Genomic DNA, 124,509 nt, shown 5'->3' with positions numbered 1-124,509 from the left:
ATCAGAACACAGAGAGGAAAATGACATATTCTAATTTTATTTTTACATCAGCAGCTGTCAGTTCTAAGAACAAACACAAAATAGCCATCTGTGCTCAGTTTCATACATTCTACTGCACACTGTCACATGACAATGAAATCTGGACAAGGCGTCACGTGGCCAGCACTGGAGAGGGTCCTTTTGCCTGGACTCAGACATGTTCCCTCCAAGCACAGAAAATTAGTACGTTTCTCACAGCCATAGCAGGAGCCCAGAGCGATTCATCACTGTGTCCCAACTGCAAAACTGGGACAGAACCAGCACAGAAAGACATTTTTCTTGTCATGACACAGTCTTGAAAATACAAAACTATTTTTGTTGTTTGCTTTTTCTGTCTAATTGACTGGGTTGGACTAGGCTGCTTCATGCTGTATTATGCAGTCTTTAATTTGTCACCTATTAGCCCAGTTAGGAAATGATACACTGATTAAGAAAGCAATTACTTGATATTAGGGATTTTTCACTGAATGTGTTCAGCATCTTTTTCTCCCAGAATTTTCATTTTTATGATATTTTTGCATTACACAAAAATGTAAAAAATCAATTTCTTCCTTTCCATGCCAACTACATCTTGTTATAAATGTTAAGAAGAAGAAGCATGATTCATTTGGGCTCCCTATGCTCTTAAAGACATCCAAAACCAAAGCTAGGAGCTAGAATGAAAAATTTAGTTTCAAGTCTTCTTTGGTTTAAAGTCAGCACTGGCGACAGGTTACTGGCAGCTATCAGAGGGCCCCAATGTGAAGTGAGAGAAGAGAAATGACAGGAATCACAAATAAACAATTGGCTGCCCTGAAGCTGCTGGACTACAAATCTCAGCATCTCTGGACAACTAGTGGCAAGCTGGCAACTGAATTTGAAAACATACAGACCAAACATCTAAAAAACAGTACACAATATTATGCCTTTTTTGTAGTTCTATCTACCTTTTCTTCTCTGGAAGCTTTGATGCTGGTGTCCCAGAGAAAATGCCCTCTTTGCCCTGCCCTAAAACCAACCCTATATACAGTATATATATATATATATATATATATATATATATATATATATATATATAAATCTAGTACTATATTGTGTTCTATGGGACACAAAAAATCTCCTGGGGCTTTGGCAGAAGTGGGGTGTGTGTGCTGCCCACTTTCTATATGTAATGTAACCCTCCAAATAAGTTATTTATAAATAATGGTTAAAGGGGAAATCTACACAAATAATAAAAAAATACATTTTTAAAAATGTACAATTATTGCTAGGTGTAGATGTTTGCCTAGTTTGGCCACCCATTTGGCCAATGTTTGACTCATAATAGGGGCCAAAGAAGTCCCAAGAATAGAGGATCAATAGAGAGCCAATCCCTGGTCAGAAATTGGTGATTTGGGCTGTTGTTTTAGCAATAATCAAAGGCCAATAAACTGCCAATTTGATTCAGATGGGGAAACTGATGCAAAGGAGTACATACAAACTACTTGGGAATGGTGCCCTTGTTGGAATTAAACCATTCCATAGTTTTCACACATAATGGGTTTCCGGATAAAAGATTGCACGCATGTGCTTTCTTTGGAAGTACATTAATGTTCTGTTCAGAACTGTGAGCTACTCCTAGAATGCATTGGCATTGGCACAGAATAGTTGACGTCATTTTGTGTATCTTTGAATCAGGGCTGGAGTTGGGGGACAAGTGGGGGCCCTGAGCACTTCAGATGTTGGTGGCATGCTGGGAGGTTTATAGTTTGACAGCTAATATAGGGCAGTAGGTTGGATATCTCTGATATAAATACTATAAAAATACCTAGACAATACTGTATGTCCTGTGTGTTATAAACAGAATGAATCCCCAGGGGCCTCAGTAATGCTGGGGGACCAGGGCTCTGTATGCTACCTTTAAATCAGTCCTGCTTTGAGAAATTCTACAACTCCAGTTAGCCCTGTTTCAAATCAGAAAGATTTGATCAAAAAGTGGGCTTCTGTTACTGCTTGACCCCTGGCAATTGTTGACGTCTGCGTAATTCTGCCTTACAGTTGTGTTTTTCCGAAGGGGCACAGCAAGCTGTCATTTTAGAGGGGTGCAAAGTAAGGCTTTACCAGCTTTTCTTCTCAGTCTACACACACTCACAAACTGTACGCACATGGCACAAATAGCACAACCATACAAATGCAGGCAGTACAAGCATGGAAAAAGGCTAAGGAGATCTCCTTTGACCTTCTCCAGCTTCCCTGGCATGAAGAATAAATTATGACATTTTTTACATTCTTGAGATTGTAACATCTGGGTCTGGTTGTTTTATTAGCTTTGATAAATTAGTGTCAAACTCACCTTCGCTGTGTCACATGTGGTTGTTTTGGACGGTTTATTTTTATGTCTAATTCTTTATTTGCTTTTTTTGCCATCCTAAAGAACTGTGTTTGAGATTTTGTAGAAAATGCAAATTTCCAAATTAAGGAAGGGGCCCGGGTTTATAAAAGGTTTCCTGTGTGTGTGACTGGGCTTATAATGTCACCCTAATTATGAAGGCCAAGTTGTTTCATTGCTCTTTGCAACACACACCATATGCTTCAGCCCCGTCTCTATCCGAGAAACTTGCCAGAATTAACCCTTGATGTGCCAGTAAAAGCAACCAATTAAATTAGCCCCTGGCTTTCTTTGTCCTGTTTACAAAGTATTTAAATGTTTATTTTATAGTCCAGTATTTAAACTGTTCATAAAAATGTACTAAAAAAAAATATAATATATTTACAGTTGTTTAGTTTGCATGTAAGTGATAACCTATTATTGTTTGGTTCCGTGGTCTGCATGCAGTGCTTTAGGACTGGATTTCGGGAGATTTGATATAACAGGGGAGTACCCTAGGAAATCACAAAGAAAGGATAATAATTTGCACATTTACATTTAAAAAATTTTACATTCACCTAATTTGTTGCTAAGCTATCGATTAAATTGGTGATGTCTTTACAAGAAATAGTTACCAATTATATTCCCAAGGTACTAAAATATATGCAGAATAGTGCAATACTAGTTGCTAATTTCCTTATTGCACTGACTTTTACACATGAGTTATTGTATGCTCTGAAGCAAGTGACCTGTACCAATCACTTGCCATGACCAATTAGTAATCACAGATCTCCCTTTGCATGGTGCATCAGTGGAATTGCATGCAGTTGCAGGATGTGAAAGTGTATACCCCTGTCCCACCCACATGCTACCCTTGCCTTGCAGACACCTAATTACATGCAATTTATTAATAATGTAAATCTGGTATCTGGCTCAAATGTGGCACCTGATTTGGACCAGAGCAATTATTCTGGAGTTCTGTGAAGGGACATTGCAGTAGGGGTTTAGAGCACTCTACATGGATAACATTCCTGAAGTGCTAAGTGCTGAGATGCAAACATTGAATTGTATGTTTTTTTGCTGAAATGTTTTTCTCCTTTAGAAAGTACAATTTAAACTAAAGGTCCCTGAAGTAGAAGAAGTTTGGTATAAGGTATATCTGCTTCTGGTCAGTCACCACTCCGGCCTAGCCCTGTAACGAATTAGCTCCTGCCATCACCAAACTAATTATCCCAGTTCAACACATAGCTGGAAAAGGAAAAGCTGGTGCACATTTGTCTCATGTGAGATTTGCCACCTTTAACAATGCCTCACAGAACAAGACAACATTATATATTTATTACAACCATAGGTAAGTCTCTATTTTGTGATTATTATGCTCTAGGCATCTTTGCACAACCAGCTATTGAAGAACTACAGTAACCAGCGTCCCTAGTTGGAACAAGCAAAGTCTGGCACTTGTAGCTTGGAGTATAAATTGTTTGCTAGTGTCCACTGCTCGACTCTTGCTTGCTCTTTCTCTCCTAATTGTGCCAGCTCCCCACTTGTACTCTAGGTGACTGCCTCTGCTACCTACTCTTAGTTCCTGCCCTGGCATACGTTGTTTTAATGTTTGCATGCAAATGATTTTTGCCAGTCCTCACTAAATAACCAAGAACTGGAAAATGTAACATCTACCGTGTATGTAAGGGTAAAAATTGGCACAAGGTTCAGATATTTGCAAATTTTTACAGTTGGGTGACTTTTTATACATGTCTTTAGTACAGTCATTAGCAAACTGTCTCACTGGTTATTAATGACATGAAATTAATATATTGTGAGTATCCAGTACATACAGCAGCACTAATTTAATTACACAGATGCCAAATTACACAGCTCTAGCAATCTATCAGATCTGCACTGGTGCAATTTACCACCTATGTTAGTATATGGGGCTCAGGATTTAACATGCCTTACTGAGTGCATAGGTCCAAGAAACCCCACAAAGAACTGTAGTGACCATACACAAGTATTGGGATGGATCCCTTGGCCTGCTTATTTTATCCTTCACATTCTTCAGGATCCGATCAGTGCAATGGGTAAAGACTGAGTAAAAACTCCATGATGGTGAACACAGTATTTAATTCTGGCTGGTAATGATGAATGATTTTAATGTTTTTATACACTCCTATATTGACAGTGTCATTCAGATGGATTTATAAGGGAGTGTTTGTGACCTTACAAATAATGGAGGTTGGCTAGTTTTAATGATGGGTGAAGTTTTGTGACCCTAGGCTGTGGTGCTTTTCTGTTACTTTCTTTGATGGGATTAACACTATTCTTTGCCTTTTCTAATCACTTGACAATACAATGTCTGTAGGCAAGGACAATGTCCTTGGCCCAAAAACGTTTTAAAAAAAGTGTCTGTTCATTTCTATAATGTTGCTTTCAAAATCCAAATATTTTGGATTTATGAAAACAGGTGATAACCCTACCTTATGACTGGCAGTGCCCTGTGTATGTCCCATGGCCTTTTACAGTCTCCATTCACTGTGGTCAGAATAAAGGGGTGTTACACATGTTCCTTTGGGAAGGGCAGTGAGTCTCTGTGCACCAGAGTCTCATCAGTCATTCTGCTGCCACAGGGAAGAGACTGCTCTGTCACTCTTCTTACTCTAATGGTGTCTTCCCACAGTCTGGCTTGCCCCCCCTCCTGTCCTGTTGTCTGGCCCACTCCCCCTTGGGTCATGGGTGAACAATAGACTGAGTTGCAGGGGCAGGGTGAGACAATTTGCCCCCAGTCGCTGCTCTAATGATAAATGGCTGGCTCAGCACAAGTGACAACATGCAGACTAGTGATAAGGTCTGCAAAAGGACGAGGGTAAAAAGAGGAGATGAACAGGCTGTGGAAAACACAGTACTTAAGCCCTAATGCTCTTATGCAGACATGCAGCCCATACCCTGTGAAATACGGCCAGGCCAGCCAACTGAAATCTCAAGGAATCAGAGCACATTTGTGAAAGATGTGAAGGACATTGAATCTAGACAATGGCAGTTTGAATGGACAGCCTTGATATTAAAGGGAAGAGACATGAGGCAACATTCATATGGAATTGTTTATGGATTCCCTAACTTTGGTCCCAGCAACCATTTATACTGCCTCAGTTTCTAAAATTCCAGTCACTAGTTGCTTCATACTGGCATGGAGAGACAAAAACAAAAGGGGTTTCATTGAGAAACACAAATAAAAGCAAATGCTATTAGACAATCCAGAGACATGAAATAAAATAGCTATAACAAAATACTGATATTTAAGGCTAAGTAACTACCTTCTGGGAATACTCTGGGAACCCAAACTGAACTTTCCACAAAGTGGACAAACTCAAGCACTGCAGTTTGCTCATTGGCTTTTGAGAAAAAGATAGGGTTTCAAAGAGTATCAAAGATACCACAAATCTGCACCAACAACAGACCTTCAAGCTGGGCCCTGGTATATGTAGGAAAGCAAATATTCATTCTCCCCTAATTATATCATAACTGGCCTTCAGGCTGAACCACTCCTCCCCGCCCCCCAATTAGGCCAGCAGCCCCCAGCATGGGAACTACTGACTCAACACAAGGTTTTTATGTGTGAACACACAGATAGAAATGAATGATTGGCAAGTCATTACCAAATAATCTAAATCTTCCTGCTTCATTCATTTGTCTCTATGTTAATGCAGCAAATGGCCCATCTAATAATATAATCACCCACAAAATTGTTACTCTAACTGTAGGTAACTGTAAGATATACAGTTATTTTGGGCTTCTAAAACAATATAACGTCACATTCTGTGTAACTCACTAGAAATATTCATGCTTAACATATTTTTTAACTTATTTATAATATACCTGAAAACAGGCCATTCTTCGCTATCAATACACCTTTAACCCTGTATCCAACTCACAACTACTGTGGGGCCCCTTTATTCTTCAGGACTAATTGTGGATCCGTTAAATGTGTCAGGAAAACATCTGGACATCACATAAAAGGAATATTTATTCAAACACACATGCCAGCCGGCTAGTATTGAGCCTGTATATCCATGCTTTAATAGTTCCCTTCTGTACCATTTAAAAAGGCTCCAGTAAACTACAGTAAACTGACTGGCGACAGTGTGGTGAGGGCGTCCCATTGGGTTTTTGCTAAGGAATGGGATTCCATCATTACATTACCACTCTCATCTTATTCCACAGCACTCATTCATGACATTTGCAGTGAGGACAAAAGCTAGAGGTTGCCTTAGAGCAAAAACTCCCTACAGCTTCATATCCACTGTGCTTACTGCAATATTGCTGTCACTATGCATTTTACAGGTATGGTATCTGTTATCCAGAAACCCATAATCCAAAAAGCTTTGAATTACAGGGAGGCCATCTCTTATAGACACAGTTTTGATCAAATAATTAAAATTTTTAAATAATTATTTTTTTAAAAAAATTGCCCTTTTCTTTGTAATAATAAAACAGTACCTTGTACTTGATCCCAACTATACTATAATTAATCCTTATTGGTTGCTAGTTAATATTTAAATGATTTTAGTGGACTTAAGATATAGGGATCCAAATTATGAATACCAGGTCCCATACCTGTTGCTGCGCCATTGCATTAAAACAATTGATCTCAGAGTGCTGATCTGGTTTTAGTATGTAGAAATAGCTGATAACTGTGCTAGCTAAGTGATAGCAGGTTTTTAGGCACTTCAGTTTTACCCTCATAACATCTGGCCTTGGGTCATCATTGGTTAAGAAACTATGATTTTCTGAATCCTCTAAAATATAATCATAAAATATATTCATCATTGTACTGATTTTTATTGCAAAAATTACGTTTTGCCCCTGTATAAAATAACCTTTCATGACAAATTCTATAAGAGTAGAAACCCCACCTCACCACTTTTAAAACTGGACTCATACTTTCCACATGTTAAATCACTATTTAGCCATTAGTTAAGATATCCTGTATCCTGCAGTGAGCACTAGTGCCACCATCCAGTATGCATTCACTATTTGTGGGTGTAAAATTGTGAGCACACTTGCATGTTCATATACCACACAGGAAGCACATATAATTATTGTTTGGTATCTAACATGATTCATTTGTTGTGCCTATTGCTGGTAACTGAGGTGCAAAGCACAGCACTGCATGGCACAAGATAACCATCTGCTTTGCATTGCCCTGGTATAAAGCATAAGGTTCTCTTTGTGTTTGGTATATTCTGTTTTTTGTACCTGTTAAATTGTGGGGAATGATTCTCAAAGTGGCTTTAGGAAAAATGTTGTGTCAAATCAGCATAAAATGGTTGTTTATACCAGAAATTCATCAAATGACAAATACACAATTGCCTGAATGACAACTTTTCATGCCACTTGGATTAAAGCAATTTTGTCAATGTAATGCTTTTAAGCTGACAATTTTGACAATAGCAAAACAGCATTAAAACCTCCAAAAACCTACACTATCTTCAACTTGGCCTAAGTTGTACACCAGATTTGAATCATACATGATTCCCTTCCCCTATGACACCCATAATGATATGAACTCCATTTACTGTCCAGCTCTGTTCAAAAAATTTGCCTCATAGTGTTCTGATGTTATATGGCAAAGTGAAATTTACTGGGTAGAAGGTACCTAATATTAAGCTATAATGAAGGGCTGCAGAGAAACAAATATCATACTTTAGGGAAGGAAAAAGTCTGATATACAGAAGAGCCCTCACCCTTAAGTAAAAAATAGCCCTGTTAGTACTGTTCAGTTCCAGCTGATGGATAGGTTTTTACACATAACAGCAATGGCTCAAACATGTTTGTGTATTTGCAGATGTGTCGCTGGTAAATTATTAATCATTGTAATTAATTAATTTTCTCAAATATAGAAGGATCTAGATAAGGTTGACAAAAATTGCTAAAAATGTGGGTATATGTATATTGCTGTATATGATGAAGGGCTTCATTAATAAAACATAACTAACACGAAATCACAACACAAATGCAAGAACACAAATGTTAAAATAAGTAAACTTTAAAAAATTCCCTTGGGATATTTTAGGGTTTGAAAAATGCAGTTCATTTTGAAATGATGATTTTTGGTGCTTGTCGTTACAAAAAAGATTTGCTTTAATTAAATATTATTGCTGTGGAATCTACAGTTAAGGCTGGGAAAGTGAGGACAAAATTATTATCCATCATTTCCCCTGCTCCCATTTACCAGTGTTAAGAACCAATTAAAATAAATTAAATATGGGCACAATTTGTGGGTAAGGTATTGCAGAATGAAAATCACTGTAAGAAAGGTAACATATGAATAGTTTGAAGTCATTTTATTTCACATAGCAAATTAGAGTAATTTTTCTCATATCCAAACCTTACTGTTATTATGGAGTAACAGGAAAACTAATAATGAAATAGATATAGCTCATGGCTTGCATTTCTCTCAAATATACATATGTATATAAAAGCTAGCATGTTTGTCTCAGTATCCACCCTCAGGGACATGCTACTAACTATTGGCACTTTCAATGCCTCCCTTATTTCTGGTATTATCAGTACTAGAATTTGCAATGCAACCAGTTAAAACATCCAGTGTAGATGGGGTAAATGAATTAGCTTTTGAGGACATACCATAGAGATCCTCAGTGCTGGGAATTATATGGAAAATGTACTTGTTGCCGTTTTAGGCTCTCATTACACTGTGTGACTTCCAGGTGCTAAGAAAGATGTTTCATATTTGATGGTGGGATCAGACTGGAGTAAGACAATGGGTCTGAAGACTTTTTAAAGACATCCCTGACAGTGTATGTTTCGTTTACCCCCAACTATTATGGGTAGATCCCTCAGTAGTTGAAGAGCTCAAAATTACTGCCAGTGATGGTGTAAAATACATAATTGAGTATCAGGATAAAAACTGGCTCATGGGTACACTAAGGCAGGTAGATGACAAAAGGGGAATTTACTGCATGAGATACTACTTGAAATCTCCAGCTGTAGCTTAAAGGAGAAAGAAAGGTAAATACTAAGTAAGCTTTATCAGAAAGGTCTATGTAAATACAGCCATAAGCACACAGAAACGCTGCACTGAATTCTCTGTCAAAAGATTTGTTGTGTCTGTAATTTATGTGCCAGAGACAGGCAGCTCTCTCCTCTCTCCCCTCTCCTGCTCCCCCCTCCCTCAAGAATGCTAAGAACTCACTTTCCCCCTTAGGAATGTGGATCTGAGCCAATCAGCAGGAAGCTGACTCATAGGGGCTGACTTACTAATCCACGAACGGTCCGAAGGCGTCCAAATGCGTTTTTTTGTAATGATCGGTATTTTTTCGTAAATTGTCGCAACTTTTTCGTAGCCGTTACGACTGTTTCGCAAAATGTCGCAACTTTTTCGTAGCGTTACGACTTGCACGAATTGTTGCGACTTTTTCGTAGCCTTCGCGCCGAGTACGAAAGTTTCGGATTCATTCTAGCTTCAGTATCGTGACTTTTCTTGGGCCAGGTTGGAGATGCAGAGTGCCATTGAGTCCTATGGGAGGCTTCCAAAATCATGCTAAGTCTGAAAGTTTTGCCCGCAGTTTACGAGCGCTCAATACGAAAAAGTCGCGACAAGATACAAGCAAATCGTAACGGCTACAAAAAAGTCGCGACAATTCGCGCAAGTCGTAATGGTTACGAAAAAGTCGCAACAATTTACGAAAAGTCGTAACGGCGATGAAAAAATCGCAAAAAATACGAAAAAGTCGCAAAATGTTCGTTTTCCAATCGGAATTTTTCCCATTCAGATTCGTGGGTTAGTAAATCTGCCCCATAGTCTTACTAACTGAGCATGTACACTTGTTGGTCTCGGTCTCTGTGCAGGAGTGAAGCATTATGGGAACTTTCTTTATACAGCTCAGCATTTTTTCTTCCTGTTTGACTTCTGATCATCTGAACAGGAGAAATATGGGGAGACTTAAGGGCACTATTGAGACAACTGAAGGTATGCCTGCAGCTTGAGATTAACTCTTTATTAGCCTTTCCTTCTCCTTTAAGGCTAGGTGCTGACTATAAGACAGGAATCATTTATGCAACTAAAGGAGTTTTATTTTCATAAAATGTTATCAACTTTCTTGGCCAGCCTAACTGAGAACCTGTTGTGATATAGGCATATGATCAATAAGAGCTCTTGCTGCATGTTCTGGGCATATGGGGACTAGACCCTTGGGTAAAAATGTATCTGGTTTCTCATCATGTTAGGCTTATAGACTAGAATCAATTGTTGGTAGGTTCAATTATGATTATTGTTTTAAAAAGGGACAGTCAAGTCACACAAGTCATGGACCAACAGTGTATTGATGTGTATTAATTGATTAATGACATTGAGCAGGGTTATTTATTTACTATATATAGGGGTATATTTATCATGCTGTGTAAAAAGTGTAGTGAAGCATTACCGGTGATGTTGCCCAGGGTAACCAATCAGCAACTCAATTTCAACAGAAAGTCAAAGCAAAGCATCAGATTGGCTGCTAAGAGCAACATCATTGGTGATGTTTTACTTCACTTTTTACGCAGCATGATAAATATACCCCATAGAGAGAATAATTAAAAACAGGAAGAAATTATCCCTTTTTACACCATAAATATCACTTGATAACTCCTGTTAAGTTCTGCACTGTGGCCATTCAATGCATGAAACATATTGCAGGCTCCTAAGCAACCTTTCCATTTTGTTATATTTATATGTGGTAAGGTAGATGCAACTCCAAGAAATTATTATTACACGTTAGATGTGCAGCCTGGTTTAAATTAGTATGGCCCTTGTGTAAATCAGTTTTCAAATAGGGCCACAGAATCTCAATGGACCGAGAGAAGGGCTTGGACTCTTCATTCTACTTTTTTGTTCTTGAGTTACTCCAGTGTTACTTTGGCCTTGTGTTTGGGGGCTTTGTACTGCTGAAAGATGAACTTTCATCCAAGCTATTATATTAAGTAGACTGAAACAAGTACTGTGTATTTGGCACGCTCCACTCTTTTTAAAAAATCAGTCAATCACACTTTACTGTAGGCATGGCTATGTAGGCAGTGAAGGGATGTTTCCCCAAGATACTGTGCATGCAATAAAATGCTCTCTCATTTGGAGGTGTTTTGCCATAAGTGTGTGCAAAAAAAAAAACATGAAATGACATATTTTAGTGTTTCAGCCTTAGTTTATCTCTGAACCAGAAAACTGTATATCAACAATGTAGGATGTAGCTTGGGACTGGTAATATATGGTACACAATGGGTAATGCTCAACACAGGAACGTTTATTTAAGGATCTGTATGGAGTCTCCAAGAAATCCCCACTGCAGCTCTGCATTATGTCAGGGATGGAAGACAGGCTCAAGTTAAAAATGGGACCTGCATGTGTAAATTAACCTAAAAAAATGTGTAAAGTCAGTGCCCAACTTCTCTGAATAGCTTTATTCTATGTTATATTGGGGTGCTGAAATAACTCTTGTTACCAATATATTATGGCATCTTTATGACCTAATGGGTTCAGGATATGGGCTATATTTTCTTCCTTATAGAATAACTACAACCTTCCACAGCTACTTGAAAGGTGAGCTATCTTTGTTAAGGCAGTGTTCTAGCCAGGGGCTTTTAGCCTGGCACTCCCATAACCATAAATACTGTGTTTACTGATGTGACTTAAAGTGTCCCAACTTCACCTGCTGTACTAGAAACTTTTTTACAGATGCTGCTGGGACTGCGCTCCCCTGCAAATACAGTGTGCAGTGGGACTGGCCTACAAGAGGTTTAACTTTGACCCGCAGACCAAATGTGACCCATTGAGCAAACACAAAAGGTCAGGTGGGGCTTTGTTTAGATGAATGTAAGACAGATAAAAAAAATAGCAAATACAGGTATGGGACCTGTTACCCAGAATGCTCAGGACCTGGGTTTTCCGAATAAGGAGTCTTTCTGTAATTCGGATCGCCATACCTTAAGTCTATTAAAATTATTTAAACAGCAATTAAACCCAATAATATTGCTTTTTCTGCAATAAGGATTAAATATACCTTAGATGGGTTCAAGTACAAGGTACTGTCTTATTATTACTACAGAGAAAAAGGAAATGCTTTTTAAAAATGTGAATGTGGAGCCTATGGGAGATGGCCTTCCTGTAATTCGAAACTTTCTGGATAATATCCCGGATAATGGGTCCCATACCTGTAAATTTTAAAAAAACAGGACTGCATTAAATAAAATATTTTAACATTGGCAGGATTAAATTGAATAGCGTGCCTAGTTAAATGAATATTTTGTTTTACACTGTTACTTGTCCTTTAAAAGCCTTCATCTCTCAACAGTTTAAGGGTGTTTGCCAGCCCCTTAAGAATATTTTTCAAGCTTTGAGGGGATTTTTTGGGGAACTTAACAGAATATACACTGTATCACACATATCAGAGATTTCACAGTTGAATGTTTCACTGCTACTTTTATTAATTTATAGGCTCATATTAAATTACTTTCCATGTACATGTAGACCAACAGAAACGCAGATTACATGTACTTACCCTGCACATTATAGAACACATATGTATAAGGCATGTATGACAAATGCTAGTTGCTTTTAATACAAAAACTACAAAAGGTTCATAGAGGGCCAGCAGCTTGAAACATGTTGTGCCACCATAAAGACTTGTTTATTTACCATTATTTTGTCTTTGGAGCTGTATTCTTTTGGATGTTAGTGAATAGATATTACTTTGGGTAGCTAGGCTACCTTAGTACTATACCACGTTTCAAAAAAACTCAGAAAAGTCCAGTTGTTTTAGACTAAATTCTACTAGATACTGTATATCATGACCTGGATGAATGAGAATCTTCATATACATAATGCAGGGGTATTTTGTAAACAGTGCTGATGTAGGCTAAGGTCTTGTACACAGTGTAAGCCGACTGGGCAGCCTGGGGAATCCAGCTGGCCAACTCGCCCCCCCCAACTATTTTGCCCTAGGCATGTGCCTTTCCTGACTACCCCTAGTTCCAGCCTTGCTTACACTCTTGCGTTTTCTTATGCATTCCCCTGGGGTAATGTTTTTAGCCGTTTCACCACAATGAAATTAATGAGTTAATAGAGCCCATTATTTCCTACAGTGGCTTTACTCGCTATGGGGCAACCAGCTATCTCAGATAGAATAAAACTTTATGTTTTCTGTAGCGTTTCTGTGTGCATTAGGTACAGTCACTATAGAAGATAATTTGCTACTTTAACCCATGCACTCACTTTTGGTGGAACACAAAAAATGCCGCTGCAGGGGAATGCATGAGAGAACACTCCTGTGTAAAAGCCACAATGGAAAAGGTCTTGTATAGGGATGTAACTATAGAGAAGCAGACCATGTGGCTGCAAGGGGGAGCAGGGGTTTGCTTCCTCTATAGTTGTAGAAATCTGCACTCCTACCTAAAAGCAAGCAGTCAGCGCAATCTGGTGAGGAGCAGGGGACGCAATAAGGGCTGCAGACAGGTATGGGGTGTTGCTGTGCGTGCTGGCCCCTCTGAAGAGCCCTGGTGTGGGGTAATTAAGCCACTGGTCTTGTAGCAAAGAAAAAAAGCCACAACTTTTCCAGGAGGGTTTAAAACCTAATTGGTCAGTTTGAGTGAAAGGTGTGCTTAGAACACATAGGAAACCCTGGCCACATGTGCTTTGCCTAAACAGGCATGAATCTGCCCAAACAGACACAACAAGGTCTGTAAGTCTGCCCTTGCCCTGTTATTTTCATTTTGATTCTCATTTTTGCTGCTGATAGCAACAATTAGACACATTTTTTGAAAATTGCAAATTGTAGGAAAAGTGACCAATGGCATAATTTGGAATTTGTTGGAGGTAGGGTTACATTTGTCATAGAAACTGTTACAGGACTAATTATTTTTTGGTACTCAATCTTTTATTACTTATTTATTGGTAATGAAATTTTCTATGCTGCCATGGAAAATGAATCTATACATATAGGTGTGTGTATAAATACTGTATAAATAGGATTATGTTAATAAAAACAAATATCAATTATCATATTCATTTGTTGAGCAGGATTAGGGATAACATAATACAGCGGATCCTATCCTATCCTGTATACAGAGGTACAGGTATGGGACCTGTTATCCAGAATGCTCGGGACCCAGGGCTTTCTGGATAAGGGATCTTCCCATAATTTGAATCTCCATACCTTAAGTCTACTAAAAAATCATTTAAACATCATTTAAACCCAATGGGATTGTTTTGCCTCCAATAAGGATTCATTATATCTAAGTTGTGATCAAGTACAAGGTACTGTTTTATTATTACAGAGAAAAAGGAAATCATTTTTAAAAATTAGAATTATTTTCTTATAATGAAGTCTATGGGAGATGTTCTTTCCGTAATTCTGAACTTTCTGGATAATGGGTTTCTGGATAACAGACTCCCATACCTGTAATTTGAAATATGCATAATATAAAACACAAATCTACATTTTTGCTAGCTGTCTAACATACATAATATGCAGCTAAGGTATCTGAAATTTTAGCAGTATTTATGAACCTATGCATTTAAGCTCCGCATATACAGTTATATTCATTTATTTTACTACTTGGCCATATAAAAAAACCTGTGCATTCATTAGCAAATTAATGAATATGCTAAATTTTTAACTAATTCTCTTCTCTTCTCCCTTTGTAAACCTACACCAATAAGGAAGTATGTGAGAAAGCAGGCAGCATATTTAACAGAGTAATAATTAAAGTTAGGGCTGTAGTAACACAACCAGTGAGGGCTGTGTACAAATTGAAGCCAAGTTTTTAATAAGGAGTGGTAGTAGGGTCTGTACCCTGGTAGCCCCTATGTGGACTGGCAGCCTACAGGAGGCTGTTTGGTACATCTGTTTTTTATGAAACCAAAACTTGCCTCCAAGCCAGGAATTAAAAAATAAGCACCTGCTTTTATGCTACTGGGAGCAACATCCAAGGGGTTGGGAAGCAACATGTTCCTCACGAGCCACTGGTTGGGGATCACTGTGGTAGAGCATGAGCCTATCTCCTGCAGAAAGGTATATAATTGATTATATAAACAATATATATATCTATGTTATAGTGTATTCAGATTCACTGTAGTATTAATTGCTTGAATGTTAGAAATAAAAACTACCATCTATATAACGATGACTGGCACACACACAAACATTTTTTTGTCACGACTCTTCTCCAGCATAGTATGGGCCCCACGTTTCCAACAAGAACTCTATCTGAGTGTAAGGAAACAGGGACATATTCAACTTCCCTGAGTGAGGTAAGCCATTGTGTAATTTGTGAAGAAAGTGTAACAGACTCAAAGCAGCTATCTTTTGGGTATATTACTCTTATGGCTAAAAGGAGCGGTGGAGCCAGGGAAGAAAAGATATATTCAAATATGTACATCTGTATTGTAATTAGATTAACTGAGAACAATAAATAATAATAATACACACAGCAGCATGTTTTACATGCTGCTTTTTTACAATGTTTTTAACAATATGAGTATTTACATTTCAGTTTGCAGACCTAACAAGTGTCAGAAGATGGCAGCAGTAAATTACAAAGTGCAAGATTTATATTTACATAGCAGTCTTCCTGTCATGTAAAAAAATTTTCATTCATTCCAGTTTAGCAAAAACATGGGTCCCTACACATGCAAAGGATCTTACCAAGTAACATACCAGTAAAACCACCATTCTTGCTGCTGAGGACCAATATAATGTAGGGAATGTAATAGTAAATACAGTATAAGTGCATACTGCTTGCGCCTGGATTATATTTATGATTACATTTTCTGATAGTGACCTGGGAGGTGTTTTATACACACCTGTAGTGGCAGGACGATATTCCACCAATTTGTTTCAGAAGAAGGTAAAAGAGAGCCCTTTTCTTTGCCAATTTGCCAGCCTTTAGGTGGCCATACACATCAATTTCAGTCCTTCAGAGCATTTCGGCAGGTTATATGACTGTGTATGGGAACCCCCGACGGGCCTACCCTGGCCTAAAATTGTCCAGATGTCGATCGAGCAGGTTTGATTTTCCCGTCAGATTGGGGACTGCATCAACTCATTGAGGTGTGTCCTATTTTGTCATTGTAATTAGATTGTTTGACCCAAGGTATATGGCCACCTTTTGGCCTGCCAGGTTGGGCCCTTGTTGCTCTGGGCCCAATAGGTTACTGCTCCAATTGTGCACAATATAGAAGGGAGCAGAGTTCATATTTGCTTGTTTTAAAAAGCTTTATTGTGGATTTCTAATTTCAACATTTTGATAACACAAACAATTACATTTCGACATACATTGGCTAACACAATAGAACAGGTCATCTTATTCATTCTCGTGAATGATCTTCTGACAAAACACTCTGTATTCTTGTAAATGGCTGTGAATATTTAGAATGCACAAAGAATGTTCATATTAAGACTTCTATATGAATAAGCCAGGTAAATAGCTTCTGAATTATGTTTATACAAAAGAGGCTAAAATGTATGCATTGTATAGAGAATGGAAAATAAAAGCCCATTTTTCAAGTATTAAGAACTGGCGATTTTTCATGTAACTGGGTTGGGGAGAATAGAAACTCTTACTGAGTTCACACCCACTCATAGCCTTGGAGAACATGGTCTCTTAAATACATGTAAAACAATAAGTGAAAATCAATGCAAAAAATGTACTCTTTATTCTCTCGTTCTTGCTGCAATTTTGTTGGAAAACTGCCAAAGCTTTCAGCTGAAACTTTGGTCATCGGCAGTGCTATTCCATTGAGTTATCTATTCATATTAAGTGCACTCTTTTCTCAAATGTTCTCTGCCTGTGTCAGTACGGTGTAACCTATTGTCACACACACTAGGCAGTTATTTTAAAGCAACAGCAACTTTTCAATTGCATCTATTTCATCAACAACACACTCATGTCCTCTATTTACTACAAACACACATATTTACCTTTAGAGGGGAATGCTTGTAAAAAATGATGAGGGGCAATATACCCCTTTATTCAATTTAGTTTTACAATAAAAGGCAGAATACATATTCAATACAAGTCCTATTTATCTTGCTTTTGCTAAACAAATGAATGTATGCGTGCCTATTTCCCCTTTAATGCATAATGCATCTGTCATGATTCAGCACCAGTAGCCAGGCTTTTTCTATTAATATTCTTATTCTGCAATTTACTACTCTGGAGTAAAGCCAGTGCAGTACCGTGCAGTGCATTCTGCTAGCATACACAGAACATATTTCCTTTGCATACATGAGGTGGATCATGCTTCTTGTGCTCTTGACATCACCAAATGAACGCGTTATGCCCACTTTGTGCTGGACAATATTGGGTTGATAATAGACAGCAATGCAGGCTGCTGGGAGATGACCACATCAACAAGGAGAAAGGATACCATGGGCACATGCTATGCACTGATATTTGACTGTTTAGTAGCTAAATACTCCAAATATTAGTTTATTATTTCCTACAAGGCAAGGTACATGAACAAGAAATTCTAGAACAGACAGGCTTCATAGCAAATAAAACCAGTCTGTGTAGAGTGTAACAAACTGCAAGCGACAAGGCCCAGATTTGTGTGTTCCTTTTCTGTTTAACAAACTCCATACATTTTTACTGTGCTGTTTGCTATATATTTGGAAGTGACTTATGGAGGAAGGATTTGTTAGTCACCTTCAAATTAATTGATTTTGCACAGATAGAATGAAGCAGGTTTTGGGGCCAGGTTGGGTGCAATACCACAACACCAGCAACCCAGAGTGACATTAAAGTTAAATCCAACCATTTAGCTACTAGTTCCTATTGTAGCTTAGCGCAAACAATGTATTGGAAATCTTTTCCTTATCAGCAAGCTCTCCCTTTCATTTATCTATACCATTCACTGCTGATGACCAGACGGTGATTTATGAAGTCTTATGGACTAAGGAGGAAAAAAAACAATGTGACATTGCTGAGTTTGTCTGCCCAGCCTTTGTTTGCTATCTTTTCAACTTCTGTCATGAAAGGTTAAAGATTACTGAGATAATTGGCAATAAATGTGTCTAATTCCATGACTTTTGACCAGCAGTTATAACTTAGCATTGCTATGAGTTAAATATACATTACATACAGTATTAGCATGCTTCATGATTTGTGGATGAGAACAGAACTATGGAATAAGTCCATTCAGCAATGAAAACCCAATGGACCTTGTTATGCCCCCATGTCGGCAAGGTGCTCTTTGCTGAAAATAAAATCTCATTGCTGCAAGGATCATATTTTGCATTTATGTACTTGCTGCAAAGAGGTTAATATGCCTTGTTAATGAACCCGTCAAAGGGGAAGTATCATAAAAAAAATCCCTAGGTTTATTATATGCAATATATGTAAGACAATGTATAGTGTACGTTTAGCTGAGTCACTTCATTTGCTTTTAAGTTATTTATGACAGCTAAATCTTTTTCTTAAACCATATAGTATAATTAATAAGCAGATCATTTTTAACAGCAAATTACAGCAAAGGCCATGTTACCAACCAAGAGCTCTATGCATCTTTCAGCCAGACTAGTATAATACTTCATAGAATCACAATTCCCTGTTTATGTTAAAACATTGATATTGCAGGGAGATCATAATACAACCTCCTTGTCTTTTCTAATTCCAAAAGTCCTGTACAGGTCTGGAGTGACCATATAACGTGCATATATCAGGGGAGATCATTTGTAATATTTTCGATAAGAATATAGAAGGTTAAATATTTGGAGATGTGTCATCTCATGTTTGCTTTTAAAACAGGTAGAGAGTGATAATCTAAAACAATTTGCAATTGGTCTTCATTTTTTAATGATTAAGCTCTGTGTTCAGCTGCTCTTTAGTTTAGACTTTCAACAGTTTTCAGTGGTTTGAATGCAAGAGTGGAATATGAATAGGAGAGGACCTGAATCGAAAAATAACTAATAAAAAATAACAATAACCATAAAATTCTAGCCACTTAGAGCAATAGGTTATGGGCTACAGGGGGCAATTACCCCCATTTGAAGGCTGAAACGAGATAGAAGCGGAAGCCAAATCATTGAAAAAAACTATTAAAAAATGAAGACCAATTAAAAAGTTGCTTAGAATTGGGCACTGAATACCATACCAAATGTTAACTTAAAGGTAAACGACCCTCTTTAAAACCTCAATGATCTTGTGTAACATAGTAACATAGTAAGGTTGAAAAAAGACATACGTCCATCACGTTCAACCATAATGCCTATATATAACCTGCCTAACTTCTAGTTGATCCAGAGGAAGGCAAAAAACCCCATCTGAAGCCTCTCAAATTTGCTGCAGAGGGGAAAAAAAATTCCTTCCTGACTCCAAGATGGCAATCGGACCAGTCCCTGGATCAACTTGTACTAAGAGCTATCTCCCATAACCCTGTATTCCCTCACTTGCTAAGAAGCCATCCAGCCCCTTTTTAAAGCTATATAATGTATCAGCCAGTACAACTGATTCGGGAGGGAATTCCACAACTTCACAGCTCTCACAGTAAAAAACATTTTCCAAATATTTAAATGGAACCTCCCTTCTTCTAAACGGAGTGGGTGCCCTCGTGTCCGTTGGAAGGACCCACTGGTAAATAAGGCATTCAAGAAGTTATTATATGATCCCCTTATATATTTATACATAGTTATCATGCCTCTAAAGCGCTTCTTCTACAGTGTAAACAGACCCAACTTGGCCACTCTTTCTTCATAACTGAGACTTTCCATACCCTTTACCAGCTTAGTTGCCCTTCTCTGGACCCTCTCTAATTCAATAATGTCCCGTTTGAGCACTGGAGACCAAAACTGAACAGCATATTTTAGATGGGGCCTTACCAGCGCTCTGTAAAGGGGAAGAATAACCCCTGCCTCCCATGAATCTATACCCCTTTTAATACAGCTCAAAACCATGTTTGCCCTTGCAGCTGCTGCCTGGCATTGCTTACTACAGTCACGTTTATTATCTACAAGGACTCCAAGGTCCTTCTCCATTATGGATTTGCCTAGTGCAGTTCCATTAAGGGTATAAGTGGCTTGCATATTTGTACATCCCAGGTGCATGACCTTACATTTATCCACATTAAATCTCATCTGCCACTTAGCCGCCCAGATTGCCAGTTTTCCCAGATCCTGCTGCAAGGATGCCACATCCTGGATAGAATTGACTGGTCTGCAGAGTTTTGTGTCATCTGCAAACACTGATACATTGCTTATAATACCCTCCCCTAAGTCATTTATGAACAAATTAAACAAAAGTGGACCCAGTACAGAACCCTGAGGGACCCCACTGAGAACCTTATTCCAAGTAGAGAATGTGCCATTAACAACTACCCTCTGTACCCGATCCTGTAGCCAGTTTTCTATTCATGTGCAAACGGCTTCACTAAGACCAATAGACCTTAGTTTAGAAAGCAGTCGTTTGTGGGGTACCGTATCAAATGCTTTGGCAAAATCCAAATAGATTATATCTACTGCATCCCCACTATGTATTTCTACTATTAACTTACACCAGCAGGTGCGAAATGTATCAGGCAAAAATAATATAAAATAAATCTTATTTTACCACATGTGAGTGGTGTTCCTCTGTGCACATTATCTTTGGAGCAATTTTAAAGTATTTTCCCTACTGTATCTGTAACATTAGTGTTGTGTGATGAGGGAAATCTTCTTAATTTGGAATGGTAATGCAAAAAAGTTTGAACACTGGAAAGCTGAAGGTCAGGGCATAGAGCACTTCCTATAAGACAAACTTTATTTATTTTTGCCAGCAAATTATTAAGTTAATTAGTTAGAGGAAAATTTCACTGTAAAATGTATGCAATAGGGAGCCAGCGGAGAGCCAGCAATGTCAAAGCGAAGGGATGAGATGAAGACCAATCAATCATCCGGAATCCAGTACCAGGCCAAGCTAGTAACAGGTTTAGGAACAAGCACAGAGTGATTGGAAGTTTCTGAATGATTTGCTTTTCTACTCTTCCTCCCTCTGGTCTGAAATGTAAGCAGTTATCGCACCAACAATCAGGTTAGTACCAAGGTTAGGTAAGAATCCAGGACTTCTCCAATTCATCTTTCAGTCTGTCACATCATGGTTGCTTGAATAAGTGGGAGCCAATACGTAAACAAGAACTCCAAATGCAAATTGTCTTATAATACCAGCATCTACATGATACTAAAGATGAATTAGATGACAAGATACCTCTTTAAGTAGGTTGCCCACTTTCTACTTAATGTGTAATAGGTAATCAGCTGCCTTCTAACATCTGGCCTTTTTCTGTGCCATACAGAGAATGCTTTCTTGTGTCACTTCAGCAAAGGCTTCATACCTGGATAGGTCCTGTCTTTAACCATCTTGAATCAACAATAACAGATTTGACACAACAGACTTTTAAAAAAAAAAAAAAAAAAAATGACAATGTTTGATGGTGATCATACTCCTTTACATGTGTTGTATATCTTTGAAGGGCATAAAGTAATAACTTTTTTGGAGGAAAGGCTAAAGTACTTAAGAGCAAAGAATTGACACAATTTAATAAAAGTAACAATAAAAAATCCATTGTCTGCAGCACTCCCCCCACTAGCTTTAACTCAATTTATTTTTCATTTTGTGGACAAGAGATTCACCCCTTGGTATTAGTTTATGATTTTGCTAAGAGAATTATCTAACATTCTCTCTCAAAAAAGGGAATATTATTTTTTATTATTTATTTTGGGACGCATCTTACCTACAAACAAAACTGAGTGAAATCACTTCAATACCACTGTGTTTTTTCATTACAAAGTTATTACATGTAGAAATTACTGCAAATTATCTGAAATGAATGGAAATTATGAGGTTTAAATTCCCCAGGTTACTGCGAGCACAGTAGTGGAAATTTAGTTTGTCATCTTGCTGAACATAATTGCTACAACAAAATTTCTTCCATTTTACAAGTGCAGCATAACTTATTTATATCAATGTTGTAATTTTATATCAATAAGTTGCACAGGAAGGATCGCACCAGCGGTAACTGAAAGTTAAGTCCAGGTGGAACAGTTTCTTGAGACAAATCAGTGATACAGGTATATGGCAACATGTAGAAAGGCCTTTAAAGTATACTCTAAGCATTTGAATGGTTCTGGTTGGTTATCCCAGATCTCTGCAACACTGATTGCTAACTTCTTCAACCCTTTCTTAAAAACCCTTTATCATATCGTTAATCCAGAAGTTATTAAACTCAGGGCAAAACCATAAAATCAATGTAGGGTAGAGTCTTCCTTGTGGATTTCAGTTAGCGACCTTCTAGGGTTGTCAATAGTTTATGTGGTCAATTAGCACATTATTATGAACCTGGCTACACATGCAGTTAACCAAACTAGCGATGAACAAATGTAACTATTTTGGTGTCATTTTTTTTAATATGCGTCCAAACGGCTAAAAATCCGACAATTGCCGAGTCAATGGCAGATGTCACTTCCCTTTCCTGAAAGATCCTTCCTTTTGCCTTCAAACTTTAGAGGTTTTGGATTTTTGATGCTGATATTTGCGCAACAATTTGAGTTTTCGGGGCAGCAATTTAAAAAGTTGCAGTTTCTATGACCTTTTTCCCACACTAACTTTTTCAGTTCAGATTTATAAGTACATGTCAGACATTTGTGGAAATTAGTTTAGTTGAATTATATTAAATAAAAAATTAGAAATGTCAGAGTTTTAGTATATCTGTCCCCTCATGTAATGAGTAATAAGATACTTTTAAAGACTACATTTGTTGTGCAGAATGGTAGCTAATCAAAATGTACTTTTCTATGCCCATAATGTGCAACATTTCAAATAACAGCAATTGATTGGGAACATCAGCACCTTCCTCCTCTAAGAAGCAGAGAAACTTGTGTGAATACTTTTATATATCTGTTACCTCATTATTATAGACACTGGGGATTGCCAAATGTTGAACTACAAAGGGAGGGGCTGAAAACCTCTGGTTTAAGTGATCAGTACAAGGCTGACCTTTTTATATGTTTGGAATAGATCTTGAGTAATAAAATATTTAAGCTCAAGATCTCTACAGTTGTATACTGGCTTACTACAGTTTACAAAAGTAATACAGGTATGGGACTATTATCCAGAATGCTTGGGACATGGGGTTTTCCAGATAAGGGGTCTTTTTCCATAACTTAAGTCTGTGAAAAATCATGTAACATTTATTATATAAACCCAATAGGATTGTTTTGCCTCCAATAAGGATTAATTATTTCTTAGCTGGGATCAAGTACAAGGTACTGTTTTCTCAATAAGGGCTCTGGCACACGGGGGAGATTAGTCGCCCGCGATAAAACTCCCTGTTCGCGGGCGACTAATCTCCCCGAGTTGCCTACCCCTGCCATCCCACCGGCGAACATGTAAGTCGCCGGCGGGATGGCAGACGCGGCGGCGCGATTTCGCGCAAATCGCCGAAAAAGACTCGCGAGTCTGTTTCGGCGATTCCCTGAAATTGCCCCGCCGCGTCTGCCATCCCGCCGGCGACTTACATGTTCGCCAGTGGGATGGCAGGGGTAGGCAACTCGGGGAGATTAGTTGCCCGCGAACAGGGAGTTTTATCGCGGGCGACTAATCTCCCCCGTGTGCCAGAGCCCTAAAGAGAAAAGAATCAATTCAAACAATTATAATTATCTGATTAAGAAGGAATCTATGGTAGATGGCTGTACCATAATCTGGAGTTTTTCCGGACAGCGGATCTTTTACCTGTATGCATACACATGGGGGCTGATTTATCAAAGTCCAAATTTCAGACTTTAAAAACTACAAGTTGGAAAAATTTGTATTGAATATGAAAATTTTGGATCGCATCATAGTTGTAAGAAAATATCATGGTACGATCCAAAAGTTCTGAAATTTTCGCGTCCGAACGATCGTAAACGACTTTGAACCTTCGGTGCATGTTTTTGGAAGCCTCCCATAGGACTCAATGGCACTCTGCAGCTCCAACCTGGCCCAAGGAAAGCCTCCCATAGGACTCAATGGCACTCTGCAGCTCCAACCTGGCCAAAGGAAAGTCAAGGTACCGAAGCTTGAATGAATAACAAAACTTTCCTATTCGTTGCGACAATACGATTTTGACACACAAATTGTCGCAAAGCACGAAAAGGTTGCGGAAATTAACGAAAAAATCTCAGAAAAAACACACAGTTCTAAATGTTAGAAAAAATACGAAGTTTTTCCATTCAAACTCAATCGTAATAAATAGGCCCCATGGTATTTAAAAGGTTACAGCAAGCTAATGCTGTTTAGTGAATCACCAATGGAATCAACGGAGAAATAAAGAATTAATTGTTTAAAATAGCTACAACTATTTTAAAACTATTACATTTATGTAAACTACATTATTTTAAATGAAATCCTAGCTTCATTTATTGTCTGTTTTACTATGTTGGGTTTTATATACATTGTGCTTATTTCATGTATGTACATCTGTGACAGTAATGTATTCCCCTCCATAGGGGAATGCAACAGATCAAGTATTGCTGTGTGCATTGAACTCGTTATTCATTTCTTTATCCATGACTACAATTAAAAAATCTGCTGCTTCAAAAATGACTTCTTACAGGACATCAAGATTGAGTGTCACATGTGGGTTTGAAAGAATCGCAGAGCAGGGTAAAGTATTATCTAATAAAGTTTTCAAAACAAGAAATATTTCTATTTGCATGTCTGGTAAGAAACAACAAATATAATATTCTTGGAAAAAAGCTTCCACAATTCAAATTAGCTAGTGTGTTAAATATTTAGAGCAAGCAATACAACAAAGCAATGTGCTATTTCCTTTGCTAATGCAATTCTTTCCCTGGCTTGTAGGATAGTTCCATATTTATTTTTGTCTCTTGGATCTGCTATATCAGCTGCCCAGCATTCTCTCTGCTTTCATTTGTTAATCCCAGATATCTTTTTTTTCTACCACTGTTGTAAATCTTTTACAGGGTAACATAAATCAAAAGACTTCTAGAAAAATATAGACTGCACTTTCATGAACTCTGACCTGCTACTGCTAAAAAACTTGAAAAGCCATCCTGGTTTTTATTGTGCATTTCAATGCAAGAGGTTAAGTATAAGAATGACCAGAAAAATGCTCAATAATGTACAGGTATAGGACCCATTATCCATAATGCTCGGGACCAAGTGTATTCCGGATAAGGGGTCTTTCCGTAATTTGGATCTCAATACCTTAAGTCTACTAAAAAATCAATAAAACATTAATTAAACCCAATAGGATTGTTTTGCATCCAATAAGGATTAATTATACCTTAGTTGGAATCAATTACAAGGTTCTGTTTTATTTCTACATAGAAAAAGGAAATCAGTTTTAAAATTCTGAATTATTTGATTAAAATGGAGTCTATGGGAGACGGGCATTCCGTAATTCGGAGCTTTCTGGATAACAGGTTTCCGGATAAGGGGTCCGATACCTGTACTTGTTTTAGTTCAAAATACTGTATCTAGAACAGTGACATTAATAGGAAAAGGGACGCCATTCCAATGTTTGTTAGATCCCATCATCCTTGGGCACTGCTGTTGGAGGTCTGTATTTTTGATAACATTTACTAAATCTACTTTGCAGGGAGACCCATTTCAGTATGTACCGTGGTGCCGTAGTAAGTTTTGTTTTTACAGAAACAGTGAAGACAGTGCTATCTTCCTAACAGATCTTAGCATTTTCATTCCTGACTCCAGGATGGCTATTGGACCAGTCCCTGGATCAACGTTTTACTGGGGGCTATTTTCCTTTCAACCCTTTCTTAAACTCAACTAAAGATGGGCATACATTTGGTGAGGTGGGCCAAGTACAAAGATGGGTATAGGAGACATCAGAGGGATGATATCAATACGCTGATATGGTCTTCAATGGTTGGGAATATCAAACCTGCTCGATTGAAACCAGTCAGTCAGATATTGGTCGTGTAGGCCCATTGGGGGTCCCCATACATGGCCAAGTAAGCTGCTTAATCGGTCTGTACGACTTGAATCGGCAGCATAAATCTGCCTTACCTGTGTATGGCCACCGTAACTGGAATTTTGTATAGCATTGATGTAAATACCTAGAGTGGCATAACCCTAAGTATCAAAAAGTTGATGTACCAACTCTGCCTACAAATAGGTTTAATTTAATACTTGAACAATTAGTCAGATGCTTCTAACCAGGCCAGAACTAGGGGTAGGCAGAAAAGGCACGTACCTATTCTGTCGTCTACCCCCTAGTCCTGCTCTTTACCTAGCATACATAGGCAGAGCACACAAGAACGCTCATCTATGCATGTGCATGAGGGAGGGGGGAGCAATGTAGCCTAGATTGTGTGTGCGTTTAGCTAAATTTCAAATAATTATGGACAACTCTAAGAAGCAGTTTGAGGAAGAAGAGTTAAAATTTTAGCAAACAAAGGAAGCAGTGCCGGGAACTAGGGGTAAGTAGAAAAGGCACGTGTCTAGGGCGCAACCATGGGGAGGCGCTAGGCACATACATCTTCCTTCATCTTCCCCTAGTCCGGGCCGTCATTCCCCACTTGTCACTGCCACTCCAGTGCGTGCTCCCCCACCCCCAGCAGAGTCAACATGTGTGCGAGAAAGAGTGAGCACATTCGCGGTGATGCTGCAGGGGGGTGTGGGGAGCAGTGGCTGCCCAGGTTGCCTAGGGCTCCCCGATGGCTTTACTCAGCTCTGAAGGGAAGCCAATAATAAACTCTCATCACACTTCCAGAGAATAAATTGTCCAAGAAATGTGTTTATATGAACAAAACAATAAAGTGCCATCAGATTACTAAGAAAGCTTTTGATGACATCATTCCATGTTTATATTTGAGCATTGAACCCTATTGGAGTGATTTACCCTGGATTACTGGATAACTGTCCTTTAGTTCCCTTCCCTATTTCCTGTTTCACGTTATTATCTATATAGAGCCAAACATTTCCACAGCACTTTACAGAGATGATTCCATATCCACATCAGTCCCTGCCCCAGAGGAGCTTACAATCTAAGGTCTGTATCACATGCACACACACTATGGCCAATTTAGTCAGAAGCCAATCAACCTGCCTGTATGTTTTTGGAGTATGGAAGGAAACTGTAGTATCCGGAGGAAACCCTGATAGTATGCATGTATGTCCTTGCAGATAGTATGTATGTATATCTTTATTTATAAATTGCTACTTATGTACGCAGTGCTGTACAGTAAAATAGATTAATACAAACAGGGGGTTATTAAAATAATAATAGATAAATACAAAGTATAACAATAAATACAAATAAATACAAAGTACAGTTGCAATAAGTTAAAAGTCAAAGAGACAAGTTTATGGAGGTCCCTGCCCTGTAGAGCTTACAATCTAGATGGGAGGGTAACTTACAGACACAAATAGGCAAATGTAAGTGCTGTCGGTGACACTGCAATATAAGTGCCAGTTCCCAGATCAGGTGCTGTGCGAATGTTCCAAAAGGTCTTTAAGTTTAGCTTTGAAAAGACTGAGGGAGGATTCTCTCTGTAGGAAATCAGTGAGGGCATTGCAAATGTAAGGGGCAGCAAGGCAGAAGGGTTTACGGCGGGAAACAGCAGTAGCAGTGGGGGGCATGACCAAGCATATGCTCTGTGAGAAACGGAGTGGCTGGGATTGAACACAGAACCCCGGTGCTGCAAGGCAGAAGTGCTACTCCTCTTTGGGAACATAATCTCACAGTAGTCAAGCCAACTACCAGTTGCCCCAAAATCACAGTGCCCTCACAAAACCACATGAACTACATTAAGGGGTATATTTATCATGCTGTGTAAAACAAATCAGGGCAACAAATCAGCAAAAGATTTCAACAGTTAGAAAACCAAAGCAAAGCATCTGATTGGCTGCTATGAGCAACATCATCCGTAATGTTTTACTCCACTTTTTACACAGCATCATAAATATAGCCCTAAGTCTATACACAGGGTTGGACTAGGCCCAGACCCGATCCTTGCCGGCGCTCCCTCTGCCCGACAGTTCCTCCCCTGACACGTTAAATTTACGCACGCTCAGGGGAAGACGTCGGGTGGGGGACCCTGCGGGGGGTCCAACCCTGTCTATATAAAACCACACAATAAAGATGCATTACCCATTATTCAGGAATTATACTTACAAACTGATTAGTGGTTTAGTGGTGATTAGTGGTTACAACATGGCAAGTGATTTTGTTTCTATTACTTATCCAGGATCCTTGTTGGTGCTGTACCCACTGTTTAGTGAATGTCTACAGATATAAAGCAATAAAAGCTGTGAGACTCTGTTAGTTAAAACAAAATGTAATTGTTAATGAGGAGGGGATAAAATGTATATACTCGATGCTACAGTGTGTTATAATTTACAACAAAAAAATTATATATATATGTATATGTATATACGGAAGTGGTCTGTGTTAGTCTGGCTCTGCAAAGTCAGTTGTCTTGTCCTGCAACTCTCACTTCCCAAGTGAGGCCCAGCCCAGACATAAACAATGTGCAGTGTGTACAGTGTGCATACTTTCACCAACACAGTTTCCAGCCCATAGCAGCTGAACAATTACTCTTGCATCTTAAGTCAGCTAGGGCCATGCTGGGGAATGGCCCATTTTAGTTACTTTTTAAAAAAAATTAAACTGATTTTAGTTTGTGCTTCTGTTTTGTCATCTGTTCTCACCACAGCAATAGGTAAAGGCAAAAAGCATTGCTTACATAAGTAAGTTAAGTGACTGCTCATTAATAAGTAATGTTGCAGTAATAAAGCATGCACACAGGGACATGGCTCTTCCTCCGTCCAAGAGGCAATTTTACACAGCAACAAAACGATCCATGTGCAATTACCCTTAGATAACTACACTACTTGCATCTCTAACGTATGTTAGGGACACTGTGCCTTTCATTGTTAATTTCGCTATAGCAATATGATGTTTGTAGGCTAAGTCACATACATGAATTGCTGCAACTCCGCATAAGAAAAGACCAAATTCTAAAAAGAAAAATAGAAGAATCTTCTAAAATTGTTCTGAGACTTGAAGCTGTATAAAATTAAGGTTTCTGAGCTGCAATTTAAATATAAATACATCTTACTTATATGCAGAAAGTTTAAAAGAGGCACATCAAGGATGTACGGTATAAAAATGATAGACACTGATGTCTTGCATCTTCATGGAAATGTGGGAAGACAAAAAGGAGTAAAATGATGGCAATTTTAGATATTGCACATAAGGGCCGTCTGATTTAATGCACATGACAGCAAACTAAGGACGAGTAGGGTAATAGAGGCATGATCACAAGTAGTGCACTTTCCTGCACTCTCTGAGAGCTCAGCTAGACTATTAACCCCTCATCTGCCAGCAACAGCACAAATGGCTGTTGTGGCTTAAAAGTGCAAGCTTGAAACATACTGTCATATGGTTTATGCCCTGTCTAAAATCACTGGTGGTGACAGCAACAAGAAGGACAAATACAAATTTGGAAGCAGACCAAGATTTCTTTTTTACTTTTAAAGAGTTATGAAGAGAAGCCACCAAGTATACTCAAAATACTCCTTCAATGAAGAATGAAAGAAAATTGGCAAAGGAAAAGGATGACAAAAAGCTGGAATGAAGGAAGAGGGGAATATATATATATTGGTACAGCATGGGCTGGAATATTTATTAGGGTGGGGAGGGAAACAAGGAGCCATAAAGCCTTCTTTAAATAAGCTGTTCACATGTCTCATGGTACACATATAGAATTGCCTTAATAATGAAAGTTTTGCACCCTCACCTAAGGATTGGATGGATACATACAAATAACTTCTTTACATACCTGTTCTCTCAATATTTGGGAAACTTTGCCTATTTCAATTAGGGATCAAAAAAAGAGAAAAATACAATTCAAGTCAATAAATGTTAAGCCATGTGAAAAAACCTTACTATTTATAATACTCTGCAAAAAATGTTCATGATTGTGTCACTTAACATAAAATCCAACATTAAAAAACTGTGTAATCGTAAAACTTTCCTAAGCAACCCGCATTGCTGATTTCAATGGACTATGCAGTGTCTAGAGTGATGTCAAATATTGGCACTATTCTACTTGTAACTCTTGCACACACTTTGATAAATAGGTGAATCGTATCATTTACATACACCATTGTTACTTTTCTTCTATTTTTTTAGACATTAATTCTGTAATGTGCATTTATAAATAAGCCTCCATATCTGGGATTAGCTTTAGGATGAATGCAAAAGTTGGATTTGCCTTAATTGTTAGTATGTTGTGGATTTTCCTGCGGTTACTGAAATATTGAACACAGACACTGAAATCACAGGCATTACTGAATGCTAAATACATATATTGTTGCATTTAGCCTGCTCCAACATCATTTTAGTATGCAAATTATGCCTAATCTTTGATTTCAGTTGTTTAAGATGAAATGATTACATTATAAATTAATTGTGGGATTGTACATCCCTTTTATTCCGTGGTAAAGGGGCTAATTTTTTTTTTTGGCCATTAGGCAGCTCAGGTAGGAGGCAATATCTGCACCCTTTGTAGTTAAGGTCTTGCAACTACTCAGTTGACTGCGTGCAAATAATACAGTCCCCTGGGTTCCCATAATAATACTGACTCTCATTTGTTTCTTTAAACCATTCCTTTAACCCTTATAGTAAAAGCTAGACAATAAAGACAGCATTCAATAACTGACTACAGTTCCACTGTGCTCTGCAATATGCACAATCCTGTGAACTACACGGGTGGTTTTGTGTTGCAACTGATGTGAACATTGTTTCAGTGTTGAGAAATGACACTTGGGGGCCAGGTAATTTGGGTAATTTGCACCAGTCTGATTCCATAAGGGCTTGCCTCTTATTTATTTTTCTATGGCCGTTTCATGTGGTTCCGTTTTGCAGATGTAGGAATACAGTGCTGTGTTTATTTGTAATGTGCTAACATACTCCACACCATAGTGCTGTGGTAAAGGAAAGTCTGGGGCATGCTAATGGTATGGAAGAATAAAGAAAAATAATACAGTATATTCCTTAAGTATCAAATTCAGCAACTCTTGCTTGTACTAAGATATAATTACCCTTTTTACTAATGCCTTAAATCTCTCACAGCTAAAGTCGTGGCAGTGCCTTCATAGTCTTGGGCTAGCAATTTCTAACCTGGGCAAACAAGGCTAATATCACTTTTGTACAGCACTGCTGAATATGTTGGTGCTTAACAATAATACATCAAAAAAGGAGTCTGACTGTCAGGGAAGCTTGTTGAAATAACATGAGTACAGACTTTATTTTTCAAAGGTTCCAGAATCATGCTCTTTAAGCATTTCTTGAGGTAAATGAAGAATATATTGCATATAACTTCGATATATATGCAACCATTTCCACTGCATGCTTTCTCACCCTTGTATTCTGTTCTAGCACTGGGCTTTAAAATTATACAGTAGCTTATGCCAAAAATTACTCACTGGGCCTCCCCACCTGCTTATATCATGTACTGATCTCACTTAGACACATTGTAAAAAATATGTGCATAATATCCAAATGCACATAAGAAAGTTCTGATTAGGAAAGCCTAACTAAACTGCCAATACTGTAAACCACTGAGCCATTGGTCCTCCAGTGATCCTTAGTGGCTGCAGCATCTGACAGCAGAAGGACACACTGAAAAGTTACATTTCTGAAAGAAGGGTTAGAGAAACATTTTAAATTATTTTGTATGTATTTATGTAATGTATTTCATTCCTTTTTAAGTATAATCCTTGGGTTCCTTGACTATTAGATTTCGAAATGAACATAGAAAGCAGATTCTATTCTAACATTAGAGCAGAAAATATAGAAATATAGGCATTAGAGACGTTTTTAGTTGCAGAACTTTAGCCAGGGCATTATCTGCAAGATGTTTGCATGTTCCCCTGCATCTGAATAGGTAAGGTTTTATATTGTAAGCTTTACCAGAACAGAGGCTAAGGTGATCAGACCCGGACTGGCAATCTGTGGGTTCTGGCAAATGCCAGAGGGACTGCTGTAAGGTGCCATAGACAGTCACTATTTCTTGGGCCTGTGGGAAGCTGTTTGGGCCTCTGTGTACTTAAGATGCCTGTTTTGAACCATAGTGATTGATGTAGAATCTCTGTAGGCTTTATTAGTGCTATATAAATAAATGATAGCAACACCTGGCATCTATACACCATTCAAGTTGCACATGATTTAGCTTAACATTTTGAATGCATAGTCAGAATACCTAGGAAGGCCAATACATTAGCCCTGGTCAGTGGCAGGGTTCTTATACACTGAAAGTGGATATAAGCCTTTGGGTATGGTGATTTTGTACACACAGTTCTGTTTCTGTGCACGCAGTTCTGTTTCTGTAAAAGAGTAATGTAATGTAATGACCTGACTAAACACAGAAAATGTAGAAATCATAGAAAAGGGCTTTTGGGACATCTCACTATTCTCCCTCATTACAAATATCACTTAGAAGAGTTATTTCTCATTACAAGAATTGGTTTTTATTTTTAACATCTGGTAAATCATGAACACAGAAAACAACACAGTGGTTTGTATTGTTTAATATATGAAATGGTTAACCCAGAATCCCTGACAGCAACCTATGGCTTATTCTAAAAATCACATTTGATTTCTTTCTATTTATGAGCCTGTCCTCTGTTGCTTGTCAGGACAGGATGATGCAATCCACCATGTTGTATACATTTTGCACCCTGCCCTTTGAAGAACTGCAACAAGTCTCTGCACTTCAAAACAGAGCACAGAAACCTTGCTTGACCCATTAATATAGTGTTGCCTGCATCCAGCAGCACTGTATTTGGGAGGGGTGTGGGGAGTCACCTAGGCAGCCTCCTTGCTGCTCTCTACCTGCCCCCTAAAAGAGAATGTCTGTTGTGAATTATTAAAGTGATCTATTCCTGTGGCTCTCAAGGCTAGGAGAATGTTTAATACAGTCTAGGATGTATTTATTAACATTGGAGACAAACATCACCAGTGATCATCAGATCTTTGCTTTTACTTTCTAACTTGTAGGTGACTGTTCAAATCTAATTGTTGATTGGTTGCTATGGACAACATCACCGGTGATGTTTGTCCCTAATGTTAATATATTCACCCCACTTTCTGACCATATAATAATAGCCCTATATATTTCCATTTATTCTTTGTTTCATACAACTGTATTTTTGAGGTGAATACAATGGAAGCAATGGTGACACGATGAAAGAAAATAAAATCCACCACATGATATGTCCATACCATACCCTGATCTTTTCAGCCAAAACATTTTAGGCAGCCCAAGGCAGTTACACAAAACCCAACTATTAAAAATAATTTAGGACGGAATTTTGACAGGTCAAAATGAAAATAGTAGTTTGATAATAATCTTGTCTGCTGCCCAGTTTTTGTACAGTTCTCTACTGTATCTATTGTCTGCAATAGGTTTAGAATAAGGCAATTGGCAGTTATAATCATTTTTTTCAGTGGCTACAACTAAGCAAAATATGTAAACCACAGGCATAATTTTGCTGTCGAAATGATGCAATTGTGTCAGATTTGGCATATTATGCACACGCAATGCACATGTTTTTATGTATTGGCTGTAGTTGTGTCAGATACACATCCTACTCACGACTACAAGGGAAATGCATTGCATTTTGGTTAAAAAACAAACAAACAGCAAATTGCATTCATAATTGCACTTTGCACACTGAGCTTGCAAAAGTAAATGACCCCTCATGACTCTTTAAGCAGATGCACAGTTTGAATTGCATTTTGTTGTGGCTGCTGTTCTGAAAAGAAGGAAACCAGCCCAGCAAACAAATATTATAGCGCACCTTACAGCAGTAGTTCAACAGTCATACCCCACATGCCACAAATCTTTGTGTCTCAGGAATGATTGCAGCAGAATAAAGTCATGAAGGAATTGTGGGAAAGAAAGTAAAATTGTAGGATTCCTATTGAGTCATACTGAATCTAAAGCTGGCCATACACGTGGCGATCTCACGATGTTTCGTACGACCGTCGGTCGCACGAAACATCGTCAGATCCGCCACACACCATTCAGGGCTGAATCGGCAGGTAAGGAGGTAGAAACAATAGGATTTCTACCTCCTTCTGCCGATTCAGCTCTGAAGGGAGAATTTTGGTCAGGCGCCTTCTATGGCGCCCGATCAAAATTTTCTAACTTGGCCGATCGGCGAGCCGACCGATTTCAGCAGCTTCCTGCGATATCGGTCGGCTCGCTGACATGCCATACACGCACCGATTATCGTACGAAACGAGGTTTCGTACGATAATATCGGTGCGTGTATGGCCACCTTAAACCATAAAACTCATTTGATTTTAAAGCTCTGGATAGCACAGCACAACACAACAATCTGTGTTTGCAGTTGATTATTTTTAACATTTTCTCTTAAATATGCAAATAATGATTATGATCCGCTTGAATTTTTTGTGGAGCACACAGTATTTGTCCCTACTAACTATTTTAAATATATTTTACAATACATAAAATATATTTTATATATTTTATTTTTGGGCCAAGCTTAAAACTGCATGGCAGAAGACCTGGTTATATTTTCTTCTTAAATCTAGGATAGTTACTTGCACATATTTATTTCATTTGGTAGTAATTTCCCAAGGCTGCAACAGAACAGTAGCAGAATCTATTTTGTGCTGTGGCCTATGGATTTTAAAGAATGGATCTTATGTGATCTGGCTATACATATGCATAGCTGAATTGTATGCTAAATGCTTGGAACACATTTGAAAATATGAGCCCCAAGGCTTGCAGGTTTAACAGTAAATTCCCACTCACACCAGTGGGGGTCATCAATTGACCATATTTTCAGTTCTAAGGACTCACATTGATATCATCAGATTCTGATCAAGTTGTAACACAAACACAGAGTGAAGGTTGGTTGATTTGATCAGACATCAACATGTATGGCTCTGGTAACTAAAAAGAACAAAAAGGAAGTAATTTTTCATAAAATAATGTATAGTTAAAAAAAACCATAGCCCCCACACCCTAGCATTTCCTAATAAATATCAGATAAAAGAATAAAAAACAAAATCAGTCTTCAGAAACCCCTACTGTGCTATTTATTGTTATATCTTGCAGAATGCCCCCATATAGATGACACTGAGAGCATAATGCTCTCTGTTACATCTTGATAACATATCAGTAGACATATGCGCATGTAATTGCCTGTAACCTTTTTCTCTTCCTGCCACTTCTCACTGTGCAGTATAACATTACTTGTGGTGTATTTCTGAAGAAGTTCTCCATTGTTTTAGGATTTACTTAATTCAACGTGGACCTCAGGTTTCATTCTTTAATCAGTCCTACCACAATCATTTGTAAGATGCCATAACAGAGATTTGGATACATAAATAAAGCTATAGCGTTACTGTTTGGTTGAATTTCCATTGTGGGTCGTAAAGACTGCAAAATTCCAGCAAATGGAATTGTCATTTACTTAGTTATATTAGTTGCATGGTTGCATGTGATTTTATTAACAGCTTGAAATAAAGCACTAATCTGCAGTGTGCTTCTTAATAACCTACCTCCTGACAGTGGCCAGCTAAAACCAACTGAATAGGGACTAATTACAAATGAACCTCTTTCTAAAGATATGTACTTACCTTCCAGCCCCATGCCCTATTCCACATATTTTGTTTATTATATATTTGGTACTGTGCCCCCTATAAGCAATAATCTACTGTATGTCCTATTTGAGAACTGCATAGATGTGATTTCCAAGCCAGTTCAGACATTCCTAAAAGAGGTAGATGATGAAGCTATTTTCAAAAAGACCAGAGTATGTGTTCTGCCAGAAGTACAGAGATGCTTCTGCATATATGTGAAAATCCTGTGGGTTCTAGGAGGTCCTGGAGTAAAAGGCTTACAACTTGGACAATTCATTCAAGCATTTGTATCATTGGTTCACTGTTAACATCAGTGAAATTCAATCTGTATCCCAATTGGGTGGACATGCCTGTGTTGTGCAGACATAAATTAGAGCAATCCATTTTCTGTCAGTTAGAGGCCCAAACTAGTGATGATTTATTTTCTGAATGATAAAACTTGTTGCATTTAACAGTTAAGTTCAACAAAGAGACATTTTGGGGGACTATGTGCATTTATCTGTTTTCTCTGTATGAGGATATAATACAAAGTATAGCAACCAACATTCAAAAAGTTAATTTATAAGAATCTCTATAGTATAGGCTCATTGCCTGGTATAATATGTCTACTTCTAAGTTCACACATCCAGTATTACATGTTCTTTCATGTTGTCATACCCCATTATGTTGAACAGGTGAAGTTATATTTTAGCAGCTTGTATTGTGACAGGCAATGAGGCCATGAATACTAATGATCATATCTTTGGACTTTAGAATATTGCTTTAACCCTTTCAGTAGCAAATACCAAGGTGTGTGTTATGTTTCAGATAAATTATGTTAATTTATCAGTGTATAATGCATACCTCGTATTCCAGGGATGGTTGTGTTAAAATACAAAATCATTTTGAAAAAGCACATTTTTTAAATAAGAATTTAACATCAGTAATAAGAAACCTTATTTGATAATCAAAAATCAGTTCAAAAATTGTTTGATTACAAAGTACAGCACTCTGGGTAATAGTCAATTATCACATCTCCGTGCAGTACCACATAAAGCAACACTGATTTAGAGCACACAAATAAACCAATGCTGAAATTACTCCATCATATAACTATACATAGCTTTATTGGTGCTCATCAATACATGCAAGACTATGGGGCTGATTTACTAAGACACGAATTTGAATCTGAATTGGAAAAATTCCGATTGGAAAACGAACATTTTGCGACTTTTTCGTATTTTTTGCGATTTTTTCGGCGCCTTTACGACTTTTCGGAAATTATCGCGACTTTTTCGTTACCAATACGATTTGCGCGAAAAAACGCGAGTTTTTCGTAGCCATTACGACTTGCGCGAAAAAACGCAAGTTTTTTGTAGCCATTCCGAAAGTTGGGCAAAATCTGGCGATTTTTCATAGCGTTAAAACTTAAAAGGCGTGACGTTTCGCGCAAGTTTTAACTCTATGAAAAAATCGCGACTTTTCGCGCAAGTTTTAACGCTATGAAAAAATCGGCAGATTTTGCACAACTTTCGGAATGGCTACGAAAAACTCGCATTTTTTCGCAAAAATCGTATTGGTAACGAAAAAGTCGCGATAATTTCCGAAAAAATCGCAAAATACCGATCATTACGAAAAAAACGCAATTGGACGCATTCGGCCCGTTCGTGGGTTAGTAAATGTGCCCCTATATGTGTAAATTATGTTTCCTACAATTCCAGGATATTTTAATACTCTAAGTGCATCATATTTCCTTATGACCTTAGGCAGTAATCCATAGCAACCAATATGCAGTATTCCATAGTAAACAATCAGCAATTAGCTTTCTTGTCTCCTGTAGGAAACACTTCTGACTGGTTGAAATAAGTTAGTGCACTCAGGCAAATTTCTCTACTGTTAGTAAATGATCCTCATAAAATCACTACTACCCATTTTCCTTTGCTTATAAATCATTGTCCAGTGTCTCTAAATCACCAATGGGCACATTTTTTAGAACAAGGAAAGTTCACCCAGCACACCCTTACCTCCTCCAGCAATTCTTACTCGGTGCACAGCCCAGAGAGTCGGCAATCCCAGCACAGTCCAGCAAAAAATAATTGCCGGCACAGCGAGTGTGATGCAAGCGGGGCTTAGCCCCTGCGTGTTTATTCAAAAATAGCAGCAATGTTTCAGGGGCATACCCCTTCGTCAGGGGTACGCCCCTGAAATGTTGCTGCTATTTTTGAATTATGGGCAATCATGGATGTGACTACACCCAGCCAGGCCTGGACAGGCAATCTGTGGGTTCTGGCAAATGCCAGAGGCGCTGCTGTAAAATTCCACAGAAAGCCAATATTTAGGGGGCTGGTGAGGACTGTTTAGGCCTCTGTGTCTATTTTGACTTCCAGCCCAGACCTGCTTCCAGCAGTATAAATTGTAACCACTTAAATCCAACACAGACAGGGTCGGACTGGGCCATGGCGGCCCAGACCTGACCCTTGCCGGCGCTCCCCTGGCCGACCTTTCCTCCCCTGACGTGTTAAACTTATGTGCGCTGAGGGGAGGATGCCGGGTGGGGGACCCTGCGGGGGGTTAGGGAGGCTCAGCGGGGGGGGGGGTTAGTGGGCGCAGGGGACATGGCCGGTGCCGGCACCTGCAGGGCCCCTGGGGCGGCACTCCCGGTGGGCCCTGCACCCCCCAGCCTGACCCTGAACACAGATGCTAGATGTATTTAGGGTGTGCAAATTTGGGTGACTGCCCTGACCCTGCAGAAAGTGTTGTTCCACAAAGCATCAGCATAGGTTGTGGAAGACAGCCCGTATAGTAGCAACAGCAATGTTAAATAAATGGGTTGCAGCTCTTCAGTCACTGATGTACAACTTTCTCTGTTCTGTGAGTTATAGTACAACAACAGCTGAAGGCAACAGGTAGGATTATCCTAATTTGGACAAACTACAAAGCCATTCAAAGTCTTATTGACCCCAGTCCCACCCCCACAGCTAAAGGACAGCATACATGTGGCATTACCCAAAAACTGTAGTAAGCAAAATTGCAGGCAAAATACGATGTTGACAAACGTTTTTGTTTCTGAAAAAAAAAAAAAGATTCTTTATAATTTTATTGCCAAGTTACAGAGATGAGAGTAAAAAACATATTGTATAAAAAAAAAAGATTGACCATTATCAATTATACACACATACTTTCATAATCTTTTCATAATACTTTCATAATCTGTTAGGATGTTGTAAACTTCAAAGATCATCTAATGTCACATATAAAGAATTGTTAAAATGCCTTATCTTTAAATCAGCTTTAATATTTTTTAAACATCTTGTCTGATCAATGGTGAATCGAAATGTGGTTGTATAAACAAACTCTTGCACACGGTTTGTGGTTTGATACCATTCCTTTTCAGCCTGGTGGTATTTTTATTGAATTGAGTAGTCGAGTCAGTCCTTTATGTTTGTCTGCAGTCAGTCCCCAATTGTTAGATGGTATCTGCAGGGCATAGTGGGAAACCACAACACAGGCCCAGATGCACATGGAGGCCGGGTCGAGGGATAGGTCAAGGTTGGAACGAAAACTGCTATTGATCTGGCTTTGAACGTGAGACACAGATAGCAAAGTGACTAAAGGGGGAGCTGTTAGACAAGACATTAACAGCTTTTAAAGCTAACGATCAGAAGTGCCAGACAGCAGCATGCAAACGAAAATTAGATAATGTTAAATAATTTGGGTTTTTGGGAAACATCCAAAAAAAAATATTTCTAAATGCAAAAAAATTATTTACTTATTATCTAATTTTATATATGTTTTGTTTTTATTCCTATAGCATTTCCCAAACTATGGACAAGACTGTCTCTGTAACAGATATCTGGATTTTTAGATTTCTAATTGCTGGAGAAAAAAAAAATCATTAAATACATTAAGAAAATCACTTCTGACAGTTTTGGTTTCTTAATCGGGTTTTCCAGACTGTATGAAATGATACTTAACATGTTGATTAATTTAATTGGCTGCGAGCATGTGCGTTGTGTGGACTGGTGAAAAAGATGAGTGAAGCTTCCTTTCAAACACCGCACACAACAAGAATGTAAAAGAAAAAGTAAGTCTAGGTTGTTTCTACATACAGTATGTGTCTGCATATCTAAGGAATCATAATCTTACCCTAACAACATGAATATACAGTGCAAAATATATGTATATTTATATAGTAAAAATCCAAAATATGCCTTTTTGTTTAGAAATCCACATAAAGAGGTGAGGCAAATAGTGCACGAAAACAAATATTATTTTTTCTTTTCTTTCTCCTTTTTTTTTGAGTTCACTGCGCCCTTTTGAATTCATATTCTAAACTTTTCTGCATTCCTGACAAGGCTTAAATGACCTGAGGGCATCCATCAATATGACAGCAGGTGGGGGCTGGGAATTAGCAGACCTTAGGTGAGAAAGGGGAGGAAAGACAACTGGAGAATTTTCTTAGCCAAAAGATAGTGGGAGTGGAAAAATGAAAGAGGTGTGTGATTGTGTATGTGTGTTTGATATATGGGACACACCTACCTGCCTAACACCCTCCCAACCACCACTTAGAACATCCCCATTCATAACCACAGCCTTACTGATATCGTCATTTTAAATAATTAACTCTTCCAGGGCTGAAGTAAGAAGCTGGACATTGTTTTCCATAGTAAAAGCCATTCTCTCGTGATTTGCCCACCATGTTAACTCTTTTTCTGGTTGCAGAACTTTATATATTATTATGAAAGCTTGCTTTAACCCTTTAGTGGTTTGGGAGGTCTAAAAAGGAACTAATAACTTACAGCCAAGAAGAAATATAACAGCACCATGCTGGTGCCTTTAAAAGGATATATTAATAATAAGTTATCATGTGCTGGGCTGTGTTTGGATTCCGCCTGGGGACAGCAATGTGAAATAAACCATTGCTTGCCCCTTCCCCCCTCACCCCCACCTCCAGCCTGAATCCTGCAGTCCAGAGAGAGCCTTTGCTTATCACAAGAGGTTTAAAGGGGTGATGAGATATTGATGCTCATGAAAGAAGTAGTTGATATTTTCCATCAAGAGAAAATATTTCAGTATTCGCTATGACACATGTACATACTAAAAAACAAAGATGATATAGTATATTCATACACAGATCAGGGTATTTCAATATAACCCACATTTGCAATTACAAATGCATATTTAGTAAAATTCACTAAATATAAAAGGTATGCATTTTTCTTTCCAAAGTGGATATTGTGCATAAAAATAAAAAAAAAAATCATTCTCCCCTTATTATAGACATAACGTAACAGAAAGGCTTTGAAAATCATAGTTTTATAAAATCTGGATACAGAGGTAAATAAATATGCATATAAAATGTTCTTCAGTGGTTGTCATGCAGCCTCCAGGGGATAGAAATTCTAGGTCTAATATGTTAGAGAAAAATGAGCCGAACAGGAGTGATTTTTAAATTGTATATCTTTTTGCTTAACGTAATTGAAGTGATGTCACCCCATGTGTGACAGAAATGTAAATAAATATGTTTGGGTGTAATTATACATGTGTGTAGTATGCGTATGTTTATGTGTTGGTAGAATGAATTCCTGTGTTCACAACATGTCCCCAGTTCTTTTAATTGTCTCCCTCAATCTCCTTTCTTCACCTTCTGCAAATCCTCTGGCTTTTGCCTCCTGCATTTTCCCCCATTCTGCATATTTCTTATGAGCATCAGAAAGAAAAGGTGTCCTCCGGGAGAAAACGGCAATGATGTTTTATTGTCTTATCCGTTTAATTATTACAAATTCCATCAATGATGTACAATATGTCACCGTGGCTATTTTAACTTTTTTTTTAATTCCATGCTACATGATTATCATTTTTTTCCTTCTGTGAAATCTTTTGAAATTATTTTCATGTTCACACAGACAGAAGCTGTGTGAAATAAATATAGAGGCATAAAATGGGTGCTTATTAGAGAAAAAAAAACATATATACATATAATGTATCTTCAGTGTGCTGTCTTTATTGATAGAGATATTACAGTATTTGCAAGGATAACCTTATCCATAAGATGTCTATATGCTTAATTTGGGAAGCAAAATACAAAACTTGATATTAAAAACCACTGATAGAATGTGTTTTATAGTACAGAACAAAAATATTCTAAAATCCACTGTATTGGAAAGTATCTTGTTCATGCAAAATACATTTTACTGGCAAATTGCAGAAATTAAACAATTGTTCTTTTTGTTAAATAGACTCCACATAATCATTGGATGCAAGCCAAAATAATTTAACCCTTTCACCACACTGCAGTGCAATGCAAAATCTTAAACACAGTCAGTGTAATGGTATTTCCTAGTGAAGTGGACAGACCCCCCCCCCCCACACAGACATAATACAGTGGGATCTCTGCTATTCATTAGTTTGTGTTCCCCCCTTCAGTTTAGCAAGCAGGAAGTCCAGTGGTCACTGTCTTGGGTATATAAGAGTTCTGTGCAATTGTAAATCTTTGGTAATTTAGCATGATAGTAAAAAAAACCTGTCACTTATATAATAAACCATCTAATCCCTTACCATGCAAACAGCACAAGTTGCAGAGACTTTTTTGTACTACAGAGCTTGCATTTGAAACAGGCATTTCTGGCAGGAGACATGAAGTGCTTTAGGTATTTGATAAGATGCCACATAGAACTGACCTGGAACATTTGTATAGTGAACTTCCCTTTCTCAAAAAAAAGAGGAGAAGGTGCCAGTGCTTTGCCTGCTACCTTAATATCAGTGTGTGTGCCAGTGCATGGGTTTAGCAAGCAGTGGGGTGCTGCTGGAGAATGAGAGCTGTACAAAAGCCCTGTGCTGTAGGCATGTGGTTTTTCTTGTTGTGTTCAGGGTACAATGTTAAAAAGCCACCACTAGTCGCCCCCAGTGCTCCTACTCTCTCGGTCTTTTTGTCTCTGGTGCAGATTAAACGTCACGTCCGTACTTGAACTTGAATTTTATCCCATTGTACAGAGGCAGACCTAGCCACAGAGAGACAGAGAGCTCCCAGAGAACCAGGACTCCGCCATCTTCACATTACAATTAAATAGTAATAGCCAGCAGCACAGCACTGGCTCAGCAAGTCCTTCCAGTGCCAGACAAGTGGAGCAGCAAAGTGCTGGGCACTGCATTCCAGGGCAGTGCCAGTCTAACTGGAAGGAGACACTCTCTGGCAACCCCCTAAACCAGCAGGGTCAAGCCTCTCATTTTGGCATTATTTGGGCAGTCGTAGTTTTTTTTTAATTATTATTTCTATTTTGTTGTTAATTTTGTGCATTGATGGAAGAAGTGCCATTGCCGTGCACTGTGGACATAGGACGAGTGGACACAAGATCAGCCAATTCCTAAGTTGAAGAAGAGATTGGAAAGCCAAGTGGAGAAACTGGTGCCCTCCTTATTTGATTTCTTGCTGAAAGGAGGACGTTTATTGCATTTCGTTATTAAATATTTTTATAGCATTAAAGAAGGAGACAAGAAGAAGAATAAATAAAAGAGAGGAGGAGAGAAAAGAAGAAGAAGGAAACGTGGGGGAGGAAGGAGACCAGGTCGCCCTTACGCAGAGCAGATCTCCGGGCGATGCCAGTTTAAATGCCAGGGCAATGTCCCGTCGCAAGCAGGGAAACCCGCAGCACTTGTTACAAAGGGAGATTATCGCACGTAAGTCTGTACGGGGCAAGCCCAAGGCTTGTAGGGACATGGCATGGGAAGGTAGAGAGGCAGCAGGGGGAGGAGGTGCAGCCAGGGGCAGGAGGTGCAGCCAGGGGCAGGATGGGGGCCGGCAGAAAGCAGCACTAACCTGCTCCGGAACTTTCATGGGCTGCATGGGTGACACTCGAATTGCGCAGGGTGCATGCATTTAATAACTTGGCGAGTCAGGAAAAGTTAGCGAGCACATGGGATCCTTTTGACAGCAGAAAGTGAAAAACTCCAAACCCACTGCTGTGTCGGTATATCCCACACACTTCTACATTACAGCTAGCACTATACAAAGCTAAGCACTCTCCAAAAATAATTCAAGAAATGTATATCTACATCTTTCTGTGCAAGAATGCAATGCATTTCATTTGTGCCAGTGGCTTCTGCGTAGCATTTTGCAAGCATGGGATTCATGGAAATGACTAGTAATAATGAGAGTTAAAGCAGCAGTGGGGTTGATGCATACAGGGCAGCCAAGGCAGGGCAGTTCATTTGCAGTTTTGCTGCTGTGAAGTTAAAGGGGGCAAGGAAATGCTGGGGAAAGGTAGAGACCTGGGCAGGACTGGCTGGGGAGACTTAATGACAAACACATGGCTAGGAGAGCGTTACAACTGCGTGGCTGCAAAATGTAAATGCATCGAAATTGGCAGCAGAGCCTGGGGAGGGAGAGGGAGAGAGGGGAGAGAGGGGAGAGAGGGGGAGTGGGAGAAGGGGGGCTCTGGATCAATTTATTAGGAGGGGAGAGAAACTTACACACTGGATGGGACATAATAGCTTCCAGGATGTTTTTTGGGGGGAATGCTGCGGATTCCGAGTTGACCCCTAAGTCATGAAGGTATGCTGACAGGGAGAGCTGATTGATAGATTGAATGCTTGGCGAATGTAGGCTCCCACAGCCTAACTAATCCAAAGTGCACTGAAAGAAAACGACAGGTCAGCTCTACTGGGATGTGGGGAAGCTCCCTTCGCACCTGTATAATGTGATGTTCTTGCAAATGATACTTTGTAGAGAATGAATGGAACTGCACAGTAACAGTTGTTACTTTTCTAACTTTGTTATATTAAAGGATGTTAGTACTTCCCTGTAATATCTAAATACACTGAAAAACACTGAGACCTTTAGTTACCTTGTGCCAGAAGTGGGTCTCAGTGTGGGAGCTAACACAGGGCTGATAAGAGATGGCATTACCATAAAATATCGTTAGCTGGGAAACCTTCCTGCCATTTACACTATAGGACATATAGGCAGATCAATGCAAAATATCGTAGATCATAAAGGAGGGATGAAGTTAGAAAATGTGTATGTGTAACACAAAACTCACAGAGCTGACAATCTAACGGTGCAATGGAGCACAGAGCAAGACAGCGGGGACATAAGTTGTGTGTGAGTCTCAGTGTGCCCAGGGTAGCTCTGCTGTCTGTCATCTTATTGTGAAATGATCAATCCGATGTATGGGCCTAGAGCTGGCACTTTACATTGCTACATTTTATTCCGAGTTGTAGAGACAGGGTTGGTACCTAATTACAATCAAATCATCTTCATTTTTAATAAATTAGAACCCAATTGTAGTGTTTTTCTCCCATTGAATCGTGTCAGACTTAGCACATGTGCTCCCTTCTGCAGATACAAACCGAAAGCAGCTCACAACTACAAACAGGTCTCTATAAAAGTCTTTTGTTTCTGTTTGCCCTCAACCTGCCACTATTTGGTTTGATCTAACAACGACACTAAATGTCTAAAACATAGTCCCCACATAAATCCCGTGAAGTGGAATGGACGCCTTCAGTACTAATTAATGTACTAATCACTGTAAATGTTCCGTGGTCCACATGAAGGAAAATGTAATATTGCCCATGTATAGTCCCTGGGAAAGTGACACAGGAGGTGACCATGAAGCCATGGGTTAGGGAGCCTGTGTCTGTCACACAAAAGCACTCATGGCTTTATTATTTAGCCACGTTGTTTCCCTGAGAGCAAGGGAAGGGGTAAGATGTGTTTGGGGACAGAACTGTGGTTCCGCCTAGTGCAGGCAAGGTAAAGGAGCCACACGGTACTCCAGGCTGATCCCCTTCCCGCCCACAGCTAAGCGCGATCTTGTACTTTGCACCCGTGTAACCCGCCGCTCGGGCTCCTCACAGCCGGCAAAGATAAAGTGCAATAATAGTCCCGTCAGTGCCCCGGCTGCACTGCTCATTGGCCCGCCGGTTCCTGTTCCCCCTGCGCAGCTGGCACTTCCATGAGCTGGGAGCGCAGTGTGTAAGGCGCCTGGGAGGGAGAAGGAAGGCGAATATTTATGGTAGATTTTAGCCAATTTAAATAAATAAATATATATAGGGATATATAAGGGGTTCTCCCCTCCCATGGCTTGCCAGGAGAGCAGCACTCTCTGTCAGCTGCTAGCCTGTGCTCTTTCTCCTCTTCATTCATTCTCAGCTTTTTGTTTGTTTCAAAGAGGATTCTGAATTACTGAAAAAATACACATTTTTATTACCCCCTCTGCAGACTGAAAACCCTTGTCTTGGCGTTATGGTGTTTTCTTTTTTTTTTTTCTTCTCTTATTTCAATTTTTAGCTAGGTTGTAAAATAAAGGAAGACAGGGATTTATTCCTCAGGAAGATAAAGATGACTTGTATGGCTATGCATCCCATTGCCCACGGTGTGAGGATTTGCTGTATCATGGCAATGAATATTCACTGTAGATTACACAGGCACCTGGGGCTCAGGAAGGGCTGTTTTTTTTTTAGGATCTTGGATGGGTGCAGTTTGGGGAGCTCTGGATAAAGCAGATGGCATGGTACCCAGGGAGTGCACCATTAATGGAACGGACCCTTTGGGAATAAGGCTTGTTTTTTTTGGGGGGGGGGGGGGGGGGTGTGATGCTGCAGTGACCCCCTCCGTGAGTGTGTCCAGTTAAAAGGATGTAAGAAGCCACCAAGCAGGTAGGTATCATGAAGTATTTCAGTTTGCATGATATGAGGATCATTGATCAAGGTGTCTGGAATGACATCATTGGCACCATTTGAATATTTGCAGTGTGTTGGCATCCTGAGCAACCCCTTGTGTGCCAGAGCCGCATGTGATGCACCATGTCACTCAGCAATGGCAGATATAGCGTTAAATGACTTTCATTTCTGGTCCCAATTTGGGCACCAGATTAAATAATCAACAGACTGCTTAAATGTGTTTCGACTGAAGGCCTAAAACTAAATAATGAACTGTAATAGTAGTGATAATCCTAATGTCAATGTGGAGTCTGTTGTTGTTTGTATGATAACTGACAGTAGGAAAACCAGGCTGGCATCCAAGAAAGCCAGACTTTGCCTATTTGTGTTCCACCTGGAAGATCTGGAAAATGTAGGCATTCAGCAAGTAGCTACTGTGATTAATAAGTACTACATTCAGTAGGCATGTAAGGCAGTGCAAAAACTGACATTATTTTGCAGCCATGTTTGCCCTTGCCAGTCACTACTGCAAAATGCAGATGCACAAGGGCACCCATTTTGCATGAGAGGGTTGAGGAGTGTTCTGCCAGGTCAGCCAAGTCATTTTCTCTGTAATGGCTGAAGGTTTTGGAGAATGATTATTTGCCTCACTTGGCTTTATATGCAGTACATGTGTCTGTTTACTTTTTGAACCTAAACCACAACTGCAGAACAATTCGATAAATGGGTTAGGGTCATGCAAATATACAGTTCTAGCTTGGGTTTGACAATATTATTCTCAGCAAGACTACATCAAATAATTACATTTCATTTTGAGCATTTGGACTTTGCCAGTTGTACTTTACATCCAGAATGAAAACAGAGTATGAGAAGAAAAAAGTCAGTAAGTCATAGTAGATTGTAAGCTCTTCCAGTGCTGAGTTATCTCTTTTTTGTTGGTTGGACAGAGGTTAATTAGCTGCCCAGTATTGATCATGCAACTTCTTGTCTCAGTTGCTTGCTGTTTTGGAATATTTTGGCATTTTGCATATAAGCAAAAACAATAATGACTGCACAGTATTTCAGGTCGAAGGAGTAAATATAGTGTTATGATGCAACATTCATATTAAAGATGCAGACAAAGCCTGGTTATTTCAGATTATTTTAGGTGGTGCGGATATATTTGTTTATTAAAAGTATTCATACTAGGACGAAATGAGGCTGAAACGAGAGACTGTGGATGTTTTAGCATGAAAATACCTGCAGATTTAGTGGAGAGAGCAGTCAAACCAGTTTTTATTGTTTATTGTGTAAAAGCCTCTGGTTTCTGTTATATAGGAATCTGGTGACTGTGAGACCTTACTGCATCAAATATCCTTAAATGTTTTCCTTGCTTTTTTCCACTTTACCTGGAAACATCAAATTTTCTGTTCCTGTAGGGAAAAAATAACATTTTTAAAGATAGGGAAACATATCCTAAATTTTATCAAAGCATGCGCCGTGATCATTTTTGATCTATTTTTCCCCCAAGAAATATGAGCAACGAAGGCCTATTACTTGGCCGTGCATTACTCTCAGTGCTGCTTTTTCATTTCGTTGTTGGGAAATTATTCTTAATTAGCATACTTTTACATTTTTATTATAAACTGTACAGTAAAAGGGAACTGGTAGTATGTGTCTGAAGAAAATGTCGCAGGACTGTGCTATTACTTCTAATCTAAATAACATGTATTATTCCCCAAGACGTTCCAGCGAGTTTGATGTATCTTATGTCAAACAATTTCTTCTCATTTATATTAATCCATGTATCTATTCAAATGTGTATTAAAGCAGACTGGAAAGTATATGATCACCCGTATGCCCCTACTGTACTGTCCTTTCTGTACATTTCTCCTAACCTTAGAAATAATTGTCTCATATCTATATCTAAACCTTTACCTGTAACCTACTTGTGTAAATTACATAATCCCAGCTTTAAGGTTTCATCAGCTGCAAAAGCTTTTTTTATTCATAGGCAGAGACAAATCTTTATATCCCATGGGATACATGTGAGAATATTAACAGGTTGAGCTATAGTTAAACTGAAAGTGAAAAAAAGAGATTGTAATTTCTTTTTTTCCCTTTATCTAAAATTAACCACACAATGTCAGATAAATCTTACACCTTTATATAGTTTTCCATTATATATTGATCATCTATTTAAAAGGTATATAACATTCTTCATAAACATTACATTAATGAGGCAGATTTAAGACAGCTAACCCTTTCACTGCTGGAACACCAGCAGCACCGGAAAGTGACTGTGGTCATCGTAACTCCTGCAGAGTTAAACAAGAAACATCAGTTCATGCTTATGACTAGCTTTAAGTTTAAAAAATACCATGTGAAGTGCATGCTTGATGAAGCACCGTTACAAGTATTTAATGTCGGGATAAACCTGTTTTAGAATCCACCAGTTTACTTCTTATTGCTTGTGGTGACTTATGGCTGCAGATGTGTTTGTTTTTTTACACATGCTAGTTTTTTTAAGCATTTGCTTTTATTGAAAAAAATCAAAACTATACTTAAAAAGGCCAATGCAAATCTACGTTGGTCTTTACTCAAAGTGCTTGTCAAAATGCCCTACAGCTGTAGAATGGCATGGCAATGTGGGCAATACAGACCAGCTAAAAGCAATGCTGAGAATAATTAGGATTTAATATAGAGCAGTGCAACAAAGATTTATCAGATTATGAGCATCAAGGCCTAACAGCAGTAATGTTTTTTTTTTAAACATTCCTTACTGTTGTCTTTACCTTTTCCCCTCATTCACCTTCCTTGTATCTGTACTATACTTTGTTTATGGCTTTTACAGCTTTAGAATAAACTTTGCAGTCTTCTTTAAAATATTTAATTTCTAAGAGGCACATCTCAATTGTACCTTCAGGCGTTTAAGTGACAAACTGTGACTACTAGGGGGAGCTCAAAGCATGCATCATCGCTAGCGAGTGCCTGGTACCGATCTGAAGTCTTATTGTACAACACTGAAATCAACATTTACTCTTACTGCTCTAGAATTTCAGGCAGAAAGGGAAGACAAAATTGTGAACAGTGTCGCTTCCTTACTGCATGCATGATATTTTACCATGCTAATTACTATATTACCATACATTTAGTTGTTTTTATTTTTGTCATTTTACGTATTTATGTATTTTGAAGTTTTGAATGCTTTGCAGTTATTTGTAAAGTTAATTTCTTAAATTTAGATAGAAAGCAAATAATAAGTAGAACATCAAAACAATACATAGCAGTCAGGTAGCAGGACTGATAGGTTTTTAAGATATGTAAGTTAAAGGTTTTGGAAACTCTCTTTATACTTTACCAAAGAAACCAAACAACAGTCACACTTTTCTTTTTATAACCTTTATATTGACCACCCTTAATGCAAAAGAGAAATTTAGCAACAGATAAACTTTTCACTCGGCTGCAGATACCTGCGGTTCATTGTAAGGGTGCCCCAGGGAGCATAAGCGTTAAGATGGTGCTTATGGTAATTGGAATGACGCAGAATACAGAATATCGCTTCTTTCAGTGAAGCATATAGACAATCTGGTCTCTTGTGGTATGCTTTCTTTGTGAAAGATATAAGCAGCACTGTAAGGCTCCTTCGCTCTTTTTCCTAGTATCAGATAACATAATTTATGTTCCCATAGATCTCTGCCTCCGGGAAGCCATTACATTTTGATTCTTATTTTTGGGTACGGGCAGGTAGACAGAGGGTTCGGTGTTACCCTTTTACAGGTAAGCGAGCTCTCGTAGTGAACTTAAAAGGGAATGAATTAGGATAAAAATAACGAAATAAGTTAGTTCACATACACAGAAATACCCTTAACGCCAGAATATGGTGGGGTTGAATGTGATTGTAATTATGTCCCCCTTTTTAAATTAAACTTTTTTGGATGTGCCCAGACAGAATTTAGGTATTTCAGAAATGGTCTGCTTGGAGTGAGGATTAGATATACTGAAATGTAAAAACATTTTTCTTACAGGCACCCTTTATACCATTTCTCAACTTCACTTTTTTAAATATGAATGCCACTGTTTTCTATTAGAAGTAGTAGAATTAGTGCTTGATATAAGGGCTTTAATTTGCTGCAATATACCTTTTAGCCAATGAAGTAATTTCAGACTTCAAAAAATGGGAGTACTGAATTTGTGCTTAAATGTTTAAAATATAACATTTCTGAGTAAGAAAGCAAGCAGCATAAAAATGATTATTCCAAAAAGATTTAGTAAAACAGACTATAGATTAATGATAAAACTGTAGGCATATGAGATTATTGTCGTGCGTGTGTGTGTGTGAATATGTTTTCTTTTCTTTTGCATATTGCATTCAGGAAAACCAAAATATATTTCAGGATTTGCGTTCTCCTCACAGCATATTTATAGTTTCAATAAACGTTTTTCAATAAAGTAAATTTATACTCTCAATAATCTAGCATATGTGCTTCCAGTTCTGGTCACAAACTGTGAGGAAGCCTTATAAAATGATTTTTCACTCACTCTTAATTGCAAGCTCACTATACCAACAAAACATGTATTATGTTGATCATTAGAATGCAACCCAGGGTAAAAGTAAGGAGATCATTTTTCAGAAACAAATATCACCAAACAGCTTTAAAATGCTTCCGCCTGAGACACCTGCATATATATTTGTAGCCTTTCCAGTGCATTTTCTGAAGGGTTTTTAATGTTTTATTTTATTAATCTCTTCGCTTCTTAACCACTTGTACCCCAGTATGAGCCTGGCAGTTTAATTTGGAATAAGCATATTTGAAGGATAAAATGTACAAAACCATACTTTTGATTTATCTCAGCCAACCACTTTATCATTCATAATGTGAATTAGCACCAGGAGCACCTAGGAAATAAATACATTTATCACTTTAACATAAAGGAAGCATAAACCTCATGAGATTATGTCATAAAGTTTGTCCTTCGGTTAAACAGAAATAACACTGGAGATCTACTTTTGCAGTGACATATTCCTTGTATTTATTTAATTTCCATTGTTGGTCTATATTTAATACCTAAATATGAAAAAAAAAAAAATACACATTCATTTTAACAATAGATCCAAATTAGTGATGAGCAATACACTGCAAAATCTGTTTTATGAATAGATCATGCATAGTTTTTACCCTTACCCCCTTGTGCTGTAACTTCTTAATTTGCACTTCTGCGTGTGAACATTCGTAGCTGTTCTGAAATCTAAAATCTTTGTGTTTTAGATATCCTAATTTGCATTTATTGTTGGCTGCTTCAAATTATAGCAGCTTGTAGTTTTTTTTACATTTGCAGTACAGATTTTTTTTTCTTTTGACTGAATTCAATTTTAACAAGAGAATGTTCAGAATCTGAAGGGAAACATGCACCATAATAGGCAGTTGATGAAAAAAATGCTTGTTTAACTTAAATACAGTAGTTCAGCTTTATCTCTCTTTTTTTTCAACTGTGTCCTCTTTATTAGTTAAGTGCCATGTAATATATTGCTTTGTGTCATCCATTACAGGTTCTTCAAACAGTGAAGTGTTTGAGAATATCATTTTTCAGGCGTAGCACAGTAAAGTGACTTAATTTTACTTTGCATGCTTAATAAGATCCAAAGTGTGTCTCTTAAAGACTCTATCTGAGCTCAGATCAATTGCAGATTTAATATTCTTGAAACTTAATACATTATTTAACCTTTCAATAACTGCATATTAAATTCAAGACACCACCAGTTTTGGTTAGAATAACGCATTTTTTAAAAAGTGACATATGTAACAAAAATTCCAATTAATCTACAGTCATTTAAAGGATTTAATTAGTCCAGTCAATAATTATATTTCACAGAAAGAATTACATTAAAAGTAAAAAAAAAGCATTTAAGTAACATGTAATATACCATATCATGCGGTAACCTGTGAGTTCTTCAATCATATGTATCATGATTATAAAAATCATTTGTGTGCTTAAAAGTTATTAATAGTTTTTCTATAAACTCACAATGTGCCAGCCCTTTATTCAAGTGCAAAAGACAAAAAAGTAATTGTGAAAAGGCAGTTGTTCCTAAGGCTGTTTAGTTTGCATACAGCTTAAATTTCCTTGTACTATATGTCGTGTAACTGCTAAGTCAGACACACTTCACAAGCACAGGTGCATTTCTGGTGAACATACTGTTAAATGGATCCATGCATATCAAATATGAGAATAATTTGGGCAATGAAACACTGAAGTAAAAATAACTTACAGGGCCCATGAATGCCATTTAAATTGATTTTGCTTTAAGGGGGCTTGATATTTGCATATGGATTCTTTAAGTACAAACAAACAAACAAACAAAAGGCCTTATAGTCCTTTTCATGTTAGGATGTGACCCTTTTGAGTAGTGCACTGTAAAGACTCTTTAGACCCCAGGGGTTGACATTGTACTGCAGTGTGGCAACTGTGTTTAAGCAGTGTTTTGTAACGTATAGATGTGATCAAGTGTAACACAAGAGATTTGTAAAAATAGGAAGAATGGGTGCAGTGAGAAGATAAAATTAGTGTACAAGGAATGAGAGTCCCTTAGCCAAAATACAGTTTTTATTTTACATATTCACTGTAATGGACAAGTTACATGTTTATGGTATATATAATATGTAGATATGCATATGTAGATATGCGTTGGAATGTACCGCTTGCTGAGATATTTTCACTGTAGCTGTAACATAGGATGGCTCAGATGATGTCTCAAAGCCAGACAGTAACTTGCAAAAGGGAATCTGTAACCTTTCACTTTTGCAATTTGTTTCTTAATAGCTACCTGGGCATTAAATGCATTTAACCAAGTAAAAATGACTAATAATATAATGCAAAAGTGGAATTTGACTAAAATGCGACGTTCGTAAATTTTAAATACATTGAGAGCAAGTATTTTTTTGTGCAAGGTGAAGAATGGATAGCTTGCAAGTCCTGTGATTGGGTAAGCATTATTTATGGAGATAGTTATATATAGCCGTAACTTAGAATGTATAGTCTTTATGTATTTAACCCCTAAAGTGCAGAAAAGGATCTGCAACTCCTGTATAAACCTTTCCATACTTTCACCAACTGGTAGCATAAGCATGGTTGTTATAGTGTAAGGGAAGGTCGCTATTAGCACGATTCCTCCGTTCAGAAGGTCTACTTTGTAAAGACTGCAGATAGCCAGGTAAAGGGTTGGGCTAATCAGTCAAACTATAGTTTATAAAGTATCATATAAACATTCCTTAGCATAATTTGTTATGGAAAAAGTCCTATACTGCACATAATGCGGGTGGCTTGCAGGGCTCCAAATGCATCACTGACACATTACAAATAAGACATATAAAACAGCTCTCATAAGCTAAAGAGAAATGCAGGAACCTCACAGTTTCAGATGTGAGGAAAGGTGCAATATTTGAATAAATGTGTCAATTGTGACCCACTTGGAAACCTTTGTTTCTGTGTAAAATCTTTGTATTTTAAATGGCACACATTTTTTTTTAATATGGCAGCATAGTATTGTCTTTGGGAAAAAAACTTTTCAAAGAATGAGATCAAATATATTTCTTGTGGGAAATGAACATTTATTTTGTATAAATGTATTTCATTTGTCTTTGTCCTACTATTTATTTCCTTAGAGGATTTACATTTACCAACCAGATTATCTTGTTTCCTGACATCAATATTATGTGGCTACAAATGTAAAATGCTATACTTTCTACTCTTTTCCAGTTGAGTTTAATCAAATGACACAAAATTGCATTTTTTTTGCAAAATTAAATTTTTTTCCACTTTGAGGTATATTGTTTTATGGTGGATATTTGAAAAAAACAAGGAGCCAGCACATTTTTTTATTCAAACAAATGCTTGCTGGGGTCATGTAAAATCCTGTTTGTTGTGAAAAACAATTCAGAGTATTCATCTGCCAGGACTGTTACTTTCCTTGGCAATTAATTACAACCCTAAGCAATCATGCACCTGGTGAACATTCCTTTTTATCAACTACAAGCCAAGTGACATTTATGAAGACAAAACATTCAACGAATTCACAAACATTTTTGTAAAAAAAAACATTTGTGTCGATTTATCAGTAGTTTTCTATCAATTTGTAAAATCTTGCTTCAAGTTATATTTCACATGTGGCTGCAATACCTGAAGAGAGACAAATGCAAAATTTACGTAAGCATGATTATGCAGCAGACATAAATAATTGGAGGAAAGAGATGTCAGTTTAATCTTAGTTGTTAAGTATATATTGCTATGGGGATCCTGCATTTCTTATGGCAGGTGGTAGGGTATCATTACAACCAGTAGAGGCTATTACAGACATCTAGCCTTTTCTGAGCTTGTTCGTGGCATAAATGTTTCAACATATATATCCCCAGGCATTCTTTATGGGAAAAGGTTGTTTGCTTGTATATCTATGTGGACAGACGCAGTTATCTGTAGGAAGTTAAGCTCTACAACAAAGAGTAAATAAGTATGTGACCACATTTTCTCATTATGCATATAAGCAATTAGCCCCCATATGTAATAAGAGGTGCTGAGTTTTTCAAGGTGCAGTAACCCATAGAAACCAACAAGATGTTTGCTTTTAAACAAGTAACCAGAAATGCTACCTGATTATTGGCTGCTATGGGTTGCTGCATTTGCGCAAACTTTGTGCTTTTTATTGCATAACCCCAATAGTGTATTGTCAGCAAATAATATATAAATAATGAATTTCATTATGTGTATATGTATATATGTGCAGTAGTAAAAATTATGATATGATATATGTTTAGCATTAAGTAGACTGGTACTTTTAAACTTGAAACATCCTTTATAATCAGGTGGCTTTCTGTATGTAAAAACCAAATTTAAACTTGGATGTTTTTTAAAATGGACTGTAGTAGTCAGCTTCTTTTGTAAATGTTAACTTTAACTCAAGGCTGTGTTTTACCTCATGTTTTTCATATAGCTTCATGAATATGGGTCTTATTGTGTGTGTGTTTTTTTAACAAATAGCAGAAGACCACCACGTTGAAACAGTGATCACAGATGAGGAAGAGGCTATTGCCATCCCTGAGCCAGGAGCCATCAGCCTCAACAACAGTGGGACTGACCCAGACTTGTTAACATGTGGACAGTGTCAGATGAACTTTCGTCTGGGAGACATCTTGGTTTTTATAGAGCACAAGAAAAAACAGTGCAGTGGCCCAAGTGGGGTCTGCTATGAGAAGAGGATGGATAAAAGTAGCCCCCCTCCTTCAACTCGATCTGAGCTCAGGAAAGTGGCCGAGCCTGTGGAAATCGGCATCCAAGTCACGCCAGATGAGGAAGACCGTCTTCTCACACCTACAAAAGGAATTTGCCCCAAGCAGGAGAACATTGCAGGTACAGTGCAATATACTGTATGCAATTATTGAAATGCATGTTCTAGATCTGATTATACAAAAAACCTTATTTAGATATTTACATTTAGGTATTAAATGTAAATATGATACCTAGATACACAAGCTCAGTTTATCAGCTACCAAATTAGATACAATATGATTTACACATATACTAAAGTTCAGTATTTTGACTACAAAATGTAATATCAGTCTATTCAGCCCTTCGTGAGCATATACAAACCCAAGAAATTCTTTCTGTTTATTTACTTTACATATTGATTTATAGATCAAGACATTTGCTACAACACTCTGTAGTCTAGTTCTCAAACTTATTGCACCAGATACACATATACATTACAAACGAACACAGGCCCACAAAGGAGTACTTATATGATTTAGTGAAACATAAAAATCCCTAATGCCATGTGATAATTAACAAAAAACTCTAACAATGTATATAATTTACCCTTCCTGTTTTTATTTTGTTGGCACCCATCCTTTCGCTATCTTCTTACTCTAAAGTTACACCGTTTTCTGTTACAAATCTGGGGATTAGATATAATCCTAATGCTATTTTGCAAAAATCTTGTAAAGAATAGTTCTTTCTCCCAGGGTGCAGTTTCCTAGATTACAGTTGTATAACTGAAATATTAACTCCAAGTCTTTACATTTTTGTCAAAAAGACTTGCCCCTTTTTTGGGTCTTTTTTTAAACGAAATGATTTTCCCAATTGTCTCTGCAGTTAAGCAAAACGGATCCCTCTTGTATCTCTAACAATTGCAAACATCATCTGTTTGCAAACCATCTGTTTGTACAGTTTGGGTTATGTAATAAAAGGCACCAAGTTTGCCAGGAGCAGTAACCTATAGCAACCAATCAGCGGGTAGAATTTACTGGTCACCTGTTTAAAAGCATCTTATTGGTTGCTATGGGTTAGTGCTACTGGGCAAACCTAGTGCATTTTTTTTACATATGGGGGTTTGGGTCTTCTTTACTAAGAGTTTTGAGTAGAACAAACATATCAGTGCAAAGAAAGCTCTATAATTTCACTCTGTTTCAAGCAATTGCTACAGGGGTATCTGTTACTTAGGATAGATGACCTGTAATTAAACTGTACCTGGTCAGGTGCAGAGGTTATTCATTGTCATGCATAAAAAACGGTTGCTGACAAATTTTTTGTTCACCCTTGACTTGATACTTTTGCATGCAGCTTGACTACTTTGTTTTCTTTAGAGTGTCAGTGCTCAGTGTTTTCTCATGTGCAGTGCCTGAGATAGTGCTCATCTGTGATATGACAGGAGACATTCATAGCTGAGCCCAGCAAAGCTTCCTGTTGTCAGAGCTGGTTTTCCTTCACAGGCCATGCACAAGAGAACAATTCACCCAATTACATTTTAGAGAATAAAGGTTGGAGTGACAAGACGCAAAAGTTTCAGGTGAGCTTTTTTTTTTTAATAATTACTCTTTCAGGTGAACTTTTTTTTTTTTTTTTAGTAATTACTCACCCAGATGCATTAAAGGACCAGACCAGCACATCTATGGCCTGAGTATTATTTTGCCAAATTTGTGTACTACAAATCACCTATAGTCTACTAAATAAGCAACATCATTGCCTTATTTAAATATCTTGAAAATACCTCAGCAACCTTGTCAATTTTCAGGTGAGAAATACCTTATTAAACAATCTAGGATATAACAGAAACTGATTGCTGTAGGTCAGAGTGCACCTCTAGGGTTAGTGATTCAGCCTTTTCAAAGTAACCTAACAGCAGTGATTACCCTGATTACTTTGAGCCATGTAAATGCTGTGCTTGGCCTGCATACTGCAGCTTGATTTTCACTGTAGTCAGGTTTAGGTAAGGCCACCTTAACAACGCTGGTACGCCTGTGTCCCTGGTGTCATCTACAGCAAGAAAAAATTGCTCATGAATAACTAGGATTCTGACTGTAAAAAAACAAATGATTACTTTATCCCATGTGGAGGAGATGCCTAAAATAAACCCTTAATGTTACCAAATCACACTTTTTATCATGTCTGCTCTTTTCTTTTTCAGAAAATAACAATCATTAATGGCCAAAAGAAATATCAACATATCATTTTAGATGTAGAAATGCATTATGTACAAACTACAGACTAAAATCATGTTTTTTAAATGTCGACAAAACATTTATATCTCTCTTATTTAATAAAAAGCAAGGATTAAAGAATAAAACCAGAATAGCTCAGATGTAAAATGTAATTTAATGTGGTGGAAGCATTAATTATTTTAGCTTAATTGAATTCTGAGGAATGCAGTGGCTGCAGTTTTGTAGAAGAGCCCTGTTTATTATTTCTTTGTGTAGATGAGCAGTGAAAGAAATGAGATAATGCCAGTTAGTTATTCTGAAATTCATTTATCAGAATGGATACAAGTTATGCCAAGGGGGCACCCTCAGTTAAACCATAAAAACATAAGAAAAAACTTTTCCAGTGTGTTACCAGTAGGCCCCTAAACAAAATTTAAAATACATTTGCCACTAATATACTGTCATTTAACTTATGTGATAAATTACATAAATTATTTTATTTAGAAATGGATTTATGCATGATATAGTGACACAGTGAAAGCATGCATTAGATTATATTCACCAACGGGTCCCTTTCACAGGAATAGCGAAACGTAAATTGATTTGTTGTGAGTGCAGCACTTTACAGTTATGAAGCCACATTTGTATACTCTGCTTAGTATTCTACACAAATACATTAATGCGTTTAACTGCTTACTTGGATCTTAAATGCTAAGGTATTGGCTTTTAAGTATTTGAGTGCCAGCAACGTAGACTCAACATTTCTTTTTATCTATGCCTTGTTGCATGTTGCTTAGTGGCGTGTGGTGTGGCAAAATCATAGCCAGTTCTGCACTAGAAGGGTTAAAGATAATTAATGTGAAAAGAACAGTTACACGTCACTTCAATTTCCCATTTAGATGGCTAAATTAGTATTGATGCTGTTGCTTTTAAATGTAGTATGGGTAGAATTTATTCTTGGATTTACATTGCTATTTACATGTGGTAAATATCTGACATCGCTTCCATCTTGAAAAGCTTACAAGTGTAAAACATTATTTACATTATATGGACATGTAATTATTTTTTTACCAAACTTAACACAATGCAGCCATTATATGTTTGCTGCAATTTTTAGCTTATCATATAGAGGCTGATGTATTGTAAGAAAAGATTTTAAAAAATACTAAAAAAGAATTCAGTAAATTATCTCCTCTGCTGCTTTTTTCGTGAAACATTCAAAACAGCGTCAAAACCTTGATAATTCCTTTACAAACCATAATCATACCTAATTAGGGCTAGCTCTGAATCAACTGAATCTGTGTATTCTGTAGGAATATTCAGAAAGGAAAGAATAAATACAGAAGTTCAGTGTATTGCGCTGTGAGTCTACCTTGGCAATTCATTAAATATCTTTACTCTGGGATTGCCTGTGTCTTGCTTTTGGTTTCTAAATATGATACACATGGCATAATCTGGACGTAGAAGATAAACACTCCTATTGGCATAAAATAAGCCATCTGATTCATTTAATTATTTTGTTACAAAAAGAGATTAGCAAAATCTGTGTGTGGATGCAATTGATTGTTGAATAGAATGGCTTGGATTATCTTTTTTGCTGGTGACAGCTAATTATTAGAGCTGTCTTTGGCTAAAACTGTCTCTTTATTGCTCTATGCCATGATGGGCATAAGGCATCCCTGACGCATACAAAGCTCTGACATTTGTCATATCTGTATAGGAAAAATTCAGGTCGCTATCCTGGTTAAAAAATACTTAATATTTTGCTGCTTGTGTGTCAAGCTGCATTCTGTTTGTGAAAGGGCATTCTACTCTAGTTGTGCAGTTAAGCACCTATGTTAGTTAAGGAGCCCTAATATGTAAAGAATGAGCATTGCCTGATCAGATTTCAAGACAAATAGTCAGCGTAACCATGTTTAGTACCATGGGTCCAATGATTTCTTCAATGTGTGCTTCTATGTAGTTCTCTGACTCTATGAAATGGCACAATCTCATTGACCAGATTAACAGGACTGGGATTTTGGAATAAATGTATAGACAAACTGAAGCTCAGAACATTTGAAACCCCCTAGGTACATGTTTAGTCCTATTTGGTCGTACTGTAAAGCAGTGATCCCCAACCAGTGGCTCATAAGAAACATGGTACTCACCAATCCCTTGGATGTTGCTCCCTGTGGCCTCAAACCTGGTGCTTATTTCTCAATTCTTATCTTGGAAGAAAGTATTGGTTTCATGAAAACCAGGTTTACTGACAATCAGAACCTCTTGTAGGCTGCCAGGCCATGCAGAGGCTACCAAATAGCCAATAACAGCCTAGGAACTTTTTTCATGCTTGTGTGCTTTTTTTACATTTGAACATGGCTCACGGGTAAAAAGGTTGGGGGCCAATGCTGTATAGAATGGAAAATCTGATCGATTAGGGGGAATGTTTTTTTCAAAAAAGGTGGTCATTATTGTCCACCTGGATAAGAAGAAAATCCCTGAAAAGTTTAATGCATACCATGTACAAATTAATGGAATAAGGCAAATACCTGTTTTTGACATACTCATGTGTGTGGGAGAATGATTCTAGAACAATTTTCATTTAAGCATCAGAGTTACTTTTAATGAATTTAGTGTAGGTTTATTCTTTATTGCTGTTGGGTTTCTGTATACTTAGGTATCTTCATGGCTTTGTATTTACACATACAGTTTACCTCTTAGTGCAGTATGCATTTCATCAGCAACAAATACCTGCTACAAAAACTTCTAGATTTAGCAATGAGTGTTCTGACTATACTGCTGGTTACTATCATCTGCATGACAGAGAAAAGCGTGTGGATACTACTAAAGCCATACATGGCTTCAGTGCTCTCTAATGTTTGCAGTCAGAGTTTTGGCCAGTGACATGACAGCTGTGAAAATCCAGAGATGGCTTACAAGGTCAGAAATGAAAACATACTCTTGCTTGGTATAGAAAAACATATTTATATGTTATTAATCTGCCACAAAAGTACGACATTGGGTACAATAATGTTGTGTTTTTTATCTTATGCAACTCATTTAACAACTGTGTGTATATATATATATATCCTAAAATATAATATAATAATAAATAACCAACATAAAGTAAATAAATAACTAACATAAAGTAAATAAATAACCAACATAAAGTAAACACAGTGCAGAATTTCCACCAGTCATCCTAGCTAAGCAAAAGTTTGGAGTGTATGCAAGACACAATAATGCTTTTTTGGTGATTATATGTAGAGATTGTGATTTGTCTATGCTTGGATGGAAAAAACAGAAATATGTAGTGTTACACACACAACACACACACAGAAACTAAACTATAAACCATACTTATTGTTGGTTGCTTGTAGTTCTTCTAACTTTCTTGACTGCAGTTTTGTGAATTTTCACACTTTGCTCTGACCCTTTAACCTCTGTAAAGACCAAACTTGGCAGTATATATGTAACCTGAGATATTTACATTGCTATACTGAAGTGTGTAATTTGAATAGCTCTGGTATGCATATCTAGGATATGAAGCTGTCTGTTTAACACAGGTATGAATACACAGAAAAGTAAAAAAAAACAAATAAAAAAAAAAATCACTCTGCCTTGATAATGATATCCAGCTTTTAAATGTAGTATTTAAGTGTCTGCTGTTATTGTGAGGATAACTTTTTTAGTTAAAAAGGGTTTAATAATATTATTATTATTATAAAAATCCAAGATATTTTATAGGATTTTATATACAAACTGTGGAAAATACTTGGTGTTTAATCAGTTGTTTAATCAAGTCCTTGGTTCTAGAGCTGATAAATAGGAAAATTCAAATTTTAGCATACGACTCCAGGCATTTCCATGGTCTCTTTGAGAGTTAAAAAGCTGACTTAACATTTGAAACCCCTTATAACCGCTCAATTTTGATTTCAAAATACTCCCCTTCCTTTTTCTTGCACTCTGCTTCTGACTTTCACCTCTCTGCTTCTTAATAGCCCCATGCCGTTCCCAACACTCACTTGGGCTTCTGACAGTCTCTGAAACTTCCTGCCAGGACCTATCAGACTCTTCCCTTTCAAATGCTCCCCAAAGCCCCACCTGTTTAAAAAAGCTTACTTGATGCATTATTTTGGATTATCAGAAGTCAGAATACCATAAAGAAGGGGTCCAGCTTTTGCTGTTAAAATGCTAACTGATGTTCTCCCAGTAAAGGGTTAATTGCACTAAAGAATTCTAAACGTGGCAGTTTTTCACTGAAAACACCTGCAGATTATCTACATTATCTCTGTCCAGTCCCTTTCAAAATTATCTTCAGCAGCTATGTAAAAAATTTACTTTGTTATGATAAAAATAGATGTAGAATGTGTATGGAGAATGCACTGTTTATATTAAGGCCATGAAAGTGCAGACCAGAGGTTGAGACTTGCAGTGTGTGGAATCTAATGGACTTTAGTTGTTTTTCTCTAGATTTCTGGCTAATATATACTTTAACAAACAAGATACACTAAACTTTTAGCACCATAAATATAACCCACAGATTTCATAAACTTTTAGTGGGTCCTAGCATTAGGATAAACAGAAGCATACAATAAACTATCTAATAATTACAGAATTGCATTTAAACAGAGAAGTGCCCATAAGGATGTCCTTATTTGTTGGGCTATAAAATCCTAACTTTATTGTATGCTTTCTCATTTTGCAAAAAATATAAAAAAAACATATTGCTTCTAGTTACTGGTTACATCTTTTTACTTCTAATGAATGGGAACTGTATACATTTTCCCAAATTCACAAAATACATTATTTAAAAAACATATTACAGGCCTATATATCTTTACATTTTGATGTGATACAGCAGTCTATCTTTCTGCTTATCTGTGTTTTATGTCTATCCATCCTTTTCCCATATCTATTGACATATTTATATAGAGAGAAACTTAGATAGCTTTGACAGCCTGTAATATTGTCGTGCTGAACTTTTGTATATACACCCTGAGGATTTTTTTCTTTTGAGACTATTGTTTGGCCATGCTGGGTAAAAGCTAAAATAGTGGGTGGAATGTCAGGGGATTTGGAATCTGGGCTCCAGAGCTAAGCCGGAAATCCCAGAGATGTAATGAAAACAGAGAGGACTTTTCACTCACACTGTGGCTTGCTGGCAGTGAGATCCTTTTCACGAGCCAATGTTTTCATTGTCGGTGTTCTCGAGAGTAGTGGGAGTGACTCATTAACCCCTTAACTGGAATACATGTGCACAGCAATCTAACAGCTATTGATCAAAACTATAATAAGAGTTTGATGTGTAATGAAGAATACTGACACCATTAGATCTTAATATTTCAACAGAATGGCTAACTTTACAAAGCACCGTGGATTTTTTTCCAGGAGGTAAAGTCATGTATAACTAATGATATTCTCCAAAGCATGGTTATTCCATGCTTTTCAGGTTATTAGAATGTAAGTTTCAATGCACTTCCATTTGCATGCTGTAATAGGTAAATGTATTTTGTAGCATATTCTGAATCTATAGCATAGCATAATCATGATTTTATTTAATCTTGTTCAAAACTTTTTTTTTTTTTTTCGAAATCTATCGAAATCTGCACCCACCTTCTGAGTATTCTTTTTTCTTGCAAACTCTTTCTACCCAGGCGCCTCATTACAGTTTTTCAGCTGTGGTATTATAAACATGGTGAATAACATTAGATCCATTCTGTGTATGAGAGCATCTAATCTAGTCTTTAGAAACTCAGGGAGCAATTAAAATCATTACACCTTCCTCTGGATCTCTCTCATATGAAGATGCCATGCGGATTCTTGGAATTTCGAGTCTATGTATAATTTGGGGATAATTGCACAGCTGCTATGGGGTCTTGCATCTCTGTGCTGACCTTGGTCAGTGTGCCTGGCCTCTGAATAGATGTTTGCATTCTGTCTTCCCCTTTTTTTGTTTCTCTTTGACAGTTCCCCCCTCCTTTCTACTCCTTGTCTGTTCTTATTCCATAAACACCAGAATCATTAGAAATAAGCTCCCATGGAGGAAAAAAGGCAGCTCCTTTGTGATTTTTTTCTCTGTCTCTCAGCTTAGTGTAGGGATGGTTTACATTAAGGTCCTTAAAAAAAGCCTGTAGCCATCAAACTGTACTTGGTGTTTGTATTAATAAACCAAAGAAGGGCAAACAAGAAAACGCTTGCAATGATCATTGCCTTTTTATAGTGTAATATTTTCTTTTCTTGTTTTTTAGAAAAAGCTCTGTTCTTAAAATCTTGCCAATGATATAACACATTTAGCATGTCAAATATGAAAATATCTAAACAGAAATGAGATACCACTTCCTAATGCAAAAAATCAGATTGTATGCACTCAGTCTGCAAGCTGAACTTTACAGGAAACAAGTCAGAAAATAACACATTAGAAAGTGTTAACAGCAGGTCACCATGTCAGAAATTCATTTAAGCTAGAAGGGGGAAAGATGCCGATCGGAGCACACCTCTACATTCCAATAAATCCAAGGGACACACTGCTTAGAAAAACTGTCATGCTTGGGCTTTATTGCTCTGTTGGGGTCATAAAGTAACTATCCCATTCTTTTCAGTCACTGGTTTTGGGGGTGGGATTTTACCATCTAATAAAGAGGACGAGATTGAAGAGAGGTTTCCTAAGCAGGAAGTATTATTCTGCTTTTTTCATGGGTGGCAGCCAGACTTGGCACAAAGCCACTCTATCTTTTGAAGGAGCAGAGAGCCATTCCAAGTTGAAATTTATTGAACGGCATGTAGTAAGTTCAAGGGCTGCAGGCCGCCAACAGTCTCTTTGTTTCTTATCAATTCTGCAAGCAGTTAAGCCAGTTTGCTTACTTCTGCCTCTGTACCCAGCAGACGGTATCATCCTTAACTTTAACTGTTCGAGAACTGCTATTTTGTCTACACAACTTTACTAAAATTCAGGGTATTTTAAAGGAATGGTTTTTGTAAGTAAATAGTGTAATAGTTAAATATCATGAAAGAGTTTATGTTGAACTGTGGGAATTAGGCCAAATTCATTATACCCATAGTTAAATCTTTAGTCTTTAGTCTTTTGTTTTCATGGCTCTGCAGATACAGCATGTTCTGTAAAAATACAAATACTTTAGCAACAACTAAAGTTCAAAAGCTGCACAGTAGTATTCTATTATTTATTTATCAACATGTGTATATACAGCACATCATTTAACTAGCAAAGTAATATTTATGGAAACAGTAAGAGACACTATTGTCCTGTTCACTGTACCATAGTACATGTAAATACTGAACATGTAAGACATAGATATAAAGATTCTTTAAAATGCACTGTGTGTGTCTTTTATACTTCCAAGTGTTTAAGTGTTCTAGAGCAGAAATAAGATTTAAGGTGCATACATTTAAGCTGCTTACATTAATTAAAGCTACTGTGTAATTTGCTGGCACACACCGATTGTACTAGTGTGGATCAGTTGATCCATGTATCCATGTGTATTCACATCTTGTACATGGTTGTGTGGAAGATCTAATGATTATTATCAGCAAACTAGTTTTTTAACAATCAGTTGTAATGGTCAAAACTTGACTGAACTGAACTAAAAATTGACTAGGAACTAGTTAGTTTAAAAATTGCTCCACGGCTAATATTTGTACAAAAAATGCACTTTTCTGCTAATGGCCATGTCTTTGTCACACACTGGTTTTAATGGCAAAACTGGTAACATCTTCTGGTAAAATGCTATGTTTGATTTTTGTCAAACATGTCTTCTGGTGCTGTGGCCAAATAACTTCTTAAACTTTCTCTAGACTAACTTTAGTCTTGTCCTGATATTCTTTCAAGACAGCAAAGGTTTCCTTGTGGCACAACTATTATGCATATCTAATTTGTGCAGCCTCTGTCTAATGGTACTTTGACACCAATATTTGTGAGATTTACTTGTAGCCCCCTCTGAGGTTCTCAGAGACTTCCTTCAACATCTTACGCTCTGCTTTCAGGCTAAACTTGCTGGGTTGGCCTGTCCAAGTTCTTTGAATTTGGGATCCTCCAAGATCTCCTCTAACAATGTTCTTATACTTTATACCTGATCTGGTACACCTTCTTCTAATTTAACATATTTGAACTAATAATAATTGTAGGAATGTACTTTGTATTATTTAGAAGGAAAGCTTCTGACAAGCAGACATATTTTCTATTCTCTGTAGTATTTCTAACAATTTTATTTGAATTACAATTAGGAAGAAAAGGAAATATTATTTAGCATGCCTACTGATACTTTTGTGCTAGAGCTAGAGCTGTTACTGTATAAGGAACCTGCAGTTGTGTAGGGTTCATCACATCCATCACACCACATCCAAAGGAGGTCAGAACATGTGTGAGCAGTTGAGACACCATCATGTTATTGTTGATATCCTAGTTAGATTCATTGCAACAGGATAAATACAACAGCAGACACCTAATCATTCATCTTTTATATCTTCCTTGCGAGACCATATCCAGATGATAATGTGTGTCAAGGCAAGTCTGTCACTTGAAGAGGATCTCTGGATTAAAATTTACACAACTTGAATAAACAGCAAGGAAATAAAGATATAAACGAACAATATATTGTATTATAAGACCAAACAGTGACACACATGTACACACATACTCCCATCAGTAACAACCATTACCAACTATTTTGTGCTCTATTAAACATAGATGAAACACACTTACCATTGTCTCCAATAATACCTTGTTTTCTGGTGTAGACCAGATCAATCCAATTTATACTCATTCACATAAAATTTATAGAGTCTTATGATAACTATAAAGTACTTGTATAATATAGGACTTTAATAGCATCAGTGTGATATATTACCCCTAATAACATGGCTGTGTAGTTGATAAAATGTGTGTAATTGATGGCAGTATTTGTGTAAGTCACAGGGTAGTCTTAAATAATACACTATATTGTTCTTTTATTTCTGTATCTTCTTGCATTTAGTTCTGGTTATATAACTGTGGGCAGCAATGGAGAAGTGGATATTAGTCTCCACAAGACTTTATTGTAACTTCCGGGAAAGGAATGTTTGTTAAAAGGCATATTTATTATAGTGTGTAAGCCAACATTAAAGGTGATGTTGCCAATAGCAACCAATCAGCAATTGGAATTGAATTGTCACCTACAAGTTAAAAAACAAAAACAAAGATTTGATTGGTTGCTACATCACCATTGATTTTGGCTTGCACACTATAATACATATGCAGATTTTTCATTTCTTTTCCATGGAAGATATAAATATTTTTCCCCATATGGCCACCTTGGCCCCTGTGTGTTTATAATGTCTTTACTACTATCTAGCTATACCCTATATCTGTCTGTATGTCTATCTATCTATCTATCTATCTATCTATCTATCTATCATCTATCTATCTATCTATCTATCTATCTATCTAATGTCATGTATCTTACTAATTACTAAGAACATAGGTGAAAGTATCATTCACTATCTGTCACCTCAGTATGAAAACTGAGGGTAAAGCACTAGATGGTTGTTGTTGTTGTGGTTGCTTATAGTCCCTTTTCAAGAGAAGTAAAGCTTGATGCTTGATATAATCCAAGGAACCATCTAGAATGCGACCACAGGGAAGTGCAGAAACAAATGCTCATCAATACAAGCCCTTACAAAGCTAACCTAAAGTATTAACCCATTTATGTAGTTTTGTCTTTTACCTACATCTTGAAGAAGTTTGTATGTTCTTATTGTGCGTGCATGGCTTTCTCTGGGTGCTCTAGTTAAAAATCCATCAAAGAGTGTGTCTGATAGAGATTTTAGAGCTTCATGGTGATTAATTTGCTATGCTCTGATAAGGTACATATATGTTGTCTTTCATGAAGGTTTTCATTATTCAGCTTATGCAGATTTACTTTGCATTCTATTCTATTCCATTCCATTCTATTTCAATTCTAATATCTCATCATGTAGGGCAGATCTGAAAGACTATTTGAACCATGTTTTTTTTACAACTTTTCACATGCCCAGATGCAGTAGGAGTATAGCATGCTGCAATTGTGTGCCTTCCCTTAGTCTCTCCAACTGCATCATTACTACCTGGCATTCTGGCAAAAATGATGATATATAAGCAGTGTATGAATGGGACAGCATTTCCTCGGTGGCAAGCACTGAATGATGGCTTCTATGTTACAGATCGGCTAAGTCTCTGCTGGAGCTTGTAAAAACTGCAGTTCTTATACAACTACAGGGGGTGGTTTGTAGCAGCTGTTTTCTGTTCGCCACTTCAGACTGCAGCACAGATTTTTTCTTAATAAAGGGATACGTTTTCTATAAAGATATAACAATACTTACAATTTAATATTGGATGTCTATGAAAATGCAGTTTGGATAGGTATTCTGAAATCTATCTAATCATGCACTCCTTATTAAAGTTAGCAGTAGGTGTCCCCAATGCAAATATTACTGCTATTAGACTTGTCCTTGGGGTTACATCACTTGACAGTAATCTGACTCAGATTGAGATTAATAATTTATTATAGTTATTAAGAGTATTAATGATGATTAATAAATAGTCCCCACAGTGACTTGGATGCTTTGTAAGTTTTGAGTATGTTTAGGACGATTGGTTGAAATGCCCTTACTGTACCGAAAACAGTTTATCATCCCTGGCTGTGCTCCAGCACACTGCGCACGCCACAAGCATCCATTGTTCACTAACTTATGCAAGTGTGTGTATAGCGAGGAACCAGCCCTATCAGCATAATTGGACATTTGGGAGAGGAACACTGATGCTTAGTAATGATTTGGCAAAAAAAAGCACAAAACAATTTGAAGCTGGCAGTTTTTACATTTATAATTTGACCGGTAAGAAGTGCAGCTCATCTTGCTCTCTCTCTTTCTCCAAGAAGGCAGCGTTTTTCACATCTGCCGGAGCCTGTACTATCATTCCCTGGGGTCCCATTTACAACAATCTAACAAGATAGGATTTGCCTTTGAATTTCTGTAAATATGACTAAAGATCACAAAACTAAACTCATCATTGTTGAAGACAAAAAAAAAGGAAAGCTGTTTGATGAATCTGCGTATTGTAATGTGCTTCAGAAAAAGACCACACTTCAAATACCTTACAAAATACTTTTTTCTAACTGCAGATTTTAGCAGGAATTAAGAAATGCCAATGTTCTTTTTAAATATGTCAATATTGTAACTAACAAGACTTCATAAAGTGTATATTATATATTAAAAAGTGGCTACCGTAAGCCAATTTGTGGGTGCATTTTCATAACTATTAGCAGATCCCACATCCCTGATCACATTCTCCTGCTCAACAAGCTTTAATATCTTGTGCAAAAGTGTTAGAGTGGTCTATGAGGGAAATATATTACATAATGGACTAGTGCCCTGCTCTTTTAGCTTTGCTATCCGCAATATTTCCATAGTGGAAATTTAAACACAAGAATTAAAACAAAATAAGGTCACTTGTACACTGCTAACCTTCTTTCATGTGTGCACCTTGGTCAGTAGGTGACAGATAGATTAATTAAAGGCCTTGTTGTTTCATTTGGATTGTAAGCTTTACAGGGCAGGGCATCTTAACTTTTGTCTCCTCCTACAAGAAATACTGTTGTCTCTGTGGGTTACTGAACTGTTGCAAATTTTCCTAACATTATGATAGCATTTGTACCTGTGCACAGTTATGACAGAAAAGTGTTTATTATGCTGCAGGGACTTCTGCACAGCCCAACACAACCTCCCATCAAAGGAAAATGTTAAAGAAGAGTTTACAATAATCACCTTTATTAAGGTGATTATATAACTGAGTATAATAATAACTGTGAAAACTGATTTGTACAGAGATGCAGTACAGTCTTTGGAACAGTCTTTGGAACAATGTATTTGGCATACATAATATGTGTCCTTTATTAAAGTTGGAAGCTATTAAAGGAACAGTAACACTAAAAAATGAAAGAGCTTTAAAGTAATAAAAATATAATGCACTGTTGCCCTGCACTGGTAAAACTGGTGTGTTTGCTACAGTAACACTACTATAGTTTATATAAATAAGCTGCTGTGTAGCCCCGGGGGCAGCCATTCAAGCTGGAAAAAAGGAGAAAAGGCACAGGTTACAAAGCAGATAACAGATAAGTTCTGTAGAATACAATAGTGTTTTATCTGTTATCTGCTAAGTGCCTGTGCCTTTTCTCCTTTGAATGGCTGCCTCCATGGCTACATAGCAGCTTATTTATATAAATTATAGTAGACTTTCTGAAGTAAACACACAACTTTTACCAGTGCAGGGCAGCAGCACATTATATTTTAGTTACTTTTATACACTTTCATTTTTTGGTGTTACTGTTCCTTTAACCCAACTGTATTATATGCCGGGAACCCTGAACAGTATGACAGCAAACTGCAATCAAACCTTTATTGAAAGTTTACATTTGTCAGGCAAACATGTAACTAGGCCTTAACATTGCAGCATACACAAACATAGTGATACTAAAAGATATAAAAGGGAAACAATGGTGATAGGATAACTGAGATAAGATGATCTGGGATACACAAGCACAAGTAGTCAGACTGTGCCAAAGCTGAAGCGTGCAGCAACTTCTGACACTAATAAAATTCATAAAGTGTTTAAAATAAATAGACAGATAATACAAGGCAAACTACATAATGAGCAAATAGTGAATTTTACCAATTAAATGTAGAACTGGTGCTTTCTAATAATAATGAGAATTTTTTTTTTTTTTAATCAGAAAGGAATGCATAATTATTATTAATGTAGCAGCTCTAATGTTTCAGGTTCAAAAGCATACATTCGATAAAATATTAGTCCTGGCAATTAAAGAGACATTTTGCATATCACTATTTTAATAAATATTGCCTTGGTTTTTATGTACTATTTTTTATTATTGACAAGGAATACTGTAACAAAATATGTTCCTTTAGTCTTCAGCAATTCATAAAAGAACACAAAGCATCTCAGTTGTGTATTTAAATTATTGTGTTATATTACCTTACACAGGTAGAGCTGTAAGCTTGTTGTTTAAGCCCTATACCCTAAACTGAGCAATTATTACATTTTTAAAGATCTCTAAGTAAGAGATATGTGAATAGCAAATAAAGAGCCCACAAATATATTGCTGTTAATAGCTGGGCTCTTTATCTTTTGTCTGCTGCAGCCTGCAGATTAATTAAAAACATATTAGTGTTGCTTTATGTTCAGCCGCATATATTTTGGGCAGAATTAGCAGCTGAAGCCATAAAACTGTATGCCTTAATGTCAGATGTGCTGTATAATCCATGGCCTGGTTTTGTTTTATTCTGGGCCTCCTTTTTTTAATTGCAAGCCTGTTTCTGCAGTCTGGTTCATGACATATTATACATAGCTAAATAAATCATGTTTACTCTTGGCGTTCCTGCTAGTGAAAAAAATGTCTTGGCTGTTTTCTCTTCCTCATTTCTAAGCATTTGCTTCCTACCTGTTTTTGAGTGAGTGCCCAGAAATAGTAGTTTTTGTCAAAAGAGGGGATTATGCCAGGCAGCTTCACTCCTGCCAAATAAACTGCTGGATTGCAAAAGCCGATGACGTTCTTGAACTGAGCTTGGGTTTCCTGAGAAGTTTTAGATAGTGAGAGATCAGGATTCTTTGAAACTCATGTGAGCAAACAAGTTGATTAAATTAACCCTACCTGGAGGTGCTTGGAAAAAGTGTTCACTATTTTTACGAAGATAGAGTTTAATCTTTTTATAAGAATGCATACTGAACCTCCGTCCCTACTGTATAGTAGGCTAAAATGTTAAAATAAATGGAAATAGTTATGACTTTGGCAGCTATAAAAATGTGCAGGTTCCCCCGTGTGCTGTCCAAGCTTCACATAAATAGGATTTGATGTGTGCGAAAAATGAACAGCCAGTTTGATTAACTGAAGACATGGGTTTAGGTGCATGCACTAAAATATGGCTTATGCGATTATGCCTTGCAGCTCAATGATGAGGCCACTTTCAGCTTATTTTTTAGGTTGGAAACATTAAAATAAGTTGATATTAAATAATTATTTAATTAGTGAATTGTCATTACCACAAATATTTCAATATGATTTTAGGATGTATTTGATGCTTTTAGCTGGTTTATGTAAAATATTATTTTGCACTTCCCACATATTCATCTCACTTAGGCAGCATATGCTATTCTGTACTCAGTTTTGTAGATATTTGTAATCAGTTTTCTAGATATTTGTAGCTAACAGCCTATGCCATGCATTCCTTAACTACTAAAAATACAAAGCTTTTAGTACATAAAAACTACACCAAGCCTTAACATAAAATTGTTCAACTTGTTTAAATGTGTACAAATTCATTGCAAGCAGAGTGCCCATTTCTTGAGTTATGAATAGATTCCTGTAACTTAGATAGAGGGATAAGTCTTGGGAATGTGAAATGGAAGTCCAGACGTGTCTATAGCATAGCCACTTCTTGTATAGAAGTAATCCATAGCAACCAATCAGCAGGTAGAATTCACTGGTCACCTGTTTAAAAGCAGACATCTTATTGGTTGCTAGTGTTACTGCTACTGGGCAAAATTAGTGCTCTACCCCCTCTACATATGGGGGTAAATGTAGATATTGTGTCCCCAGAAGTATCTATTTCAGGTATTCCCCAATGTGATATTATTAAAAAGCAGTTCCATAGACCCCCAGGCAGATAATGAGTGACAATGTAAGATTTCATGATCTGGATTTTAACCCAATGCTAAAAGTTATTTAAGGTGGACATTACAGGGATAACTTACTAACAATAGGGGCAGCATTTTCTGAACAATCTATTTTAAGTTAAAAAATGACAGCTGAAGCCTGATTGGTTAGTATGAGTAACTGCACTAATGCAACTTAGCTCCTATGTTAAACTAGAATGGTTTTAGCAAGAAATTATTATAAAACATCAGATCCCATTAATTTTTTTCTTTTTAGGTTTCCACTTGAGTAAGAGTGGCCTTATTCAATACCCAGTGGCTCAAAAGGCTTCAACATCTTCTGTCAGACCAGGTCACTAGGCAGCTAAGTAATAGAGCAACAGTCATTTTGTGTTTCAGATCTGCTGTAAACCATAAAAGCTTTTTTGATAGTGTGGACTTGCATAGACCATTAAAGGAGAAGGAAAAGTAAAAATCACTGAGGGGTGCCAAATGTTAGGCACCCCCCAGTGACTTTAATTGCTTACCTTTTCCCCTGTGCTGGTGCTCCTGTTAGGAGAAAACCACACCAGCCCGGGGTACCTGCGAGTGTTTCCTCTTCCTTCTTTCTTCTGTCTTCTGAATCCTGGGGCCGGCGCTTGCGCAGTGTAGTGAAAAAGCAGACTTTTTGTTAAAGATCGGCTTTTCACTCTACTGCACATATGCAAGCATGCAAAGACAGAAGAAGGAAGAGGAAACACTCACTTGCACGTGCCCCGGGCTGGCGTGGTTTTCTCCTAACAAGAGCACCAGCCCAGGAAAAAAGGTAAGCGACTTAAGTCACTGGGGGGTACCTAACATTTTGGCATGCTCCAGTGATTTAGCCTTTCCTTCTCCTTTAATATTATTATTCTTTAGCTATTATTTAGTGGTGATCCATTTACACAGAACTTTACAGACTTTTTTATATCATGTCTTCATCAGTCCTTGCCCCAGTGGAGCTTAAAGTCTAAGGGGGATATATAATAAAAGGCACTAAGTTTGCCCAGGAGCAGTAACCCATAGCAACCTATCACCAGGTAGAATTTACTGGTGACCTTTTTAAAATCTTATTGGTTGCTATGGGTTACTGCTACTGGGCAAATTAGTGCCTTTTATTATATAACCTCCTTAGACTGTAAGCTCCACTGGGGCAAGGACTAATGAAAACATGATATAAAAATGTCTGTAAACATAATATAATGTTTTTATCACATTCACACACACTGTGGTCAGTTTCATTAGATGCCAGTTAACTTGTCGTATGTTTCTGGAGTGTAGGTGATTACTTGTGCTTGGGTCAGAATTGAACTCAGGAATGCAGAACATCTGTCCTTTCATTGCTAGATGTTTTACAGAACTTTTAGACTTCTTAGTTATAGTAAAGTATGTAAATGAGGAATATTTTGTCTACATGCCTGAGCAGTTATTACCTTGTCTTACTTTTTGCTGTAAATGCTACATAGGCATGTTAGTAACCAATAGGTTCTACTTACCTACATAGCCTACACCTTCTCATAGCTACCTTGATATATCCTCATGACTGTTACAAATACTCTTTTAGGCCTTTGCTTCTCACAATTTTATGGGGATATCAAGCTTTTTATAAAGCTCATGCATAAAACAATTTAATAAGCCTACTATACTTGATAGAACATTTGGCCCCTTCTCCTTGCTTAAACAGGGTATTTGCAAACCCAGGTGCTGTAGTGCTGAAACCTTAAGGTGCTTTAACAACCAGTTTTATGTTGAACAACAGCTCAGGGCACACATATTTTAATTTTTTTACTGTGTTTCTAAAATCTGCACCTTAAAGGAACTTGGTCATAAACTTGATCTGTCATTGGCACGTGTGCTTAAGTGTGGATGATTTGACATAGTAGTCTGACTGAAATCATTTGACCCATCTCTGGAGTAGAGGAACAAGAAATGCAATGATCTCTGTGAAAGGAAATAATGTAAAGGGTAATGGTGGAAACTAATTGGCAGTACAAACAAAAATGGAACAAATTCTGTAGAATCTGAGAATCGTTTTTACTTTTTACTATAAACGTAGTGCAAACAAAACAGAAGCAACTTTATTCATGTGCTTGGAGCTTTAGGAAAAGTGTAATTTCTTCTGCCCCAAGAACATAAGGCAAGTACGGACAACTGGGCAGCATTCAAAGCAGAAATGATCCCAATTAAGATTCTTCTCTCTGATTTGTGTAATGGGGATATTCAACTTTAAAGTGACTTATAGTTTGGTGTACAAAACAGAGCTTGCAGTAGGTTGTTTGAGTTATTGTTATTTTTTTTTTTTAACATTTTTTGTTCTGCATCTCTTGGTCTTGGATTTTATCCTATTGGCTGGTTGCTGTAATTACCCTAGGAACTAGGTAGCAGTTTTGAGACTAAATGGCAGATGAATGGTAAATAAAATAAAAGAAAAAGAAAAACAGTAAAAATGAAGCCACACAGTCAATCTATTTTTTGTTGTAGCTCTAATAACAACTTATAATTTTCATCTACCCAAACTCTCACAAATTGGCTTTTAAGTTGTCCTCTTATTCCCTTAAGGAAGCCAGATCCATGTTTTTGGTAACTGTGTTTTAAACCTTAAACTAGAATTTTAAAAACCCAATAAAAACTTCATAAGTCTGTCTTTAAAAGTCAATGGTTAAGAAAAGTCTTGTAGATCTCCTTGTGAATACCTATTCTTGTACCTAGGACAAAAGTCCTTTACTGCTAGAGCGCTTCTATAAATATTGGAATTTAATGCATTTAACATGTTTCTATGGATTGATATTATTATGTGACAACGTCCAGATAATTGTGAAATCACTACGATAGTCATTGCATTGCGTTTTATGGCTAGACAGCCCAAAATATATTCATTCCTGTTTGGTGGCTTCAGATTTGTGTGCCCCATCTTAATAGCTCCTGAATAGCTTTGTTGCATTTTATGCAGTGTTCCTAAGACATTTGGACTTTCCTGCTTCCCAGAATAGTTATATTATTATTATTTTCTTATTTAGAGTTAAAAAAGTACAGCACTTGGTGACACTGCAAGATGAAATCCTTCATGTCTGCAAAGGCAGCCTCCCCATGAATTTCAGCAAGACTAATGGGAATGGGCCCATTTTAATAGATTTTTGTCAGGGGTAAAATGGAACAGATGTGGTGGAAAAACGGCTGATCTGTTATATATTGTAACTACATCTTGTGGTTCATAGGAGATGAAAATGTTTCACTGAGCCATTTATGGGCAGTAGTTACAGTACCAGAGGGCTGAAAAGGAGAACTAGCTTGGTTCATAAGCTCGAGACATCTTGTCAAGGTATTTACAAAGTAATTATCATTTTCAATGGGGGTCACATGCTAATGTCAGCACAAATAGCTTGCTGGGTGCCAGAATTAGACTGTAAGCTCTTCAGTTAGATGTGTTTGCATAATACTGCAGTAAGAGTAAACTGCATTGCAACTGTATTATTTATGGTACATAACAAAATGTCCTTTTTATATTTCTATTCTTCCTTTGTGAATAAACCCCGAATAGGAATCGCATCAGCTACCCCTCAGCTTCTTCTTCTCAGAATATTCTATACTTCATTAGCATTTACACAATGCCTTGCATGTAATTATAAACAGGGTAACAACATATCTAAAATTAGACGTGAAGCTACAATTATCAAACAATCATTTAAAACTGTTTCAGTTTTATTCCTAGAAACAAAATCATTGGGATATATTGCTTCTTATTAAGCCCTTGGTATTCAGTTTTTGCAGTTAAAAGAACAGTAAGAAAAATATTGTTTTTGATTTCCTTTTTCTCTTCCTACACAATATAGATCATTTTATTGGTGAATTGAGCTATCTTCTTCTCTCACATATAAGGGTTTTTCTTTGCTGGCTTCTCTGCACAGGCTGTGACTCCCAAATCTTCCGCGTCTCTATTTCCATAGCTGCATGCTTGTTCTTTGTTAATCACTTGGCAAGCGCTTATTTGAATATTAAAAATTTCTTTAATCATCAAAGGCAGGAGCACAGCTTCATGAATATTCATATTTTTCTCCTCAGACTGGATTCTAGTTCATTACCCTGCAGTAAAGCCAAACAGTCATCAATCGCGCTCATTACAGCCGCTGGCGTTTTGATTGGCTGCCTGCTGCTAGGAGCTTCTTTTTTTCCTCTCCCCCTTTAGTGTGACTTGCCGTGTACCTGCCAACAACAACAACAAAAAAATATCAATAGTGCTAGAATACAGTTTTTTTGCTCAAAAAAAACTTTGCTAACTTGTCAAACCTGCTTCTTTCTTATAAACGAAAAGAAATAATAATATATACATATATGTAACATGAAACAAGAGCTTTGTAGAAGAATATTTGTCAAGAGAGTTGACGTAAGTTTCATTTGCATAATGACTTTGTACTTCTGCATTAATAAAATTTGCATATGAAGCCATGTTAATTACTCCTGATCATGCTTTTTGCATTCATGCATAGTAATTTTCTCCGACTTGTGAGAATTAATGTCTTGGCTTTGGGGGGAAGGGACACGGTACAGTCTGCAATATCTTTAGTGACAATCCCTTTCTTAACTGTTGAAGGTCTTGAGCGTATTGTAGAGTAGTATGGCCAATTCAGATGATAGAGAATGCAAGGCTGCAAATAAAAATCTATTTAAAAACCTGGAAAAATAATGTAACATTGTAATCAAAATAAAAAGTCCCCATAAGCTATGTTTTTCTGTTGTTGTTTTGCAAGACAATACAAAGTAATTTTTTGTCCCCAAAGGCAAGTTACTTATTTACTTTTGACAAGCTTCTGTAAGAAGTCAAAATGGCATGGTCTTTTAAAGGTAACTGTAGCCTGGTGCCAAGTCAACCAGTGGGATGCATTGCATAGAACTGGTGTAGACTTCTAGTCATGTATGTTTGGTGCAGTATTGATATAGATCTTCATTTGGCCCCTGGTGTGTGACCCTTCCTCAGCATATTTACAGCTGAATTATACATTTGCCAAAGGCTGTGCTGGCACATGCTGCAGGGGGCATCAGAGTTTCACACTGGGAGCTAGAAAAGGGGATTGCAGCCTATATTTATTTCCAGTGTATACCAGCTCTGTATGTGTACATGGCCCCAAGGTGTAATTGATTTTGGGCTTTAGTTATCCTTCAAATAAATCATAAATGATAAATATGATTTTTGGGATTTGCGCATATGATTGACCAGCTTGACCATCCTTGTCATTCTTGAAGGGATTTGCTACAGTGTGCAAATGCACACGGATTCCATTTTTACTACTGTCCTCTTTTCTACATATTAAACCCCCGCTTTATCTTTTCTTACATACAAACATAATAAAATGGCATTAATGAAAACACCATGCAGTTAATTGTTTTTGCAGTGGAGATAAAATACACATAAGATCTGTGTTTATTTTACCCCATTGTTTCCCCCAGATGTTATGTGCCCTGCACTGTTTTGCACTTCAGTGGCAAAGGGTTAACTTGACAAACCAAAAGACTTTTCTTCTGTCAGGGAAACTGGGAATGAAAAGTAAGGGTTTACTCTATAGACCTGTATGCAAAATGAAAGCTTATGAATGCTGCTCCCATTAGCAGTAAGAGGGAAAGCTATATTCAGGTTACAATAGCATTTACAGTAAAACTGCTGGTCCAGCACTAATCTTGCTGCAGTTTCATGGCAGAATACCTTTTGCTAGGAACTCTGCCTAACTGCGTTCTTCTTCACATGACATTTTTCTTCCTGACCTCTTTATTTCACAACTGGAATACAGCAGCCACTCCTGCTTTAAGCTATTTCACCTCTTGATGCTCAACAATTTCCAGTTCCTTTGCTCACTATATGACAGCAGTATCCTACAGATCTACTGTTTGTGACTAGAGAGGGGCTTGTTCAGTATCATAAAAGTGACACACAAAACACTTTTACTTTTATTTCTGGTATGAAGGAACAGCCTGCCAGGGAGCTCTGGCTCTATTAATATGATTAGGTTTTTCCTTCTTTATTAGCACTGAATGACAGGGACTGTATATAACATGAGGGTGCACAAAACTATTTAAGACACTACATGAAATTAAATGATTTTATTGCTTTACCCCAACAATAGAATATTTTAATTGGAGGAATGTCTTCAGTCTTCTTTATATAAACAAATGTAAATCCGTTATATGTGTATGTGATTATATGTATATGCATGCCCATAATGAAAAGAACTAGTGAACTTGCATTGGGTATCAACCTTATATACAAGCCAGATAACTGTTGGGCCATACTTCACGTTCTGAAAAACCTGATTTTTATGCAGAATTAATAAGCCACAACATCACAAATAAGGCTAAAAATACCTCATCAAAACTCATTGCTAAGAAATATTAATGATAGATTATGTATAAATATGCTTACTAGAGGGTTATTTTTCCTGATGGACTATGCAGATCTGTTGTGTTATGTGTAACTTTAATGTGTTAGATTAGGAAGCAGATCAAAAATGTTGATGACAGGAAATGAGCATGTGCATAAACTTCCCATGATGATCAGACCTCACAAAAAAGCACTTAGTGTAAAATTTTTATTCCTGATACTTAGAGCTGAAGTATTTACATAGGGAATTTAGATCACTCACTTGTGGTTTTGGCAACAGCTTCACACAAATGTTTTGCACTGGTGGTCTCTGAGCCATTTAAGATAAACGACAAAATCAAATGCAGTCCTTTCTGAGATGAGTGCAGGAACTTGTGCCAAAGATGAAGTATTTCAAATGTGATCACAGAGGGAGTTGCCAGATCAGTGAGCAGTGGTGTGTAGCTAAAAGATTCATTTTTGGTGAACATAATCTGGCTCCTGTCATTCTATATGTGTGTGTGTGTTGCTGAATTCATACACATATTATAATATGTATACTAAAATTATTATATATATTTATATATAATATAATAAAATAGTAGCATACATAATATAGCAGATATTTTCAGTAGTTTAATTAACATAATATGGGGCCTGTGTGTGTAGGATGATCAAGGACATGTGAATTAGGTACATTTAGGCTATTTGATACCAAATTAATACCAAACATGTGGATCTCTTGTTGGCATTCCATAACTCCCAGCATCCCTTTATATATGATGTCTTTTGCAGGATGCTGGGTATGGTTACAACAGCAGGTCTCAGCTTAGAGATTTTGTGTCTCTATGCTACTCAGAAAATTGTTAGACAAATTTGCTTGTAAGGAGTACTAACAAACCGTGGTAAACCCTTCAATGATGACATGGGGTCTTGGTCTTACCACTATTATTATTTTATTATAATAATTATTATAATAACAATTATTTATAAAGTGCCAACATATTCTGCAGCAGTAAAGGGTATATATATTGAACTACACAGATTACATACAAAAACAACCAATGCCCAATACAAATGGAAAAGCAGACCCTGCTCAAAAGAGCTTACAGTTTAATTCTACCTCTAGAGTAGTAGTGCAGTAGATTAGGTGCCACTGTAAACCAATATTTCCTTTGCAACAAAAATCCATTGACTTGGAGTTTTGGTTTGTTGAAACGTTACTCATTTTTCTATTCATTTTTTGCAAACCCCCACTGGCTAGCAAGGCTTAGATTATCTGTGATCTTGTGCAAAGTTTGAAATTGTGTCAACGCCTTGTTTTTTTGGGTGGCTGGACTGGGTGTGTTAAGGTGTGAGAAGGTTTTAGTGGGTGCTGAGCAGCAGGAATCTGGACTCTGTCCTCAACAACTAGCAGCCACCAATAAACTCTCACTTGAGAAAACAAATGGAGGGATTTGAGAGTGGCTTGCATTCCAACATGTTCACTGTAAATGGATGCCGGGCCTGTCCTTACATTCATTTAACTCTTACAGCAGTTGAAAAGGCCAACAGCTGCTCAAGTTTGTACTTTGGGTTTTGATGCTTGTTCATTTCAAATTAGCAAGTTAGCCTCTCAAGTCTCACCTGCTTGAATACATCCATCTTATGTTGACAGAAGAGACATAGCAGTTACCAGGTTTCCATTTGTAAAGCAGGAATGACTTTATATCTTACTCTTTACATAGTAGGGCCTAGGAACAGTTGTATCCAAGCCTCTATTATTTCTGCTTTCTTCTCTAAAAAAGCTTTCTGATGTGATATACTTGATTATTTTGTGTTAAGCATCTGCATATCATTTGTGAAGTTAGCTAGCATTAGGCACAAATACAAGCTCTCTAGTTTCCGAAGCTAATTTACTTTGCCTTTCTTTTTTTAACCAGTGAAATATGATGAATTGCAGGCAGAGTATTCATTTTTTGGCAACTAAGTAGCCATATGAAACAACCCTTAAAAAATAAAGTAAAAGAAAAAAACCCTTAGCAATCTAGTGTAAACAGTGCAGTATCTTTTTCTTTCATTTCCATATATGCACAGGGCTTACCTAAAAGGCTCACACTGGAAATGTGTAAAGCAAAACGCAAAGCAAAAAAAACCCCAAGCATTTATGCATTTGCTTGAAATGGTTGGTACTGATAGTTCTTGAGTGATCGCCTCACTGGAAAGAGATGCCAGCTTTGCGGAGAAATCGACTTGTTTTCTAGGCTTCCCATAATTACTGCTGCAGTCTACAGCACTTAGAGAATAGGGTATATCAAAGCACACACTAAGTGTTTATGACAGTATTTGGCCAAGCTCTGCCTGAAAGAAACATTATCTTCCCTTGGAAAGTAAACGAAGACAAGATGCACTTAACCCTTGCATCTCTCCATCCACTCAGACACAACAGCATCACATAGATTCGGTCAGGAAATAATTCCCTGTTCCTTCCTTTTGTTTTCTCTAGAGATGGCAAGCTACAAGTTGAAGTGATTTTAAAAAAGAGGAGGTTAAAGTAATTAATGAGTTATTAGACTAAACGAAGCTCTGTCTTTATGGATCAATATTTTGTAACATCAACCTTGTAAAAATTATATTTTTTAGTCAGAAATTTCTAAATGTGCCGTATAGTTGTTTTAGACATCTGTAACCCAATACTAACAGTCTAATGTTTATGTTGGTTGATGCAGAAGATGGTAAGCAGGACATTTTGCCTTATGACAGGAGGCAATGCTTAACTGAACTTATTTTAAAGTAGGACTGCACTGTAATATTTGCCTAACTATTGGGAATAACAAATTAAAATATATCTCATGGTAGTCCACTTTTGTGAAAAACTATATGCAGTTTTCTACATTATTAACCTTTAAAAAAGAATTAAACATGCATGCAGTTAATTGTAGAAACTGACCATATAGGTAAGTGGCCAGACAGCATTGCATATATTCATTTAGATGTTGGGTTAAAGAAATAAATCTCAATTGAGGGCGAAGTAGGAAGAGGTGCTGCCCTGTTACTACAAGGTCTGCTAATACCTGGGAACATTGCCAGACTAGATTGCAATGCAAGAGTCTACTCTGCCTCCTAAGATATAAAAAAACATGCAATTGCTCTATTTATGGCCACCTATAAGTGGTGCTAAAAGTGACACCTCACATTTCTTTCTGTCAGTATCATGTCTTGTTCTCACACAATTATTCATCCTTAAAATTAATATTTGTATAGTGCAGACAGTTGAGAAAATGTGAAGGTGATTTTCATTTTTTATTTAGCTTGGTTTTTAAGCTATTTGTTTTTGGCTGCTCTACAACCTGAAAATCTAAAATTCTCCTGGATATCAGAGTCCCTGATGGCATTTAGAAATATGCCAAATTTGCTTCTCCACAGTTGCCCTTGTTTGTCTAAACTGCTGACTGTTTGAGTAAACTGGTGGGCACAGTGCAAGTAAAGAAAAGGGGCACATCTCCAGAAGGATGGACCCAAGAGTTGCTTAGACTTAAAACCACCCTAAATGTTAAATTCCTGATGCATTAGTTGGGCCATAACATCAGTTTTAAATGCATAACTGAAAACTCTATAATAACATGAGGGCTGCCTGAGTATGCCTCCTTAGCCATAACTGTATCACTACTAAAATGCTGTTTATGTTAAGAATAGCCAGCTTCTGACCCACTATAGCATGCAAATCTATACAAAAATGTGCAAAGAACTGTAGAAGCCTTGGTTTGGTGCAGGTGTGAAGTACAATTTGTCTATATCATCATATGGACATTATACTAATGGGCAGGGGGATGCAATACTAACCAGCTATGACCGTAGCTCATCGCAGTTACATGTTAAGACCTGTTTGCCTTATGTATGAAGTAATTCATATTTAGATTTAAATGTATAACATTTATGGTAAATGAATAATGCAGGGTTGCACAGGCTACACCTTGGATTAAAAGGATAGCTAGATCACCTTACTTATAGGTAATCTGATCACCATACATATAAATAATGTGATAGAGTGAACAAAAATACTTGTGCTCAACATAAGCCTAGTAAATAAGGCTTGAATTGAAATGAACTCAGTCTATTTATTAAATTAAAATAGCACTTTTATGCTGCATATGAAGCAATGTTTGATATTGATTAGTAACAATCTTTTTTATAAGTTTCCTTAGTAGGTTGACCATGACTTGCTATTGAAGTAGAACTGAAGTAAACAGATGGCACAGATGTCACAATTCAGGTCATTATGGCATACTGATCAATATGGTTATGATAACCTAGATCAGAGAAAGCCAGTGACACAGATACACTTTGTGCACTGTGACCTATACATGAGTTTAAATAACTGAGAAACCTAATCACATCAGTTTATTTTCCTGTTTAGTGCATATGGGGTTAATCAGGGCCCACTGCTCCAATCCTCAGCATGATTCTTTCACATGGCCCAACCAGTGGGCGTAATCAAAGACTCCTATTTCAAAATCCATACAAGATGTTGATGTTTTTCTCTAATGACACTATGAGCATTTGGAAATACATTCTCTCTTTCTCTCTGTCTCTCTCTTCTTTAACTTTTTTTTTATAGCCGTCTTAAAAAGGAGTTTGGATATTTAGCACAGCTGGTGCTCATTATATTATGCACTATCAATAAAATAGCATGTGTAATTAATTTTTAATGCAATGCTGTATGCAGCTCTTTAAAGAACTAGATGAGGGGAGCTGACACTGGTCATTGCTGTAGGAAAAGCCCATAAATAATATTTCTTTATGATTTATCTTTATCAAGTGCACAGCAAACTAATGGCGCCCGATAAAATTGAGTTGTGTTAAGTTTCAGGCCTCTGTTTCAGGAAAAAGTGAGGGGGATTTACAAGGAGAAATATTACACAGAGTGTAAAAAACATTCAGAGAAATTAACATGCAAGTTGTTTTTCTAGATATTAAAGGGCATATTGTGACATTCACGTATTTTGTAGTATACTTATAGTATACAAGTGCACATGCCTCATTCTCTTGCTAATGCTTTATAATGTGAGGAGTTACCTGATCAGTTCTATCACGATCATGTCTACAAGCCTAACTTTACTCAACATATGATATTGTTGGCAAAAATTAACTTTCTAGTTATGAATGGCCATTTAATATATAAGATACTTTGTGTCCCTTTTTAGCAAGCTAGGGAAAGCAATCTAACTCCACCATATCATATCTCGCTGCATTTTGCCCAAGTACATTGCAGCCTCTAGACAGGGAAGTGATTAATATGAACTTAATTTCTGTTATATTACAGCAGACTATTTTTAAACAATGACTAGCTTATTTATTTGAGGTTTTTATCTTTCCCAAGTTTTGGGGGAAGGGTGCCTGAAAAGTTTTTGGTTTGGCGATGAATAACTTTTTATTCAACTGGGCTTAAATATGATCAGTAGACTCCCATAAGGCCAGGAAAGATTGGATGTCAGAGAAGGTACTTGATAATGACTGTAACTAGCTGGTATTACAGAGTGATGCTTGGCATTTGTGTAAGTAATATAGAATTTTGTGAGTTTGCCAGCACCTTAACCATCTAATGGTGTTTGTACCTTGCTCTGCATTAAAGAAAGCAAATTCTGATTATGTCTCATTGTGTGACAATAGTGGAATATATTTCAGTTGCCTTGATAGGTGCCAAATACAATAGCATGCAAAATTTTGTTTTTAAGAAAGTCCACGTCTGGCAATTGCATGGCCTTTAGGCAGATAATTATTAAAAAAAACCTTGTTGTAGGACTGAGGTGGGGAGATATCATTTGTAAATTTGTAATTCACAAACAGCACAAATCAAATCAGGCAAAGTATGTACAAATGCATGTAAAATCAATACCACCTTCAAGGGTCCTCAGTGTTTATGCTCTGTGTGATTGCAGTTCAAGCGCACCTGCTTGATTTAAGAAAGGGAGGGAAGCAAAATGAAGACATATTTCAGTAGCAGAGAAGTCTATCCTTTCCATCATTATTGGATCCCAGCCAGTATACATGCATAGAGATCACTTCTTTGTTGGAGTAGTTAAACCATGTGCAGATGTTTGGTTACCAGAAGATCAAGAAGACTGCAGGATGCTGTTTGAGCATCAGACCAATATTTTGGAAAATACACCATCTTACTGGGAACCCTGCTGTTCCCAGTAAGACCTTTTATTCAAAGTGCCTGCCCACAATAAAGTCTGTGAATCTATGCCTCACATTTTATATATATCAGAAACTATTTTTCACTGCGAAAAACAACTTGATGTACTAATGTTGTTATTTTAACAGAATAAAAAGAATGTTACAATATTTCTTGATTTTTTATTCAAATGGATGGCTATTACTACAGAAACACAGGAGGGCTGATTCACTAAAGTGCGATACATTTTATCGCACGCTTTTTTGCGTTAAATTAGACACGATAATTAGCACGCAATTCACCATAGTATTATCGCGTGCGTTGAGTCGCCATACGTTATTTTTTGCACGACCGCATGCGCTAGTTTTAACGCATGCGTTAAATAGCGCACAGAAAAGAATACGATTGCATGATTCACAAACAGTAAGGCGCGCTAAATATCGCATTAGGCTATGCGTTATTTTTCGCGTGATCGCATGCATTAGTTTTAACGCATGCGTTAAATAGCGCACAGAGAAGAATACGATCGCATGATTCACAGTAAGGCGTGTTAAATATCGCATTAGGCTATGTGAAAATTAACACCTACTTCAGGCAGGCGATAATTATAGAAAAGTACAGTTAATGAGCTTTTGGCAATAAAATATGGACTTTGCAGTGTTATTTATTCAAGTATGTGTTTCCCCTAGAGCAGGGGTGGGCAAACTTTTTGGCTCACGGGCCACATTTACTCACCCCCGGGCTGGACCGGGCCAGGGCGGGCCCCCTTCTCTCTTTAATTCCGGCACGCCAATGACACCAAGTCTCGCGTGATGAGACTTGGCGTCGTCGGGCCGGGCCGGATTAAAAAGGCAAAGGGGCCGGATGTGGCCCGCGGGCCATAGTTTGCCCACCCCTGCCCTAGAGTGACGCAGCCGCCAGTTTGCAGCGAAATGGTCATTTTTAATACAGTAATTTTCCGCAAGTATTGGTGTGCATAGCTAACATGGCGTGCGTTTATTCGCATGACTATTTATATGCGGCTACAAGTGATAAAATGCTTCGCCAGGCATGGATTCGCAGCAAATTTTTGGACGTGCGGCAAATTTTTCCACAGTGAATTTTTTCAGGCATTTCGCAAAACAATCTGCCAATGGCAAAACGCATGAAAAAATTTGCCACGCAAAAATTCACCACACGTCCAAAAATTGACACATGCGTCAAAAAATATTAGTCGCGGGCAACAATTTTTTTGCCTGCACAACATTTTTGCCGTTTCGTGGATCTTTCAAAAGATTTGCTAATTTTTCACTAAAGATAACCAGAACACATTTGCTCATCACTAGTGGCTACTATTTATAAGCATCTACTATTTATATGATACCATGCTATATTCCGGTTTTGTTTACATTCCAAAAACAGAAATATAGATCTCTTAATTATTAATTTTGCTTAGAAATGGGCTTACTTACACTATATTTTCCAGTTAATATTGGTTGCCTCAATGCTGGCCATGGAGCAGCCAATCATTGCTTGCTCGCTTATATCAGATAGTACTAGTTGTTTTTCTGTTGACATCAGTAGCATCAGGCATGGGTATCCAAAATGCTCCATTAGGCTACAAATTTGTGGCTTGCAGTTATTATATAATCGTATTTGTTTGAGCCCTTGTTCTGTGAATTCTACTCAACTTCAATGTAACCCATTAGCAGCAACTATTTTTTTTTGAATGGCATGATATTTATGCATTAGCATTATCAAAACCCGGGAGAAATCATTCAGACCTGTGAGAGTGCAGCGTCACTTTTTAATTTCATGTTGATGCAAAGCCCTGAGTAATTTTCTCCCTGTCTATTCCCATCGCATCCGCCAGGATGATTTTCCAGGCTTCTAAGATCAGGATAAAAGGCTATTTTTATTGCACTGCAAGATGTAACAGCAAACAGAGCAACTGTCACTGATTGTTTGTAACTCTTCTTCTTCTTTCTCTCGTTCTCTTGTTGGCATCAAGCTTTATTTTTATTATATTATCTATTAGCTATTTTATTCTCTTTATCTATACAGCACCAAAACATACACAGCTCTTTACAGAGATTATATATTATTGACATTAGTTCCAATCTAAGGTCCCTATCATATTCACAAACATGAATGTTAACCTACCTGCATGTTTTTGAAGTGTAGGAAGAAACCTACACAAAAAACATACACATTTCTTGCAAATAGCTCACAAGCTGGAATTAAACTCAGGGCCCAAGCATCTTGGTCTTTTTTATCTTATCTGACCTCTAAATTGTAAAGGTAGTGGACCTAATTTACTAACAGGACAAAAGGCATATTGCACATATAATGGTTGACAGCATTTTGTATTTAAATTACTGCCTCAAGTTAGCTCAAAATAATTGTCCACAGGTGGACACAGTTGCAAGAAAATACAGGAAAAAAACAGAGCAAGTATCAAAGGGAGCCCAGATAAATGAATTATTGCTTAAAATACAGGGTTCCCTTGTACTTATAATGTTTGAACCCAGTTCACTAGTAATCGGCACAACAGAACTTTTGATAAAAAATATGTAAATAAAACACAAGTACAGTCTGTATGGTGTTAACACATGGAAATTTGCCCTTTTTTCATTGATGCCTGGCTCAAAGCCAAGAAGGCAAAAAAAGAAGACAATATGCAATAGTTTTGTGCATATTGCTGCAAAAAGTATCATAAGCAAAAATAAAACACTTTTTATGATAGTTTCCTTGTAATGAGTTATCAAACCCCTATTGCTCATTTACACTGCAATAAAAAAATATTAGAGTTTACCATATAAAGATATATTGCTGCTCTTTTTAAGTACAGTTTTTTCAGTTGTTTTTAGATTGTTTAACTTTAAAATATCAGGGACTCCTACATTTTGCAACAGATGTTTTTGCTTGGAAAAAATAGAGTACGATAAAGAGTACAAGGGGAAAAGAGAACTGTTCCTTTAACACAAAGTTTACTGTCAGTTTTACTGTGCCTGGTTTCATTTATACTGGAGCCAGTCTTACTGTGTGAGAGCCGTTTGCATTCTGAAATTAGTCCTAAGCTCGCTTCTGTGGCAATGCCAAATTTTAATGTTTGTGTTTTATTTAGAATTCTTTTCACGGCCAGTCAGAGTCATCCAGGCACACATGCAGGCTGTTGCGCCCCACGAACAAAGTAAGCAAAAGCTTGCATTTTCTTTGGCAAAATCCACAACCTCAAAAGAGTGTGGTGCTCAAAATAGTATTATTCGATTTTATTGAAAAAAAATCAAGCAAAACCAGATGTGAGAAATAAACATGCCCATGTAAGGTTCCCAGGTTCGTAATTAAAAAAATAATTAGTGCTTGATTGGATGTTAGCACCAAATGCGGATGGATGGTGGGGGACTTGTTATATTACTTATTTTTTTGAGTGTTTTTGCATGGCTGATTGAATCAGAATAGATGTGTATTGATATTAAGGCATATTACTAATATTCCGCAGAGACCTGGCACTGCAGACATCTTTGGTCAGGCACTGCAACTCAAAAAGTCACAGTATAAGTTTCTTTGATTTTCTCATGAAAGCTGTTGCTACAATTGAATGATGGCATGGATATTTTAGCTCTGATAAAGACAAAAAAATCTAGGAAGTTTGTGTTGCTATCTTTCTGAGAAAATTATACATCATTAGAAAAGGCCAACACTAATAACCTGTATGTTGTGATTCAAGATTAAGGGGTATATTTATCAAGCTGTGTAAAAAGTGGAGTAAAGCCGTTGATGTTGCTCATAGCAGCCAATCAGATGCTTTGCTTTGGTTTTCAAACTGTTGAAATGATTGGTTGCCCTGGGCAACATCACTGATAATGCTTCAATCCACTTATTTACACAGCATGATACATATACCCCTTAGTATTCCATAATAAAAGGATAGATAATAACATTACAATCAATAGGAAAAAGTAATCAACTAGTGCATCAACTAGATTCTACTAATGTTAAGGGTTGAGGAATCCTGAGTCAGTTATTTTACCTATTCAGCATGTATTTGAGGTCCAAAGATTTTTGCCATAACATAAAATTTGCTTGACCGATGATTCTATTGATATATGGACCATAATTGTTCTTGTCAACTACTTATATATTGACCATGAAACAGCATAATTTGGCCCAACCCCTGTAATTAGGAAGCTCTGTCTTTATAAGTCATTATCATCCACTTTAGTTTTGGAAATATGTTATGAGTAACCCTCTTCTACTTTAAAAAAAATTCTGGCTATGAGTCCTAAAATTGTAGAAGTGGAAAGTGGAAGTGGAAAGAAGTGGAAAACAGTTGAACCATTGATTATTGTTATTGATTTCTCTTTCTCTTGAATTGGTCTGACAAACCAATTCAAGAATGAGTAACTGAGTAGTAAGTAGTAAGAAAAATGGTTTATTTGGGGAAGCAGATTAAGAAACATTCATTATATTTGTGAAACTGATTTATGGGCATCCACTATAATGTGGGATCATTTTTAAAGCAAACATTTGCCATGTAGAAGGATACTGTCATCAGAAGAAGTGTGTTACTTTTATTTGGAAAAAATGTGAACATACTGTTGTCACTGTTTATGCTTGAATAAAGGAATCCATTTTGAAAGAATGATATGACTATTTGTTGTCCTACACTCCTGCCTTGCTTTTCCTATCTGCATTGATAGACAAAGTGAGGACTCCTTGTTGGCAATGTAGTGGGGAAGTAGCTGCTTATACTGTATATCTGCTACAGCCAGGCCCTCTTCCTAAGCATTACTGTAAAATGAAACATTAAATTTCATTTATAATTTTTGGTAGATATATATATATATATATATATATATATATATATATATATATATATATAATAGACAGCTATAAACTGAAATGGAAATTCATTGCAGGTGAAATGAAAATTTAAAAAAGTGAGACACATTATCAATAAGAAAGTGAGGCCTTGGTGAAAATGTTGACAGCTTATGGTCTGAAGCATTACAATGCCATTGGTAAAGTCAGATTAAACATTTTTCCTAAAGTTTTTTCGAGATTAACCTAGCCTCGAGTGTTAATAAACATGACTGGCAAATTTTGTGAGCCCGATAGCTACTTAGTTAATAAGTCCATGGGGGGAAACTGGCCTTTAAAGTACAACATAGAAGGCTACAGAGTCAATTACGTTTGAAAACATTGACTGCTTTTGTTTTGAATCAAATATAGCATTTTTAGTTTATAATAATCTTATTTGTTCTTATATGTCTAAAGTATCTAATTGCTGCTGCTGAGAATGATTAATGTCCAACTGAAAAGATTCCATATCTGTGAATGGGAATTGCAAACAGATGCTAGTCAGATTCATGTGCTCCACAGTTTGAAGAAAAGGCAGCAAGTACACGTATAATAGAACAGTCCCCAACACTGAAAGCAAGTAGGCGTGTGCAGTTAATAATCTAGAAGCAGTATGTATTATGTTTATAAGAATAGAAATATAAATGAGTTGGATAAAGAGGGCAACTTAAACTTTGTCTTGCACTGTTCAGAGCTCACTAAAATTTTTCAGTATATGAAGGTATATTTTGAAAAATGTATTTCCCTTTTATTGATTGTAACTTGAAGTAATGATTGTAGTTGGTGTGTCATTACCGAATATATCCCTTGTTTCAGAACAATAGGCCAGAATAAGATCAAGGAGAAAGACTTATCTCATGGTTTATCTCATAAAAACACCATTGCAACCTTTTGGGAAACCAGAGCTTAAGATATACATTTTTCCTCATAAAACAAAATATATCCCATTGCATTAATCAGATTAAAACTGGTTACACAAGTATATATTTGCTTGGTCATTTTGTTTATTTTGGCCTACTCGGACCTACCTATATTATAGCTTTTTGTCCACAAAAATTGATATTTTTTAACCAAATCAAAACTTTGCTATGATGTAATCATTTAGAAGGGATACTTATTATTAAAAAAATGACCACGTTAGTATCTGACCACTTTACACTACAGTCTGTTTTGCCATCCAGGGGGGGCAAAATATATGAGAAATCTGGTTGCTGAGCAGCCAGACTGAATGGATTTTCAAAAGCTGCAATTTTTTTTCATATGGCATTCAACCAACTCTTATGTTGTATATTTAGTTATCTGAGAGAGCTGGGACAGAGGTACACATGCCTGGCTCTCTTTTATATGTTTTAGACCCAGGAAGGAGAACCGAGTTACTAAAATGAGTGTAAAATTTTTACACTTGAAAACTCATAATGTTTTACCTCATGTTAAACTCTTAAAACAAATATTACGTCTTTGATTTTTATATCCTGTCGTGTATCTTGTATTGATAACTTAGCTCTTTTTTTTTCAAACATTTTTAAGGCCATGCTGTGCTTGAATTGTGCTTTTTCCCAGTTAATTTTTCAGCTATTCTTAGCTCTAAGTGACCCATTTTGAAAAAGTTTGAGGAAGTTGTTACTAATCTGTTGACCACAGTGAGCTGTGTAAGATTAAGCACACACACACTGAATCAAAGTGTTACATCAGCCTTACTGACCCTGCTGGTTGCAATGCATTTAATAGGGTTAAGAAAGCGTGACAAAACAAACTGCTGTATTAACCACAAACTCTGTTTTTTTAACAGCCATCAGTTTTGATTTTTTTTAAATTAACAGAAATTCTAATTTAGTTGTGTTAAACTGAATTGCACATATAATTTTATAATTAAGTTCTCTGGTTAAAATGACATCTTGCTTTCAGTTTTTATGTCCTGGCTGTGATTAATGTTTTATCTCTTCTACATATAAATATTTTAACTAAAGAAGAAAAAAACATGATTTGTGGTTTAAAGATGTACATACTACCAGTACCTCACTGAGGCTTTGCTATCTTAAGATGAGAGTAATATCAGAGTGTGTTTAAAAAAAAATTTTTTTAGTGTACCAGCAGCTTATCGTTTTTTTGGCAGTTGCAGACATTGGGCTGCAGATAGTATTTTATACATTTGCAATGAAATGCAGGTTTGGCGGAAATGGGATTCCTGTAACAGACACAGAAGCAAGGGGGACTTCTCTGCATTAATCAGAATTCTGTCACTAGCAAGTGTTATAATAATAATTGATAAACAAAGCCAAGTAGATTTTCCAGCTCCATAAAAAAATCCACATTTTGCCATAGAAATACAGTAGGACAAATTCCCAAGACAGTAAAAGACTATATAGTAGACAATTTAAAAATCAGTACATTTCTTGTAACTTGCAAATAGCGATAAGTTAATTTTTTAACTAGGTTTTTCTGTGAAAAAACGGCCATAGTTTCCAATGGTCACAAAAAATTATGCGGAATGTAAAAAGTGGATGCAAAGCAAGTTCATTGACCTCAATGTAAAACGGGACAGATTAATTACTACTTGCAAAAGAATTAAACATTTCAACTCTAAAATGGGTATGGATAACCATATTGCAAATTCCTTTTAAACCCATTTATAGCTAGCTAGAGTTGCAGTTATTCTTTCCTAAAGAAACCTACAGTATTTCTGCCAGTTTATTGTCAGTGGATTTATTTTTTCTCTTTGGGCTTTCAACTGGGAAAATCATAGGGCTGCAACTGGATTATTGTGTGCTCAATTAGTCATTGGTTCTATTGATAAATCTATTGAATATTCACTGTCTTGTCCTCCCAAAATGTCAGGAGTGAATTTTTTTTATGAGCACAGCATTTAATAATGTAACACACAGTTGTTGCATGAGCCTTGAGCTGGAGGAAATGTCATTATTTCCTTAAATGGATTTTACCTTTAGATCCAGTTAAAAGTGTATTCATTAAATTATCACTGTCACTGAACAGTTTATTAGTTTTTAGACTTCGTGGCAGATTGGCTAATGTAATCAAGCTATTTTGCTATTTTGAGCTGTTATGCGATAGTGATGCATTGGTTTTGAATATGATTATAATATAACACTTATAAAAGTAATAAAAGGTGGTTTGAAAACTGAATAAAGTTGTTTTAAGGGGCAAATGTGGTTAGAACCCTTTATTAAAGCATATCTGCTAAAATGTATCTGACACATATTACATTTCTGTTTTTTTAATATGTCCAGAAATGATTGAATACTGAGATACTGGATGTCTAGCTACCTATTAAAACTGCAGGTACACATTAACATTTTGACGATTTTCATGTAACTTGTGCACTTTTGAATGTGCATTTGTCCCCTGTTTTTTTGTTCTTAGACCCACTGTACTTATAATACTGTAAGCAGACAGTAACCTGATGACACCTAGATTTTTATCATTATTGTAAAATGTCCCTATCCTGTAGATTTACTTGTTTACTTTACTTGTATTATGTATATGAAATTTTAGAATGGGGTTTGAATAGAATATTTCCATAAACAAGAGAGAAGGCACCTGTGCAAGCCAGAAATGTAATGGATTCAACGTACATGTCCATAATTACTTTTATGATTAATAGTTATTACTACCCTTGCAGCTCCTTAAAGCAGCAATATAAAAATATACCAATTCCGTTAAATGTGTTTCACACCACTTTATAAATAACAATAAAATAGTAACACCCAATTAAATGATCCATCTATTTGCCTAGGACACATACAAGACAGAAATATGTCTTTGCTGTAGACTTCCTCCTGTCTTTTCTAGGCCCTTACATTCCAGAAATGGGCAAGAAATGATGGTAGAAACTAGGTCTTTGAGCTTAGCCATTAGATACCTGTTAGCCATATCTTCTTTGTCCAGAAATAGTCCCTTGGTGCCTTAGGCAGACTATGTAGCTGTATTGTCAGTATACAAAGATCAAGGCTGACACTTTAATAGAGCTAAAGTTAAAACTTTGTAACTGTAGAGCTTCCATAAATGTAAGATCTAATATATTTAGTCCTAAACAAGTCAGCTTCTCCTGCCATTTTGCATGGATTGTTTAACCTAAAGTTAAATATGATTAGCTGTTGTGATTATAGAGCTGTGCATACCATACTTAGGCCAGGACCAGACAAGAGCTTTCTAGAGAAAAGCCTCCACAAGTGCTCTGCAATCCTCCCTAATACTGCAAGTAGGTTTGCTGATAGTTGGGAGAGTGGCAACTAAAACTTTAGCTGGATAAATGCTGTTGACTAGTCACTTGGACTCGCCAATCACCTGAGGTGCTTCAGTTCACTGGAAGCCTGGCTAAGATTATATGCCCAGTGTAGCAGAAGGAAGGATTTGTCACCCTGAAACATTAATCTGCTATACTGGTCACTCAGTATAACTGGCAAAGTGACAAGTGAGTACAGCTCCTATTTCTGCAGTAATTGTTGTGGGAGTGTTGTCCATTGCAAACACTGTTTTGTCTTATGTGGTTAAGGCAAAAATGAAAATATTTGCAAACCTCTTGTTTTTGTGTGCTGTTGTAGATCTCTCTTATAGTCATAGCGTTATTAGCTTTGGACATATATATTATGTGCTGACTGCCATCTAGACCAGTAGGAATCATTTTCTCACTGTCTAAAATATAGAAGTCTACCATTAGTCACCCTAGTTCTTTCACAGCTCGTTGAAATAAGAAGTGCCTTTTCTGTGATATTCAGTGTCTGCTAGAGTCAGGTATAGCAGACATTCATTTAGGAAGATACGTCTAACTTCACACTTTTGTACCTTTAAACACATATAAGGAGACAGTAAAGGTTATGTGCACATTTAGTGTAATTCATTCTATTGACAGCAATCAGAATCCAGAGCCTGTTGAAACTTCACCTCTAATTGAAATGGGAAAGGTAAACCAGTTTCAGGGCTCTGCACACTGTAATTGCAATAATTTAATTTAGCTATTTAACCTGTAATTCAGTGGTATTTATTAAAGAGCATGGGAGAAAATGAGGCCATTAGGAGCCAGAGATGAATACATTGAAATGAAAATGAACGCTTCTAACTGCTAGTTGACCTTCGTTTTGTTGCAGTTTTTATTAGGCTGGTCATGGTAATTACTGGGACGTGAATCACAGAGAAAAGTGAATAATTCCATAATGAATGACTTTTTCTTCATCTCTCATATCCCAAAGAGTGTTTTAAGAGCACATAAGAGCAATTTCATTTATCTTGGGACAGAGTACGTTGATTGTGCATATATCCACTTTTGTGGATCAGATTTTGGGGCATATTTATAAATGTATCTAAAAAAGTTGAACTATACAACACATTGGCAGTTTAATGTTGGCATGTAAAATCAGGCTTGGTCATAAGGCTGTGTTATGAATGTGTGCCTGTATGTATATATGTTTTGTTATGTGTTACATGTGATTTTAAATAGCCTCAAAAAATTTGACTTAGAGTGGTGCTGCTTTTTGTACCAAGTCAAGTTATGTTGTGTCTGCAATGTTGCAAATTAATGGCAGAAATTTTGGTGCTTGTCAGGCTTTTAATAAAACACACCATAATTAGCTCTTTGTAATGGATGATTTCCATGATCACAATGCATAGCGTTAATTCACGGGTAAGACTACAAGAGAGCTTGCTAACTATGCCATTTATTTTGCACCATTTTTTACACCTCTCCTTAAGCTTTAAGCTTTTACACAGTTCTACAATGAATGCTATTTTTATTATGAGCATTATGAGTAAACATATTTGTATGTAGTATGATGAAGATATTAGTATGCTAAGACAATCTTCAATTTTTATACTACAATTTGCAATTTAGCTTTCAAATTCCAGGTTGTAGAGTGGCAGTAGCCCTGTGGAGGGGGTTCTAAGCTGTATTTCAGGTGTACAGGGAATGCACATTTTTCTCCAGGTACCATTGTTATTATGGCCAGAAGTACTCAAATTTGGGGGAAATCTCAGTGCACTGACAGGAAGGTGGTGAGTCCTTCAAATGAGAAGCTGTATGTGAGCAAGCAGGGTGTCATGGGCATAGAAGATTTGTGTGGGATGGTGTGAGTGGAGAAACAGGACAGACTGGAGCAGAACAGAGCTTGTGGAGAACCAGGACAGATTGGAGCAGAGAAGCAGGACCAAGTTGGGGCAGGACCATTGAAGAACAGGAACAATGCAGGACAGGAACAGGACCAAACTAGACAGGACAGTACTAGGTGTAAGGACAAAGGAGGGCAGAGCAAGGAAGAGCCAGAGCTAGGGGCAACCCAGCAGCTTAATGCCACAACTATGCTAATTCTCAAGTGAGGAAATTAGGTAATGGGAGTATTTAAATAGGGCAGCTCTAAGTGGCTGAAATCAATTGGAGACAGTAAGGCTGCAGGGATAACCTAGGGAAGGCAAGTGAAGGAATCAGATTCTCCTGGCCATCTGGCAAAAACAGAGCAGCCAGTAACTAGGAGGTTCCTGAGATCAGTACTGCCACCTGTAACGACAGCCCAATTGGCTTATTAGCAGACAGATAATTAGTTAACCATTTCAAATTACTTATCATTTATCAGTTTCAAATGAATTTCTGTACAAGCCCTGATCCTGTTCAATGTATGTATGAAAATCTTGCTTTCAATTGCACACATAAATGTGCGAATTGTAAAAACAAGTAACCAGATTATTGCCCTTCTTCTCTTCCTAATCCAGCATAGTAAAAGCATGTAGAGAGTATATGCACATTATAACTTTGCAAGGTACTGTGCAGCAGACCATAAGGGAAGGAGTGGGCAAGGAGTCATTTTATTTACATTGCATAGAGTTGGTGTATGATACAATGTGTATGCATGTTTCAACAAAATGCATCTTCTCCTGTAACTTGTAAAAGTTTGTGCAGAGCACAGAGCAAGATGTGATAAGAACAAATAAAAAGGTACAAAGTACAGTACTGATATTTTAATTCAGCTGCACAAACCAATACATAAGGAAACACAGCTGCTAACTTCTATGTTGGCTTCAGGCTGGAGTATGTAATCAAATGCAGCCTGACCCAACTGTCAGAATGAAGTTGCACCATGCTGAGGGTTAGGTGAAATGCATAGTTCATCCTTAGAACTGATGTTATTACAAGTCAAGGCTTGCAGATTCTAATGTGCCAGCCAAATGATAGTAACAACAACTGACAGGTGAGAGTCTGATTAGGGCCTTAAAAGGGAGGAGGTAATAAAAAGGTTTGTAGCTGGGAAGTCTAAGATCTTTTTGAAAAATGAAATGAAAGCTAAATAAAATAAAAAAAAAATAAACAAGAAAAAATAATGTGTGCGTAGGGAAAAACGTTTTAATTGGATTAATGAGCACCATATTAAATACAGTCCTCAGAGCTGTGTTGTTAGGAACCATCCCTAAACGATAAGAAGGTAGACACTGTCATGTGTTGGAACTTTAAAATCCCTTCATCTGTTCAGTTGCTTAGGAACAGGATCATTTGTCATGTATTTTAGAAGGGGAAAAATTGCATGTACTGTTGAAAATGCGATGAGCATTTTCGATCATATCTAATTCACATTTATATTGCTGTGGACATCCTCACTGCCCAGCTGCCCTCTAAAAGACTCTGAGCTGTGGGATTTTGTGATGCATGAATGAACACTGGGAAGTTAGCCAGAGCTGTGCTCATAAGCTTCTTCATCATTTATTACCTTCTAGTTTTAATTGTTTTCCTGGGGTTTTTTTTTCTAAGATATTTATCTAGGAGGAATACTGCTTCCTTACTGTGCCCTACACACTCTTTTGAAAGCTACAGATGAAGACTGTGAATTACTGCCCACAAAAAAAAGCGCATCCTAGCATTAAATAAACATCTTAGCACCTGATAAAAAAGCATATTTACCAAGAGATATTTATTGTCAATCTACTTGACATAAGGGTTGTACTTGAGGTTTGCATGTTGCCATGAAAGAAACAATAAACCTATGATTTATTCTCTCTATCTAGTTGTTTATTATAATCAAAAACTGCAATAACCCAGGTGTACTGCAGGCAAAGAGTTACAGTAAATACCATGTTTATGGCAATGACCTTCCTTGCTCAAGACATAAAACTCAAACATCTTTCGTAAAAGCGTCCCGCAATCAATGAAGTGCTAGGAAGCACATCAAAGCACTTCGTAGTTTGTGCAACAAAAAAAAAAAAATAAGTCTCTCATATACCAAGACAATAATCTTTTACACTTTCCTTGTAAGATAAGATAGATATAAAAATAAATAAGCATGAGGATGGCCTTAACTCCTTACCTTGGCAACATTTTTTCAAGAAGTGATATTAATATACCTGGCTGCAATAGTTAACTTCACACTGATTGTTCATATCTGCCTTTATAGATTGCAGGGTTACTGGGAAATTACTGCAGATCTCAGAGACTGTAATATAGCAGTTTCTTGTGACTGTATCATAGCATCCTCAACTGTCTGCAATAACTGCAATACAATCAAATGCTTCATATTATGTTTCTTAGGCAACTAAAGCAAACAGTATAATTTAGACCTGATCAGTGTAATAACTATGCATCTAATCAAAATGTGCATCCATCCAACTGCAGTTGGCACTTTCATTCCTTTTCTGTTTAGAATATGACTGTGTAACAAACTTCATGGATCTGGCACCAGCTGAACCACAGAAATGATGGCAGCATTTGACCATACCCTCTGACTTCTTGACAGGATAAAAACATATGGCAGGTAGCAATCAGCAGGTAGCATTTACTGGTCACTTATTTGAAAACTAATATTTCAGATTGTTTGCAATGGGTTACTAGAGCTGGGGCAAACTTTTTGACATCTTTTTATTTACACTTTCCCATTACCTTCTTAGTTTTGTAAAAGTGCTGTGGTGTCTGAGAAATAAATTCTTTTTTGTGGTACTGAGTCTCATGGTAGAGCAGAAAAAGCACAATATTCTTAATTTAAAGCAGTAATGCTAAGTTGTGCATTGCATTCTAGGTGTTCCAGGATAACGAAAATAAAGTAATGTGTAGAGTGGGTATAGTCAGCTCTCTTTCATATATATATAGTCATGTAAATCATGAATGGCATCAGTTACTTTTATAATTGGAGAGCTGTACAGCTCTGGGACTCATTATCCATAAAGCTCTGAATTGCAGGAAGGCCATCTCCCATAGACTCCATTATAAACAAATAATTCAAATTTTAAAAATTCCTTGTTCTCTGTAATAACAAAACAGTAACGTATAATTGATCCTAAATAATTGGGAACAAAATAATCCTATTGGGTTTATTTAATGTTTAAATGATTTTTAGCAGACTTAAGGCTTGGTGATCCTAATTGCAGAAAGAACTTTTATTCGGGAAACCCCAGGTCTCGAGCATTCTGGATAAGGGGTCCAATGCCTGAATTATTTATTTAATGGACAGATCATCTGTATTTTAATAAACAAATTTACTGGTCCTACAGTTATCTAACAATAAGCAGCATATCTTATAATCATTACTTTCAGCCATTAGTTCTAGTTAGAGTGGAATTTAAAATGGGAACTTTGGGACTTTTTATTTTTAACAAATAAATACATTTTATATGGTTTAAACTGAAAGCACAAGACAGCTGCAATCCTGTCCAATACAAACCTCCAAAAATTCACAGAATTGTCAGAATGTTTTATGATTTTGACCAGAAGGCAGATGAATTGTTTTATAACTGCAGCAATTCGAGGAAAACCACAACAGATTAAAAAATGCATTTGCAGGAAAAAAAAATCCCATGTTTCACTGACTGCTCCTTGCACCAGCTTTGTGCTTCCTGGTTTTCAAGAAGCAAAAGCTTGTGAATACTTTTTTTTTCTTTTCGTTCTCAAATGATCTGCAGTCAGTAAGATTTCTGCTGCTCTCACTGTGTTATTAGAAAACGCGTGGCTGGGATGGTTGAAATGAGAGAGCTACTGTATGCAAGAGAGATACTCACTGTGTGCTATCCAAGGAACGCCTGCCAAGGCAGTGTATGAACGGGAGCCAAACAAAACACAGGCGTCTTTCCAGCAAAACCGGCGCTCTTCTGCAAATAGAGGAAAAATTGACTCTCATTCTAGTATTGCTATTGCAACCCTGATTGTTTTAAAAATAGGTTTTAGGCAGCGTGCTCTCATAGGATTTTAGATTCTTAGCATTCTTTTATTCAATCTCTTATGTAATGAATACTGATCCAGAGCAGGAAAGCAGTTTGTTTTGCCTGGATTTACTTTCCTCAATATTTTGCCAGCAAAAAAATAGATGATGGAACCTTGCACCTAAATTATACCACATGCCATTAACTCATCGATTTTTTTCTTTCATGTATGATTTGGTTATTGCAGTATTTTTGCGAAACACCCTTTTCCTGGCTGTCTGCGTTTTATTTGTATCTACTTTATAACAATTTATAACATAGACTTTGAGACAAAGAAGACTGTAACAGTAAATATTGTTAGAGTTTAAATGGTAGTATTTTATGCATTCACAGGACAAGAAAGAACACAGCCTTATTTCTGGCTGCAACCAGACTGTTTCTATCTTTAGGGAAACCACCATGATTGCATACATGACAGTAGAATTTTTGGGTCATTCTGTGATAGCAGCTTTCCAGTTGGGATTTCAGCTGTATGATATTATGCACTATCTGTATTAAATAGCCATCTTTAAGTTGCGATCTTTGCAAAAAGAGTTACAAATAAAAAATCACATAATTACTTTGTTGGTTTTTGTTGTTTTTGATAGTGATGAGTGAATCTGTTCCGATTCGCTTGGCCTAAAAATTCGTGAATCTTTCAAAAGATCCGCGAAATGGCGAAAATGTTGTGCGGCAAAAAAAAGTGTCTCCCACGGCTCTTATTTTGTCGCACGGCTCTTATTTTGTCACCTGCGGCTATTATTTTGTCACACGGCTATTCTTTTGTCGCCCGCGGCTATTATTTCGTCGCGCAGCTATTCTTTTGACGCCCGCGACTATTCTTTTCTGACGCCGGCTTCAATTTTTGAAACAATCCACCAATGGCAAAACGCGGAAATTCGCCGCGAATCCATGCCTGGCGAAACATTTCGCCCATCACTAGTTTTTGATAGAAATTAAATAATTCCTAGTCCTGTAGTCTAATGGATGTTAACAGGGTAAGGAATCTAATGGACACTAATATGATTTGAGGACACAACTTGAAAAAACTCAAACTAAGCATTAACTTTATAAGTTAAAATAAAAAGAGTAAATACTTATTTGGGGGCATAACAAACAAAATAAATAAAGACTTTAAAGACTAGTATGCACTTTGGACTGTTTAGTTTTGGCTCTTTATATGCAGGTTACTGTGGCATATTTAATGCATGTTTTAACTTTCTAATGTCATTTTATTTGTAGTCCACGTGTTCTTGTTATATAATAATGTATTTATCTGCTATTTGTAAGAAATTGTTAGCCATCTGTAAAGCTCTAGTAATATGTAGAAGCCCTGCTGCAAGCCTTACTGGATACTGACATATATTTTAACACAGTCACCCATAAACAGCTGTGCCACTTTTTTTTTTTTCTTAAAGAAAAGAACCCACAGAGTATCATTTACATCTATGTATGAGATAAATTGTGTACAGGTTCTAAAACAGCAGAACCAGCTTCCTTTTCAAGTGAACCATCATTTTGATTTGCTCTTGGCTCATATCAATTTTAAAATTCTTTATGGAGGCAAATATGATAATGAGGATTGAGACAGATCAGTTCTGTACAAGTAACTTTGGTGGTTTGGTTAGAATTGTCCTCTACTGGCGTAATCCTACATCCTAGTACTTGTTGGAGTTCCATACACTGACATTCCGGAAGCATCTTTATTCATTCCATCAGCCAATATTAAATTCAAGAAGGGTGAAAGCAGCAGGAACATTCAGCCCAGTGAGATTGACCAGCGTTCCTTTCTATTTCTCAGTGAGCTAGATGAAGGAAGTTGGCATTGTCAACGAGTGAAAGCTCTGCAGAAGTGCCGCAGGTTTTTCATATGGAAATGTGAAGTAATGGGGTGATTAAATAGAGCTGTATATTAAAGTACATCTGACATTAGAATTAGCATAATGTGCTCTAGCCCTAGGCAGTAGTACTTTATTTGCCATCTGCGTTGGACCAAAATCCCCCAGGGAAGCGCTAAAATATTCTGAATAAACTCAGCCCGAGTTCTTATTGAGAATAAAATACCATTTGTGGCACCTCGTATTGATTCGTCTTAATTGCGGTGCAGAAAAGAACATTCAGCTGCTGATGACTTTTGTGCACGGTGACAAGGCGGCAGGAGTTATTCTAACACTGCAGTTGGTTAACCTGAGTAGGCTGCCTTATTCAACAGAGGTGAAACCTTTGCCTCTAGGTGGGTTAACTGCATTGCCAAGAAAGGATATTATCTCTTCTTAGTCCCCAGTCTTTTCCTCGATATTCACCAGTGTCTGCCATCTTAGCCTTCTTTTGCTGTTTTTAGGTGTGATATCAATATTTAATGAATTTTGTAAATCTTTGTGCAGTGTTACAACAGTGCATGTCAGAAAAAAAAGATAATTTTGTAGATTTTGATGCCCCTAGACCTAGACTGGTTTTCCACAATCTTTGACGTTTAGAGAGACAGAAAGACAGAGAAAGATGTTATTATTACATTACATTACATTAACATTTATTTATAAAGCGCCAACATATTCCGCAGCGCTGTACAATAAGTGGGTTACATACATTGGACATACAGAGTGACATATAAAGCAACCGATAACCGATACAAGGGGTGAAGAGAGCCCTGCCCAAAAGAGCTTACTATGCATACAGTTATTGCTTTATAAGTTATAATACTGGAATCCGGTCTGTGTAGTATGCATGAAAAATGAAAAAGGATGAGCTGCTTACTAGATACATGCATATGCTTCTCACTGGTACTGTTACTCTGGGAAATTGTTTTTCATCTGCAAGCAAATATGCATGTATGCAAATGACTGCAATTTGATTCCACTGCAGCAGAAATCAGGTGTGTGCTTTAAGAGATCCAAAGAGCAAGACAAGGAATGTTAAAATATAGATTTTTTTAATAAAGAGAAAAACTATGAGAATAAAATAACAATAAGAGATATATTGTATCTGGGATGCGGGGAGCTCTTCTGCGTATTCGCGAGTGTTGCCAGCAATTATAAGGTCCAGTTTTTACCCTCACATTTTCTATTATTATACTCAGTTTAAATACTCACTCTTTCACCACCGACCTTTGTCTGTTAAGTTTTATTATATACTTAGAACAAGGGAATAACCTTTAACTTCAGAGACAATTGAGGCAAATTTACAAGTTGCATGTATGCTGTTTTCTTGTGTTATATAAATCCCAGCAGACCTGATCACTTTTCTCTGATGCCACACAGCACAATATACATATATTACAGCTTGTTTGTTCTGCTCTGATAATGGGTCCCTTTTGTATTAGATAACCTATATAATGCAGCATCCAGTCTCTCCATAATGTCAATTATCCATTGAGCTAAATGTACATTATGTTAGAATTAGATTTACAACTTTTGGATTATTTCCTAGATTTTGGTAGGACAAAAACACATGGTAGCACTGACAAAGCAGGGAATAAGTAGCGTTTTAATAAAGCAATGTGAATGAAAAAAAACACAATGTACCATAAGCATAACAGCAAAATATATTTTCTAGAAATGTATTTGTAAGCCTTGAATTGTGTACATATTATAGGTAATAGAAGCATTATTTGAGTGAAACTGAATAGTTAATAGGCTATGCTTTGCATCTGTGCTGCCATATTGCTTTATTTTGGAAAATCATTCTCCACAAGCATTAGTGGTGCAAACATGTATGCACCTTTGGGGTGTAATTCCATAATGGCTGTGGATAGAACCTTACCACAGACAAATAGTATACCAGCTCCCAATCCATTTTGTAGGCACTGGATGTCTTTTTGAAATAATAAGCTGTGCCTAAATATTATATTGTCTATTAAGTGGACAGTATCAATTGCTATTTCAGGTAATTCAGTGAATCATATGACGTTTTTATCCTGTGAAACTTGTCTGGGTTTCAGTAGATGGCTGCCAGGGCCAACTTTATATTTTACATTTACTCTTTGATGTATGTTATACCACTTTTTGTGGTCAAACTTTTTGTGGTACTTTTTTCTGGCCAAACTGGCTTATTGGAATAAAAATATTTTACCTTATTTATTTTAATTCCATTTACCCGGATATAGCCGGAAGTTTGCTTCTCTATACAAATATACTACTGGCAATAGTAAAACAAAATATTCCTCCATAGAGAAACACTAACAAGGTCAGAAAAACAATGCACCAATTTTCACCCCAGAAACAGTGGACAGCTATGGATCTTAAATATCCTTTTTATGTTATACACCATTATAAATATTGCAGGAAATTCTGCCCCAGGTCCAGGTACTCCATCCTTTTCTTTTTCATATCTACCATTCAAAGCCACAAAATCCCAAGTCTCATTAGTTTTTATGTCTACTATTTTCCTGTTTCGCCATATACCCTTACCTTAATGAGATGTAGCACTGGACAGCAGAACATTTGGAAAAGCAGTCTGATTGAATGCTACCATCTGTTTATGGCTTGTATGACTCTGACACATCTTTTTGCCACTGAATGCTTAATAATAAAAATGAAAACAAGCAAGGAGAAGCCTATTAACTCTTGAACTAACCACAGACCCATTTAAAGTGTTTTAAAAATGGGTTAAACCCTGTGATCTGCCTTTGAATTTAAATTCATTTCACAAAAGTTCTCAAAGCTAAGCAGATACAGGTCTTGAAAACACCTTAACATTAACACATTGTTTTATTCTACTAACAAGTAGCAAATAGTGCTACTTGCACACACAACTGGAAGGGCCTGATTTGATGACTTACTGGTTTCCATATCTGGCTGATGGGGGCAAGTTGCCCTGATTACATCTACACACCAAGTTGAAAATATTCCTGCCATATTTGCTAGTAGATACAATCATAAAAAAGGAAAGCTTCACATTTATATCTTAAAATAAGTTCACCGGCCTTTTATGATACACTATAAAAGGGTAATTACTATTTTATTTTTAATTTTATTTTTATGTAGTATAATATGTTGTTTTACTTTTGTAAGCAAAATATTTTCTCTAAATTAGCCTTTGGACCCAGAATAACAGTACAAAATCAATATACAATGTAAAAAAAATATCCATATTGGGCTGGGTTACGGAAGGCCCCAAGGCGTTTCAGATTCTTAAATTCCATTCCTGTCACATATTAAATGTATTTTAAAGGGGTAGTGAAACATAGATTGTTTTAAGTTTGGTCCCCACTTAAGATTTAATTCTATTCAGTCCATATAATATTTGTTAACTTGCTTTCAGAGCAACAACAACTACACCAAGGACAGCGTGGATGTTCTGGTACTGTGCGTTACAAAATGTGTCAGATAATGCCAATGAAATAAAGCTAAAAAAGAGAGTTGATGAAGCTTTTAGAATTGAGATCATGGACTCTTTAGCAAATGAGCAGAAAATGTGTCATGTTTGAATGACACGTGTCCTATTGTATAAAATTTAGCAGTGGGTGAGAGTACTTCAAGTTGCAAATAGCAGGAATATAGGATATGGCATCACTTTTATTGCACAACAATGGCTTAACCAAACAACATTCTGTCCCCCACAAAAAAAAATGTAAATATAAATTTGTGTGTTTGTCTATTTAGGAATTTCAAATAGAAAATGGAATTCCTGTGATCGTGTCTTGGCACGTTCTCTTGTGTGCAGGTTCTTATTTTCAAGACATCTTTGCAAATGAACTGTATAATTTTTCAGTCAGTTTAAATAGACTGGATCTACCATGATTACCTGAATAAAACAATTTCTAATTTTTTCTTGCAGCATATATATATCTATCTATTTATATATACACATTTAATAATTGGATGTTATAATTGGAGATTATAGGAGGGAATATTTTCACAGAGACATTTGTTTGTCACTGGATACCACTAAGCTTCCTGTGGTCAATTTGCTAGCTATGGCCAGCATTGCTCATAGCCTTTGGAGTCTTATTGATAGAATGTGTTTTTATGTCTGTGCCATCTTTAATACTCAAAAGACAGCCAGAAGCCCAGCCATTTTAGTTGACTAGTATGTTACTTGACTATTGACTATTATTATTGAATTGCTTGTTAAAGAAGGATTAGAAACATATATAACAGAAGAATCAAGATGGAAAACCTATTAGTTATAAATTACTATATACACAAATAACTTTATTGCAAACAGAGAAAAATGAGGGCATATTTCCAAAATATACAACAGGGGAATACAGAGGGATTTTCAGCAGTACTGACAGTCAGGAAAGGTTTAAACTAAATGACACATTTATTAAAACACCCCAACAATTTCATTAAAAACTTTTTCATGCTGGAACAACTGTCTGTCCTGGCATACATAAATATGAACATTTTCCATCAACAACTACATGTCCACTAAGAGTGCTGTTATTTTTTTTTTCAATAACTACTGATATATTCTCTTGTTTGCTCCACAAGCTGTCAATATTTGATTAGCCTTTAAATATCAAAAGACTGTTCCTTTGTTCCATTCTCAGGATTCCCAGCGAGTTGTTAACAAATTTGTAAAATTTACCAAATGTGATAAATCAGCCCCAAAATATCTCATGCACCATTTGCTTTGTTAGAACAAATAAAGTTGCATATATAGAAAGCCATTTTAAGCTCAAATAAATAATAATAATAATAATAATAATAATAATAATAATAATAATAATAATAAAACTATGGTTTCCAAATATTCAGCTACTTTATAACCTTATATGGAAGTATAAAGAGTGAAGTTTTTTTATGGAACTTCTTGAACCCGAATTGTTTTTCAGTACAGGGTTTCTTTTTCTGTAGGTTTTTATTTTTGCTTTTTTCATTAAAGGGGCAGTATACCTCCTTTTTAATAGGTCTTGTGCTTAACATACTTTTTGACTTATGTTTTAATCACACAAAATCTGTGAATTTAACTCATGTTGAGAAGAGGGTGTATGGTTTCTTAAACAGTGCATCAGTAATAAAATGAATAAAACAGGCTTTTTTTATTGTAAAATACTAAGAGTGGAATAAGATGTATACATTAGTTATAGTTATTTGTGTTTCATAGTGGGAAAATTAAATATTTGTATAAGAAATGTAAAGCAACTGAGCACATTTAGTTTTCAGCAGCTTAATGTAAAACTTTTAATACAAAATCAGTTTAGTATATTTTATATTTTGTGTTTTTTTTGTCTTTGGCAGGTAAAGATGAGCCTTCAAGCTATATTTGCACAACATGCAAGCAGCCTTTTAACAGCGCATGGTTCCTGCTTCAGCATGCTCAAAATACACATGGATTTCGTATCTACCTGGAAACAAGCCCATCTAGTAACTCTCTTACTCCACGTATCACTATCCCTCCACCTCTGGGACCGGAGACTGTTGCACCATCCCCTCTGATGAATTTCCTTGGGGACACTAATCCCTTCAACCTTTTAAGAATGACAGGACCTATTCTACGTGATCACCCAGGCTTTGGTGAGGCTCGGCTCCCAAACACACCCCCACTTTTCAGCCCACCCCCACGCCACCATCTGGACCCGCATCGCCTTAGTGCCGAAGAAATGGGGTTAGTTGCCCAGCATCCTAGTGCCTTTGACAGAGTTATGCGCTTAAACCCCATGACAATTGAATCTCCAGCAATGGATTTTTCCCGAAGGCTAAGAGAACTAGCAGGGAACAACTCCACTCCACCACCAGTGTCACCGAACCGCGGCAATCCTATGCATCGCCTGTTAAACCCTTTTCAGCCAAGCCCTAAGTCACCTTTTATTAGTACACCACCATTGCCACCCATGCCCCCCAGCAGTACTACTCCACCACAGACCCAGGCAAAGAGCAAATCCTGTGAATTCTGTGGGAAAACCTTCAAGTTCCAGAGTAATTTAATAGTCCACCGTCGCAGTCACACGGGAGAAAAACCTTATAAGTGTCAGCTGTGTGATCATGCATGTTCCCAAGCAAGCAAGTTAAAACGTCACATGAAAACACATATGCACAAAGCTGGTTCAATGACTGGAAGGTCTGATGATGGACTGTCTGCTACTAGCTCACCAGAGCCAGGCACAAGTGATTTAACAGGAGAGGGTGTAAAATCCAGTGAGACAGATTTTAGAAATGAAAGTGATCCATCTTTAGGCCATGAAAATGAAGAAGAAGAGGAAGAAGAAGAAGAGGAGGAGGAGGAGGAAATAGAGAATGAAAGTAGGCCAGAGTCAAGCTTCAGTATGGACTCTGAAATGAGCCGCAATCGTGAAAATGGAGCAAAGCCAATCCATGATGAGAAGTCCCTTGTTCTTGGAAAAGTTATGGAGAATGTACATTTAGGAGGCATGCAGGCATATAGTGATATGCTGCATGAAAAACAAAAAAGAAGTCATTTCATGAAACGATCTGATCAGCAAATTTTATGTAGGAGAATTCCAGGGCATGAAGATACAGTGGAGAGAGAAATAATCCCCAATGATGAAGGGACAGTTAATGGAAATTTTGGCCCAGGTGAACCATTTCCAGGCTTGCTCCCACGAAAGCCAATGCCTATTTCTAGTTCTGGACTAAACAACTCATCAAAAAGGATAAAAATTGAGAAAGATCTAGATTTACCCCCAACACCAATAATCCCATCAGAAAACGTTTACTCACAGTGGCTAGTAGGATATGCAGCATCAAGGCACTTCATGAAGGATCCATTTCTAGGATTCACAGACTCTCGACAATCTCCTTTTGCAACTTCTTCTGAGCACTCTTCAGAAAATGGAAGTCTGCGGTTCTCTACACCACCAGGTGACATGCTGGATGGAGGTCTCTCAGGGCGAAGTGGGACAGCGAGTGGCGGCAGCACACCACATATCAGTGGACCAGGGCCTGGCCGGCCAAGTTCAAAAGAAGGAAGAAGAAGTGACACATGCGAATTCTGTGGCAAAGTGTTTAAGAACTGCAGCAACCTCACGGTCCACCGCAGAAGCCACACTGGGGAACGGCCTTACAAATGCGAGCTCTGCAACTATGCATGTGCCCAGAGCAGCAAGCTGACACGCCACATGAAAACGCATGGCCAGATAGGTAAGGAGGTCTACCGCTGTGACATTTGCCAGATGCCCTTCAGTGTTTACAGCACCCTGGAGAAACACATGAAAAAATGGCATGGAGAACACTTGCTGACAAATGACGTCAAAATTGAGCAGGCAGAAAGAAGCTAAGGCCCCCTATATGAGTTTACTCAGGGGTCTAGGTATCCATTAAATTTGTACAGATTTAACTATTGCCAACTGAGAAAAGCTGACCTAACTTGCCTCCTTAAAATAGCATAAATATGTTAGGTGTCACAAATGTGGCACTTAAGATATAACCTGTGTCTAAATTTATATTAAACCTGAGGGTTGTATAAGGCAGTAAAATTGTGGAGCCTTTTAACTGTGCAATAATTTCTGTATTTATTGGGGTTTTATTTGTAATTTTGGCATGTGCAGGCATTTCTTTTTTCCCCTTGCTGTTTAAATTTCTTCTTTTACCCTTGTTCTAATGTGCTAAAATCCCCTTTTGGACTTCAGGGGCTACCAACCTGTTCAATTACAGTGCTGCCGTACCCCTCGAGAACAAAAGAGGTTTATTACCTATTCCTTAACCCAGTAGTAGCCTGAGATCATTATCCTTGTAGGGAAGAGACATATCTTAAATTATCATTTTGTGGGCTGCTACAATTTCTGGAATTTAAGCTACACTTTTGTAATTTCTTGCAAAGAAGCCATCAGCTGTTTAATTTAAATTGTTTAATATGTTATTTTACCAATGCTAAAATAGAGGGATCACAACAAATTCACAGCGGATTTACAATCTTGAAAATATTAGCACTTAATTGTATGGCATGATAGGATCTTGTATACAGCAAATAAAATTTAACTTGCAATGCCACAATTTTGCCATTATTAAGAATTAAAAAACCACAATCTATAAGAAGAAAGTATACATTTAGAATATGCAACATTTAACAATGACACAATGTCTTTGTATTTAAAATGTTTTTTATTTATTACATTTCAAAGTAGACTTAGTGCTGCGCAGGGAGTATAAAAATATAATTTTAGTAAAGAAAAAAACACAGCCTCAAGAGGTAAACTTAACCCCTTTTTGCTGCCAGGGTCACCTGAATTTCATTGCTGAGCAATGGATTCCTGGTTACACTTGCAGAGAAAAATGTTAAGTACTGTGGGCCCTTTGTAGCACCTACAATTGTCTGCAGATGATTCAGCATTAAAAGCATGAAGGGTCATCACCACAATTAAGGCCATACGTGGTGGTATTGTCATAGGTTACTGAGTTCAGGGTACTTGGGCTAATGTTTGAAACTGTTATTTATTCTAAATAATGCAAGTTAAAATAATGACACCTGCTTTTAAGATCCTTTTTCCATTTTTTTTTCTTTTCTTTTTCTTTGCGTGCACCAGGAGGACAGCAGAGAACAAAAGGTTACCCATTTTAATTATGTTAACCGCACTTTATAACTGGCTTCTTTTCTTTTTCATTTAAATGGCTTCTGAACAAGAAATTACAGCATATTCTCCTATTCAACCCATTGGTGGGTGACCTCTATAAGGGAACATCTGAGATTAAGTGTCAGTGTTGCTAAGCATGGCATTCACAATGCTGGCACTATAAAAAGATATATATATACATATATAATTTATTGGACGGTTTGTCTACTGCCATTCAATTTGTTGTGAGTGCCTTGAAAACTGATCTTCCTATCTGAGTCTCTCGAGACAAAATGCAAAACATTTTTGTGAAACAAAAAAAAAAAGACTTTCTAAAAATAGTAATACAAGAAAAGTACATTTCTTTAAAAAAACAAAAAACAAAAAAACAAAAGCCACATTTACTTATAAAATTCCTGTTTGAAGATAGTGGACACATTATTGCCATAAGACCCAATCTAATGAAGATGTTTACCCAGCACAACTTTGAACGTTCTCTGGCTGATTTATTGTCAGCTTTTTTTTTTTCAGGACAACGCTGCTTAGAAAACGGAATGAAAATTATTTACTGCTGAATTGAAAAATGAAATGACACAACTTACCAGTTATCGTTGAATGGAAAAAAAAACAATTCAGGAACAACGGCTATTTTTTTTTTTATCGTTAAATTTAGTGCACTCTGTCTTAAAATACGTTTACAGTATTCAATACGTACAAGGGTAAAAAAAAAATATAATTGTGTGTATGTGTGTTTGGACAACCTTTTCTTTTCAAAGTTTGCTTAATAGGTTATAAAATGCCGTAATGGCCATGTGTATATTGTTTTTCTTTTGGTGACGGGGGTTTTAGTATATATTATATATATTAAAATTTCTTGATTACTGTAAAAGTGGACCAGTATTTGTAATAATTGAGAATGCCTGGGCATTTTACAAAATCAGAAAAAAAAAATCCTTGAAAATGTTGCAGTAAAATTTAAATGGTGGGTCTATAAATTTGTTCTTGTCACTGTAATTGTAAAGTCTAAGTTTTAGTATTTTTTTTTTCTGCTTTGGGTGTTGAATTTTTTTTGACATGTATAGAAACTTGTATTTGGGGATTAAAAAAAAAGGTGATTGCTACACCATGTAGAAAAAGTAAGTAGAAAAAAAGTGCTTAATATTGTTATTGCTTTGCAGAAAAAAAAACACATTTCTGACCTGTGCTTATTTTTCTCTCCTCTTCCCCTCTGGAATGGATATTGATATTGATTGGTTCACATAATGTAGGCACTTGCTGTATTTTTACTGGAGCTTGTAATTTTTTAACTGTACGCTTGTCCTTTTAAAAGGATTAATTGTACCTTTTTGTTAGTGAATTTGAAAAAAAAGGAAATGTGCTGCCATAATATATTTTTTTAATTTGGCAGGATAAAATATTGCAAAAAAAAAAAAAAAAAGAAAAAAAAGAAAGAAAAACAGAAAAGAAATGATTTGTAATTTAAGTCCTACTGTACAGAAAAAAAGGAGGTTGTTTAACAACATCCAGGTTAATGAAACAAAACAGCTTTCTTAAATGTTTTGTTCACTGGTAATTTAAGTTGTACATTTTCTGTCATTATTGGCCTATAAAAAAAGTACTGTTCGTACAGGGATGTAACACCCCCTTTGGTGCCTGGACCTTGTATCAAGGCCTTAGCAGGTATGGACTGATTGGTACTAGCTACCCTTGTAAAATAAAATCAGTTTTTGTATAAATACTATGAGAACATTCCATGTATGCTCGTGAATATTCCAGGAACCTCTTATAGAGTGAGAAATTCTCCACAGTCCCACCGGTATCTGTTGAACCTACTGTACACAACAAAAAGTAACTTTTCTGTTGATACAGATGCAATTGTGTTAATAAATTCAGTGGTCCAGGCCCGGTCATCCCATCCCTTGTTAGAACAGGACCTATTCTGAACACAGGTCTTGCCAGTTCATGTCATATCTGCTTTGCTCTCCATTCCTTTTTGTACATTCCATAATCTCCTGAATGTTTGATGGGCTGAGATGAAATCCTGTTGTAGAAATGCAAACACAATGGATAAGTAGCTCCAACTGCATAACTATCATTTTCCAGTGCAGTATTGGAATTATGAACTTCATACCTTTTTTTCCTAAAAGGCCATATTTATTATGACAACTTGTCCTATACCACAGTGCTTTGCATCTTTAGGCAACCCTATGGCCAAATTCCCATTTTGATTATACCCCATAAATATTTGTAAAGTAAACATCACCAGCAGATCTGGGTAACCTCTTTTTTCGCCAATAAGGTTTTCAATTCAGTGAAACCCTGCAGCATTCTAGAGGTTAAAGATATGCATCCTTTCTATTAGCTATGAACAGAACAATATAAATAAGCACAATGTAATGTTTCGGCTGTGCACAGAATAAAAAAAAAAGTCTACTTTTTAAAACACTTACCACAAGCACAATATGGAAGCTGCTCTTTAGTTTATCACCACATTTTCCTAGACTCTTCTTCTCTGTGGTCATCTGTATTTCATCCCAGCCCACTATAAAAGACAGTCCAAGACTTTGTTCATTGCAGCAGCCTCATCATTATGGTGCTCTATGTATTTTAGAACTGCAAAGCAAAATGTCACTTAATTTGTTTGCATTTGTATGGCAAGGCAAAATATTTTTATTACCTTTTTCTATTATTGTATGAGCTTTTGTTGTTTACTTGGAGGTTTTCGTCTTTTACTACAAGTTTTGAACTATTTATTATTGCTTGGTATTTGCGCTCTGTTTAAGAAACAAGAGCACTTTTTTTATTATGGATAAAATGTTGGGACGGCTAGAGGTCATTTCAACATGGCTTAGTGAAATATTTATTGTTTTTCTTATTTTCTCTGTACAAAATTATGGCCTCTTCATTTTATCTTATTGTCACAATGTTGAGTTCAGCATGTGTCTGCCATTTCATTTGTACGCTCGTTTAAAACAAGGCTTGTTCCAGTTTTCAAGTTATTACAAAAAAAGAAAAAAAGATAATAAATTGGACATTTAACTTGATGATCTTCAGATTGTTCCTGTTTTATTTGTTTCAACAAGTGGATCTGAAATGTTTTTCAATTTTCATTGGTCCATTATCAATAAAATATTTGTTATTGTGTCTTAAGTATGAAATGCTTTAACCCACAAGTGGTGTATCTGGCTTGTGTAATCAACTGTGGAAAAGCACACACACACACACACATACAGAGTAAACAAATTTGTTTTTATTTTCACTAATTTAGTATTTATATACATTAGCAGTCAGAAATATGAAGATAATGTGGGACAGAAACACATTAAAATCTTATATATGTGATCCAACACATCCACTTTGGTGCAACAGATGAATCAGATGATACACATAACATAACTATGACACATTCCAAGACAGTGGGGAGGCAGCATGATTAATGTACAATGTGGACCATAACTAGACAATAAGAAGACAGTCAGGGTCATTTATCAACACTGGCAAATTTGTACCTGGACAGTAATCCATAGCAACCAATCAGTGATTAGCTTTTTTTAGGCAGCTTCAAATAGAACAAATGAAAATATTTGATTGGTCGCCATTGGTTACTGCAAAGGGACAAATTTGCAGTGTGAGATAAATCAACCCCAACTGAGCCCAGTGTTTCCTTTGAATGGGTGTAGGTCCACAGCATTATTAAATGTTTATTAAACCAACTAAACCATAATTATCTTTATGGTAAGGCAATGCCATACCATAATCAACCATAAAATACCCAAATGCCAGCCACTACAGCCATGGTGGGCATGTGAAGTGAACTGTGGGAAAGTGTACCAAATGGCAAGAGTACAGTTAAATAGCTGCCAAGCTCTGGAACATAACCCTTACTAAATAAACAAAATACAGTTGGCATTGATAACAAACAGAATACAAATAGCTGCAACAAAGGGAGAGTGGGTGGGGGAGCTCCAGCAATGTTCCAGGAGCCAAATGTTGAAGGAGGCAGGTACGGTGACCCTCTGCCTTAAATATAAATGCATCCCACTCTGTTAATAGCCAATACAACTGAGGGGAGTTTATACCCAGAATTTCCTCACCCCAGAACATCTTCCCATAGTCCCAGATGTCTTGATTAACCCCTTTGGTGCAAACAATCGCTTAATGATATGTGATCCAACACTTTCACTTTGCTGCAACCAGATAAGCCAGATCTGCATCTTACTCTTGTGGTTAGCATTCGGCTTCAGTGGAAGTTAGTTTATGCAAGTGCAACTGCAAAAAGTGAAGTGGAGATGTGGCTTTTGCATCAGCAGGTGAAATTTTCAAACCTGTCTCACTGATGAACTGGAATAAGTATTAGATGATTTTATATTTTATAGCAATGCAATGGTGTAGGCCAGCTTCTCACTAAGTACAAGTGAACCCAAAAAGAGAAGAAACAAATCACAGATTAAGAGGTGTAGTGGTAAAATTCTAATCATTACAACATACTCATTAAAGGAATACTGTTATGGGAAAACATTTTCAAAATACATCAGTTAACAGAGCTTCTCCAACAAAATCCTGCATTTAAATGTTTTTTTAAAAGTGGAAACAGATTTTTTATATTTAATTTTTTAATTTCATTTAGGGATAGCCATATTCTTAATTTCCCAGGGTGCCACAGTCATGTGACTTGTGTTCTGATAAACTTCATTACCACTTTACTGCTGCACTGTAAAGGTCCCCATACATGGGCCGATAGTAGCTGCCGATATCGGTCCCTTGGACCGATTTGGCAGCTTATCGGCCTGTGTAGGGGCAGAAATGAGGGGCCTGCCCGACCGATATCTGGCCTGAAATTGGCCAGATATCGATCAGCCAGGTTAGAAAATTCAGTCGGATCGGTGACCGCATTGGCTCATTGATGCGGTCCCTGAACCGACTGCCCCATTCCCGCCAATATAATTCAATCAAATTATAGCCTACACGCTCGCTGATATCACTCACCCGTAGGTGGGGATATCGGGTGAAGATTAGCTCGCTTGGCGCTCTCTCCAAGCGAGCGAATCTCAACGTGTATGGGGACCTTAAGCTGAGTATTATCACCCCCCCTCCCTTTCCCCCCAGCAGCCAATCAGCAGAACAATGGGAAGGTAGCAAGATAACAGCTCCCAAACGCCTGTATTGCTAAAAGTGGTAAATATCAGAATAGCATTCAATAGTAAAACATTCGGCTTGGGACTCTTCCAGCAGGAGAAACAATAGGTTACCTGAAAGCAGTTCTAATGTGTAGTGATGGCTCCTTCTGAAAGCTCAGACTCAGGCACAATGCACTGAGATGGCTGCCTACACACCACTATTACAGTTAAAAAAACATTTGTTGGTTCAAGAATAAAATTTTAATGAATTATTTGCTATGTAAACAGTGTAATTTAGAAATAAAAAGTACCCCATAAAAGCATGACAGAATGTAAGATTCTTTAAAGGGGAAACACTGAATGGGCCACTAACTCCTCTAAATGCCTTTATCTTTAGTGAGGAACAGCCATTTGCAGCATGCTAGATCTCAACTAATAACACATACAGTACATACACATTGCATGGCTTGGAACATGCACTCTGGAAACATTTTAAAGGGAATTTTTATTAAAAGAAATAGGGATTTAACAAATCCAGGTTTTGTGAAATCTCAGGATTCAGATATAATCAAATCTGAATGTTGCATGTCTCTAAAGCTCTGGGCAACGAACAAGGATTTTTTTTTCAGATAATGCATTTTTTGTTTATATTTCTAAACATTATTTTTAGTTTTTAAAATTAAACTTTTTTGTGTGTGAAAGTTCATTGATGTTTGTCTAAAAATCGCATATCTACTAGCTTTTCATGGACCCTGGAATAGTACAAGTTCAGTAGAGTAACCCCTCAATGTCTGCATAAACTATTTTATAGGGTGCCATGATTACTGCTGGAAACACAGATTTGTGATACTTAAAAGTCATAAATGGAAAAACTGCTGCAACTCTAGTAGTGCAGTAAAACTTGTAAATCTTTACTTACCCAAGATTAAAGCTGGCCATACACTATAACATCCACTTGTTTGGTGAGGTCACCAAATCAGTGGATCTTCCCCAGACACGTCGACCTAATGTGCCAAATAATCAGTTTACAATGATGGGAATATGAACCATCAGAGCAAGGAAGCCAATGCGGTCCTCAATCTGACTGGAAAATGAAACCTGCCCAATTTTCAGCCAGATATCAGTTGGGTAGCCCCATCGGAAGACCCCATACGCAGGCAGATAAGCTTCCAAATTGGTAGGAAGAGCCTTAATCGGCAGCTTAAATCTACCTGTGTAAGGTCACCATAAAGATGTGTCCATACTCACACCTGGTCATAGCTGGTGGCACTATTCCTCTTCTCTATTAAAACTAAAAAAGGTATTTGAGCAAATAACTCCATGATGTACCTTAGTTGTAGACCATCTGTGATGATGCCATATATTTGTTATTTAGACATTACCATCTTGGTTATGCAAGACAGTGGGAACTGCTTTAGAGAGTTTTTCAGTGCCATGGAGCTGCTCAGTTTCCATGGCCTATGGACCCTTTCCTTAGCAGGATTCTTTTATCTTGCTTGTTGCTAGTAAACACGCTGCAAGGCTCAGACAATAGAAGAACACATAAATACAAATTCTACATTGACACTTGTTTGGTACCTGATAGCTAGCACTGTAACATGTATGATACTGGACAGGTAAATAGATTTGTGGGGTTTTGGCTGGTCATTGGCAGCTCTGGAGATGCATAGCGCTATTTAATAAAATATACACATATGAGTACATGCTAAATTCAGGCAGTCTGTGACTTTAAATCACATGACTGGCAGAAAGATTGTTGATAAAATACATACCAGGATACACACTCCCTTTTGCAAAAAGGCTACCACTTTTTTGTTCAAATTACATAAATTTCAATTCTATTCTCACTTCTTAAGCATCACATGTTGGTTCAGGGAACACTTGTACCTTCTGATGTATTAATTATTTTATTTGCTTGTGACATCAAGGTAGGGTAAAATGTATATTTTTACAGGAGGAAAAGAACATACATAGGGGCAGGTAAGGAGTTAGAATTATAGTAATGAACATTAAAAGTTGAAATGTATTACACCATTTTATAAAAAAACAGATCACAGAACTCTACATACAGGAATACTCATTTCAGATAGCTGGAAAATATAATATATTAAAGAAAGTGGCAATTGCAAACAAAATACTGTTACTGCATTGCAGTTCCATCCATGACCACTAACTGAACCCCATTTTAAAATGGAATTGTCTACTTGATATAGATATATATATACAGGTATGGGACCTGTTATCCAGAAAGCTCAGAACCTGGGTTTTTTTGGATAAGGTATCTTTCAGTAATTTGGACCTCCATAGCTAAAAATTATTTAAATATTGAATAAAGCCAATAGGCTTGTTTTGCCTCCAGTAAGGATTCATTATATCTTAGTTAGGATCAAGTACAAGGTACTGTTTTATTATTACAGAGAAAATGGAAATAATTTTTAAAAATTAGAATTATTTGTTTATAATGGAGTCTATGGTAGATGGCCTTTCGGTAATTAGGAACTTTCTGGATAACGGGTTTCCGGATAAGGGATCCCATATATATATATTTGCTGTATTTTCCTAATTAAAGAAACAACTAAAAATAAAAAAACATAACAGCGCAGCTTGAGTGCCAACAGTTGGCGATTACCAGAGCACATACATTTGTTTAAATAAAACAAAACATAAGGATTTTAGAAGACCTCTTTAGAATAGGTAGATGAACAGAAGTAAAGGACACTATCTGAAGTTGGGGGAAATCATTTAGAAAGATAAACTGTATAGCATAGCAAGCATAACTTTAATGAAATAGTGATGGACATGGAATTGCCTTCTAGCAGTTATGACAAACACATCAAAGGAAATAAATGATGTATGGCATACGCAAATACACCAACATACATACTAGACACATCATCTGTTTTTTTCCACCAAATTATGTGCTTCTTAAAAAAATAAAAGTTATTTTGAAGCTTATTAATAATTAAACATCTCTCTGAGGGCCACAAACTGTACTGACATATAGTGATTTGATGCTTGGAATTGAGGAGTTAGCAACCATTTCCAATAAGTCTGCCTGAGACTGTAGGAGTCATGCCCAGGCAGTTCATCTATGGCAAGTACTCTGCCGGGAAATTGCTGGCAAGCAACAATATTGGCCTTTTTAAAGAGAATTTATTATCCCTAAAGGCATGATTGCAACTTACTGGGCCCTCCTATGAGCTGCAGTGGGGTTCACAGATGCACTTATATGTTAGCAAGAGCGATCACTTGTTTCAAATTCACTCTTTTATATAAAGAAACAAAACACAGAGTATTGCACAGTGTATCCTGAAGTCCAGGATTGGACTTACATTATAAATAAGGTCAAATCAAACTAACACTTTACTTTGGCTCATTTTATTAAAACTATTTCAGTGCAGATGTCAGTTTATGTGGAAACACAAGTCTATGAAATGTGGCCATATATTGGAACCAAGTTGTTCAACCTTATCAAAGGAAACCTTTAAATAAACATCATGTTATACACTATAGGGGAATGTACAAATAGAGAACAGGTGCAGAAAGCATCAAAGCTGCACCTTGATGGCACATTCTGGTTGGCTGGGAAAAAGTTACACTGTTTCTTTTACTGTGATCACCACTGTATCAATTCTGCCATGAAAGTCTGAATTTACACTTACACACAATCTGTCTAAAAATGCATACAAATATATATGGCTCCCCCCAATTTTCAGGAGTATAGGGGTCATGGATCATCATTAATAATCTTATTTACATATCTGAGACTGCTCCCCAACACATGTGGTAGAAGGAATGACAGAGAACCAGTAAAGCCTCCTAGGTGAGCACCTAAGGATCCCATAACACATTTGTTATAACTCTTTACCCCACTGCATACAGGCTTGAGGACATTGGCAACCCAGGTAAAAAAGGAATCTGCTCTTCTCTTTTATGCACCATATGTGGGACATGGTTTGGTAAATGACATGACATTTCAAGAAGTGGATCTGAGGGGTGTAACATCTTTCAAGATATAATTACATTATAATATACTATTGTATTGTATCTCTCTGGTTTTCTTCTCATGCTGCAATTTATAAAAACCTTGAGAGGGGGAGAAAAATTGTACACTTAAATCAGCAGAGATTTGCATCAAAAATAAAAAATAAAAAAGGTGTCTGTAAAAATTAGTAAACTAGCCCAAACACCAAGCTCTGTAGATATTACTCTTCAATTGCAATTTGCCCTGTGAAAGCCTTATGCAAAAAAATATTCTTTTTAATACACATTTAAAGTATCCTCAACATCAGCACATGTTGATGAGCAAAGCAATGTAAAATCAGTGTTTGTAGGAGACTGGTAAAAAGTCTTATATATACAAAAGTGGTATTCATAGCTCCAGTAAACCAAACTTTATAATGACTTCCTTTTTAGCTTGTGCAGATGTAAGAGCAGTCTACAGGATCAGTCAGGCATAGTCAGTGAATTATGCATCAGATTAATACTAACCTGAATTCATTTTAGCGATTATTTATCTTGGTGTGCAGATGGCAAGTGGTATTTATATACCAAGAAATATACAAAGTAAATATACACAATCATATGTTGTAATTTGCAAAAATATGCACCACTGCAGTAATCCATATCTACCAATGGTACAGTTCTTACAGCATTCTAATTGCAATAGTACAACCAGATTAATCAGTTGCTAATGGGCTATCATGGCAGGTACATAAATGTGAGGTGTAGAGGTGCAGATTTGGTGGTGTTGTAAGTCAAATATTAATATTATCAGATTAGGAGTTCCTGCTAAGAAAAAATACTGTTATATTTTTAAAAATGCATAATCATTTTGTGGATCATATTAGTCATATAGTCATACTGTGCAGGCTGCCCTGTGAGACTCACAGCAACCATTTTTTTCATAGAGAGTCAGAGTTAACAAAGAACTTCAAAGTGGAACTCTATAGGTTCAAAAATGTGCAGGTTCTAATGCTAACATTACTGTGACACAAATATGGCAGCTCACGCATAGAGGAACATAAGGGATCTGAAAGGTAATGTAAAATATAAATAAATATATAAATACCATGCAAAGACAATGCTATGATACTTGTTAAAAAAAAGGTTTCATTTTTGGTGTTAGTATCTCTTTAAGGTAAAAGGACAAATGTGCAAAGCTCATGATAATGTAAGAAGACACTTTATGCTCTCTCCCATATTCTAATTGTTCTCACACTTGAAACATGACATTTAACTCTATGCCCCAAATATGCTTTGGTGGCTTTTGTAGATGTTCCTTTGCCCAAAGTAAAAACGAACATATTAGCATTGTTAAAGGAAAAGGAAAGGTAAATTCACCGGGGGTGCCAAAATGTTAAGCAGAAGAGGGAGGATGATCGCTGGTTCGCAGATACCCCAGGCTTGTGCAGTTTTCGCCATACAGGAGCACCAACCTGGAGTATAAAGTAAGCAGTTACAGTCATGGGGGTTGTCCAACATTTTGGCACCCCCCAGTGATTGTACCTTTCCTTCTCCTTTAAAGCTTAATGGTGTGACCGTTGCACATCTATTGTTTTAATTTAACAAATTATCTTCTGCCTCATTCCCCAGTCAGTGATTGCCCCCAAAGCAATAATCAAGTATGCTGCTCCCTATCCCCTATAAGTGAAACAATACAGATATGGCAAATGTCCTTTTCTATACATTTTAGACCCATGGATGGAATTCAAAAGCCACACAAAAAAGCAGGTTTCTTATTTTGGGGAGTAAAGCATACATATTTGAAAGTATAGTCTATATAAATAATCTTTGCTATTTTAGCATAGTTTAGTTAATTCATAAAATACTCTTCACAGAGCTTATTACTTAGCATGGCTAAAACATTTTTATATACTTATTTATAGCAAATCCTCTTTTGGTCATATGAAAAATGTGCTCTTCTTATTGTCTTTGGGAAATGTCTTGGCCAATTATAGCAATATGGCAACTCTGTCTTGAGCGCAATATATAAACATATATTATTCAGGTTATTCATAGCATTTAGATTAAACTGTAAATGTCTTTGCTATTAAAAGTTCATTCTGACATCAGAACAGAATGTAAGGAAATACATAGCATTTAACACTAATATTGATGTTTTTTTTACAGCAGCATCAATAGATGCAGGTACAGAAGAACAGAAGTTGAGCACTGACAGGAGCCTTCTTTCACTGCTCATCTTGGCACAGCAGTGATTTTGGGAGACTTTGCCCAATGCATGGAGTGTCCGTAAGGGCCAATTCACTTAAAGCAAGTCAGGTGCAAATGTAGAGCAACCTGCTAAGAAAACTCTGTAATTACTGCTAGTTTAATTACAGGGTTCCCTTGTATACACTGGGCTCTGCATTTTGCACTTGCATGCTATTTAGCAGAGCAGGAAGGCTAGGCACCACGGTACTTGTAGCAGGGGCATACGAATATATATATATATATATATACAGAAAACTCTTTAGCATTTACTGTACACATTTTAGTGCTTTAAACTTGCAATGGTAGATGAGCCTTTATAGTTGCTGGTAATAAGAATAACATTTTAGGGTGTCTGCATGGAAGAAACAGTATGTGAAGGACAATGGCTGAGGTTTTCAAACGCGTTTTATTCAACAAATGCCTCACTACATTAATTGACCTACATCACACAGTGCTAGAAAGTCAAATTGCTATGCTAATGCTAAATCTTGATACAGAATTACAGAATAAATACCCTGGGATATAATATGACAGAACTGTTTGCTTCTGCACAGTTTGGAAGAGCAATGAACCTATCTTTAAAACAGCATCCAGTGTTTACTGGGAAGATTTTGAATATTGAATGAAGTTTTCTCTTGCAGATTATACTTGTCCTCTAATCCCTTAATACCTTAGGGACCCCCTATCATGTTTTCACTTTCACATTCTCGCTCAGCATGTTGTAAATTGCATATTGCTGGTCCAAAGTATTTTCATTTCTGGAGATCTTCTCTATCTGTTGCTGAAAAAAACACATATACAACAAAATCTGCTTGCAGATTGGCACCTTCTGGTAATGTGATATTATCTGTCCAATTTGCATAGTGGCTGGTTTGAAGGGAAGAAAAAAACTTTCAGCCAGAGGGAACTGACATGGATTGAATTTCAAAGTTCAGTGTTTACACCAAATAAGCTTTAAATGAGTGGCTTAACATCCGTTTATATACTAGAGAGGCCATGCAGTGTGGGTCCCATTTACCTGTGATACACATCCATGGCCTGCCAGAAATAATCTAGCCTTTAAAAATATTTCTTGGTACCAAGCAATCTACTGTATAAATGTGTGGTCAAAATGTGCCCTCCCTATTAATGTTTAGCATAAACAGAGCCAGCGAGCTGGTATCTCCTGTTTCCTAGATATTTGTCATGTGGTGCTTTGGCAGGCAAAAAAACACTGTTAACAAGACTTCAAATTTTTATTCAGGCATTGGAGAATGAACACAAAGCATGACACTAATAACAGACATAGTTCAGCTGAACAAAAACATATTCTCTTGCCTTTAGCTTGCAGCCCTGACAGAAGGGTTATTGTAACTGAAGTCCAGACATGCAAGGGGGCCAGCTCAGGTTATAATACCTAGCTAACAAGCAGGTGGGCCTTGTTAACCCCATTCTGCTCAGGCCACGAATGACATGACATACATACTGTAGTAAATTAATGGATTCAGGGAGCTTAACCACCTGCCCGCTGGGCAAGGAACAATTATGCTCCATTTAAAAATCCTTAGAGGTCTGCGTTTTTCTGAAAAAATGTTTGGCCCTGGTCATTTTATTGTGCGTAACACAGAGACCTTTTTGTCTGACTACTTGGAAAACTGAAAGCATCTGCTATCATAGGTTAAAGCCATGTATCAGGTCAGAAATAAGATGACAGCATATAAACAGTTACTTACAATCATCCTTTTATCCACCTATGTGCGGATTTGTGCCAGCGCTCATTGCCTAAGCACTGCAGTCATTTCATTCTCATTTTACCCAGAGGTGATCTTGACATTTGTAAGTCAGTATTTGGATGTTCTTTCTTGTGCCATGAAGTATTTTATTTACCAGCAAAGTGGAAGCTGGAGAAGGCATTTAATGTTGTACATCAATAATACTTTGTTCATGCGAGACAGAGTTGGTATGCTAACCGCTGCAAATTAGCCTTGAAACACAGTCTAAAAATGCCAACAATGTGAATATATATTTATGTATTTTACACTTATTTTATTTTTATTATTATTATTTTATTTTTCACATTTAGGCAAATCAGAGTGCCTGGCTAAACCAAAGCTGAACCCTTAAAATTGCGTGACACTTAACAACTGAAGGTTCTGATTTTTTTCCTGCATGATTAAGCTAATTTAACCAAATATTTTGAGCAGTGTTCTGTATGTTTACAAAAAAAAAAACGGATTCTACACATCTGTAGTTTTCTCTCAGTCAATGTTGGTGAGAAAGGGAACATTTCTGGTGCACAATGCACATGGTGCTTGAATAGAGTTGGTGCTTTATTAATTCGACATTCAGACATTATAAATCAGTGGTCAGTAGAGGTGCTACAGTTATTTGCTGTTACAAACATCTACCTTCTTCCCATTTAGTACATTACT

The 124,509-nt window shown here is 36.9% G+C and overlaps 1 protein-coding gene across 5 annotated transcripts; it reads left to right on the top strand.

Moving 5' to 3' along the window:
• Positions 1-42,965: 42,965 nt before the first annotated feature.
• bcl11b (BCL11B, BAF complex component) lies at positions 42,966-113,913 on the top strand. 5 transcript variants are annotated; one of them, XM_018096920.2, is made up of 5 exons: positions 42,966-43,685; positions 55,680-56,048; positions 88,422-88,487; positions 107,500-109,359; positions 110,742-113,913. In XM_018096920.2, the coding sequence occupies exons 1-5, from the start codon at positions 43,628-43,630 to the stop codon at positions 110,774-110,776; spliced, it is 2,388 nt and encodes a 795-aa protein (XP_017952409.1). In that variant the 5' UTR covers positions 42,966-43,627; the 3' UTR covers positions 110,777-113,913. The 5 variants fall into 5 exon arrangements, with proteins under 5 accessions (XP_017952409.1, XP_004917176.1, XP_004917174.1 ...); XM_004917119.3 differs by having other exon boundaries at positions 42,967-43,685; positions 111,300-113,913; XM_004917117.4 differs by having other exon boundaries at positions 42,967-43,685; positions 55,683-56,048; positions 107,500-113,913.
• Positions 113,914-124,509: the final 10,596 nt, after the last annotated feature.

The sequence above is a fragment of the Xenopus tropicalis genome, chromosome 8 (assembly GCF_000004195.4).
Source record: "Xenopus tropicalis strain Nigerian chromosome 8, UCB_Xtro_10.0, whole genome shotgun sequence".
Lineage (NCBI taxonomy): Eukaryota > Metazoa > Chordata > Amphibia > Anura > Pipidae > Xenopus > Xenopus tropicalis.
This window is presented reverse-complemented; position numbering and strand designations above follow the sequence as displayed.

Coding starts and splice junctions, on each gene's coding strand:
- bcl11b (XM_004917116.4), top strand. CDS start 43,628: ATGTCCCGTCGCAAGCAGGGAAACCCGCAGCACTTGTTACAAAGGGAG. Junction 43,686..55,679: donor ACAAAGGGAGATTATCGCAC/GTAAGTCTGTAC, acceptor TTTAACAAATAG/CAGAAGACCACCACGTTGAA. Junction 56,049..88,421: donor CAAGCAGGAGAACATTGCAG/GTACAGTGCAAT, acceptor TGTTTTATTTAG/AATTCTTTTCACGGCCAGTC.